Source organism: Pinus tabuliformis, chromosome X (assembly GCF_031772625.1).
Source record: "Pinus tabuliformis cultivar Carrire ecotype Pingquan chromosome X, CPIR1, whole genome shotgun sequence".
NCBI lineage: Eukaryota > Viridiplantae > Streptophyta > Pinopsida > Pinales > Pinaceae > Pinus > Pinus tabuliformis.
Window position 1 is genome coordinate 1,122,212,657 of NC_142308.1, and position 144,179 is coordinate 1,122,356,835.

General features: G+C 37.2%; 1 protein-coding gene across 8 annotated transcripts; it reads right to left on the reverse strand.

The window, feature by feature from the left end:
* Window positions 1-41,531: 41,531 nt before the first annotated feature.
* Window positions 41,532-75,500, reverse strand: LOC149143774 (uncharacterized). Of its 8 annotated transcripts, XM_089449345.1 has the most exons (14): window positions 75,319-75,500; window positions 75,122-75,214; window positions 74,646-74,831; window positions 74,428-74,537; window positions 73,473-73,577; window positions 73,253-73,329; window positions 72,713-73,064; window positions 72,447-72,616; window positions 53,081-53,211; window positions 50,961-51,138; window positions 49,869-50,427; window positions 49,677-49,792; window positions 41,915-42,164; window positions 41,532-41,804 (listed from the first exon to the last, which is right to left on the reverse strand). In XM_089449345.1, the coding sequence occupies exons 6-14, from the start codon at window positions 73,297-73,299 to the stop codon at window positions 41,598-41,600; spliced, it is 2,010 nt and encodes a 669-aa protein (XP_089305471.1). In that variant the 5' UTR covers window positions 73,300-73,329; window positions 73,473-73,577; window positions 74,428-74,537; window positions 74,646-74,831; window positions 75,122-75,214; window positions 75,319-75,500; the 3' UTR covers window positions 41,532-41,597. The 8 variants fall into 8 exon arrangements, with proteins under 8 accessions (XP_089305471.1, XP_089305465.1, XP_089305468.1 ...); XM_089449339.1 differs by having other exon boundaries at window positions 73,253-73,577; window positions 75,122-75,211; XM_089449342.1 differs by having other exon boundaries at window positions 73,253-73,577; window positions 74,428-74,501.
* Window positions 75,501-144,179: the final 68,679 nt, after the last annotated feature.

Genomic DNA, 144,179 nt, shown 5'->3' on the forward strand with positions numbered 1-144,179 from the left:
CTTCTTTGAGCATTTTCCATAGAACAACCTTTTCACCTCCCAAGCTTCCCTAGAAGCATGAGAAGGGTGTGTGGAGTGAGTTGATGAAGAGGCTCTTCAAACCTTGGGGTATTTCCTTTTCCTCCTCCAACTAGGTCTTCCACCTTCACATGCCATAGGGTCATGCCTTCCTAAAGCACTGCACAAAATTAGTGTTATCCCATAAAATTTTCAAAGAAAGAGAATTATTGACTTGAGGTAGTAATGGTCCCACTCCATCCACCTAGATTTCTTTTGCCACTCATTGAGGGAAGAAATACCCATCCCACACTGTTGGCTCGAAAGAGTCATTAGGGGGAAGACCTTGGGTTCGGGCGTAGGAGGCCAACAGTGGTCCACTGTAGTCTAGGACAATGCCGAAATTTTCACCTTACCCTGAGGGACAAGGAGTCTCACCAAAGGCGCGCCACGACCAAAAGGGAGAAGGGTTCAACATGGGGTCGAAGGAGTATCAATCAGGTGCAGTCGATCACACACACATATATCCATTATACAAAAAACATAGATAACAACATTCTTGAATCATACACATATATCCATTATAGGGAAAACAGAGATAACAACATCCTTGAATGTATCTATGAATTAACATATACATGCAATTGATAGGCTATTCAAAATTTTAATAGACACACCAAGCATAAGGCTCAAATACATCATAAGTCACAACCAACATCAGCTCTGCCTTATATTAAAATTAACATAAAATATTACATTATGGTCCGAAATTCACCATAAACATTACATAAAGTACCCGGCTCAGTCGCTCGGGTTCAGATTGGTTCCGCACCCAAGTCACTCAGATCCCAACACTCTGTCATTCAGCCTCTGCAACTATGTATCCCTTCGCCTTCTCTCGGCTACAACTGACTCCTTCTTCCGCTAGCGGGTCCAACAACAACCTTTTTCCTCTTTGTTCTTCCCCTTTTATGTCCTTCTTGGTTGTTTTCTCCCTTGGCTGCTTGTACGCCTTCCTGCCTCCTCAGTTGCCTTTGCTTTTCGCTACAACCTTGCCAACACTCCTCTGTAACTGTTCGTTTTTCCACCCAACCGTTGTTGCCATCTGTTTCTTTCCCGCCCTTCGATCAGTCAAAATTGGTCAAAACCTTTCAAAATTAAACGAAGGCCCCAATAGGCCCTGACCATAATTTCTTGACTCGTCCCCGAGTCAAGTCATTTAGACCTATGTCAGTCCTGCTGTTACTTCCATGTGCTCTACAGGTGGTGGTTGCGTTACTATCGGCGCTGTCTCTGTTGTTTGATGTACCGACACTTCTGCTACTTCGATCGTTGCTTGTGGAGTGGGTGCCTCTTCTGCCTCGATCCTGGCTTGCGGTGTGGCATCTGTTCCTGTGGCCCCTTCTTGCCCTTGTGGTTCCCCTGTTCCAAACAAAGGCTCCAACTTTGGGACTGAGGCTATTGTCTGCTACCTGAACTCAGTGTATCTTTGAAGGGCTAGGTCCCAGTTGGCAAGAATTGCATCAGTGCCTTGAGTGAACGCCTCGGCTGATTGCGATGTTAGGTTTGTTGGCTGTTGGCTTTGTAGGTCGTTCCATTGCTGACCACTGGAGTCACATGCCTCCTTCAAGAGTAGAACTTGCATTCGAACTGGGGGCCGCAGATCTCTGATTATCTATTTCATCTTTGCTGACTCCTCCTCAATGTTGTCAACTTGGGCCTGGAGGATATCGATTTGCTCGTTGATCTGCTACAGCTAAGTATGGTCTATACAATCCCTTGTGCTGGCGAACAGTGACTGAATTTGTTATCTTAGCGGGTAAACTAGGTGGTTATTTAGTGCTAAACTACCTGACCAGTCATGGATCTTGTCCATTAGGGCATATCCATCAGTGAGGGCCTCGGCCAAGGCTTGCTTCTTCACTTCCAGTTCCTTGACCTTTGCATCGACTGTCTGCGCGTAAATTTCCACTAGATCTGGTAGTGCAGACCTTACTGTCTCTAGCTTCTGCCTCATCTTAGCATTGGTGGCTGCCAGGCACATGAACGCTATCTGTATGTGATTGCAGCAGTCGACCAACGTGTAGGCAGTCATGTCCATCACCATGTAGGCAATCTCGCTCCTTCGTCACCATGTGCAACTACTTCATTTGCTATTCATGTTCTTTAGCTAGGTCCTCATGGGGGCTCTTGGCCTTGTGTGCTACTTACTGAATAAATGAAAATAATTGGGCCGATGACCAGTGATGGAGTGTATTGGCCTGCATTGTTCTTGGTTCAGGGAATTGCTGCTATAGGGGTAGGCCACTGGAAATGGATTTGTCAATGGGAGGAGGGTGAGTGGACCTACTGTGATGGTGGAGTGAACTGTGGGGTGGTTGGAATAATGCTAGGGTTTGGCGGCACTGCGAGATTTATAGGGAGAGTTGGCAAGTACAGTTCAGTCCTTTCCCCCTGCCAAATGGTATCTAGGCGTCTCCCTGCTGGTGGGTCCAACCCAAGCATTGGTGATGTACTCTCCATTGGTGGCATTCCCATGGTCGAGGTGGTGCCCTCTGTCCGGCTGGCTGACTGAACTTCTGCTTCTGCAATAGTCCTTCGGTACCAAACAAGAGGATCTTAGACATGGTCGTAGAAGTGGAAGTGGTTTGCAGGATGACTCTTGCGACTGATGTAATGTAGTGGATGTAGTGGCATGGATCTCTTCGACTATGGTGTTTGCGGGGATTGATTGCTTGACCTCAACAATGAGGTCAATGATTGGAGCTGGCGGGTTAATTCTCGGCTTTTCAGTCACCGAATTTTTGGTAGCCGGGGTTCAGATGACTCGCTTTCTCTAAGTTTTGGGGATCGTGATTTGGGAGGGAGCCTGGGCTGCTCTTTAGGGAAGCGCCATAGCGAGTGGTGGCATTACAATGGGGGAAAGCATGGTGGAACCTTGAAAGTTCTCAGGATAGTTACTCTCACTTGGGTCGAAGCTGGCGATTGTCCGTCTTAGTTTGAACATCTTTTCCTCCATCTGGAGCAGCATTGGCTGGAGTACTTCGTCGGCTGCCTGCTTTTGACTACTTTCTGCCCCATCTCCCTCTTGGCCCTGTGGCATCAAGGCTCCAAAAAGGTACTTGGGTTTCCCTTCTCTTACCTCGCAGGCCACTCTCGGCTAGGATTCCACCTCTCTGTGTAACACTTCCTTCGTTAGGCTAAACCTCTACGGCCTCAACTTAAACGCGCTCGGGTTAACACATTGTGGTCTTAGGTAAGTGTGTGCGTTTGTTGGCTCGAAAGAGTCATTAGGGGGAAGACCCTGGGTTCGGGCGCAGGAGGCCAACAATGGTTCGCTGTAGTCTAGGAAATCACCGAAATTTTCAGTCTCACCCAAGGCGTGCCACGACCAAAAGGGAGAAGGGTTTAGCATGGGGTCAAAGGAGTATCAATCGGGTGCAGTCGATCACACACACATATATCCATTATATGGAAAACAAAGATAACAACATCCTTGAATCATACACATATATCCATTATAGGGAAAACAAAGATAACAACATCCTTGAATCAATCTATGAATTAACGTCTACATGCAACTGATAGGCTATTCAAAATTTTAATAGACACACTAAGCACGAGGCCCAAATACATCAGAAGTCGCAACCAACATCAGCTCTGTCTTATATTAAACTTAACATGAAAGATTACATTATGATCCGACATTCACCATAAACATTACATAAAGTACCCAACTCAGTCGCTTAGGTTCAGATTGGTTCTGCAACCAAGTCCCTCAGATCCTAGCACTCTGTCATTCAGCCTCTACAACTGTGTATCCCTTCGCTTGCTCTCAGCTGAAACCGACTCCTTATTCTGTTAGTGGGTACAACAACAACCTTTTTCCTCTTTGGTCTTCCCCTTTTATGTCCTTCTCGGCTGCCTAGACTACCAGTTCTCGCTTGACTGTTTTCTCCCTTGGCTACTTCTACGCCTTCCCGCCTCCTCGGCTGCCTTTGCTCTTTGCTGCCACCACTCCTCCGCAATTGTTCATTCCGCCACCCAACCATTGCTGCTATGTATTTCTTTCCCGCCCTTCGATCAATAAAAAATGGTCAAAGCCTTTCAAAATTAAACGAAGGCCCCAACAGGCCCTGACCACAATTTCTTGACTCATCCCCGAGTTAAGTCATTTCGACCTCTATTGGTCCTGCTGTTACTTCCATGTGCTCTTCAGGTGGTGGTTGCGTTACTAACAGCACTGTCTCTACTGTTTATTGTATCGACACTTCTGCTGCTTCGATCGTTTCTTGCGGAGTGGGTGCCTCTTTTGCCTCGATCCTTACTTGCAGCATGGCATCTGTTCCTGTGGTCCCTTCTTTCCCTTATTGTTACCCCGTTCCAAATGAAGGCTCCAAATCTAGGACTGAGGCTGTTGTCCGCTACCTGAACTCAGCGTATCTTTGAAGGGCCAGGTTCCAGTTGGCAAGAATTGCCTCAGCTCCTTGAGTGAATGCCTTGGCCAATTATGATGTTAGGCTTTTTGGCTGCTGGCTCTGCAGGTCATTCCATTGCTGACCACTGGAGTTGCATGCCTCCTTCAAGAGTAGAACTTGCATTCAAACTGGGGGCTGCAGATCTTTGATTGTCCGTTTCGTCTTTGCTGATTGTTCCTCAATGCTGTCAACCTGGGCCTGAAGGATATCGATTTGCTCATTGATCTGTTGCAGCTGAGTATTGTCTGTACAATCTCTTGTGCTGGCAAATAGTGACTGAATTTGTTCTCTTAGCAGGTAAACCAGGTGGTTCTTTAGTGCTAAAATGCCTGACTAGTCATGGACCTTGTCCATTAGGGCGTATCCGTTGGTGAGGGCCTCGGCCAAGGCTTGCTTCTTCACTTCCAGTTCCCTGACCTTTCCCTCGACTGTCCGCGCATAAATTTCCACTGGATCTGGTAGTGCGGACCTTATTGTCTCTAGCTTCTACCTCATCTCAGCATTGGTGGCTGCTAGGCACATGCATGTCCTCTGTATGTGATCGTAGCAGTCGACCAACATGCAGGCAGTCATGTCTGCTAGTGCTTCAGTGTTGGCCTCGGTGATGGTTGGCCATATTGATCTAAACCATTGTGTAATCTGATCAACTTGGGCTTGCAATTTTGTGTTTGCTTCCTGTAGGTGATCTCACTCCTCTGTCACCATGTGCAACTACTTCATCTGTTGTTCATGTTCTTTAGCCAGGTCCTCATGGAGGCTCTCGGCCTTGTGTGCTACTTGCTGAATAAATGAAAATAATTGGGCCGATGACCAGTGATGGAGTGATTTATTAAGTGGAATAGCATGGACCTCTATATCCCCCTGAACTCTTCTCTGATTCTGGAGGTCCTGGTACCATCCTCCCTTTGAAATTCTTCCACATACACCTCCCTTTTCATGGCCGAAAACTAGAAACCATCTGTGAAGTCATTGTCGATCAGATTCGACCTGTCATACTTTCCATACAGATCATCCACTGCTTCAATTCGTGCATCGAGAGCGTTCTGTGGGACTGATGTTATTCCTTTCACCATCGCTTCTCTTCTGCGGTAAACTATCTGCACTAGAGGTTTCTTGCTTCTCGTCCTCTGCCCCTGTTCTTCAGAGCGATCCTGGAATTCTTCTGTGATTTGAAATTCTAGAGTCCCCTACATCCTCCTATAATTTAAGTAGCCAACTCTGACACGACATCCCCTGACTGACGAGGCTTTAACAACTAATTACTCCGGCAACCTTTCCATGTATTCTAGCTATATCCTACCGCCGTTGGCCGACTTGGACGTGACAACTATGACGTGGTCTGGAAAGTATAGAGTGGGCTACATGGCGTCTTTGTTTTTATCTGATGGGTTTATTTATTAACTAATTCTATGCTTAACGGGAAAGATTTTGCGACCCTATCTTGAAAGTTGCCTTATTAATTACTTAATCAGGAAATAAATACTGGTATGGGGGATGGGACGGGTACTTGTGTGGTCACCAATTCTGGAAAAGGTTTGGACCTACATGTATTCTACTGATTAGGATGACATGTGTGGACACTGTCTCTGCTGACTAGGCCTACCAATGTGACCACTGACACTACCCAATCTCCATTGACTAGGCCTACCAATGTGACAATTGATGCTACCCCCTTGACCACAGATGGGTTGCAGCATACTAAGCTTTGCTGCAACCTTATTAGCAGAAGGGATTTAGGCACGTGCCATTCACCCATCCATGCAGTAAGACTCCATCCAATTGTATGACCCTTACCATGCCCGATTCTGTTGTTTCTGCCACTATGAATGGGCCTAACCAGTGCATCTGCCGTTTTCGTGGGAACTTCTAGAACTTGCTATCATAAAGGAGCACCTGGTCTGCGACTTCAAATGACTTTTTCCTGATGTGCCTATCATGCCAAGCCTTTTGTCTTCGTTGCTCAACTAATTGATGGAACTCTGCTAGGAACCAAGTTTCATTGAGTTCCATCAGCTGGCTTAGTCTGTCCCGCAAGGCAATGCTATCTGTCATTCCCGTAGCTTCTGAGATGAGCATGCTGGGTAGTATAAATTCTGCTGGTACCACCGCTTCTCTGCCATACACAAGCTGAAATGGAGTTTTCTTGTGCAGTCTTTTTACTGTTGTCCTATATGCCCATAGAGTCGCTGGAATTCTTTCGTCCCAGTCGTCCCGGTTGGCAGATACAACTTTTGTTAGCCCTTTCTCTAGTATTTTGTTAAATGCTTCTACTGCACCGTTGGCTTGTGGATGATACAGACTACTCTTATTATGCTGAATCATAAAAGTCATTAGCAGAGTCTCAATGGTTTCATTCAAAAAGTGGGTTCCTTGGTCACTTGTGAGGCTCCTTGGGCATTCGAACCTTGAAATAATATTTTCAAAAATGAACCTTGTTGTTGTTTCTACTGTGCAGTCTTTCACTAGCGCAACCTCTGCCCATCTTGTGAGGTATTCTGTCACTTTAATTATGTATTGGACTTGTGAGTGTCTTGCTGGTGGAGATATTGGTCCAATGAAGTCTACTGCCCACTTATCAAAGATGTTTACCGTATGGACTGGGTGTAGTGGTAGCTCATCGCGTTGTGAAGGCTTACCCACTCTTTGACAGGCATTGCACTCCTTGGCAAATGCTTTAGAATATTTATGGATAGTGGGCCACCATAATCCTGCGTGTAGTATCTTTCTTGTGGTGGCCTTGCCTCCTACATGGCCTCTCGCAATTCTTGTGTGGCACTCCCATAGGACGTCCTTTCTTTCGTGTTATAGGAAACAACACCTCAGTATCTGGTCCAAGCCCATTTTGTAGAGGTGTCCCATGATGAGCTGGTATTTTGCTGCTCTGACCACCAAATGCCGTCTCTGTGTTGCTGTGTATCCCTCTAGGCAATGACTTGTTGTTAGCAATGTAGCAATCTCTTCTAGGAAGTCGGGAATCACCTCTATCCTAAATAGGTCGGCATCGGGAAACTGATCGTCTATTGCTCCTTCATTCTCCCCTGTATCCAGGCATGATAAGTGATCTGGTCCTACATTCAATCTGTCGGGCTTAACAACCACTTCAAACATGATTTCCTGGAATAGTAAAAGTCACCTGCATATTCTTCCTTCTAGTACTGGCTTGTTTACTGAGAATTTCAGTGTAGAATGGTCTGTGAAGAATTTGAACGTCGCACCCAGTAAGTAGTGCCTAAACTTTTGGAGAGAGTAGACCATTGCCAAAGCTTCCTGTTCTGTTGTTGTGTAGTTCCTTTCCACCATAGAGAGCTTTCTGCTAGCGTAGTATACTAGATGGTCCATCCTTTCTCCTGGTTGCACTAAGACCGCTCCTAGGGCTATTCCAGATGCGTCAATGTGTACGTGGAACATTTTGTTCCAGTCTGGGTACACTAATATGGGGGCGCTTACTAATCTTTCCTTCAGTTTATTCAGAGCTGCTTGACAATCTGCAGTCCAGATGAATTCTTTCGTCTTATTTAGCAAATTTTCCATCGGGGCTATTATGGATGCATAGTTCCTGATGAATTTTCTGTAGTACCCCGCGTGACCCAGAGTTGCCCGTAGTTGTTTCACGTTGTGTGATGGATCCATGTGGACAATTGCTGCAACCTTGGTGGGGTCTACACAGACTCCATCCTTGTAGACGATATGGCCTAGTAGAGTTCCAAAGGGAACTATGAAAATGCATTTTTTTAGATTTAAGGAAATCTGCAACTGTCTGCACCTCTCAAACATCACTCTTAATAAGCTGGTATGCTTCTTCAATAGGTTGTATACTGTCCAGTTATCCATGTAAACTTCTAGGAACTTATGAATATAATCCCGAAATGCAGCTATGACAATCCTTGAGAAGACTGCTGGTGCATTCTTTAATCTGAATGGCATTACATTGTATGTGTACGACCCCCACTCAGTCATGAAAGTTGTTTTCCTTTTGTCCTCTTCAGCTATTCGGACCTGGTGGTAACCTAAGAACCCATCTGTGAATGAGTATGCTTCATTCCATGCAACATTGTCTAGGATTTCGTTGCTGAATGGCATGGGGAACGGGTCATGCACGCATGCATTATTCAGGGTTCTGTAATCGATGCATACCCTAATTTCAGTTGCATCCTTCTTGTTCTGAATAATTATGGGGCTTATCTAGTTAGCTTCATCTATTTGAAATATGATTCCTACATCCAACATTTTGTCAATTTCCCTTTTAACTTTCTCTTTGACCCTTGGGTTCAGTCGGTATGGTTGGTGCTTTACTGGTTGGGCGTCTGGTTTCATAAAAATTTTCATTTCTCCCAGGTTACCTTTTATCCCCTTGAGTTCTGCCACTGAAGCTGGGAACAGGTCCTAGTATTCTTGCAATAAGTCAAAAATCTCTTTGGTGGTTTGTTCATCCCAGTAATCTCCCACCGATGCTATCTTGGGCTTATCTTCCATCCCCACATTCTATTTTCTCAGCTTCACTAGTAGGAGATGGGCACCTTCTGTCGAAGGGTTCTCCCGAATACCTCTTTCCCCTTCCGTTTCTCCAAAGGCTAGGTGTCTAAGCCCCTCCAATCCATCCTCCTCTGGTTCTGCATCTATTTTGTCGTAGGTCACAAATCCTGACGATTCCATATCGTACAAGCATTGTAGAAAGTTTCTTTTGTGGCCCCCTTTAACTAACATCTCTGGGGTGAACAGAACCCCTTTTATTGCCTGGAGTACCTCTGTCATTTGTGCCTCATTACCCCTGAATGAAAAATTGTTGACGAACTGTTCCTCCAAGGTACCCCAACTAGTTGTCTGTCGCTGTAGCTCTTCCTAGATATACCAAGCTTGGGGGACAGTGTCAAGGGTATGTATAAATGCATGTACCCACCGATTCCTTGGCAGTCCCTGGCTCTCCCAGCTGGTCATGCAGTCTTTGATGTGCTTCTCGGGACTTGAATCCCTGTGTATTTCCCTTCATCCTGTGGCCGATCTACCTCTTTGCCAAACCTCTCCTTCATTGCTTGCTTAGCATTCCTCCAATATTTTAATACTTTGCAGTGCACCTTCCACCATCTTGCTGGCATTGCCATAAGCCTGATGTCTAGAAAGGGAATCCTTTGATCTTCTGGTATTTCCTAGCTCACCTTGTCTAAAAAATGATCCACCGGCTCAAGGCCATAGTACTTCGGGTAGTCGTCCATTCCCATGTCTCCCCAGTTTACTTGGCTTATCATTGCACATCGTCGAGTTTTCAGTTCGTATCCACCCTGCTGCCATGCATCCCATGCAGCTTCTGAACCAGTCTCCAAGCTTTGAATGCTTCTCCAGCTAACTGACCCTTCGGCCGTAGGATTTATGTAATCCTCCCTTTTTCCTGCTGTGAGCGTATATAGCTAGTCTAATGCCCCTGGTTCATCCCTGTCATTTGTTGGCTCTGTAAACCTAGGTCCTTAGTAGGGATTTAATGGCTGGATCACTCTTAGCCCATCTGCTTCAAAATTCACCAGCTCCTTTAGATCTATGACAACGTAGTTTTCATATGCCCAGTCAATCCCCAAGAGTGCTGGATATGGGTCTTTATCCCCCATAATGTTAATTACTTCAAACTCGTTGTGCGTTTTCACCCTTGCTACATCAACCTCTACATTTTCCAATCTCCCGATGGGTAGTATGCAATACTGATTCACCATTCTTAATTGAATTGGCGAGTACTTCAACTGTGGCTTCCCCATTGCCTCCCAAGTCTTCCTGGGTAGGATGTTTACATCTGAACCTAAGTCTAGCATGGTGTCCCTTATCTGGAACCCTGCCACTTGCGCATTGATTCAGAACTCCTTTCCGCTCCTTTTCTTATTCCGCTTCACTCTCCTGGAGGCTTTCTCCGGCAAGGTTGCACACGGTTGTCCCACTCCCTCTCCCTCCATGGATACTGTGGCCTTTAAGCTTTTCTGCAATTCCTTCAGCATGGCCTCATCCTCAACAATTCTCAAGAACAATTTAAACCACTCCCCAATTGGCTGGGTGTGATCAGGCATGTGGACTTGTGGTCTTTGGGTGTCCCTATCTTTGGTCATTCTCTCGAACAATTTGGCTGCTTCTTGATAGTATTGTCTTTGGTACTCGGGCTGATATGCCTTCTGTGGTGACGCCGCTTTAACGATCAAGGGGGGGTCCTCTGCGTAGCGGTCCTCCCCTGTCTTCTTCCCTCCTCAGGTGACTATATTGATATTGGTCGCGGGGAGGCCATCGTTGGTTCGAGGCTCAACATTCACCAAGTTGGCCCCCTGTTGCCGGGTTCTCTCTTCCCACTTCGCAATGAGCTCTAGGCAGTCCTTTGTCGCATGGGTGTTAACTCTGCACTATGAACACTAGGGTCTCCTCAAGAGTGGGAATTCTCTGGCGACATGTCCTTCTTGGTCGCAGTTGTAACACCTTAAGGGCCCTCTTCCTCCTGTTCTTCCTCCGCGTCCATTTCCTCCTCGCCCTCCTCGACTTGCTTCATTGACCCTGAACGTGGATCTGTCCAGTCTTTCTGCTAGAGCATCCAGTGCTCGACACTAATCGGTGTGATGAGTTATCGATGCGCAAAACTCACAATAGTTGTTATTGGGGATATTAGAGTATTGGCACATCCACGGCAAGTGTCCATATGCCCTATAGATCTCGTAGAAGTCCTGGTTTTTCCTTCCTGGGAAGCATCCTTGCACTCTGACTGTCGCAACTCGTGTGACGGGAGGGGCCCCTGATGACCCCGCCACCCGCCTGGGTGATTAACTCCCCGCCCCTCCACCAGTGTTGTGACAAGCAACAACCCCCTTCTTATTTAGTATTATTACTAATACTAAATAAGTGGGGACCCTTAGTCAAAAAATTTAAAAATCAATTAGTGCTTGAATTTCCTTTTTTTCAATAAAACTTACCATCATAAACTTAGGAGAATACCCTTGAAAAATCTAAAAAAGCTTAAGTTTTATGATAAGGTAGGATAAAATCACTCCTTAAGAAATATCGCATCGCAAAAAAGATAATGGATACCTCGTTATAAATACAATTCTAAGGTTGCGAGATCATGATGCGAAACTTTATCGCATCGCATACATCAAATATCACTTACGCTGAAAAAACTAAAACTACCGATATGCGATTGTGCATATCGCAAATTGCATTTCGCGGAAAACACATTAGCGAATGATTGTCATATACTACGCTCCTGCGATATTGCGATATTGCGATGTTGCGATAATGTGATAAAGCGATAAAGCGATAGAGCGATATTGAGATGTTGCGATCTGCAATATTGGGAAGCAAATCGCAAAATTGCTTCATCGCAGATATTTCGGGCTCGTTGTTCAAAAAAGTTATTTCCACAAACCAAGACCTGGTTATGCACTTTAATGCTAATTAATGAGTTAGTTTCCAATCATTAATGAAATAGGGTTTCGTGCTTATCGAAGAGCCAATTCACGTAAGGTGGCATATTTTATATGTCTTCGGCATTTAAAGCTTTCCCGTCACCTTTTCCTTATCATGACTCTCACCTCATTTGTAAACTACAGGAACAAAGAACAGAGAACGATACAAAGCAGTATTCAGGAAATTATGGGAAAGAAAGGCAAAGCTCCGAGTTTTGAAGATCAAGAAATGACGCCCTTGTATACAGACACCGCCTGTAATAGAGACATTGGTATTACTACTTGGGAAGGTATGTATAGTCTACTTGAGGAAGAGAATCCCAAAATAATGGAGGTTATAACTACTGTAGGCTCACATGGGTCTTCTGAGGCGTCTATTACAGATCTAGCTTGCTCATTCTTGCACCGAATAGCGGCGAGGCCAAAAATTCTTCCATACACGGACATGGTTAAATGGGTACTAGACAGCGCCGACATAAAAAAAAGATAATTTAAGACTCAGGGTCAAGGACTCATTGGCTCATTCACTCTACAAGATTTGAAGCTCATGTATCATTTACTAGGGCCACAGGCGACTTATAACAGACAGTTCATAGAGACATTGGCTAAATAAAATGAAAGCCTGGCAGAATGTACCAAATACTAGTCAAGGAGGGACGAAGCGCTAAAAAGCGATAAACATGGTATGTATAGTACTGGTTCTCTCACCTCCCCGTATTGCTTTGCTGCTGCTATGCTCTGTAGACTTTCTGGGAAGCCAGACATCAACAAATTTTCATCTGAATGGCTACCATTATTGGATGTCGCTACTAATGCTACTGTTATGGATTGGGCTAAAATATTGTCTGACAACTTAGCCACAGCTATTGTAAGTTACCGGTCTAAAAGAACTATTTCTCAGAGAATTTACCCCCCTTTCTACTTATCTGCATATGTGATGGATGCAATCTGTTATGTTTCGAAGTTTCCTTTAATGGGTTGGAAATGGATGACTCAAGACCCATTACCCATTCATATTTATCATAAATAATTTTGGGATTCTAATTTCACTCCATATTTCTACAAGATTTGTCATGGAATTGTGTTGCCCCTGTACAAAATATTGTATGATCAAGATGCTCCAAGATTTTCTCCTGAAGTAGAGGTAGATATACTCCCTGTCGTGAGATGGTTCGGAGAAGAATTGTTTACATATGTCAAGGTATTCAAAGTCTCGCTTCCCCTCATGTCTTACTGTTGTATGTTCATGATAAACTCATGGCACGAGAAATTGCTTATCAAACCTGCGGAGAAGGAGGCTTGACTAAAGAGTTGAAAGACAAAAAGAAGGCTATTTGGCCACAATTTCCTGTGGCCTGTGGGGCCTTTTCACTATTTTATGTAGGCCATGCATTCAAAGAAGTAAACAACATAACATGTCTACGATTGTTCAAATTTCCAGGAAGACCGTTCGACGCTTATGATATTGCTAAGAATTTCACTACTGCAGTCAAAATAAAGGTGTTTTCTAAAGAAGATGATCTTTTTGATGACATGTTCCAACATAAAAGTACGCTTGAAGAAATTCTGCATTCGGCCCAAGTACGATTCCCTCCAGCAGAATTTCAAGAATTCAAGATATACAGGGAAAGGAGGTTAACTAATATCCCTTTGGAAGAACTACGCTTCGAACCCATAAGGGAACCAACTCCGAGTATCAGTCTCAGTGGAAGTTCAGGCACAGATAGGTCTAAATCTAAATCTGGTCAAGAAACATCAGAACATTCTAAGAGATCCAAAAGTGGCCATGATAAAAGCGAAGGGTCAGTAAGGGATACTGCCCAGTCAAAAGAGCTCCCACATCAACGGGCTTTAATCTCTCCACAACTAGATCCTCCCCCTCTCGTCGTCCAGCCACCATCAATCAGAACCGAGCTAGATAAAGAATGGGAGACATTCAATGATTTAATCAATATTGAAGGACAAAGCACAAAGACACCTATGAGTAATATACAGGCAATAGAAGATATAGTCACAGGAACAATTAGCAATCTCTCAGAAATGGAACATATTCCCATTATCCCATCCTCTGAACTTATGCTTAAAATAGAGGATATTCCTCCTCTTGATGTATTTTATAGTCCATAACACAAGGCAGTAGTGAGAAGACAAAAAAAGAAAAGAAAATTGGAAAACGTGCTCTCTCATGATGCAGAGCAATTAGACATCCTATGGCAAGATCCTACCACCAATCCTACTGAAAATCTCACCAAATTACCTCAGATCGCAGGAGCATATGCCTCTACGACCATTGATAATGCATCTGATGTACAAAAACTACTGAAAGAGAAGGAAGATCAAATACAGGTTTTGCAGCAACAACTGCAACAAACCAACGCCAACAACGAAGCACATAAATAGCTTGAAATATTATAGCAGGACTTCCAACAAATACAGATAGGCTACTAGAATAGTTTGGCTGAAAGAGAAAAATAGTTACAGGATATGCAAGAGATGCACAAGGATGATCCTAAGCTTACATAATTCATTACAGAATCCATTTCCTTAAATGATCAACTACTGCAGCAACATGAAGCATTGTGCCAAAGAATATCGTAGTGGAACTCTTATTTCGAAATAAGAGATAAAATCACTAATCAAGTCGTGGACTTAGGACATGATTATGATTTAAGTGATAGAAGAGTTACTGAATATTTGGCTTGGCAAGAAACAGAGGAGGGGAAAAGAGTAGGCGCGCCAATAATCAACGACAATCACAAAGAAATGCTCTTTAACAAATGGGATGCACAAATCAAGAAAGCAGAACAAGCAGCAGAAGAAGCAGCCACAACAACAAACAATGTTATTGACTGCATAAATGAAAATTTGCACAGGGCAAATCTGATCTCAGAAGCCACTCTAGGGTATCTACCTAAAGCACAGCAACTGCAGACAGGCTGGAGACACAAGGCTCAAGAAAAGGCAGAATCAATCAAAAGATTAACTAGGTTGAATTGGGATTCTTACTGGGCACATTTGGTAAAACCACATAGCCAGTGAATGACTCTCAAATGTATCATCAATTCTACCGAGAAGATGGTGCCAGCTCTTGCCGATGCCGTTTTCGCAGGACAGTTAAAGTCGGAAGTCGGCCAGCCGACTCTTCTCAAACAAATGTTGAACGCTTGTGATTTCAAGGAATAGATACATAAATAGTTAGTTAGTTTTAGTTTTAGATTCAATGTTAGTATTAATTTTGCTTTATTTTCGCCTGAAATGAGGATGGTCATTTAAACCGTATCCTACATTTTTGTAATAAGTTATTTGTAGATTTAGTTAGTAGTATTTAAACCCTTCTCATGCATTTAGAGAAGGGTCCTGAAATTTGTCAAAAACTTGCCCTCAGAACATGCACTTTTGCACCCTTCGAGGAGGTTTTGATGAATGAATGGAACAAGATTTATTGATATATGCATTTAATATCTACTACTGATGTTGAACTTCTGTACTCTTAGTGGATGTTGAATTAAGAAGAGATAAATCATTATTGCTTGAAGCTCATGGCTAGAACTAGTTATAAATGGTACTTCTATCTCTTAACTCTTTCTGCCTTTGTGTTAAAGTGATATTTATGTTCAGTTGTTTATATATTGATGTGTGAATTCTTGAGTTATCATTTGGCACTTCTGTACGGTGATAGCTATTTATTTATGCTTAATGTTTGAGTAGCTTATTATGTGATATATTTTTCACAACTGTTTCGTCTAACTTTTTATACGAAGTGGTTTATCTCTATTGAATTATTTTCTCATAACAGTTGAATGATCTTTATTACCAATTGTTATTTGAAATCATTTTAGATCGCATAACGGAAAGATTACACCCCAGGTTAGTGTAGAATTAGATATTTCTATTTATTAGAATACAATTGCATGTTATTAGATAGAGTTAAAGTAAAAGCATTTCACTTAGGAACTTTTAGAAAGGAAATATCAAATTTCAACACACACACACATAAATTGGGAAACTGGTCCCATATCCCCAGTCGGACCCACTATACCAAACAGAAAAGGAGCTTCTAACCAAGGTTCGGACCGGGTGGGTATCCCCCTTGTTGTAGACCCGATTTTCGGGGCTTCAACATATTTTGCACTAGAAGGAGGGCCTCTGAACTGTGAATGTCAAATAAGTCTAAATCTAAATACCATTATGAGAGTAAATCACCCTCACCATCTCCCCTGACTTCTCCGTCGCACTTAGAATCTTTAAATCTAGAGCCAGAAGTCAAAAGAACAACAACCGCTACTACAAACCCTGACATTTCAGAACAATCTACTATTGAACCTCCTAAAGTTGAATCTTTGATCCATAAACTTCAGTGGTTTTCTATATCACCTCAAATATCTAATAAATCTCAAGGCAACGTGACTTCGCAATATAACCCTGCTCATCCTCTTACCAGATTAAAGAGCGAAAAGTTTGGTGTTCAACCAACCGAGTTACCTCTACCTACAAGAAAGAGAGCAAGGAAATCGCCTAAAGGGTCTGATAGTGAGACTCTTTCATCATCATCATCCATCTCCACCTCTCCATCGTGAAGTCAACCATCCACTCCTCCACTTCAGATTATTGTCCACTAGTCCACAGGAACTTCCACACCTTTTTCTCAATCATCTGGAGTAGTAATATCCTCATATTCTCAATCGCAGGGATCATCTTCTGCACTTTCCTCTATTAGTAGTTTAGCGATGGCCCAATCTCCATGGAATAACCCAGGGACAGTCTTAATGCCTGCACCCTTGAGTCAGTTACCGGCCCATCTTGAAAAATGGCTGCCTAAGTTTAATCTTGAAGCAGGCATGCTAGCGGAAGAACATATAAATAACTTTATGTTATCCATAAATCTCAATGGAATTTCCAACGAAGATGTTGTCGTCTGACTTTTCCCTTATACTCTGCAAGGAGTAGCCGGATCATGGTATTTCTCATTACCGTATGGATCTATCACTAGTTGGGATATCTTCCAAGAATAATTCCTAACTAAGTTCGGTGATGATAGGTCTACGACGACATTGATCAATGACCTGTCTAACCTTAGGGCCGAGTCAAAGCAACCTATAAAAGATTTTAATTCATGTTTCAATAAACCGTTAAATAAAATTCCAAGTGCTTCCAAGCGTAGCGAAGAAGTGCGAAGTGAGTGGTACATCTCTGCCTTACCGTCAAACATAGCAATCTTCGTTGACAGGGCTAACAAAACAACTTTAGCCAACAATATGAAAGAAGCAATAGTGGTAGAGAAACATATCATAGCTCTAGAAAAGAAAAACGCAATAGAAGAACGAAAATCCAAGAAGGTTACTTTCAAGGAAGACCCCAAGAAAAAATAATCGAAAGATCCGTTCAATTTAGAAGGATTACAAAAAGTTTTGAAAACCATGTCTAATGAAATGGTTGACATTAAGAAACAAGTGGCAGAAACTTCTTCTAAAAAACTGTACAATCCTTATAGAAGAAACCCTTCAACCGATTCAAAGCCACCAAATGCTATCACAAGTGCTGAATCAGAAGAAGAAGAAGAGGAAATTGTTACCGAAGAACATACCGATGAAGAAGAAGTTTTAGAGGTACAAGGTATATGGGACTTCATCCTCCCAGATGAAGAGGATCAAGAGGCATCCCCTGTTAGTACTCGAAGTAGAAATCAACTTGATCCCCCTCAACCTACTCCCAAGCCAAAGAGCGCAACCTCAATAACTAAGGATAAAGTCGCAGCCAAGAAAACGACACCTAAAGCGACTCAAACCAGTCCAGTCCAAACAGATTCATCAACTCCATCAAAAACGTTGATTGTTTCGGATGAAATGGAGTATAATATCACAGAAGACATGAAAAATACTAGGGCTAACATCACCTTTTATGAATTGAGCAAGTTAAAACACCAGCAAAAGGTACTTTTGAAAGAATTACATGCTGTACCAGTTGCACCTTTGCCTGCCATTGTAATCTCTCAAGCTTCCCATGAAATGGGAATACCTCCAACTAATGTGATTAATAAAGTTGATCCAAATGACATCGCTTTAATTGGAGGAAGGTCGAGATCTCACACTCCCCCATTTCTTCTTACTTATGAAATTTTCAATAAAAATTTGCATAATTGCTTAGTGGATTCTGGAGCTTCATCTAATATTCTACCAAAATCAATATGTGCAAAGTTGAATGTTCAACCGCAAAAATCTGCTGTGTGCATAGTTCAACTAGATCGATCACAAGTTGAAGTGATCGGCGAATTAAATCAGGTTACCATAAGGCTGTCATCCAATCCAAAGGTATGTCAAGTTATCGACATTTTAGTTGCTGATATTCCAGAATTTTATGGCTTAATTCTTAGCAGAGATTGGTCAGAAAAACTTCATGGATACTTTGCAACTGACTAGTCACACATGTGGCTCCCTTACAATGGTAAACCAAATCAGATAAAAGTTGAGTGAGAAAGACATCAGAAATACATAGTAACGGAACTAGAAGGAGAGAATGAACCAGTAGCATACAGCAATAACATCATTGGCAACTACTCAATAGATTCTTCCTTACAAAATTTTAATGCTCATACTTCACCTTACTTAGAACATTCTGTTTTATCTCAAGTAGAAAATTTCTCTCAAACAGATAGTTCTAAATGTATTAATTTTATAGATAGTCCTGTAAATAAATCTTTATTTTGGAAGTTATTTTTTGACGGTTCTAAGTCTAACGAAGGAGCAGGAGCAGGATGCGTGTTAATCAGTCCAGAGGGAAACAAAACTATGCTAACTTGTAGACTCAAATTTGATTGCACCAATAATACTGTAGAATATGAGGCTTTAGTCCAAGGATTATACAAAGCAATCGGATTAGACATCAAATATCTTCAAGTTTTCGGAGATTCTGAAATTGTAATCAGACAGGTACGCAATACTATACATTGTTTATTAGGTCATCTAAAGCATTACCAATCTTTAGTTCAAGATATAACTGAACACTTTATAGCATTTAATATTTCATCAATTCCCAGACTCCAGAATGCTAGTGCAGACCTCCTAGCTAACGTAGCTTCCAAGCTCATTCCTTCAGAAGACTATAGCCCTGATCGATTTTCAATCGAATTAATCTTTAGACCCTCAATTCCTGATAACATTACCAATTGGAGGATTTTTAATGACGATCCTGATATTGTGAGCTTTCTCACATCTGAAGGATCTTACACCAATCAGATAATTGATGAGGACCAACATGACAGACAATTGCAACAAGATAGCACTAATAATGCTATACCAAAATCAGTAGTCAAGTTAGAAGACCTTTATGATTTGAAAGATCGATTCAAAAGATCTACCAATTCAAAACTGCAAAGTTCAACTTTGAACTATGAATTAGTAAATCTAGGAACTGATGCCAAACCACAGAATATCAACCTAGGCCTTGGCCTAGCTCCTGAAGAAAAATTAGCGTATATTCGTCTCTTGAGACAATACAAAAGTGTCTTTGCTTGGAACTACGATGAACTCAAAACTTATGACACTTCTATCATCCAACATACTATCCCAATGCTAAACAATGAAAAACCTGTCCAACAAAAGCTGAGAAAGATCCATCCCAATCTAGAAAACCAAATCAAATCTGAACTCAATAAGTTATTGAAATCCAAAATCATTTTTCCCGTTCAACATTCCAAATGGGTTTCTAATATGGTTCCCGTTAGAAAGAAAAACAGAGACATTAGAATTTGCATTGACTTTCGAAACCTTAACAAAGCCTGTCAAAAGGATAATTTTCCTTTACCTCCCATGGAGCAAATACTACAGGCAGTTGCAGGATCAGAATTAATGTCCTTCTTAGATGGATTCTCAAGATACAACCAAGTGTTGGTTCATCCCGATGATCAATTAAAAATGACATTCAGAACCAAATGGGGCACTTACGCATATCAAAAGATGCCCTTTGGTCTGATCAACATTGGTGCCACATTTCAGCGAGCCATGGACATCGCATTCAAGGGATTAGTTAACAAATCAGTGGTAATCTACTTGGATGATATAACTGTATATTCCAAGAAACGAGACAATCATATTAGAGATTTAAAACAAATCTTCCAACGTTGTCAAAGGAATGGAATTTCACTTAACCCAAAAAAATCATTTTTCGCATTAAGTGAAGGAAAACTTCTTGGATTCATAGTGTCAAAATCTGGAATTCATATTGATCCTAACAGAATCAAGGAGATTTCCGAAATACCCCTACCTCAAAACAAGAAAGCTATGCAATCTTTCCTTGGCTAGATTAATTTTGTAAAGAGATTTGTTCTAGATTTTTCAAGAATCGTGTCTCCTTTACAAGCAATGATTAAAAAGAACTCAAATTTCAAATGGGGCCAAGACGAATATGAGGCATTCAATCTAATCAAACAAGCAATTGTTAACGCTCCATCTTTAGCAACTCCAAATTTTTCTGATCCTTTTATTTTATATACATTTTCCTCTGATAGATCATATGCTGTGATACTCACTCAAGCAAATCAAGACAAGGCAAAAGCTCCAATTGCTTTCTTTCAGTTCAAATTTACAGGTGGTTGGGTTAAATTATTCAGATGTAGAGAAACAAGCTTATGCTATTTTCAAAGCAATTAAATATTTCAGACCCTTTCTACTTAAAACCCATACAAAAATCATAGTACCGTTTCCAGTGGTAAGAAATCTCTTAGTACAGAAAGATGTGGGTGAGAAAAGAGCCAATTGGGTTACTGCCTTACAGGAATATGACGTAGAAATCAAACCAGCAAGTATTGTAAAAGGTCAAGGCTTTTGCAAAATGCTGGCTGGAGCATCGCTTATTTCTGAAATGCCATCTACAAAGATACAAATGTATGAGGTAAGCCTAAACGATGTTGAATCATTATATGCTGATATCATATTTTATCTAAAGAATGGATATGCTCCTTCAAACCTCGATCATACTAAGAAAAGAGCTCTAAGGTTGAAGGCTAAACAATATCAGATTGTGAAGGATGTTCTTTTTAGAATAAATTATGATTCTGTTCTCCTTAGATGTCTTGAGAAATAAGCTGAAAAAGTCTTGCAGGAACTCCACGATGGGCAAGCAGGCAGACACTATGCTGGAGACGCTATTGCACATAAAATCTTACGTGCAGGCTATCATTGGCCCACATTATTCAAAGACTCACATAACTATGCAACGAAATGTCAAGTTTGTCAAATAGCTGCTGGGAGACAAAAGAAACCATCATTGCCGCTACAACCAGTCAAAATTGACCAGCCTTTTGATCAATGGGAATTGGACATAATAGGTGAGATCATTCCTCAATCCTCTAAACAACATAGATATATCCTTACAGAAACATATTACTTTACTAAATGGGTAGAAGCAGTTCCTCTCAAGACGGCTAATGCCGAACACATCATCGAGTTCATAGATCAGTTCATAATCACCAGGTTTGGGTTGCCTTCTGCTTTAATGTTTGATAATGCATCGTATTTTTCTGGTAATACAATGACTGAATTTGCACTCAAAAGGGGTTTCAAGATTAAATACTCTGCCAATTATTATCCACAAGGTAATGGGTTAGCTGAATCTACAAATAAAAACTTAATCAGAATCATTAAGCGAACCATTGATCAAAATCACAAAAATTGGCACAAGTCTTTAATATATGCTTTATGGGTAGATCGAATAGCGCATAAAGCCTCCATTGGCACTTCTCCCTTTAATTTAGTTTATGGGAAAGCAGTGGTTCTTCCAACTCATTTAGCAATTCCCTCTTTGGCCTTAGTTCAATATATTGATGAAGCACCAACTTCTTCCTTACAACTAAGGCAACTGGAAATAATTAAGTTAGAAGAAAAATGAGAACATGAAAAAATAACTTATGCTCATCACCAAGCATGAGTAAAAGCTTATTTTGATTCAAACATAATATCCAGAAAGGACTTTCAGATGGGAGATCTAGTTCTAAAATGGGACAAGGCTCATGAGGAAAAAGGGAAACATACGAAATTTCAATGAATGTGGCTTGGCCTTTTTCAAATAGCAGAAGTCATAGGTCCGCTTACTTTTATGTTACAGGATTTAACAGGAAAAAGAGAATCTTTACCTGTTAACAGACAGATCCTCAAAAAATATTTTCCATAGGAGATCCTTCTTCTATCTTGTAGATTAGTTTTTTTTTTTCATAATAAAACCAGTTGTAAATGGTTACATTTGGAATTCACAAAAAAGACACAAATTCTCTATTAGATTTTGTTTTTTCACTTGTATAAATAGATTTCTTTTAGAAAATTGATCGTTATCACTAAAAGATACAGTTAAAGGCTCTAGGCCTAGAAATGATACTAGTTTCAACCTTGTAAATTTTGATGAAAAGCGACCTTTAGTGGGAAATTGTTTTATATCAGTCCAATGAAAGGTATCAATAACAAAACGAAGATTCTCTGTAGAAAAGCTCTTTCCAAAAAACTCTACCATTGTCGTCCAGAGCTATCTTAAGGAAACAATGACTTCCTCCCCACCTAGGAAATTACAACATTCAAGGAATAATCCAATGATACACTTTAACTTAAAGAGTAAGAGGTCTCATCACGAGCCGACTTATCATGATCATAGATATTATAGCTTGCTGACTTTGCCAATACTGCATACCACAACAGGGAAATGACTCAAAGATTGTTGCAATCAAAAGACAAGGGGTCTCATCACGAGCCAACTTGTTCAGCAAAGTTATAAATCAAGTGAATGGCACTGTCATAAATTGGCTACCAAACCAAGACATTGTTCTTTAAGGGTAAAAAATAAAAATGAAAGAAATAAGTGTGAATATGGATTTCTCTTTGAAAATTGTATATTTCTCTAAGTGGGATATAGGATCATTGCTGGGTAACAGGTAACCCTGTCGAGGCTATAAATGCCTGCTGGCAACAGAGGCTCTACCTATGACAAATGAGCATATTTAAAATTGATTTACAGAGAAGGCTTTGTTTTTATCTTTATAAACCAAGTAGTGATTGATATAGATACAAGGACTAGCTTGAGGGAGTAAATAATCAAAATTAAAAATAGAAGAAACGAAATATCATTGATAGGTAAAAGCATAATGTACTTTGTCTTTCTATAATAAAGTTTGATTTTCTAGAAAATTTTCTATTTTGGAAGTTTAGAAAATTCAAAAGAAAAGCAGAGATAACTGGTTCTTCCAAGTGAATCGCCAATTGTTGTGGCTAGCAACAACCTCCTTTTTATTTAGTATTATTACTAATACTAAATAAGTGGGGACCCTTAGTCAAAAAATTTAAAAATCAATTAGTGCTTGAATTTCCTTTTTTTCAATAAAACTTACCATCATAAACTTAGGAGAATACCCTTGAAAAATCTAAAAAATCTTAAGTTTTATGATAAGGTAGGATAAAATCACTCCTTAAGAAATATCGCATCGCAAAAAAGATAATGGATACCTCCTTACAAATACAATTCTAAGGTTGTGAGATCGCGATGCAAAACTTTATCGCATCGCATACATCAAATATCACTTATGCTGAAAAACCTCAAACTGCCGATATGCGATGGCGCATATCGCAAATCGCATTTCGCGGAAAACACATTAGCGAATGATTGTCATATGCTATGCTCCTACGATGTTGTGATAATGTGATAAAGCAATACAGCAATAGAGCGATATTGCGATTATGCGAACTATGATATTGCGAAGCAAATCGCAAAATCATTTCATCGCAAATCTTTCAGGCTCGTTGTTCAAAAAAGTATTTTCCACAAACCGAGACCTGGTTATGCGCTTTAATGCTAATTAATGAGTTAGTTGCAAATCATTAATGAAATAGGGTTTCGTGCTTATCGAAGAGCCATTTCACGTAAGGTGGTATATTTTATATGTCTTCGCCATTTAAAGCTTTCTTGTCACCTTTTCCTTATCATGACTTTCACCTCATTTGTAAACTGCAGGAACAAAGAACAGAGAACGATACAAAGAAGTCTTCAGGAAATTATGGGAAAGAAAGGCAAAGTTCCGAGTTCTGAAGATCAAGAAATGACGCCCTTGTATACAAACACCGCCTGTAACAGAGACACTGGTATTACTACTTGGGAAGGCATGTATAGTCTACTTGAGGAAGAGAATCCAAAAGTAATGGAGGTTACAGCTACTGCAGGCTCACATGGGTCTTCTGAGGTGTCTAACAGAGCTAGCTTGCTCATTCTTGCACCGAATGTAGAAATTTTGAATAATAAACACATATTTAATGGAGATTATCCTGATCATGTACTATTGCGGAATACATACACAATACATAAGCTCCTCTACGTTGATCATCAATTTAGCAGCATCAATAACAATAAAACATCAATAACATGCACACATTAACACAGTATGTATCCTGGGGAAATCTTACAGCTGAAAACCCCACACTATCTGTATATTAATGATTGAGAACATGTAACATTACATAGTCAATACTTCTCACAAGTATCCAACACTATCTCCACCTGTTACACACAAACCAGCTCAGACTCAAACAAGTCACAAGTTCAAATCTGCTCCACTGCTTTGCCTGCCTCTATTGCATAAACCTGCTAAGAATCACTCACATTGGAAATCACATGAGCACAGGCTATTCTACTGGGAAAATCAATGCAATACTCATTGGCATACTCAATACATTGCTTGTGCAAATCCTCATGCACAACTATAGTCACAACTGATAGCAATCTCATCCTCTAACACCTGTCCCTGTTGAACTGTACATGCACTGACATGCAACTGAGTTAACTGATGTATTCTTTAGTTGCTTTACGAGTTAATAATTAGTTTAACAACTCACCATTAGTCTATTTACAGTTAGATTAATTACAACTAGTTTAACCAAGTCAAACTGAAGACAACTCTATCAACTCCACAATCAATTCCACCAAACTCAACTGCTTGAGTTCTAACTGAAGTCCTGCATGCAACAACTCAACTGACCCACAAAGAAAGCGTATTTCCTTCTGACAGTTGCATGTGCTACGTCTGTAGCTCAAACTGAAGTGCTCCAAGAGGATACGATAAAGTTTATAGTCTAAATATTATTATGAGACAATAATATTTGACTTTTCTATTTTTGACTAGCAGTCTAATAATAGACTCTAATCACTCCTGCTGTGATAAAAAATAGAAGTCCATCTATTTTTCCCAACATGACCAATCATCCATAAACAACATTTTGCAGCTCATAGACATGATCCATATGTCTAAAAATAGACATAGTCTAAAAATAGACTTTGTGCCATAATTTGCCTGCGGGCCCACTTAGTGAAGGCAACTCCTTTCCACTAAGCTCCATCATCTTGTTGCAATCTCAAAACCGATTAGTGGCGGGGCCTAAAATTCTTCCATACACGGACATGGTTAAATGGGTACTGGACAACGTCGACATAAAAAATAGACAATTTAAGACTCAGGGTCAAGGACTCATTGGCTCATTCACTCCACAAGATTTGAAGCTCATGTATCATTTACCAGAGTCACAGGCGACTTATAACAGACAGTTCATAGAGAAATTGGCTAACGAAAATGAAAGCCTGGCAGAATGTACCAAAGACTGGTCAAGGAGGGACGAAGCACTAAAAAGGGATAAACATGGTATGTATAGTACTGGTTCTCTCACCTCCCCATATTGCTTTGCTGCTGCTATGCTCTGTAGACTTTTTGGGAAGCCAGACATCAACAAATTTTCATCTGAATGGCTACCATTATTGGATGCCGCCACTAATGTTACTGTTATGGATTGGGCTAAAATATTGTTTGACAACTTAGCCATAGCTATTGTAAGTTACCGGTCTAAAAGAACTGTTTCTTAGAGAATTTACCCCCCTTTCTACTTATCTGCATATGTGATGGATGCAATCTGTTATGTTTCGAAGTTTCCTTTAATGGGTTGGAAATGGACGACTCAAGACCCCTTACCCATTCATATTTATCATAAAGAATTGTGGGATTCTAAGTTCACTCTGTATTTCAACAAGATTGGTAATGGAATCATGCTGCCCCTGTACAAAATATTGTATGATAGAGATGCTCCAAGATTTTCTCCTGAAGCAGAGGTAGATATACTCCCTATCACGAGATGGTTTGGATAAGAACTATTTACATATGTCAGGGTATTCGGAAGTCTCGCTTCCCCTCATGTCTTACCTTTGTATGTTCCTGATAAACTCATGGCACGAGAAATTGCTTATCAAACCTGTGGAGAAGGAGGCTTGACTAAAGAGTTGAAAGACAAAAAGAAGGCTATTTGGCCACAATTTCCTGTGGCCTGTGGGGCCTTTTCACTATTTGATGTAGGCCATGCATTCAAAGAAGTAAACAACATAACATGTCTATGATTGTTCAAATTTCCAGGAAGACCATTCGACCCTTATGATATTGCTAAGAATTTCACTACTGCAGTCAAAATAAAGGTGTTTTCTAAAGAAGATGATCTTTTTGATGACATGTTCCAACAAAAAAGTACGCTTGAAGAAATTCTGCATTCGGCCCAAGTACGACTCCCTCCAGCAGAATTTCAAGAATTCAAGATATACAGGGAAATGAGGTTAACTAATATCCCTTTGGAAGAACTACACTTGGAACCCGTAAGGGAACCAACTCTGAGTGTCAGTCTCAGTGGAAGTTCAGGCACAGACAGATCTAAATCTAAATTCGGTAAAGAAACATCAGAACATTCTAAGAGATCCGAAAGTGGCCATGATAAAAGTGAAGGGTTAGTAAGGGATACTGCCCAGTCAAAAGAGCTCCCACAGCAATGGGCTTTAATCTCTCCACAGCTAGATCCTCCCCCTCTCATCGTCCAGTCACCATCAATCAGAACCGAGCTAGATAAAGAATGGGAGACATTCAATGATTTAATCAATATTGAAGGACAAAGCACAAAGACACCTGTGAGTAATATACAAGCAACAGAAGATATAGTCACAGGAAAAACTAGCAATCTCTCATAAATGGAACATATTCCCATTACCCCATCCTCTGAACTTATGCTCAAAATAGAGGAGATTCCTCCTCTTGATGTATTTTATAGTCCACAACACAAGGCAGTAGTGAGAAGACAAAGAAAGAAAAGAAAATTGGAAAACGTGCTCTCTCATGATGCAGAGCAATTAGACATCCTATGGCAAGATCATACCACCAATCCCACTGAAAATCTCACCAAATTATCTCAGATTGTAGGAGCATATGCCTCTGCGACCATTGATAAAGCATCTGAGGTATAGCAACTACTGAAAGAGAAGGAAGATCAAATATAGGTTTTGTAGCAACAACTGCAACAAGCCAACACCAACAACGAAGCACAGAAATAGCTTGAAAGATTACAACAAGACTTCCAACAAATACAGATAGGCTACTAGAATAGTTTGGCTGAAAGAGAAAAACAGTTACAGGATATGAAAGAGATGCACAAGGATGATCCTAAGCTTACAAAATTCATTACAAAATCCATTTCCTTAAATGATCAACTACTGCAGCAACAGGAAGCATTGTGCCAAAGAATATCGCAGTGGAACTCTTATTGTGAAATAAACGATAAAATCACTAATCAAGTCGTGGACTTAAGACATGATTATGATTTAAGTGATAGAAGAGTTACTGAATATTTGGCTTGGCAAGAAACAGAGGAGGGGAAAAGAGCAGGCACGCCAATAATCAATGACAATCACAAATAAATGCTCTTTAACAAATGGGATGCACAAATCAGGAAAGCAGAACAAGCGGCAGAAGAAGCAGCCACAACAACAAACAGTGTTATTGACTGCATAAATGAAAATTTTCACAGGGAAAATTTGATCTTAGAAACCACTCCAGGGTATCTACCTAAAGCATAACAACTGCAGACAGGCTGGAGACAGAAGGCTCAAGAAAAGGCAGAATCAATCAAAATATTAACTAGGTTGAATTGGGATTCTCACTGGGCACATTTGGTAAGACCACACAGCCAGTGCATGACTCTCAAATGTATCATCAATTCTACCTAGAAGATGGTGTCAGCTCTTGCCGATTCCGTTTTTGTAGGACAATTAAAGTTGGAAGTCGGCCAGCCGACTCTTCTCAAACAAATGCTAAACGCTTGCGATTTCAAGGAACAAATACAGAAATAGTTAGTTGTTAGTTTTAATTTTAGATTCAATGTTAGTATTAATTTTGCTTTATTTTCGCCTAAAATGAGGACGGTCATTTAAACCGTATCCTAAATTTTTTTAATAAGTTATTTGTAGATTTAGTTAGTAGTATTTAAACCCTTCTCATGCATTTAGAAAAGGGTCTTGAAATTTGTCAAAAACTTGCCCTTAGAACATGCAATTTTGCACCCTCCGAGGAGGTTTTGACGAATGAATGGAATAGGATTTATTGATATCTGCATTTAATATCTACTACTGATGTTGCACTTCTGTACTCTTAGTGGATGTTGGATTAAGAAGAGATAAATCATTATTGCTTGAAGCTCATGACTAGAACTAGTTATAAATGGTACTTCTATCTCTTAACTCTTTCTGCCTTTGTGTTAAAGTGATATTTATGTTCAGTTAATTATATATTGATGCGTGAATGCTTGAGTTATCATTTGGCACTTCTATACGGTGATAGCTATTTATTTATGCTTAATGTATGAGTAGCTTATTATGCGATATATTTTTCACAACTGTTTCGTCTAACTTTTCATATGAAGTGGTTTATCTCTATTGAATTCTTTTCTCATAACAGTTGAATGATCTTTATTACCAATTGTTATTTGAAATCATTTTAGATCGCATAACGGAAAGATTACACCCCGGGTTAGTGTAGAATTAGATATTTCTATTTATTAGAATACAATTGCATGTTATTAGATAGAAGTTAAAGTAAAAGCATTTCACTTAGGAACTTTTAGAAAGGAAATATCAAATTTCAACACACACACACATAAATTGGGAAACTGGTCCCATATCCCCAGTCGGACCCACTATACCAAATAGAAAAGGAGCTGCTAACCAATGTTCGGACCGGGTGGGTATCCCCCTTGTTGTAGACCCGATTTTCGGGGCTTCAACAACCAGGCAGTGGGTGCACCAAACATTGGGTTTGGCTAGTCGTATGGGTTGTAGATCCCTCAGCTTCTCGATCAAGTTCGTGATCTAGCTCTATAGGCCTGTGATCGCCAGATATTGTAGACTTGTGTCTCCTCAGTATTCATGGGGGTATCTCGCCATAGCTTCTATCCGGGATGCTTGCTCCAATGCATCTTGTAGGGTTCCTATCTTTTGTTGTGTCAACGGTGTTCTGGTCAAAGGAAAGAGTGCCTTGATAAACCATTCCCACTAGTGATTTGGGTCCAGGGTGTAACTCAACTTGGTGATGGCATCCTTAAACCTTTGCATGAGCTCCGAAGCCATCTCACCCTCCCTCTGCTTAATTTCCCACAACTCTGATAACCCCTACTGATCTGTTTGCGGCACCTTGAATTCCTGCACAAATCCCCTCTTAATATCATCTATTATGGGATTCTAGTTCTGCTCTGCCCACTTTATGAACCAACGTAGAGCCCTTTCTCTTAGAGTGGTCTAGAATTCCACCGCCCGAATGTTATCCGGAGTCTGACTCGCCTTCCAGATGGTTTCATAGAGGTACTATTGCTGCTCCACATCCTCGCTTCCCCTTCCTACAAATTTCTGATATCTAGTAAATGACCCCGCCATACTGCTACGAGTATGGGCTAACAACACAAAAACTTTGCTTCTCGACTGTTGGGATCCTTGTAGTCCTAAGTTACTGCTATAGCTAGTTCTTGCATTACTTCCAATATTGAAACCGGCCCTGTATCTCTCCCGCGCACTATATACTCGCGCTGCCTTGGCTAAGCTAATGACAAATTCCTCCGGTTTGTGATAAGGTACCAGGGGAAGGTTGGGGAAAACACCACTTATGTTTCGGGGTTGGTGCTGCTGAATTTTGACGGATGCTTCTTCCTCATCGAACAACCTCCTCATTCCATTGCCCACATTATCTTCATCTCTTTCCTCATGCTAATATGGTTTCTGATCTTGCGATTCTCCTTCCGCAACCTGCAAGGAAGGTCCTCCATCAGTTCCATGTTGCGATTCTACTTCCGCAACCTTCCGGGAAAGTCCTCCTTCAGTTCCCTGTTGTGATACTCCTGCCGCAACCTGTAGGGAACGTCCTTCTTCATTTCCCCGGCTCCGACATCCCTCTTTCCCACACTCAGGTTGCCTAGCATCGTCTTCTCCTTCTTCTTTAACTTAGGGTTTTCCCATCACCACTCCTACTTGGTGGGGCCCCCTCCTTCTCTTCCCTAGAGCCTGAGCTGCTCTTGCCTGCCACTTGTCTGCTAGCAGTGCCCTCCTCTATGCTCTAACATCCCTAGCTCTTCTCAATCCTTCCACATCCATCCCCTCAGCAGCATCCCTATCCCTCAATAGGCAACATCTCCCCCTCTAATTCCTTCCCTCGGTACTGGGGTTTTATGCTTCCATTCTGGTAGTGGGTAAAGGCAGCAGTCCTTCCTCTACCATAAACATCTTAATCCACATCGGGACCTCTCTTATCAACTCCCCTCGCAGCCCAGAGTCGAACACAACTTCTTCCTTTGAGAAATATTGGTATCTCCCCAAAACAAACTCGACCACATACCATTTTACCATAGTCTTCACCCAAAAATCGACTGCTCTATTCCGATCGTTATCCAACTATTGTAGTAGTGCAATATCGGACGGAGTCCAATTATGGCGAACTGTCACCAATCCACCTGATTGACTCTGCCTCTTCAGCTCCCTCAACCAGTTGTATAGGTCTTTGGGGAACTTGCACCAAAAAATTTCATACTAGTCATTGATGCCATCAGCGTATTAAATCCCTTCACTTACCTTACTGATCGGTTGATTCCTGCGGGCAGCTTTCTCTGCCACAAATTGATTTACCTTATGATCCCACCAATCTCTGATTTCTCTTTTAAATACCCTTGACACCATATTTTGAACCAGTTCTCGCAACTTCGGGTCCCGACAATGGAACCATTTGTTGGCTCGAAAGAGTCATCAGGGGGAAGACCCTGGGTTCGGGCGCAGGAGGCCAACAGTGGTCCACTGTAGTCTAGGATAGTGCCAGCATTTTCACCTTACCCCGAGGGGCAAGGAGTCTCACCTGAGGTGCACCGCAACCAAAAGGGAGAAGGGTTCAACATGGGGTTGAAGGAGTATCAATCGGGTGTAGTCGATCACACACACATATATCCATTATACGGAAAACAAAGATAACAACATCCTTGAATCATACACATATATCCATTATAGGGAAAACAAAGATAACAACATCCTTGAATCAATCTATGAATTAACGTCTACATGCAATTGATAGGCTATTCAAAATTTTAATAGACACACTAAGCACGAGGCCCAAATACATCAGAAGTCGCAAACAACATCGAATCTGTCTTATATTAAACTTAACATAAAATATTACATTATGATCCAACATTCGCCATAAACATTACATAAAGTACCCGACTCAATTGCTCGGGTTCAGATTGGTTCCGCACCCAAGTCCCTCAGATTCGAGTACTTTATCATTCAGCGTCTGTAATTGTGTATCCCTTCGCCTAGCGGGTCCAAAAACAACCTTTTTCCTCTTTAGTCTTTCCCTTTTATGTCCTTCTCGGCTTCCTGGACTTCCATTTCTCGCTTAGTTGTTTTCTCCCTTGGCTGCTTCTACACCTTCCCGCCTCCTCGGCTGCCTTTGCTTTCCACTGCCACCTTGCCACCACTCCTCCGCAACTGTTCGTTTCACAACCCAACCGTTGCTGCCATTTGTTTCTTTCCCACCCTTTAGTTAGTCAAAACTGGTCAAAACCTTTCAAAATTAAATGAAGGCCCCAACACACACTAAACCCACACCTACCAGAGAACCATAGAAAATTCTCAAAGAGGGCTGAAATAGTTTCCAAAAAAGAAAACTAAGAAAGGAAGATGTTTTCACTTTGCCTCCCTCAATTCCCATCCCACACTAAACCCACACCTACCAGACAACTATAGCAAAATCTCAAAGAAGGCTGAACTGCTTTCCCAAAAAAACAAACTAAGGTAGGAAGATGTTTTCACTTCGCTAATCATTCCCTTTCTTGTCACAAAAAAACTTGATAAAGTCCATACCACCATCAACCAATTTATCTAGAGGTACATTGTTGTCTCGCTCTTTAGGGGAAAATCTCATTCCTTCTTCCATCATCCCATGACTCTTAATTATGGAGAGTTCCATCCCCTACTTGTTCATGGATTGTACATTTATGAAACCAAATATCCATTATCTATTGTGAATAATCCAAGTTTTTTGTCTTCTTCCAAAACTTGAAACTGTTGTCTTGAGATTTTAGTTTTCCTGAAGTTATTTATGGTTAGTTTGTCTTGGTTCACTGGGAAATTACCATTTTGGTAAAATCAATTGTTTCAAGAACTTTCTCCTCTACAAAGAAAAAATCAATTGTTCCAAGAACTTTCTCCTCTACAAAGACTATCACCAATTATCTATCAAATCTAAATCTAACTCAAATCCTTAGTATGGAAGATGATATTGTTGTTTTCTTCTAGTTGTTTAGAATAATTGTTTCAAAAAGTTTATTGTCTACAAAGATTATCAACATTTATCTATCAAATCCAACTCAAATTCTTAGTCTGGAAAACGATATTGTTGTCTTCTTCCAATTGTTTACAATCATTTGCAAGGGAAATTTGGTGTTTGGTGAGGAGGCCATTCTTTTAATTGAGGGAGCCTTGTTGCTCTTCCGATTGAGATTATATCTCTATGAGATGCATTTTCAATGTAGTGTTCTCCTTTTCTAACTTATCACACTTTTCTACTAAGTTGAGCCACAAGAAAGTGTCCATGAAAGTTGGAAGAAGGAACTTAGTGTTGATCTCGCTTATTTCTTACAAGAAGTTTGGTGTAGTTGTGATTTGATGCAACTACCTCAGGTCTACTGCAACTGTACTATTGTTCGTTCATGTGTACACTGCAGACACAAACTATGTTTCCATCTCAACAGAAAAGTCTGAGAATGAATCTCACTACGTTGGACAATTAGTAACTAAAATAGATTGTGCAAATACAACTACCCGAAACAGATTTTGCATATGTAACTACTGAAACGAGGGGATCCAGAGAAAATATGAAATGAGGGGATCCAGAGAAAATATTACTCACATGATTTACAGATAAAGAAATAAATATAGAAAACACAAACTGCCACAAATAAACAACAATCTTATTCTTTTATTATTTTTCCTAAGAATGCATGCATGAGCCAAGTAACAACATCTAAGAAAAATTCTCAACAACATATATGAAACAACAGCTTAGACTTTTTCCTTAGTGATTCTCCGTTCTAAGAAACTCCTAATACAACGTTTCCAGCCAGACCCCCTTCTTCCATCATCTAAAATTCCATTTCTAACTAAGTTTCCCACTAAAAAACATGAAATTAAATGTTGATGACTGTTTATAGAACAAGTGTGGGTAATGAGATTGTCTATTAATCACATTAGGTCAATAGACCAAATATTGATTAATCCAAAAGACAATATCATTATAATTATGGATCAAAGAAATGTAAAATCTAACAAATGTTGGTATCAGATTTTTAAGTTCTGTCACTGTATCTCTGTTGGGCAGTCAAATCCCCCTACAAGTCGGTGTGTTGCTCCCATCCAATGCTTTTCGATACTTCGGTCATTCTCTCCCAATCAAAGAAGTTCAAAATATTCTAATTCAATGGCATTTGGTTGACAAGTCCATGGAATTTAACGTCAAAACAATCCCATTGACCTATGTCAGGGGTGTTCTCTTCAATTGCAATTGCTTTTGTTAATTTCCTGAATTTTCCATTCTAGATTCTCTATTACTCAGAGAGCTGATCCATGTATCAGGAACACTGTTTTGTTTACCCAACTATCATGTTGTACCCATTTTTTTACATACTCTCTGCCACTTTTACTTCACACACACATTTTTTCATGTCTTTAACTAGTTTGTTTGATTACCTTCTTTAATGTGTTGTCTAGTTTCAAAGTGAGCCTCATTTTCATTGTTTTTTTCTTTTTCAAACTCCTCTGGAAGTGTCTCCATGATCATCCTTAGTCTTGCCTTTATCCTTCTCCTCATATGGTTATTACCATCTTTTTAATCTTTATATTATTTCCCCATCCATCCTTCCATACCATGGTTATCCTTAGTCTTGCCTTTATCCTTCTCCTCATAGGGTTATTCCCACATTTTTCATCTTTATATTACCGCTCCATCCATCCTTCCATACCATGACTAAGATCTTATAGAGTTAATATTGTTGCATCCCAATAGGTTCTTTCTACAAATCTAGGAGTTACTTTCCCTCTTTTGAATCCAATGGGAAGTGATTCATTCCCTGTAGCGCCTTTTAAATCTTTTAGGTCCATGATTAAAATCTTGTAGAATTAATATATTTGGATCCCAATCGAGTTATTTCTGTATCTTTTACTCTTTTGGATCCAATGGGAAGTGATTTAGGGCTAGTGAACAGAGTAAAAAAGTGATGATCTTGGTTCTTTCTTCATCGTTCAAAGGCTTAAATCCATGCCTCTTATATCCTTTATGCACTTAGTATTTCCTTTAACATTAGACACCACATTTCTTATATCCTTTATGCACTTAGTATTTCCTTTTCCATTAAAAAAAACACTTCTATTCCACTGCCATGCATCCATAGGCACAACATTCCTCAATACTTTGTCATTTTCCATTAAAAACAACACTTCTATTCCATTGCCATGCATCCATAGGCACAACATTCCTCAATACTTTGTCCTCATATGGTCCAATATAAGGTCCAATATAATGTAGAATACAATATGACATGATCAATGATTGAATAACAAACCAATTGTCATTTTTCAACCAAAAAATCTCACATGCATCTACAAACAAATTGTATCTTTCAACCAAGAAATCTGACATGCATCCACAGGTGCAACATCCCACCCTTCTTTGTCCTCATATGGTCCAAAGTTGAATACAACATAACATGATTGAATAACAGACAAATTGTACCAAAATTTTCAACTAAGAAATCTGATTTCATATACCATCCATGTACCAAATTATTCGGAGAACCGTTATCAATGACTATTTTAGATACCTTGCCTTAACACTTGCAATTTATATACTACTACAAAATTATCGGAAGAACCGCTTATCAAAAAATACTTTGCATACCTTACCTTAACACTCTGAGGGAATTCTGAAGACGCTTATCCTCCACTTAGCTTTTGGGATTTCTTTACTTCTCACTAATGTTGTTTATATCATTAACTCTCTCCAGTTTTGGCGTCAATCTTTTTTACGTGGGGTTCTTTTTGAGCTAGAGTGGTTATGTTTGTAACTCCTATATACTGAGGGAAATCTTGGGCTTTACAAACCTCATTGCATGTGTGGCACTTTAATGAGACCTCCAATTTCCTTGTCCCATGTCTTTGCTTCACTTTAAAACAAAACAAAAATGTTTCTTGGGCAATCTTGGGCATCATGAACCTCATTGCATACCTAACACTTTAATGGCCTCCAAATGCCATATGTTAGTTGTCCCACTTCTCTACCCCTACCTCTAAAACCATATAATCATTTCCTTTGTGCCTTCAAAACTTCCTATTCCTCTGAAATCTTGCTCATCTTGGACCTCATTGCATATGTAACACTTTAATGGCCTCCAATCGCCATATGTTCATTGCCTGTCTCTACCTCTAATTCTAAAACTATATTACTGTTTTCTCTTTGCCCTCAAAACTCCCTGTTCATCTGAAATGTTGCTTACTTTGCTCAATTTGTACTCAATGGTGCACTACTGCCACCTTCAATAACCATTTTCCCCACTTTCTTATCTTGCTCAATTTGTACTCAATGGTGCACTACTGCCACCTTCAATCACCATTTTTCTTTTTCTCTTTCTTAGTTTTTATACTTAATGGTGCACTACTGCCACCTTCAATCACAATTTTTCTTTTTCTCTTGTTTAGTTTATACTGGTAAGTCTCATTTGCTATGAGCAATTTGACTATAGGTAATTCATTTTTGATGTTGGAACTAAAATTTGAGACCAATAAAATATTATCTAGCCGCTGCTTGTTCTTCATCCTTTTCAATATGAAACTCTTCTTTTGCAGTTTCATGAACTATTCAATATAAGTTTGGACCTCTCTCTGACTTACATTATGAAACTTATTAAATAATAATCTTAATTGCAGCTTCTTGAGCTACTATAAGGTTGGATAGATAGCTGTTCCTACCTTTAATTATTACCTTTAATTATGAGACTTGAACGATTATCTTAGCTCCAAGATTAAATTTAGACTGGTTCTTTTCTCTACCTTAATTTATGAAACTCCTTAAGTAATCTCATTCTCTTCCAGTATTCAAAAGGAAAAAGCTTTGCCTTCTAATGTTAAAACATCTTAGCCCAAATTTTAATAATTTATTTTAATAAATTATCCCACCATAGGGCAGTACTTCCACCTTAATGCCATAAACTACAGGGCTTATCCAAAGTTCTTTTCTGCCGAAAAGTACCCTTACTCAACATATATTCCTACAACCCTCATTACTTCTCACATCAATGTCTAATAAAACCAATATTGCTCTGCTAGGGTTTGAGTAATGGTTTGAGGATTGCATGCAATTCCCTGTCCTTCAATTTCGATCTTGCATATTTCATTTTTTGGGTCATCTTTTTTTCAATCCTCTCCATTGCAGAATATTTCGTTACTTCACGAACCCAGTATATAAACAAATTGTTACCCAACATGTAAACAAATTGTGAGTAAAAATGATGAAGAGTCATTTAATTGTCTTTGAACCATGGAATAGTAAATCTATTATTTGAAGCTGATTTTTTTGTTAGTAAACAATGGAATAACCAACAAAGTATGTATACAAATTAAAATAAAATAATATGTGATTTAATAATATTTATTAAACAATTTAAATAAAATATAATAAAAAAACATTTTAAAGTTTTAATATATTATACTATATATTATAAATATTATATATTGTAAACATTATAATTTACCTTGTATATATTATAAATTGTTTATATAATTGTATACATAAATAATTACAGTAATTTTTTCATTGTTTTGTTTTTACCACTTCTCAAACTGCAACATTATTTTGTACATGTGTTTATCATATATTTATTTATTATTTTTTTAGATATGTTTACGATGTATTTATTTCTTTATTGTTTTTAATTTTGTAAATATGTTTATCATGTATTTATTTCTCTATTGTTTTTATTTTTTAGATGTTTATTTCTCTATTGTTTTTATTTTTGTAGATGTGTTTATGATGCATCTATTTTTCTATTGTTATTGTTTATTTTTGTAGATGTGTTTATCACGTATTTATTTCTCTTTCATGTATTTATTTCTCTTTTGTAGATGTGTGTAGATGTGTTTATCATGTATTTATTTCTCTATTGTTTTTTGTTTATTTTTGTAAATGTGTTTATCATGTATTTATTGTTTATTTTTGTAGATGTGTTTATCATGTATTTATTTCTCTATTGTTTTTTAGTAACATGTATGTATTTCTCTATTGTTTTTTAAGTAACAGAGCCTTACTAATCGCTTATTGTTTTTTAATAACAGAGCCTTACCAATTGCTTATTGTTTTTTAATAACAGAGCCTTACCAATTGCTTATTGTTTTTTAATAACAGAGCCTTACCAATTGCTTATTGTTTTTTAGTTACAGAGCCTTACTAATTGATTATATTTTTAGTAAGCAAAGACAAAAAGTTTATCTTCTCAAACCACAAATATCATGTATTTATTTCTCAAATCACAGCATAGCCTTACTAATTGCTTATATTTTTAGTAAGCAAAGCCAAAAAGTTTATCTTCTCAAAATATCATGTATTTATTTCTCAAATCACAACATTATTTTTTTTAGAAATTGCTTATATTTTTAGTAAACAAAGCCAAAAAGTTTATCTTCTCAAAACACAATATCATGTATTTATTTCTCACATCACAACATTATTTTTGTAGATATGTTTATCATGTATTTATTTCTCTATTGATCTCTACTAATTATTTGTTTTTTTTAATAACAGAGCCAAAAAGTTTATTATGTATTTATTTAAGTTTATCATGTATTAATAAAATCTAATTATTTGTTTCTTTTTAATAACAGACCCAAAAAGTTTATTATGTATTTATTTAAGTTTATCATGTATTAATGGTTTGTTTTTTTAAATAACAGAGCCAAAAAGTTTATTATGTATTTATTTAAGTTTATCATGTATTAATTGTTTGTTTTTTAAATAAGTTCTTTTAATAAGAGAGCCAAAAAGTTTATCATGTATTTTTTCTCTAATTTCTTGTTTTTCACTAGCTGTGCTAGTAAAAAAAACACCTCTCAAACCACAACATTATTTTTTTTATGTGTTTATTATGTATTTATTTCTCTATTGTTTTTAATTTTGTAAATGTGTTTAGCATGTATTTATGAAAAAACCACTTCTTAAACCACAATATTATTTTTTTTGATGTATTTATTATGTATTTATTTCTCTATTGTTTTTAATTTTGTAAATGTATTTATCATATATTTATTTCTCCAATACTCCTCCCTAAAAGGAAGTCGCCCATCAAGCGAGAAACCAACCTCCGAGAAACCAACCTCCGTGTGGCAGCTACATGAAGAAGTCACCAGCATTATCTTCATCCAAGCGTTACTAATGCTTTCTTTTTAATTGCTTGACCCAGAAAGAAAAAACCACTTCTCAAACCACAACATTATTGAAAGGAAGTCGCTCCTCAAGCGAGAAACCAACCTCCGTGCGCCAGCTACATGAAGAAGTCGCCAAGCATTAATTGCATGAGCCAAAAAGAAAAAACCACTCTCAAACCACAACATTTTTTAGATGTGTTTATCATGTTTTTATGTCTTTTTTCTAAAGTCACCAAGCATTACTAATGTTTGTTTATTAATTGCTTGAGCCAAAAAGAAAAAAACCACTTCTCAAACCACAACATTATATTTTTAGATGTGTTTATCATGTTTTTATGTCTTTTTTCTAAAGTCACCAAGCATTACTAATGTTTGTTTATTAATTGCTTGAGCCAAAAAGAAAAAAACCACTTCTCAAACCACAACATTATATTTTTTAGATGTGTTTATCATGTATTTTTTTTTTTAACATTATATATATATTTTTTTCTATGTTAAGACTAAACTAAGTACCCACGGGGAATTGAACCGGTGACCTATCGCAAGGAGTGCCTTAACAGAGCACCCATTCACCATCAATCCAAAGCCCCGTGGGCTTTTTTACATTATATATTGTTTATCATATATTTATTTATTTTTTAATGTGTTTATCATGTATTTATTTTTTGTTTTTAATTGCTTGAGCCAAAAAGAAAAAACAACTTCTCAAACCACAACATTATATTTTTTTGATGTATTTATTTCTCTATTTTTGTAGATGTATTTATCATGATGTGTTTATCATGTATTTATTTTTTTATTTTTAATTGCTTGAGCCAAAAAGAAAAAACCACTTCTCAAACCACAACATTATATTTTTTATGTATTTATTTCTCAAACTACAACATTATATTATATTTTTTTATGTATTTATCATTATATTTTTTTATATGTATTTATTTCTCAAACCACAACATTATATTTTTTTATGTATTTATTTCTCAAACCACAACATTTATGTATTTATTTCTCAAACCACACCATTATATTTTTTTGATGTATTTATTTCTCAAACCACAACATTATATTCTTTTGATGTATTTATCATTATATATGTATTTATTTCTCTATTTTTGTAGATGTGTTTATCATGTATTTATTTTTTTGTTTTTTAATTGCTTGAGCCAAAAAGAAAAAAACCACTTCTCAAACCACAACATTATATTTTTTTGTATTTATTTCTCTATTCTTGTAGATGTGTTTATCATGTATTTATTTCTTTTTATCATGTATTTATTTCTTTATTGTATTTTTTAAATGTATTTATTTCTCTATTTTTGTAAATGTGTTTATCATTTCTTTATTGTTTTTATTTTTGGAGATGTGTTTATCATGTATTTATTTCTGGTGTGTTTATCATGTATTTGTTTTTGATGTGTTTATCATGTATTTGTTTCTCTATTATATTCTATTCTTCAATATTTTAAAGTTATTTCTTTCACCTTTATCAATATAAAGAGATACTTTGAACTCATCCAATATTTCTATTATATTCTATTCTTCAATATTTTAAAGTTATTTCTTTCACCTTTATCAATATAAAGAGATACTTTGAACTCATCCAGTATTTAAAGCATCCATCATACATGATAGAGTTGCAAAAAATGATTAATCCTCCTGTGCCTAATAGCTTTCTCTATTATATTCTATTCTTCAATATTTTAAAGTTATTTCTTTCACCTTTATCAATATAAAGAAATACTTTGAACTCATCAAGTATTTAAAACATCCATCATACGTGATAGAGTTGAAAAAATGATTAATCCTCCCGTGCCTAATAACTTTCTCTATTATAGAATAGAGAGATCCAGTTGTCTTCCACAAATTATTAATAGTTTTTTTCTACGAAGAGGAAGAGGAAGACGAAGACAAAGAATAGAAATATAAAATTGATTATAACTCTAATAAGAGAGTTGAACGGATTGTGCATGTGTTTATCATGTATTTGTTTCTCTATGAGAGTTGAACGGATTGTGCTCTTTTATTTTTTTGATGGGTTTATCATGTATTTGTTTCTCTATTATATTTCTATTATATTTTTAGTAGATGTGTTTATTATGTATTTATTTCCGTTTTTAGGAATTGATGCAAGCACCATAATCCTTTTCTAAGTTTCCCATGTGGAGGTTGCAATTTATACCTATCCTTTTCTAAGTTTCCCATGTGGAGGTTGCAATTTATACTTTTTTGGATGTGCAATTTTAGTTGTATTTTTGATGTGTTTATCATGTATTTGTTTCTCTATGAGAGTTGAACGGATTGTGCTCTTTTATTTTTGATGGGTTGAGTTGAACGGATACGTATTTATTTCTGTTTTTAGGAATTGATGCAAGCACCATAATCCTTTTCTAAGTTTCCCATGTGGAGGTTGCAATTTATACCTATCCTTTTCTAAGTTTCCCATGTGGAGGTTGCAATTTATACCTTTTTTTTGGATGTGCAATTTTAGTTGATTAAATTATATACCAAAGCTAGAATGGGTCAAGATCTTAAACATAAAGGTCCAAGGATTAGCCCAATCCACTGAACCTTAGCAAAAGACTGGTGTTCACAGGAAGGCCATAGGTCACAGGGTCATATCCAGTCTACTTCCTTAAGTTACTAATAAGGATTATTAATAAATAAATTCTTTAAAATACTTTAATTAGTTAAATTCTGAAATCAAATATTTATACATTTTTGTCATTTGATTAGACTTTGAACGTTAAAACATATCACATGAAACTCAATGCATTCACATCAATCTAATGAAAATACTAAATATATATGTAGGCGAAGTAGATATCCATATAAAATATAATATAAAAAAATAGGCTACAAGATTTCAACATATACATCTTTTTCATTCCACCAAGCGAACTGGAATGGCTGGAACACTTTCCCACCATTCCTTCAACCTCCTCGAGCTCCGTTCTGATGAGCTTGACTGTCTAGGTGGCAAATTCTTTGTAAATATATGCACAATAATGCCCATAATTATCACTTTGAACGGCACAATTAGCAATGTTATAGCCACGCATATCAATCCCAAAATTACCTGATTCGTGTGCTGCACAACTCAACAAAACAAAAAGAAAATATCTCAAACCTTTTTTCAAAATATAGATCGACATGTATGTGTATGTGCAGGAGGAATACTTGCATGCACAGTTTATTTACCTTCATGGGCTTTGACAAGGCAATTGACAAGAGCTTTAACAATGTAATATTGGTTGTTTGCAATGCTGAATGAAGTTGGATGATAACTTGCTGAGCAGACACTATACTCTCCATGGTTGTCTGATCAGAACTAGACTTTGAAACCACAATCTCTTCATACTTATCTCGTATGGCTGGCTGCCTTCCTATCCAAATAAGAAATCCAGTAGCCATGAAAAACATGACAGATACAGTGTATCGAACCCACTCCCTAATGTATACAACAACCATATCATCATCATTATTCTGAAAACTTAATCAATCTTGTCTAGTATGCATCATGCATTTCTTTCATGCAAATATGGAATTAGAAACATTATATATATACAAAAAAAACATATAAACCATTTTTTTAATAATAAAAGGACATACTATGTAATATAAAGCAACAGTTTTCAGGTTGGCTTAGGTAGCTATAGGTTGCCTTGCCTCAATGCAAACAACACAGTTGGTATAGAGCCTTGTATACGTGCGAGGAAGGTATTTGACCTCGTGGTTTTCTCCCTCATCAAAGAGCTCAAGGGCCTTAAAACATGTTTAAGCAAGTCCTTTCTAGTATGCATCATGCATTTCTTTCATGCAAATATGGAATTAGAAACATTATATATATACAAAAAAAACATATAAACCAATTATTTAGTAGTAAAAGGACACACTATGTAATATAAAGCAACAATTTTCAGGTTGCCTTGCCTCAATGCAAATAACACAGTTGGTGTAGAGCCTTGTATGCGTGCGAGGAAGGTATTTGACCCCGTGGTTTTCTCCCTCGTCAAAGAGCTCCAGGGCCTTAAAACATGTTTAAGCAAGTCCTTTCACATTAATATTGATAAGCTCACAATATTAAGCTCACTTGTGGATACACACCTGCAAAAGACATAATGGAAGCTCCCTCCATTCAATTAAGATATCCAGGGACTTAGAGCCTCCATCCAACTAAGATATCCAAGGACTCAACAATTAAAATCTGGGGAGTCCACATAACTGATATAGTATCTAAATCTCAACACTAACAATGTATGCAACTATGGTGACATACAACTAGATGAACATTGGCTGGATCTAATTAAGATACCTAAGGACTCAACATCACTGATCTAGTACCGAAAATTAGTCGTAAAGCCAATCTAGGACATAGTTGCTTGTCATACTAATTTAGTGCATGACCCCTTTGAAACTTGTACCAGTTTGTCTGCTTTAGTAATATGTTCACTGCAACTCTGTTATATCTTACTTGTCGAGAAAAGAGGAATCAAGACTACACAGTATCCAAGGGCTTCTTCATGATTTACCATGACGGATTCCTTAGACCCAAGGCTCGCATCTTACAGGATTTGAAGGCTTACTCCACATAGAACTAACCAGAGAGTAATTTCAACAAGACTTCAGAGGTTGTCCAAGTGATGTAACAGTTATGCTGTCTCAGAGGTGCTGCTAGGGCTGCTGCTACAGTAGAGGGACCTCTATGGCTTCTTTCAAGTGTTATTGATTCTTACTATTCATTTTATTGGGATGTCAACCATGTTTGGGACTTGAGTGTATTTTCCAAAATATTTAGGTAAAAAAAATCCTTATTTCCATTCAAATGTGTTATATGGGTCGTCATAGGGCTTATTAATGGGAAATTGTGAACAATCCTATTCTTTATTGTTCCTGGAGAAATAAACTTTTGACACACCTACAGCATGATCACTGCACAACCGTTACTGCTGAAAACATCCATAAAAAGTATCCACAAATTGCAATGCATCTTTATTTTGGGAAATGTTTCACTTCAGCTTGTCAACCATAATGGGTTAGAACGTGAGATCCTACTTGGAGAGTTTGCTCCAATGAACCATGGGTTAGAACGTGAGATCCTACTTGGAGAGTTTGCTCCAGTGAACCATCCAAGATCAATACTTTGTTCCCATAGTTGCACAGTGTACCTAGCCCTTTCAACTTCTCTTTGCCCTTTATAATATAATTCTCCATCTTTTTATAATATAATTCTCAATCTTTCCCTTTTTCCCTTGTTCCTTTTAATGTCATGCCACCCCTTTGAAGGAGTGGTGGTAGATAATTGGGAGTCAGAATTCTCCATCTTTTTATAATATAATTCTCCATCTTTCCCTTTTTCTCTTGTTCCTTTTAAAGTCATGCCACCCTTGTTCCTTTTAATGTCATGCCACCCCTTTGAAAGTCATGCCACCCTTGTTCCTTTTAATGTCATGCCACCCCTTTGAAGGAGTGGTGGTAGATAATTGGGAGTCAAAAGAAATTAGTTCCTTATCTGAAATATATTGATTTCAGGGTATTTATGTTTCACCTAGAGGAGTGTCAGCTATCACAATTCCGGAGTGTCAGCTATCACAATTCCCATGAGGAGGAAAGCTCTATATTCATTATTATACTTTATCCCTGGCGAAAGGACTGGATTTCCCAATCAGAATTTGTGGGTCATGTTTTACCTCATTCTAATCAAGGGCTATCAGAGTTTAATTCTTTTGGAAAATTCATCTCTTTGGGTTTTATTTGGTTATTTTTTCCTACGAGGATGAGCTCAAGGATAGGAACAAGTAACAAGTATCTTATAAATGTCCTAGAAGATGACATATTGGTTGTATCTTATAAATGTCCTAGAAGATGACATATTGGTTTTTATTTGGTCATTTTTTCCTCGACATATTGGTTTTTATTTGGTTCATTTTTTCCTATTGGTTTTTATTTGGTTTTTTTTTCCTACGAGGATGAGCTCAAACATAGAAACAAGTATCTTATAAATGTCCTAAAAGATGGATATATCATATCTTGCAACTGAATGTTATAAATGTCCTAGAAACTGAATGTTGTCTTCTCGAAGAAGTATTTTATAAATGTCCTAGAAACTGAATGTTGTCTTCTCATACTTCATGTTAAGAAGTATCTTATAAATGTTGTCTTCTCGAAGAAGTATTTTATAAATGTCCTAGAAACGGAATGTTGTCTTCTCATACTCCATAGGAAGAAGTATCTTATAAATGTCCTAGAAACTGAATGTTGTCTTCTCGAAGAAGTATTTTATAAATGTCCTAGAAACTGAATGTTGTCTTCTCGAAGAAGTATTTTATAAATGTCCTAGAAACTGAATGTTGTCTTCTCGAAGAAGTATTTTATAAATGTCCTAGAAACTGAATGTTGTCTTCTCATACTCCATATTAAGAAGTATCTTATAAATGTTGTCTTCTCGAAGAAGTATTTTATAAATGTCCTAGAAACGGAATGTTGTCTTCTCATACTCCATAGGAAGAAGTATCTTATAAATGTTGTCTTCTCGAAGAAGTATTTTATAAATGTCCTAGAAACTGAATGTTGTCTTCTCATACTCCATAGGAAGAAGTATCTTATAAATGTTCTAAAAGATTGCATAGAAGATGATTGCATAGAAGATGACATACATAGGCAGAAGTATCTTATAAATGTTGTCTTCTCGAAGAAGTATTTTATAAATGTCCTATCTCGAAGAAGTATTTTATAAATGTCCTAGAAACTGAATGTTGTCTTCTCATACTCCATAGGAAGAAGTATCTTATAAATGTTCTAAAAGATTGCATAGAAGATGACATACATAGGAAGAAGTATCTTATAAATGTTGTCTTCTCGAAGAAGTATTTTATAAATGTCCTAGAAACTGAATGTTGTCTTCTCATACTCCATAGGAAGAAGTATCTTATAAATGTTCTAAAAGATTGCATAGAAGATGACATATCTTGTAACTGAATGTTGTGTTCTCATACTCGTTCTCATACTCCATAGGAAGAATTATGAATGTTGTGTTCTCATACTCCATAGGAACAATTATATCTCAGACTCCATATGAACAAGTATTTTATAAATGTCCTAAAAAATGACATATCTTGCAACTGAATGTTGTGTTCTCATACTCCATAGGAACAATTATATCTCATACTCCATAGGAACAAGTATTTTATAAATGTCCTAAAAAATGACATATCTACGTTGTGTTCTCATACTCCATAGAAACAATTATATCTCATACTCCATAGGAACATGTTTCATACTCGATAGGAACAAGTATCTTATAAATGTCCTAAAAGATGACATCTTGCACCTGAATGTTGTGTTTTATAAATGTCCTAAAAGATGACATCTTGCACCTGAATGTTGTGTTCTCATACTCCATAGGAACAAGTATCTTATAAATGTCATACTCCATAGGAACAAGTATCTTATAAATGTCATACTCCATGACATATTTGTTGTGTTCTCATACTCCATAGAACAAGTATCTTATAAATGTCATACTCCATAGGAACAAGTATCTTATAAATGTCATACTCCATGACATATTGGTTTTTATTTGGTTCAAATATGGGTCGTATTTTATTATTTCAAGTCCCCGAATTTTACAAAGATTGGGAAGAAATGAGGAGAGAAATGCAAGTCATATGTGCTTCTGATGGTACCGAATTGTCTAAAACAACATTCCCAGACAAATGGGAAACACAAGGTATGCAGATAAAGCTTCTATTTCCTTTTCGTTTGAAGCCTTGGCATAGATCCAAACCCCAATCTGCAAAAGGATTGCATTGGAGTCATTTAACGACCTTTGGATTAGAAACTGACATACCTTTCGGTGATCCAAACTCAAAGCGAGGATGAGCTCAAGCATAGGAACTATCTTACATATCATATCTTGCAACTGAATGTTGTGTTCTCATACTCCATAGGAACAAGTATCTTATAAATGTCATACTCCATAGGAACAAGTATCTTATAAATGTCATATAAATGTCATACTCCATGACATATTGGTTTTTATTTGGTTCATTTTTTCCTATGAGGATGAGCTCAAGCATAGGAACTATCTTACATATCATATCTTGCAACTGAATGTTGTGTTATCATATTCCATAGGAACAAGTATCTTATAAATGTCCTAGAAGATGACAGAAGATGGCATATCATATCTTGCAACTAAATGTTGTGTCCTCATACTCCATAGGAACAAGTATCTTATAAATGTCCTAGATGCCATCATATCTTGCAACTAAATGTTGTGTTCTCATACTCCATAGGAACAAGTATCTTATAAATGTCCTAGAAGATGACATATCTTACATATCTTGCAACTGAATGTTGTGTTCTCAAACTCCATAGGAACAAGTATCTTATAAATGTCCTAAAAGATGACATATCTTGCAACTGAATGTTGTGTTCTCATACTCCATAGGAACAAGTATCTTATAAATGTCCTAGAAGATGACATATCTTGCAACTGAACGTTGTGTTCTCATACTCCATAGGAACAAGTATCTTATAAATTTCTTGGAAGATGACATATCTTGCAACTGAATGTTGTGTTCTCATACTCCATAGGAACAAGTATCTTATAAATGTCCTAGAAGATGACATATCTTGAAATGTTGTGTTCTTATACTCCATAGGAACAAGTATCTTATAAATGTCCTAGAAGATGACATATCTTGCAACTGAATGTTGTGTTCTCATACTCCATAAGAACAAGTATCTTATAAATGTCCTAGAAGATAACATAGAAGATGACACAAACATTGTGTTCTTATACTCCAAGATGAGATATCTTGGAACTGAATGTTGTGTTCTCATACTAAAAAAGAACAAGTATCTTATAAATGTCCTAAAAGATGACATGAATGTTGTGTTCTCATACTCCAAGATGACATATCTTGCAACTAAACGTTGTGTTCTCATACTCCATAAGAACAAGTATCTTATAAATGTCCTAGAAGATGACACAAATGTTGTGTTAGGAACAAGTATCTTATAAATGTCCTAGAAGATGACATAGAAGATATGTCAAGATGACATATCTTGACACTGAATGTTATGTTCTAAATGTCCTAGAAGATGACATATCTTGACACTGAATGTTGTGTTCTCATAGTCCATAGGAAAAAGTATCTTATAAATGTCCTACGATAATATAGAAGATATGTCAAGATGACATATCTTGACACTGAATGTTGTGTTCTCATACTCCATAGGAACAAGTATCTTATAACTTGTCTGAGAAGATGACATAGAAGATGACATATCTTGCTAAATGTTGTGTTCTAATATTTAGTAGGAACAAGTATCTTATAGATGACATAGAAGATGACATATCTTGCAACTGAATGTTGTGTTCTCATATTCCATAGGAACAAGTATCTTATAGATGACATAGAAGATGACATATCTTGCAAACGAATGTTGTGTCCATACTCCATAGGAACAAGTATCTTATAAATGTCCTAGAAGATGACATATCTTGCAACTGAATGTTGTGTTCTCATAGTCCATAGGAAAAAGTATCTTATAAATGTCCTAAGATAATATAGAAGATATGTCAAGATGACATATCTTGACACTGAATGTTGTGTTCTCATACTCCATAGGAACAAGTATCTTATAACTTGTCCGAGAAGATGACATAGAAGATGACATATCTTGCTAAATGTTGTGTTCTAATATTTAGTAGGAACAAGTATCTTATAGATGACATAGAAGATGACATATCTTGCAACTGAATGTTGTGTTCTCATATTCCATAGGAACAAGTATCTTATAGATGACATAGAAGATGACATATCTTGCAACTGAATGTTGTGTCCATACTCCATAGGAACAAGTATCTGATAAATGTCCTAGAAGATGACATATCTTGCAACTGAATGTTGTGTTCTCATACTCCATATATCTTATAAATGTCCTAGAAGATGACAGATCTTGCAACTGAATGTTGTGTTCTCATACTCCATAGGAACAAGTATCTTATAAATGTCCTAGAAGATGACATATCTTGCAACTGAATTTTGTGTTCTCATACTCCATAGGAACAAGTATCTTATAAATGTCCTAAAAGATGACATATCTTGCAACTGAATGTTGTGTTCTCATACTCCATAGGAACAAGTATCTTATAAATGTCCTATAAGATGACATATCTTGCCACTGAACGTTGTGTTCTCATACTCCAAAACCTCCTATGTTGTGTTCCCATACTCTACTCCAAAACATCCTATGTGTATTTAAGATTCTTCCACGCGACTCTTCCACGTGAGAATCATATTTCCACATGTTGTGACTCTTCCACATGAGAATCACATTTTCCAAAAGACCCTTACTAAGGTTTATCTTAGCAAAGAGTTGTGCACATAAACTAGTTACAGATCTCTCAAAATATGATTTTAATATTTATATAAGTGCCCAAAGAAAATCCCAATATCATAAAAAACGGTAGATACCAAAAATGTAATGGCAAATTAGGAAGATAAATCCAAACTGAGATTCTAGTAACTGGGGCAGTGCTAGGATCAATTTCACAGAACAGAGCATTAACAAAGCATTTATATAGTGTGTAACATCATATAAAAGTAAGATAACAACCACAAGCCAAAGATAACCCATAAAGCATTGCACCAGAATGACCGCTAAAAAGGTACGCTAATCTATCATATGATAAGTCTGATCTTACTGCCTTTATTCTAAAAAATGGTTCTTGCATACAACGTTTAATTTAGTGTGCTCAACCCTTCAATAACAAACAAATTTCTACTGAGACATGTATTTACGTGAGGGAAAAAGGAACGACACTTAACAAAAAAAACAAAAAAAAACCTACTTAATCCCTTAATGATTTGTTAAAGATCATACTTCAGAAATTGCAAAACATATATATAAACTTAAAAAATGCCAAGAGGGTGAAAGAGATACAACTTACATGTAAGTCACGAGGAGGCTGATAATGAACACTGTGGTGGTTGTAAACGGCTTTTGCCATGCTAGTAGCTCTTGAAACCAGGGTACAATATTCATGATAAGTGGACTAACAATTCCCTGCACATAACAAGATATTAACAGTTGCCAGTGGCAAGGAAAGAAAGAGACAGATGCAATTGAAATGGGGCATTACCTTTAGAATTTTAGCATTCTCAGTAATGCCTTCTGCTCTGAAGCCTTCAACACTTACCCTTGCATTGTCTGTTTTCTTTGCTTCCTGTGTTGATTGCTGGACTGTTGTTTCAAGAGGTGTCAACTCCCCAACCTGAGATTTTCCTACACAGATGGCCTCTTTCTTATCGACTCTAAATTCTTGGTAGTCCATAACACCCAAAAATTGCAACAAGAGAGCTGATGAACACAAGTGGGCATCCTTGTGATTTCTTCCTGTGCGAATACTGTTGGCCATTTCTTCAAGTACATAGTCACCTCCTGGCAGTACCTCCTCCGACAGGGTAAAAGTTAGAAGGGTTTGAGGGCATGGTGGGAATATCTGAAATGATTCCCTTGTTGCATGAAGCCGAACTACTCCAACAACTGATCTAGCTATTGCCTCCTTTTCTTCTCTGCCTTTGAGACCAAACCTGCCAATAAATTTATGCACAGTTACCACCTCCTTGATCAATGCTAGCCAGTAATCACGACGGTCTGAGGAAGTCAATTCAGGGAACTCCAGTATTAGAGGTTCTTCCCTGCAAATGCATGACCAATTCCCAACTCCATTAGGTATCTGTAAGAAGCATTTAATTTTTTATTATCAAGAAACAGAACTTTATATTATAATAGATAAATTATAGTAGATCTCTTAAACCAGGGTTTGTCAAGGGAAAAAATGTTTAGTGAAAACTAAAATCCAAATTTCTATATGCCTACAAGATTTAGGATTTACATGGTTCTAAGAATGGGAAAAATTAATTCTACAATTTACTATAGATGAAATGTATAAGGAAAATATATTTTAGTTCTAATTAAAATTAAAAATAAAAGAATAAAAAAACAAATAAAACATTACAAATATAATAAGTTCATATTAAACTGAACAGTGCATCTAATTTTTTTATTATAATAATTCACAATGTGGAACACCATACCCCTGTTCACATTGTTTGAGATCCTTCAAAAAAAACCTTCATTTCACATTGCCAGCACAGCAAAAAGAAATTAGAGGTCATGTTTAAGCTTTTCAGAATGAATTCTGCTATCACTAGGAGAGCTCATAACTTACATGTCACTGGATTCATAAATGACGGCCTTGTCAAAAAGAAGGGCGCCCCATGGACCTGTTGAACCGGCTTTCACTTGTTGCTGTGAATCCGCTGAAAGATCAAACTTTATGGGCTCGTCATATGTAATGGCTCCAGAGGTTTCGAAATACAGTGCATAGTTAGTCAGTGTCAACCGCCCTGATCATTCACCCATGAAAGCAAACAATTCTTCAGGTCTATATACTCTATATTCTTTATTTGACTAATCTCACTGGACTACCAAAAAATAGACATGTATATACCTAAGAGGACAGTTACTGTTTAAAAGAAATATCTGTTTGAGGGATGAGAATAAATATTTCAAGGGTAGCACCTGTAAGCATTATTTCTAGTATGGTGACATGGCCCAATCTCCTCGACTGAGATGGCCATTAAATAGCCGATCAATAGTGTCATTTTCCACAATCCTCTAAGTTCTTAGAATTATTTTTTTACTATTAAATTAATTGGCTAGTATATATGATGTGTATTTAAATATGAAGAATGTATATATATGAAAAGGGTAGTATATATAATGTGTATTTAAATATGAGGAATGTGTATATATGAAAAGTATATATAATGTGCATTTAAATGAGGAATGTATATATATGAAAAGGGTAGTATATATAATGTTTATTTAAATACAAGGAATGTATATATACGAAAAGTATATATAATGTGTATTTAAATGAGGAATGTATATATATGAAAAGTAGGAAAACTTTACGTAAAAATCAGAAATCACATCTTAAGAGTTTTGTCGGTAAAAATTCCAAATCACATCACTCTGAAATCACATCTGAAATCACATCATCAGAGTTTTGTTGGTAAAACTTACAAATTCACCAGAGTTTTGTCTGTAAAACTTACAAATCACATTATCAGAGTTTTGTTTTGTCCGTAAAAATTACAAATCACATTATTAGAGTTTTGTTTTTGTTTTGTTGGTAAAAATTACAAATCACATTATCAGAGTTTTGTTTTTGTTTTGTCGGTAAAAATTACAAATCACATTATCAGAGTTTTGTTTTTGTTTTGTCGGTAAAAAATACAAATCACATCATCAGAGTTTTGTCGGTAAAACCTACAAATTCATCAGAGTTTTGTCCGTAAAACTTACAAATCACATCATCAGAGTTTTGTTTTGTCGGTAAAAATTACAAATCAGATTATCAGAGTTTTGTTTTTGTTTTGTCGGTAAAAATTACAAATCACATTATCAGAGTTTTGTTTTGTCGAAGAGTTATTTTGGGTGGGTCAGAGTTTTGTTTTGTCTAACTGAACCATCTAGTTTTTATTTTGGGTGGGTCAAAGTTTTGTTTTGTCGAAGCGTTTCGAACCATCCAATTTTTATTTTGGGTGGGTAGGAGAAATGATTGTTATTCTTTCTACTTAGGTTTTAGTTTTATTTTGGGTTTTTGAGTGGGTTAGAGAAATGATTGTTATACTTGGGTTTAATTGTAAAGGTGGGTGGGAGAAATGATTGTTATCCTTTCTACTTAAGTTTCAGTTTTATTTTGGGTGGGTGGAAGAAATGATTGTTATACTTAGTTTCAGTTTTATTTTGGGTGGGTGGAAGAAATGATTGTTATACTTAGGTTTAATTGTAGCAAATGATACGATGAGCTTTATTAGAATGATTTGTTGCTTTATTGTTTATTTTGGGTGGGTACGAGAAATGATTGTTATTCTTTTTACTTAGGTTTTAGTTTTATTTTGGGTTTTTGAGTGGGTTAGAAAAATGATTGTTATACTTGGGTTTAATTGTAGCAAAGGTGGGTGGGAGAAATGATTGTTATCCTTTCTACTTAAGTTTCAGTTTTATTTTGGGTGGGTGGAAGAAATGGTAGCAAACGATACAATGAGCTTTATTAGAATGATTTGTTGCTTTATTGTTATTGTTGAGTCTGAATAATCCTTCTGTTGAAGCACGTATATTTCTCACATAGAATATAAATATATCTATGATTAAAAAATTGGAGTACATATATATAGGCTTTTAACAAGCTTCACAAACTAGTATATTGAAACAATATGCTAAACGTGTGAATGTAAGATCTTGTTGCTTTAAACTAGTTAGACATATATAAATACATACCTGGCCAGCTTGTACCACCAATGTGACGCACTACTCTCTGTCTCGCTCCACTGCCATCAACGTGCAATATTATCTCTCCCTTTGCAAGGTTTAAGGTGGGCATCGTCTGTTTCTTCAAATCGTTTACAGATCTGGCCGATACACATAATGCCATGCTAAAGCACCAAATTTTACATTGAAGCTTCCTCTAGAATGTCTCAGTCATAACCAGTGTTCTAACAACCTCAACTTAGTATAGTGGAGGTTTTCACAGCTCGGCATGTTGTCATAGCATTTTGGTTTAAACTGCGTAGAATATTTTAGTCCGACAGCATTTGGATTGAACAAGGGAGTTTCCCTATTGAAAAAGCGAATTAACATAGTGAAAAGTTGAAGAAAAAAGGATCCATGTCAAAGCCAAGCCCAATTAGTTGAGAACTTTGCAAAAATATTTTAGTATTATAACTTTTCAATGACTTAATACGTCCAATTGGTATAAACTTTATCTTCTAATTTTATTAGATATTTTTCTTTCAGAAAATTTATTTGCCACACTTTTATTGAAAAAGGGTTCAATACACAGGTCTGACAAGTCCAAATTTTGGTACGAAGTGTTTCAATTGAAAAAGAGCTCAAAACACTGTAAGGGTAGATTTTTTGGAAGTTTCATTTTAAGTTCATTCTTCTTAAAATTTCATGACCTTTCCCAGTATTACAACTTTTCAATGACTTAACAAGTCCAATTGGTATAAACTTCATCTTCTAAGCAAAATTTATTTGCCACTCTTTTATTGGAAAAGGGTTCAATACACAGGTCTGACAAGTCCAAATTTTGGTACGAAGTGTTTCAATTGAAAAAGAGCTCAAAACACTGTAAGGGTACATATTTTGGAAGTTTCATTTTAAGTTCATTCTTCTTAAAATTTCATGACTTTTCCCAGTATTACAACTTTTCAATGACTTAACAAGTCCAATTGGTATAAACTCATCTTCTATTTTTATTAGATATTTTTCTTTCAGCAAATTTATTTGCCACACTTTTATTGAAAAAGGGTTCAATACACAACTTTTCAATGGCTTAACAAGTCCAATTGGTATAAACTTCATCTTCTAATTTTATTAGATATTTTTCTTTCAACAAATTTATTTGCCACACTTTTATTGAAAAAGGGTTCAATACACAGGTCTGACACGTCCAAATTTTGATACGAAGTGTTTCAATTGAAAAAGAGAAGAGCTCAAAACACTGTAAGGGTTTTTTTGGAAGTTTCATTTTTAAGTTCATTCTTCTTAAAATTTCAGGTAGTTTTTTTGGAAGTTTCATTTTAAGTTCATTCTTCTTAAAATTTCATGACCTTTCCCAGATCTACTATTAGAAACCTAACATTGTTAATTGGAGTTAGAGATGGAAGGGTTCACCTAAATTTACAAGTGCACTCAATTTGGACCCACAAGTGAAGCTAAGACGCAATTTACGTTTTTCTTAATTTTGACTTAGGAAAATTCTAATTTTCCTATAGTCAAAAAAAGATTCAATTTCAACCATACATTGAGTTCTAATCTTAGCCGTTCATGGAAGATGGAAGGCCAAGTCGACTTTACAAAAGTGCACTCAATTTGGCACCCACAAGTGGAATTTGGCACCCACAAGTGAAGCTAAGACGCAATTTACGTTTTTGTTAATTTTGACTTAGGAAAATTGTAATTTTCCTATAGTCAAAAAAAGATTCAATTTCAACCATACATTGAGTTCTAATCTTAGCCATTCATGGAAGATGGAAGGCCAAGTCGACTTTACAAAGAGAGAAAGGGCATAGACTTAGTTAATGATTATGCACTAGAGACTTGTGTGTTCAGTTCAGAAGAAGGGTTTCTAGATCAGTGCAATAGTGCAAAAAGGGAGGCCAAATAGCCTAGAAATTCTTCAACCAATGTACTTTGTTTCCAGGGCCATGTTAGCCTTGTGCAGAAGGGTTGAGTTAGCTTGTAATAGTTGTGTAATAGCTACACATACTGTTAAACACACACACACATGCATGGAATGGACTAGAGTTAAGATAGAACGTGAGATGCTTTTACTATTTAAATGATATACATTTATAATACATTCATATGACCCTTGGTTTCGTATTCCAAGGTCTCTTGGACTCCCTTGGACTATTCACATTCTACACCCAAAAAGATAGAACATGAGATGTTTTAGTATTCAAATGATATACATTTATAATATATTCATATTACCCTTTGTTTGTATTCCAAGATCTCTTGGAATCCATTTAGACTATTCACATTCCACACCCAAAACCCTTAGAGGATTAGGTGTCCAACATCCCCCCCTTAATCCGAAGGGGTATATAAGGGTCTTAACTGGTGATGGTTTAAGGATGACCACCAATACTAGAACACTTAGTGCAGTTCTTGGAACTCTTCCAAATCTGGAAAAAAGTCGAAGTCTTCTGCTAGAAGAAGTGCTCCTTAATGCTTTGAAGACGAAGACCATCAACCTAGAGAAGAGAGGTCTTCAACCTAAGGAAAAAATAGAGAACCTCAACCTAAAAAGGAAAGTCTCAACCTGTGGTGGTTTAAAGAAAGCCACCAACCATAGTCATATGATCAAGGGCTTATATGTCTTTGGCTACAACTCTAAATATGGATATATCTGTCTCTAGCTACAACACTGAATTTGGGTAAAGTTGTCTCTAGTTGTAGGCTTAGGCAACAAGTTCAGGGTGTGGCTCAGGCTCGCTTGATGTGGCTTTGAAGCTTGTATATGACCATCAATTACCCTTTGTCAGATGCAAGGTGAGAAAATAAAGAAAACTCAACTGCATGAATTTGTAACACTCTAGAAGAAATCCTGACATACGACTTAAATACCTTCTTGGTTGTTGAAGCCCGTTGCCAAGAAACGACCCATCCAAGGTGAATCTTTCTTGTTACAAGATGTTTGTTTTTGAATCATCTATTTGAGTGATGAGTATGCTGACCACAATGCTCACACAGATGAAGAAACAATGATCTTTCACATGGCCAACTCGGTCACAATGTTGGCATTTAACAATTTGTGGTTGCGAATGAGGAGTAGGAACATGTGATGATGAGTTGTTTTGAAGAAATCCAACACTATGAAATTGAATAGGCTTAAGAGTAGTCAAGAATATGAAAGGACACCTCCTTGTCATATCCAAGACCTATTCTATACTTATTGTTGCCATGCACTCTTGCAATATTTGTATTCTGTCTCTCTTCTTGAACTCTTAGGGAATGTTGGGCACCTAATATGCCAAAGGTTTTGGGTGTGGAATGTGAATAATGAAGGGAGTCCAAGAGACATTGGAAGATGAATCCAACGGTCACATATTATATTTATATGTAATATCTTTCTAAGTAATAGAGCAATTCACGCTTATTTTTCATCTCTAGTTGCACACTCCAACAATGGTATTAGAGCACTATGAAATCCAACACTATGAAACTAAATAGTCTTAAAGTAGTCTTGAGTATGAAATGACACCTCCTTGTCATATCCAAGACCTGTTTTATGCTTGTTGCTGACAAGCTCTTCGCAAGGTTGATGATGAACTTGGGAAGTGTAGACTGAATTTCTGCTTCTGCATGCAAATCAATGCTTGTTATTGTCTCAAACTCAAAGAAATGATCGTTTTGAAAAATAACAAGTTCAGAATGATGACTATGTTGTTGTAGTTGAGATTCAAGTTGCAAAAATTCAATTTTTGCTTGTGCATTTTGTAGACATGTTTGAATGTCAACACGAGTGATTTCATTGATTGTTCAGAATAATGACTATGTTGTTGTAGCTCCTCTTGTTGTAGCTAAGATTTAATCATTGTTCAAAATAATGACTATGTTGTTGTAGCTCCTCTTGTTGTAGCTAAGATTCAAGCAACAAAAAATCAATTTTTCCTTGTCAATTTTGACAGACATGTTTTAATGTCAACCAGAGTTTTTGTTGATTTCAATTTTTCCTTGTCAATTTTGACAGACATGTTTGAATGTCAACCAGAGTGGTTTTGTTGATTTTAAATATACTTTCAACAGAAGATGAGATTATAGTGTTTAATAACTCTAATAATCCATGAATTTTCACCATTATTCAAACAACTCAATTCAACAAATGACCAAAAATGTACTTGTAAAGGTAGATAGCTAACAATGCTATATTACTGTGGTTGAATACATAGATTGGCAACCTTCTCACTTTACTTTAGCTCTAACACACTTTGTTAAAGAACTTTTTAGGATTCAGAAAAGATATAGGAAGGTTGAATTTCAGACTGCCATGCAACTAATACCAACAACATAAAGTCCACTCTCAAGTTGGACCACAAAACGATAAAAAACAGAATTTGTATCTTGTCCTTCGAGATCACAACAAAATATTAAAGGTTATGCAACTTTTGTAGTCACTGGACGAAGAAGTCAACTTCAAACCAAGGTCTTGAAATATTCATAAATCTTCAATGCAAGGAATTCTTTGGCAAAAACTTTATTTTGCTAGATGACAATTTTTTCTCAAAAAATTGGAAAGAACCAGAATCATATATTAAAGTCGGAAATCATCATCTTCACAAATTCCAAGATCTCCTTGTTGTTGGTCTTTTTGTTGATTATACTATAGTGGAAATCAACTATGCATCTCCCTTCTATAGTTGCTATCAAAATACTTGTAAAATTTCAATAGAAAAAACCTCAATACCTCAATTCAGTTGTGAAAACAAAACAAGGTTGCAAAAGTGATGGCTCTCAAGGTTGCACTCGAATTTATTGCTTACAAACTATTTTTTTTTTCCAATGTTCCTTTACGCACTAACAACACCATTTTTCTCTCAATGTCTTTTTTTTTCTCTTGCGACAACTTCAATAATCATAAGTTCAATTGATCCGACGATCCAAAAACTAAGCTAGCTGTAAAACACTTATTCCATTCATTTAATGGGATTTTGAAATAAGGCCTTGAAAGGCCCACTATGAGGTTGAGGCAGACCTATAGAAAATCCTCACATCAGGAGGGAGTTAGAAAGGTGTTAAGAAACTCCTCCTATTCCACTTAACCAACAGATCAAGTCAAAGTCGTTAGGATAATATGTGGGAACCAAAACTGGGGGTGCAACTACAAAGCTTAACTAGGGGTACCGTACAGATTTAGTGGGTCATGAGCTACTGTCTTTCCAACATATTTGGATCGTTCCTCAACTCGACAACTACATTCTCACAATATATAGTGGTTGAATTCGCTAAGAGCTCGAACCAACACACATATGAATTGAACACCCCTTCAAATTTAATGAAATTTTTGAGATTGTCAGATTTGGAATTATGGACAAATATGTGTCCGCCTACCATGAATTCAGGTTTCAACTATACATTATTATAATGAATGAGGAACTAGGTGGCGTTTAGGCAGAGGATGAGGTTGCAAGATCATCGTGGTTTACTACAAATCTTACAGCGGGACCGGATGAGACACTACCAATTTACATTGGTATAAACTACGTGAGAAGCAATGCAAGGACATGAGAACGGGTTCAAATGTCTCCCTTTCAGAGAAAGTCGTTGGTGGCATGAAAAAACCTCCACAACAAACCTTTTTGAGCGAAGTATGAATGCTCTAAACCTATACAACACCATCCACAATTACCAGGTCAACACTTTCTTCCTGAAATGTCAGTAGCAGTGTAGACATTTATCAGAGACCCCCCTATCAAAAATAGCTTAGTGGCAACAAAAAGGGAGTGTTGCACTTCTGAAAGGGTAGAGAGTGTTTCTTTCACCTCGCAAAATAAGGAAACGAGAATACACACTGCGAGTAGAGCTTGCGACAGAAAATAATTGTTGAGAGAACAACTCTACTCAAGAGCAATTCTCTCACCACCAATAAGGAATCACTATACTCCATGGTTTTCCTGATATCTTAATCAGGCAACCATTCCTTTTCGAGAGGGAATTTTGAAACCTTATTGAGTGTGGAAGATTTGTTTCTACTTAACATAGTTGGTGCAGAGGAACATTGTGTCAAGGCATAATTATCTGTGCGAGAGGTTACACAGTTCTAATATCTCAAAGATAATCGCTATAGATAGGGTTGATGAATGACAAACATGAGGGCATAGAGGTTTGACAACATAATAGATATAAAGGCCATAAAAACAAGTGGCTCGTTCACATAGCAGGGTAGTAGATTGCCTACTTTGATACCATGTTAAACACATACATGGAATGGAAAATAGAGAAGATAGAACGCGAGATGCTTTTACTATTCAAATCAAATACATTTATAATACCTTCATATGACCCTTGGTTTCGTATTCCAAAGTCTCTTGGACCCCCTTAGACTGTTCAAATTCAACACCTGAAACCCTTGGAGGATTAGGTGTCCAACACATACCAGAGTGTCGAGTTAGCTTGTAACAGTTGCGCAAACTAAGAGGGCTAAGTGTGTCTGTAACAACTACGTAACATTTGCGCAAACAAGGAGGCCAAGTTGGATAAGACTATGCAGATTAGTATGCTGAGGGACAATGATTTTTTTTTTCCTCTCATTTATTATAATTGTTTGAGATCTTTGATGAGTAGAATAATAAAACACACAAGTTGGTAGGTTTTCCCTAGTCGGGGTTTCCTGGTAATTTCTAGTGTATTTTTTATTGTGTGCTTGTGTCTTCATGAATTTATTTTCCGCTGCTATTATTTGCTAGAATACTCAACATATTTAGTAAAAGTGTTTGGGGTTCAGTTTTTAGTTTCTTCATTGCAGAATTTTTATTAAATTAAAAGTTGGGTATTAAAAAGCTAACATGGTATTAGAGAAAATCTCTGATTGAAGACTAGAAAGTGTGTTATTTTCCTCAGAAGTAGGAGAAAGACATAAGAAAGGGGACACAATTCACTTCAAGGTTGCGCAAAGGTTTCTGGCTACATGACCAAGGGATAATTTGCACTAAGGTTTTCTCCTAGCATGCTCTACGCAAGCATTTCTAAGTAGTTAAAACAAGCAAGATGATGTATTTGGGGCATGAGATTTGAGGATTGCTTTGATGGGGCCTCCAATTTTTATTCTTGGAAGAAGAGGATTAATGTAGTTTTGGAGGAGCAAGGAGTTTGGGAATTTGTGGAGAGTCCACCGACCGCACCAACAAATCCTCAACGACTGGCCCAACATAAGAAGACGCTAGAAGAGTAATCCTTGAAGGAGTCAAGTATCACATCATACCTCACATTTTTGGGAAGATAGCTCAAGCTATGTGGGAAAGTATCTTAGGGTTGTACCAAGGTATGAGTGAGGCTAGGAAGTTGGCACTCAGAGATAATCTTAGAAATATGAATATGAATAAGTCTGAGTCCATGATTTCTTACCTAACCAAACTCACCCAAGTGAAGGATGAGTTAGCCGGGGTTGGGGAGATAGTCTCGAATAGAGACCTTGTCAGTTTTTCACTATTGGGCTTTCCTGAGTCATGGGAAAAATTCACTGATGCAATGCTTCCATATGGGGAGTGGCTAGGAAGTTGGCACTCAGAGATAAACTTAGAAATATGAATATGAATAAGTCTGAGTCCATGATTTCTTACCTAACCAAACTCACCCAAGTGAAGGATGAGTTAGCCGGGGTTGGGGAGATAGTCTCGAATAGAGACCTTGTCAGTTTTTCACTATTGGGCTTTCCTGAGTCATGGGAAAAATTCACTGATGCAATGCTTCCATATGGGGAGTGGCTATGGAATGATTGCATGCAAGAGGAGATTCAAAAGCAAGATAAATTTGGGTCTCATCCGAAGGTTGAATAAGAGGAAAACGTTTCCCTAGCTGGTAAAGGGGGAAAGCCAAGGGCAAGAAAAATCTAGGAGGGGTCAAGTCTAGTTCATGAGGCAAGAAGGAGAAGGATCTCAAATAAGTAAAATGCTTCTCTTCTCATCAGTTTGGGCACTACTCTGCCGAGTGTCCAAATAGGAAGAAGGGGCCAAGAAGGATCACGTGGCAACATCAACAGAGGTGGAGTTCACTTCTCAGTTTGAGGAGTTTTCCCTCATAGCTTGCATGACAAGCTTAATGGCCAGTAGTGTATGGTATATTGACAGTGGAGCATCTTGTCATATCACTGGGAATAAGGGTTATTTCAACCAGTTGAAAAAGAAGGATATGTAGTTTCATATCGAGATTGAAGATGATGGAAAATACCCTAAGTTGCACAATACAAGGTAACGGGTACGAGTACAAAACGTGACCCCCCCAAATTTTGGAAATGGGGAAACACACACACACACACACAATATATATATATATATATATATATATATATATATATATATATATATAAGGACATTTAAGAAATGTTATGTGCAATCATAAAGCATACATGATACATTATAATTTATTACATTAATGATTAAATTGTCCAATGTCAATGCATAAAATACAAGTCTCTAAATTTACATCACATTTACTCATGAATGATCACATAATGAAAATAGCAATATCCAAAATCATGAGGCTGCAAGTACTATACAGACTAAAGACTAATCCTCATCATCATAATCCTTGTCAAAAATAGAAGCAGAAGCATGCTCAATAGTGGATGGTGGAGATGAATAAGATTGGCCAATTCCACTTCTAGGATCCTAGTCGTCAATATTCAAGGCAGCAAGAGAGAGCTCGAAATCAAGACTTTATGGATCCACATACCATTCTTTAGAAGGACCACTGCTATATTTTGGACCCCTACAAGATGCTAGGCAAAGGTTGGAGTGCACATAAACAAGATCCTCTGCCTTCTGTGAGCCCAACTGGTCGCACTTCATAAAATGAATAAAACCATGATTCCCTTTTGCTGATGAAGAGATTTCCACTTGTGAAAGAACATGAATGGAAAGGTTTTGCAAATGTACACCATTTGCTTCATGAAAAATCCACCAAGTAACTGGATTCATAGTGCTTCTCTCAGCCAAAGCTTATATATATCTAAATAATCATCTAATCCTGCAGCAAAATTGACAAATTCTTCCTTCACCTCCCTTTGTAGATGAGTTGGAAACATTCTCATAAGGGCTTTTTTAACCCCATTAGCCACCTCTCTATCCTTATGGAGTGCCTTCCTCTTCCCATTTCTTTGAGCAATAAAATCCTCATCATAAAATTTGGAGCTCAAGGCATGTGCTAAAATGTGCAATGGAGTGTTGGAATTGCTCCACCTATCAACAATGATTTTCTTGACTAAATCAGCAAAATGATCATCAAAAAATTAAAGCTGTGGAGACTCTTGTGAAATGATTTCCATAGTTTTCTCATCCATAGTATCCATGCCATCATATACCTATTCTAAGAAAGGTTGGTCAATGTCAACATTCCAAAGAAGCTCAAATGCAAGGGGTGTGAACTTTAGCAAGAAATCTATCTTGCTCCACCACCACTCATCAAGGCACAATCTATATCTCCAACTTGAATCTACCTATCTCCACTTGACCCAACGTTGAATCACCACCATAGAAACTAATGGTTGCTTAGCCTTAACCAGGCAACACAACATTAAGAAGTTTGAGGCATATATTTTCTCAGCGACTTTTTAACGACTCTAATTTGGAGCACTCTCGAAATATTGCTCGAGCTTGGCAATGGTTGATGATGAATTTAACAATCTCCTTTGCTTCCCCCATGATTTTCTTTATCCATGGAACCTTATTGTTGATATTTTCTAAGATCAGATTCAAATTATGGACAATGTTTGAAGCGGATGCCACTCTGGTATTTTTGGATGGTGGTTGTTCTTGTTGTTGAGTGGCTCTCCTCTTCTTTGCTTCAACCACAATCATTGGCTTAATGTTTAGTGGAGCTTGAGGAGTATCTTGAGTAAGATCTTCATGCCTTATTTTAAATCCATCTGTCTCATCTTGCTCTCTTTGAAATGCCCTCCTCACCCATCGCTCTGTTGCTTTTGTGCAACTTGCAATCCCTTGTCCTCCTCCATGCAAAAGACATGTCTTCACTCTTGGGTAGGAGCCCTTTTACACATTACTACAAAAATTATATCGCCATTCCCATGAGCCACCACCTATACATCCTTGAAGCTTCTGAACATGCCTCCAAAGAGGATAATAGTTAGCCCTCGGGTTGGACTTGGGGGTTGAACTTGCACCTTGGTTTGAAACCATTGCTACAAAAAAAAAAAAAAACCAAATCTGTAAAGAAAAAACGTTTTTCACATTTTTGGAAGCATAAACCCTTGAAAAATAGAAAAATAAAAATAAAAACCAAATCTGTAAAGAAAAAACGTTTTTCACATTTTTGGAAGAATAAAACCTTGAAAAATAGAAGAAATAGTGGGAAAAATTAACAAAATGAATGCTTCTTACCCAAATTAATTTTTTGTAGCTGAAGCTACCCCAAAATGCCACAAAAGAAAAGAGAAAAGAAAAGAGAAAGATGGTTGTAGCTGAGCTAAAAACCAAGAATGTCGTAGCTGGAAACTCCCCACTCCAAATCTACTTGTGAAATTTCTTTCTCTTGTTGTTGAAATCTCCTTTTCTCACTGTTAAAAACCTCATAGATGAAAGCACTGCTCTCTTCCTCTTTTCTCCTTGCTAAAATCGTCCCTCTAATTGAAACGACTTGCTCAATTCGTGTGATGAGGGAATGAGGTGAGTGTATTTTTATAACTTGTGATGAGGGAATGAGGTGAGTGTATTTTTTATAACTTTTGAGATCCATCTAGAAACATCCAAAAAAATATTTTAATTACAAAGAAAAATAATTTTAACGTTGAAATGTGGTCATACGACCTTGAACGCATTTTAGGTCGTACTGGGCCACGTTTTAGCATTATGAAATGTGCTAGTATGGCCTGAAACATGTTTCAAGGCCATGCCAAATGTGTTTAGTGTTTCTGTACCGTTTTCTTTTCCAAAAATGCCCTCTGGCCTAGCGTTTCCTACAACATAGGAGATACCTAGCACAAGGTGTGGATACTGTCAAGTTTGATAGGGAGTCTGGGAAGCCTCTCTACCTGAGAGATGTCATTTACATCCCAGGGTAAAAGAAAAATATTGTTTCAATCTCAACCTTGGAAAACAAGTTATATGAGGTCATCTTCAGCAGAGGAAAGGCCTTCCTCAAGCCCTTAAACTTTGGACCCATGAAGCATATTGGAGTTAGAGTGAAAAAACTATAGAGGTTACACTTTGAGACAGTCATAACCTTTAGCAACAGAGAGATCAGTGCACATAAATGTAACCTTGGGAAGCTTTGGCATAGGCGTATGGGTCACTTACAAATTTTGAGCAAAATTTCCACAGGGTTACCACAAGACAATGTAGATCAACATGACGTGTGCAAGGGTTGCATAGTTGTAAAGTATGCCGAGACATCCTTTTCTTAGAGAGAAGAGGATCAAGAGCATCTTGGAGTTGATACATTCAAATGTATGCAGACCATTTTCTTCTCCATCCTTGATGGCATACAAATATTATGTCACCTTCATTGATGAGCACTCGAGAAAGAAGTGGATCTTCATCATGAATAAGAAAGATCAAGTCTTCTCAAAGTTCGTGGAGTTCAAAGCATTGGTTCTTCTCCATCCTTGATGGCATACAAATATTATGTCACCTTCATTGATGACCACTCGAGAAAGAAGTGGATCTTCATCATGAATAAGAAAGATCAAGTCTTCTCAAAGTTCGTGGAGTTCAAAGCATTGGTGGAGAACCAAACTGATAGAAGGATCAAGGTGTTGAGGTCAAACAATGGTGGAGAGTACATCTCCAATGCCTTTAGAGACTTGTGTGCCAAGGAGGGCATCAGGATAGAGCTCACCACGCGACACAACCCTCAAAAAAATGTAGTGCTTGAGCACAAGAACCAGAGCATTGTTGGAGCTACCAAGGCTATGTTGCATGACCAGGGGCTACCTATGTTTCTTTGGGCAAAGGCATGAAACACTGTAGTATTTTTGCAAAATAGGATTCCACACAGGGTGCTAGGTAGAGTCACACCAAAGGAGGATTTCGCAGGCAAGAAGCTTGATGTGTCTCACTTCTGAATCTTTGGTAGTCTTGTTTATTCCCATGTGTCTTCAGATATCCGGAAGAAACTAGAGTCCATAATAGAGAAGAAAATTTTCGTGGGTTACAGTGAGACATTTAAAGCATACAGGGTGTATGTCCTAGCACTCAAAAAAACAGTGGTCTGGCATGATGTGAATTTTAAGGATGAGAGGGCTCTTAGGAAGTCCTTAAGAGTGTGAGGAAGGTGCATCACATGAGGAGCAACAAAAAGCTCCCAAGTAGGAGGCTAAACTAGCTCCTCAGGCTTCATCATAGTTGGCTGTTGGGCAAGTCGAGCAACACACAGATGAGGAGAAAGGTCAAGAAACACATAGATGAGGAGAAAACACAAGAATATGAGGAGAGAGTAGAGCTAGAGTTTCCCAATCAACCAATGACTTAAGTGCAAAGAGAGGGCAAGCCAAGTGGGCAGATCAATTAATTAGGAAGGCTCAGGGGAGAGTTGGAGCTTGCAGTTTCACATTCAGACAAAGTAAACAACCACAAAGATATATAGGGTGCATGGCACTTATGATTGAGGTGATAGACTCTGAGCCTTCTTGTTATAAGGATGCAACTTCTCAACATGTATGATGAGATGCCATGGTGGAGGAATATTCCTCTATCATGCAAATGTCTAGGAGATTGTGCCTAGACAAATTGACAAATCAGTGGTTGGCCTAGACAAATTGACAAATCAGTGGTTGGTTCACGATGGGTGTGCAAGATTAAGCATGTAGCTTATGGGAGTTTGGAGAAGTACAAGGCTAGGTTTTGGCCAAAGGTTTCTCTCAGGTCAAAAGGATAGACTGTGATGAGACATTTACACCAATCGCCCGATATTCGTCCATTAGGACTATTTTGGTGATTGCAGTGCACATAGGGTGGAAGATCCACCAAATGGACGTAAAGACCGCCTTCCTTAATGGAGTTGTTGAGGAAGAGATATATGTTCATGTGTACAGGCTGAAGATAGCTTTTTATGGGCTCAAAGAGGCACCGAGGGCATGGTATGCCGGGATAGACAACTACCTTCTTGAATTGGACTTCACTAAGAGGGAATTCGACCCTAACCTATAATATATTGTGGTTGAGGGTCGGCCCCTCATTCTTGTGTTATATGTTGACGATTTGATATTGTTAGGGGATAAGAAGCTCATTTGTGATTGCAAGAGAGATCTTGCACAGGAGTTTAATATGAAGGATATAAGGCTGATGCACTATTTCCTTGAGTTGGAGGTTTAGTAGGGTGATGAGGAGATATTATTGGGACATGACAGATACATGCAATAGATTCTCAATAGGTTCCACATGCAGAATTGAAGGCCCATGACCATGCCTCTAGTCACAAACTGGAGGAACGTGGATACTCCCAGAGGTGAGTGGGTGGATGCCACTCTATATAGGCAACTCATAGGATCATTGATGTATCTTGTGAACACATGACTAGACATTTTCTTTGCAGTTAACTAATTGAGCCAATTTATAGTTGAGCCAACCAAAGTGCATTAGGTTGCTACTAAGCACGTGTTGAGGTATCTCAAGGGCACAATAGATTATGGGTTGTTGTACACGAAGGTTGATGGAGTGAGTCTTCAGGGATTCATAGATGCAAATTGGGTAGGGAGTTTAGCAGACAGTAAGAGCACTTCAAGTTGTGCTTTCAATGTTGAATCATCAATTATTTCCTGGTTCAGCATGAAGCATAGATTAATGGCACTAAGCTCAGCTAAGGCTGACTACATGCTTGGCAGCTTGCGAGGTTATTTAGTTTATGAAGCCACTTATTGGGTTTTTCAATTAGAGGTTGGAGCCCATGCTCATAAAATGTGATAATCAGAATTGTATAAGCCCTTTGAAGATCTAGTATTTCATGACCACTCCAAGCATAATTGAGATCAGGTACCACCATATCAAAGATTGTGTTTAGAGTGTTAAAGTTAGACTCCAGTACATTCCTTAGAGGAGTAAGAAAACAAATATATTCACCAAGGCATTGGCGAGAGGTAGATTTGTCTACTTCAGAGATAAACTAGGTGTAGTACAAAACATTGTGACAAGCAAAGTCTAACCCCCCCTCATTGTAAATAATTCATGCACTTTGATTTCAATTAAAAAATCCTGAGAATTGGGACATAGATTCTAGAGTTTGAGGGAGGTTTCTTGGGACATAGATTCTAGAGTTTGAGGGAGGTTTCTTGGGTTTTTAAAGAGGCTCAACTTGCAACCATTGAAGGTTGGATGGTTTGCCTTAAATGGATTGGTTATCTAAATTAATTTAGTCAAAGAAGGAGGACAAGGGACCATGCTTACCTTGGAATAATTTGCAAGGTAAAATGAAAAAATTGAATGGGAAAAGCGCTATATGAGTAGTTGGGGACAAAGAACTCAACCAAGAGGAAGTGGGGTGAAAGGAAGTGCTGACACACAATATCCCATAGCACCACGTAGGACAAAACCAGCATGGATGAGAAGGAAGGCACAACAATAATATCGGCCCATGCAACTGAAGATGGTTGCAACGACTTGAGGAAAAAAGAACAACACCCTCAAGGAAGAGGGTGACCATACATGACAGAGAGAAGGAGAGAGAATACACACAAAGAGCACTCTCACACATGGAGAAGATGGGGAATCGAAGACTATTACAGAAAAGAGACATAGAGCATGCATGGAGGGAAGCACTAAGTAAGAACAAGGAAAGAAAAACTTTGTGATACTATCAAAACTCAAGGAAGAAGAGCCATTACTCGGTCAAGTGTTGGGAGGCAGAAGAATAACTCACAGGTGAGGACACGATTCTTTGGATTCCTTGTAAGACTGGAGGGTGGAAATGGTTTGAATAACTCACAGGTGAGAACACGATTCTTTGGATTCCTTGTAAGACAGGAGGGTGGAAATGGTTTTCTTTGGATTCCCTTGACAACTTCGGTGGGGGCCTATTCCTTGGATCCCTGGTAGAGAATTCTTAGCTCCCCTTTGCTTGTTTTCTTGGGTTTGAATTATGCTTTGGATTCCCTTTCGCTTATTAGAGGGTGGAGGCACAACCTTCGGATTCCCTTGTTGATCAAAGGGTTGATGCTCAACCTATGGATTCCCTTTTGTTGATTTGAGGGTGGATTCCCTTTCGCTTATTAGAGGGTGGAGGCACAACCTTCGGATTCCCTTGTTGATCAAAGGGTTGATGCTCAACCTATGGATTCCCTTTTGTTGATTTGAGGGTGGAGGCTTAGCCTCTGGATTCCCTTTCTTTGATCAAGGGTGGAGGCATAACCTCTGGATTACCTTTTGTTGATTGGAGGGTGGAGGCATGACCCTTTTGTTGATTTGAGGGTGGAGGCATGACCTTTGGATTCTCGTATTGATAAGAGTGTGAAGGCTTAGCCTCTAGATTCCCTTCTAGATTCCCTTGCCGATAAAAGGTTGGAGGCACAACCTTTGGATTCCTTATGAGACATTGACTACATGAAGGAGCTAGCGGGTGCAGGTAGATAGTCTTTTGGAGTCCTTGTTTCAGGTGAAAGATTTCGTTTGATCCTTTAAGCACTCATCCTCAAGCTCTGGAATCTGGCTCGAGGATGACTACTACAAGGAGGACTTGGTTGCAATGTGTGTAAGGTTGGGTGGAAAGTTGTAGTCCCAATCTTAGTTGCCTAGATACATTTATCAAAGATAAATGTATACATTTATCAAACATGCATTTGATAAATGTATACATTTATCCAAGATAAATGCATGTTGATGTCTCTTATGTTGTGAATACTTTATGCTTTTTTAATGCATTGTTTTATCATGGCTTATAATGCTAAGTAATGCGGTGTCTGCTGGAATGCTGGAATGAACAATGTTGTTTAAAGACATGCTTTTTTAATGCATTGTTTTATCATGGCTTATAATGCTAAGTAATGCTGGAATGAACAATGTTGTTTAAAGACATGCTTTTTTAATGCATTGTTTTATCATGGCTTATAATGCTAAGTAATGCTGGAATGCTGGAATGAACAATGTTGTTTAAAGACATGCTTTTTTAATGCATTGTTTTATCATGGCTTATAATGCTAAGTAATGTGGTGTCTGCTGGAATGCTGGAATGAACAATGTTGTTTAAAGACACGGATATGTAATGGTTTAAGTTCTTGTGTTGGCCCAAGGCTTGTACTAATATGTATTCAATGTGATATATTTTGCTTGCTTGAGGAAGGAAGCATCCATATAGATATATTTCCCGAGTAAATGGAAAAGTTCCATGTATGTTCCTATGGGCTTGTTTTTCGTTTATTATTAGTCGAGAGGCTTGTAACTTGGTGAGTTGTGATGATATAGAAATTTATCAAAAAGGGCCATAATGAAAATGAATGGGTAGACCCTAGTGTATGTGCCATAGAATTGAAAGCAATGATTATTTAAGCCCTATTTAAATACTAGGGAGCTTAGGAGGGATACTCAGGATACACACATGTATTTATATTTATAATGTACATATAATTCAATCATGCATTCATTGGATGAGTTGGGCTGAAGTACTTCAAGCTCAGGAAGGATAGGAAGGAGTTGGGCTGAAGTACTTCAAGCTCACGAAGGATAGGAAGGATAGCTTGGATGGTCTCTTGTGTGTGTATATATATGAACTATGTGTCGAAGGGTTCCTCTTAAGTGCAGTATCAATTACCAGGCATTATCAGTTACCAGTTACCAGGGACTAAGGGAGAAGCCCTTGAAAAACCACCGGGTCCAAGCTTTAAGCTTATTTGTACATATGGAAAGAGCGGGGACTAAATTGTAGGGCTTGGCCTTCGTGTTGAATAAGCCCGGGTGATGGGGTGCTGAGACCAAACTCCAAGGGCGAGAAGCCCATACCACATGTGCTTATGTCGTGAGGGCCGAGAGTTAGGGCCTGGAGGAGTGCGAAGACACACATCATAAGTGCCATATGGCCAAGCCCCGTGCCCATGCATGAAGGTGAGAGATCCAAGCCATTGATGGGGAGGCACTATGGCCATTAGATGACCTCAGAGATTCCTCCGCATGGTTTTTGAGTGGAGCACAATAGAAATTTGTTGGGATCAAAGTCACAAGGTGACTTGGCACAATGGGGCCAGTATTAAGCGTTGGCGCATCGTCGCGGCGGAAACCCCAAAACTGTTATTAAAGATGGACATGTGGTTATATTGTGCCTTTGAGGACTAGGTGAGGACATGGGGAAGTACGAAAACCCCAAAACTGTTATTAAAGGTGAAGATGTGGTTATATCGTGCCTTTGAGGACTAGGTGAGGACATGGGGAAGTACACGTCACCTAGACATTATTTCCTTGGTGGTATCCCGAAGAGTTGGGTACCAAAGACCCAAGATTTTATCTCCAGGAAAATGTGGCACGGTGGGCTATGCCATGACAGAGCAGGGGGAAGGTACCGTGTCGTATGTCCAGAGCACCCCTAAGGTTGGATGGAGGCCAGGTCATCCCAACAACATTGCATGCGTCGAAGAGAGTATGTCGGGGTGAGGTGGAGTTGAGTGCACTACTGAGATATAGGTATTGGGCCATGTCGATGGTGGGGTTTGCAGGTACCACGCAAACTCAGAAGTTTGTACCTCGGAAGAACTGCCGACTGGCTGACAAAAAATTTCCGAACACCTTTCTATCTAAGAGGGAGTGTTAATTGGATTTAAAGATGGAAGGGTTCTGCTAAATTTATAAGTGCACTAAATTTGACAAAGAGCTAGCATACTTCGTTTCCAGGGTTGTGTTAGCCTTGGGTACGATGGTCAAAGAGCTAGCATACTTCGTTTCCAGGGTTGTGTTAGCCTTGGGTACGATGGTCGAGTTAGCCTGTAACAACTGTGCAAATAGGAGGGCCAAGTTAGTCTGTAACAACTGCACAGATAGGATAGGAGGGCCAAGTTAGTCTGTAACAACTGCACAGATAGGAGAGTTGAGTTTGCCTATAACAACAGACATGAGAGATGGTCGAGTTAGCCTGTAACAACTATGTAACAACTGTGCAAATAGGAGGGCCAAGTTAGTCTGTAACAACTGCACAGATAGGAGAGTTGAGTTTGCCTATAACAACTGCATAGACATGAGAGTTGAGTTGGATAAGAGTTGCACAGATCAGTGTGTAACAACTGCGCAGAAGGAGAGTTGAGTTCGCCTGTAACAATTGCGCAGACGAGTTGAGTTCGCCTATAACAACTGCGCAGAAGGAGAGTTGAGTTCGCCTGTAACAATTGCGCAGAGGAGTTGAGTTCGCCTATAACAACTGCGCAGACGAGTTGAGTTGAATTTGGAGTTGGATAAGAGGTGCACAAATCAGTGTGTTGAGGATTGAGGGACAACAAATTGAAGGGAAATTTTAGTAAAAGTGTTTGGAGTTCAGTTTTCAGTTTCTTCATTGCAGAATTTTTATTAATTATTAAATTAGCAGCGGGGTGTTAGAAAGCTAATATCTACATCATCGTTTTAAGGATCAATGTTATCTTTCTAAAATGGACCAAAGGATCAATGTTATCTTTCTAAAATGGACCAAAATCTATGGGACAAAAGTTCATGGACAAAGTTCCAGCAATAAGGTGAAACTCTAACTTCCAACAAAGTTTTTGCTAAGAGATAAAATGATGTGGGACAAGTCCAAATTTTAATAGCACAGAGTTTCTATTAAAAAAAAGATTCGAAACACATGTAAGTTTAAAAAAGAGATTCGAAACACATGTAAGTTTATCTGAGCTTAACCAGATTCTAAATTAGATTCGAGTCATCCGAGAGCCCAGCTCCAATTCTTTGTGGCTAGCGCGCGCCCAAACCCCCTCCCCCCCCCCCCCCCCCCCCAAGTTTATCTGAGCTTAACCAGATTCTAAATTAGATTCGAGTCATCCGAGAGCCCAGCTCCAATTCTTTGTGGCTAGCGCGCCCCCCCTCCCCCCCGCCCTCCCCCCCCCAATAATCTACAGTCAAGGATGGCTATAAGTTTGGACATGTCCTGCAAGTACATATTTTAGTAACACAGTAGTCAAATATATGCAAATTTTAATTTGTACATGTCCAATACCTATAATTTCTCATGTGGTACAACTGTCCATAAAAGTCCAATTGGTTTAAGATGATTGATGCTTTCAGATGAAGCTAAAAATTAATGATGAATGATGAATGAAGTGTTCAACTAAAACCCATTGGGAAAATGAGGTGTTCAATCAAAACCCTGAGGACCTAAAATTTTCTACTCAGTTTAAACCAGCTGTGACAATAGCTCAACTTTTTGCATATGACAGTAAACAAAACCAAGATGACCACTAAACTAGGTGAGCTTTTGAATAGAAGAAACAGAGGAGGTTTGAGATTACTTCTCTAGTTCCTTGACAAATTTATCATATAAAGGGAAGGGAAGACGTCCTCCTGTAGATGCTGTGAGTGTTTCAAACTGGAAATTAGCAGTTACAACATCTGCAACAAGAGGCACAGCAGGGGCCAACCGTGCAAATGCATCCACTCCCACGCTGCTTTCAACATCCACCTGAATCAAACACAACCAAATTTGAAAACAGAACCCATAATACAAACACACCAATTTTTTTATTAAATGTCTTGAAAACAAAGCACCATGACCAACCAGCATAGGCATCAAGTCAGAATAAAAAAGTGAGGATTCCTCATCGTCAAGTTTAGATGCAATTTCAGATGGCATTTCCTGCCTTTCTTTCGCCAAACATTCAGATCTCTCATTTTTCTCCTCCTCCTCCTCTTTCTCGGCCTTGGCGCTTGGAGATTGCCAAGCGAGCATCATATCGAAAGTTAAACAAGTAAACCACCTATCGCTTAACTGATTGATATAGAGACTTGAAGATGAAAGCATTTTGAAACAACAGAACTCAATGAAATTCCGAGCATAATCTCCCATGGCAGAATCCGGCGTTTCAACCTCAAATTGCTGCCGCAATTCTTCTACTGTTGTGCAAAGAGCCCTGTCACAGAGATCAATATCAAGAATTAATGGATTCTGAATATTTATTCCCATCCAACAGGCTCAAGTAATTGATTAATTTGGTATAAACCTAAAAAATGCTACATAGAATTCAATTTTCAGAAACTATTGGCCTGAGGCCTGCAAATCAGCTTAAAGAAACATGCAGCTATGATAAATTGCTCTTACTCTGCACATCTTGTTACAACACTATTTGCTGTAGCCGAAAGCTCCATCTTTTCATGCGTTGCAGTTTCCTTAATTCTCTGAGCAGAATGCTGCATGCTGTTATTATTTTTCTCTGCACGTTCTTGCTCAGTATATCCAAAAAATTTCTCCATTGTTGCGTAATCAAGCTTACTAGCATATATTGCTAAAGGCAGATCCAAGTACAAAAATAAACCCAAACCTCAAGAGGGTCTGCCAGTCATGGCAGCCTCCCTCTCTGTAACAGGCGATGGACAGCAGCCTTCCCAATGTTCAGCCACGTGTCTCTTGCATGCACATCGACCGGCTGAGAATGAAACAATACACACTCAGAAGAACACTCTTAAATATATCTACTGTTAAGTATCACTGTATACTTCTAATGAGCAAGCCAACTTAAGGACTGTTCATGTTAGAAATCTGCATAAGTCAAACAAGCCTCATGTTGAAAACACCTTTAACTGGGTGTAGATAAAACTCAGATAGATCAGAGAACCATTTAAAGGCATACTCAGAAGACTATCTTGGCTTCCTCTAGGTAGCCACAGGTACAGAATAATTCATGGGTAACCTACGAAAACTATAGACATTGCGTGCAAAAACTATTTATCACTGCGTGATTTTAATAGCATTAAAGAAGTGATGGCCAAAGAAAAACGGCAAGTTTGCACTGAATAAATTTGAAAATATCCTTTATGAAATCACAGTACCAATTTAACCGTGAATTAATGCAAAAGCAGACGGCAATATGTACTCTGTGATGACTGTATGACTATATGTACTCCAGACGGCAATCCATTTGTACCAGGTTCTTACACATTTTCAAACTCTTTGGATATTATTTTTTCCCTAAATGATAGGAATAATAAAAAATACTTTTGTTTTCTTTACATCTTACTTCCCTAAATGATAGGAAATAATCAAAAAATACTTTTGTTTTCTTTACATCTTACTTGTTGCTGTAGCAAATGCATATGATTACTAATACGGAATTTTTATTGGCATGTTCTTGTGTTCTAATTACTCGAAGCAGCAACATTTTGTGAAATCCACCAAATTAACTAAAAACCGTGAAAATCTATTTAAATATGTGACCTCGTAAAACCTTGAAATCCACAAAGATGATCGGATGATCGGAACCGTGAGGATATATTTACCCGGCTTTCGGCGAGGGCTGGTATATATAAGTGCATTCGATCTGCTGGATAGACAACGCAAAAGTGCAATCGACCTGCTGAATAGACAACAAATCTCCTTGGATCTGAAACTGCACGAAGAATCCACTCCAATCTTTTAAAGGAAGAAAGCTTATCTGTAGCTGGATCTGAAACTGCACGAAGAATCCACTCCAATCTTTTAAAGGAAGAAAGCTTACCTGTAGCTGTATCAAGTTACGCTGTGCTCTTCGTTAGAATAACACAGAAAATGAGTTGATTCAGCTATGCTCTTCGTCCGAATTAGGCAGCAAATAAGTTGATTCAGAGAAAATAAGTGAACTCATTCGAACATTTCCAGTCTAAGCCTCAGGAAATTGAGGGCGGGGGGTCAAATATTTGAATTTCTGCTGGGAAAAATATATTTGTATCAAAGGACACAGCTTAATTAAAGAGAAACACATATTTTAATGGAACGATGAGCTTCAAAGATTGAAGCATTTATCTGGGAAAGGGTTAATAAAAGCATAAATATATCTATTTCATGTTTTTCAGCTTAAAAAAGCTTGTCACAGATTGTAAAGGCTTGCCTACTTAACAAATTTCACTCAATAAATTTCTTGTTCCAAATTTTCGAAAAGAAAAAAATCAGTCTTTCATCTGTAACGCACAAACAGAAGTTGATTACAATTCTTACCTTCAAGCAAAATTATCTGGCCAACGCGTCCGATACTTCACAAAATGTTTTTCAGCTTAAAAAAGGTTGTTGCAGATTGTAAAGGCTTGCCTACTTAACAAATTTCACTCAATAAATTTCTTGTTCCAAATTTTCGAAAAGAAAAAAATCAGTCTTTCATCTGTAACGCACAAACAGAAGTTGATTACAATTCTTACCTTCAAGCAAAATTATCTGGCCAACGCGTCCGATACTTCACAAAATTCGAGGCTTTAAATTTCACCGCAAATGCAAATAATGCGCAAATAATGCTGCGATAACTTCAGGGTTTCTGCTGCGATAACTTCAGGATTTCCGAGAGCATGAGAGCTTGATATGTAAAGAAATATTAATGTACCTTTTGTTTCTGCAATTTTCTTCAGTACAAGAAGAACCTAGCCTTATGTAGATTCAAACCTGGTTTCTTTTTCTTGCCACTTGCTTATTGGCTTGCCACGTAGAACAGTATTGGTTTGCCAAGTAGAACCGGGTTTGAGCAGGTGGCATGCTTTCGAACTGACTGAACAATGCCACACGTCCGAGCTTCAAACAGAATGAAACTGCATGCAAACATAATGAAACTGCATTGCATTGTGAAATTCCTATACATTGTCCGAGGTACGTTACGTAAAGTCCTTATTACAATAAAAAAGATATTTGAATTTCATTAAATATCCTATTCTTTGATTGTATATAGTTCTTGAGGAGCAATAGCATGTATGGATCCAAACACATATATTTATCCAGAGTTATAAAATATAGTTGATAATCCTGCTTGTGTGATTATGTTTTTCCAGATTGCGGAGATAGTGTTGAATGATAAGAAATAGAAGAAATTATTCATTTGTTTTTATCTCTCATTTTCTATTATGAAAAATGATATATAATTTTTAAATTTATTATAAATATTATAAATTTAAATTATTTTTACATTCTCGTTTTTTTTTATTATATTATATTGAGCAAAAATGGTGGCAATCGCTGTAGGTGAGAGTTCACAAAATTTCCAGTGTCTATTCTACTAGACACTCTTTGAATCCATCTAAAATCAATACAACCTAATTTTCATCCCAATTTTCCATATTAATAAGTTTATAATATTGTTTAATCATTTTTCACACTATTAATATACTTATGTTACATGGTTTGGGTTTTAGTTCGGCTTTCCTAATGATTAGGTTTAGTTTGAGTTTGAATTTTTTGATGAGGTTTACTATTAAATTAGTATATATATATTTTCTATATATTAATTTAAAGTGAATTAGAGAATAAAATAGTAAAAATCAATATTAGTAAATATAAAAAATGATATCACTAACATGGAAACTGTAAGGATAAATTACAAGCTTAAGTTGTGACATGAGGTCATGAGTTTTGATCTATAGACTTGGTCAATAGCTATAAGGTTTGATGAAGTTAGCCAAACCTCAATTTTTTTTTAAGGTTGGCCAAAATTTGAATCTCAAGTTAAAATTCTACGAACCTTGTGACATAGCTAATATAAGCTTGAGTTCTGACATGAGGTCATGAGTTTTGATCTATAGACTTGGTCAATAGCTATAAGGTTCGATGAAGTTAGCCAAACCTCAATTTTTTTTTTAAGGTTGGCCAAAATTGGAACCTCAAAGTTAAAATTCTATGAACCTTGTGACATAGCTAATATATACTTGTTTAAATTTGGAGTGCCAATGTGAGCACTATTTATTAATCTGAACAATGAGGGTTTTGGGTTTTTATTATTAAGCTTTGACTTGGAGGGAGGAAGAAGCAACATCCCAAGAAAGAGAGGAGGGAAATGATGTTATTTATTTTATTTTGTTTAGAGAATTATTTATTTATTTATTTTTAGATTATGCAAAATATTTTTTTTAAGTTTTCAAATGTTGAATTTATAGATATTAGTAATTTTATATAACTGATTTTTGGTTTGTTAAAGTTTATTGTAAAGTTATTATTTTGAGTAGTGTTGGGTGTTTTTATAGCACGATTACGTTGATGGTTAATGATTGGAGCAAAGAGACATAACGAACAAGTGATGCTTAGACAAATTGGTTTTGGATTTATTGGTCCATTCGCAAGGCACACCTTAGAGAAATAAGTCATTCTTGTTAATAGATAGGGTGCACCTTAGACAAGTCAAATGCCCTTGTTGATATATAGGGTGCATTGTAGACTAGAGTAATGCACACTAAATTTGACACACCAAGAGAAGCTTAAAAAGGACTTAACTAGAGAAGAAAAAGAAAGTTAAGTTTATGTGGGAAACCTCATCTATAGACATTTACTTAACATGTTAAACATGAGTAGCTTAGAAAAGCTTGATGACTTAGGTGACTTGATTATTTACAAATTAATAGAGTTAAAGGTAGCTCACACTTGGGGGTTGTGATGGACAATCAACTACCTTCAAGCACAAGTAGTTGTGGATTGCAACCATGGGGAATACTCATTGAGCATATACCATTGAGTACATATCCTTTCAATGCACATTCACCAAATTCCCTTGGATGTGTTGTTGGGCACACTTACACATAGTTGAACTAACTCAGATGATTTGGTCACAATTGTGTGGACTTGAATGACTCATACACACTTGGTACAACTCAAGCAACCAAGATGAGTTGGATGAAGTTGGATTTAAATGATTTTAGATGCAGTAAGTGCACCTAAGCACACTTGGGTATAATTGAGCACACTTGGAAAAGATTGGACAAACATATTGGGTAGCGTAGGATGACCTAGGTAGACTTGGGATGATTTGGGTAGACTTGACACAACTTGGAATGATTTGACAGATGGTCAGAAAACAAGTCACCAAAGGAAAGCAAGTCAACTACGTGGGAAGTTAGGTCCACTTTAGAATGAAGGGGGTTTGCAAGACAAGGAAAGACTCATATAGAATGGAGGACACCTCAAAGTTCTTGAGACATAGGAAACAATAAAGGATCATCCACTAGATCATAATTAATTGATCTAATTATGATCCAAAATTATGAGGTCTACAATAAAACCCCAAAACTGTGAAGTTTACAATAAAACCCAAACATGAATGGTTAATAAAAAACTAATAAATATTAATTAAATCATTTTAAAAATCAATTTTTACGCATAACTTTGGTTAAATCATTTACATATTGAAAAATTCAATGGAACTAATACATAATCAAAGTGATATTGTTCGTTATATATCATGCTATTCAACATATATAAAAAGTATGATACATATATATCATATTAAGTATGGCACATATATATCATATTCAGAATATGGCTAAAGGAAAAGGAAAAAATTTTAAATTAAAAAAGACATATCTTCTTAAGTTATATAAAAGTAAGTGAACACTATACCAAGGAATCAATGGTGATACCCATATAACGAGAGATTAAATACTATCTTAATAGTTCTAATGGAATAGATGATATTGATATAAAGAGAGATTAACACCACAATATTATTAAATACTACCTTAATAGTTGTAACGGAATAAGTAATGTTGCCACAATATTATTAAATACTACCTTAATAGTTATAACGGAATAAGTAATGTTGTTTTTTTTTTCCTTTTTATGGAGGGATTGGAATGTTGTTAATTTCATCTCAAATATCGACCTTATATTATAGCCATTCCTCCTTTGGAATGGTGTTATAAAGGGTTTGGAGTGTTGTTGATTTCATATCAAGTGTGGACATTACAACCATTCCTCCTTTGGAATGATTTTTATTTTAGTTTTAGTATTTTTTGCTTTTCTTGAGAGTCAAAGGTGCATTGACATGACACAAATTATGTAGTTTGATATGTGTTATGCAAATATAAATATTTTATTATTGTTTATTTGTTATTATTATATTATATTAATAGGTTAGATATATTGGAAGATATAAAATGTTAAAAGTATTAATAAGATTATATATATATTTTTTGATGGTATAAGGATAAAGTAAAGTAAATTTTTAAAAAAAGCGTTTTTTAAGTGGTTTATTGATAATAGGTTAGGGTAATGGTGAACACCAAAATTTTACAAAATGTTATACTAATAGTTTTACAAAATCTCTCGCACCATTTATAATAGGTTAAAATTCAAATCAATGAAAAAAATGAAATATTCATTACAATGCATATCATGGTTGAGGGAAAGAGAACTCAAAATTGTATGTTAATGAAAAGTGGGGAAGAAATTTACATAAGGAAAGAACAATATCACGTAGGAGTAGCCTCAAAGATGACCTTCAAGCTTCCACTTTAGGTGGGTTATTTCCTCTTTGAGACTTTATATTTAGAATGTGTTGGCAACTAGGAGAGACTTTCCCTTTAGTTATAGAAAAAAATGTTCAATGAGTCAATACCAATGGGATGTGATGAAGCTAAAACTAAAAATTGAAATACCAATGGGATGTGATGAAGCTAAAAATAAATAATGAAATACCAATGGGATGTGGTGAAACTAAAATTAAAAAATGATTGAATTCTTGATTACACTCTTGGAACCCATGGAAGATCCTTCTATTTACATATTTTTTTGGAGAATACTATACATGGCATGTGAATGTGTTTCCAAGTTAATTCATGAAATTACCTCAATACCAATGGGATGTGATGAAGCTAAAACTAAAAAAATGAAATAGAATAAAATGTTCAATGAATCAATACTAATGGGATGTGATGAAGCTAAAATACCAATCGAATGTGATGAAGCTAAAACTGAAAAATGATTCAATCCCTAACTACATTTCTGGATCTCTTGGGAGATCCTTCTATTTACATTTTTTTTTTTGATAATACCATGCATGGGAAGTGAATGTGTTTCCAAGTTAAGCTATGATATTTCCCCTTTAACACTAATACTTTACCATCAATGATGGAAATGAAAGCTTATGAGCCTTTTCCAATCTATATGTGTGCATGGAAATAACCATATCATGTAGTTTGATGCGATGGTGTTATATATGAAGATTGTACGAGTATCACATGATTGCTTATGTAGACTAATGGGCTTGTATATTTGATGTGTTACATATCTATTAATTTTGGTCAACTATATGGTTTGACTTTTATTTTCCATAGATAATTCAATCATTACTTATGGCTTAATGTTTCACTGACATCATTATACTAGTGTATGAACATAAATGATGTTTTATGAAAAACCACCATTTCATTTGCATATGTAGACAATAAATGACATGATAATAAATGCCTTTTAATGTGTAGATTTCCTTTAATGTGTGAGGTTAGGAATTAACAGGTGATCCAGCAGGTAAACCCGCGATCACCGCCCGAAAAAGAGGAAATTATATTTTTTTTAAGTGTTTTAATAGATACACGCGGGTTGGGTATGACAGACCCGCGTGTACACGCGTTTAACACAGGGCAAAGTCGCGTATAGGGAATAAAACACTGTTTTTTAAATTGTTGGACCAGGTCTGGAAGGAGGGGTTGCCCTAGGCCATAAGTGCAGCATCACAAACCATAAGAGTGAGATTTGGAGCTATAACAGATGCCCCCTAATGTATGAGGTCAGAAGGGGAACATGATGGCCGAAATACATTAAGTAAGTACAAGGAAAGGAACTCTGCCGAAAAACCGAGGAGGACTTCACCAGAATTCAGCCTGCCAAGCCACCGAAAGGAGATCAGAAAGAAACACTGTCTGAGGCGGGCATACCCATGCTCAGGAAAAGTAAAGCATGTCCGCATATCAAGTACAAGCGGATCCACTAAGTATACAAGTATAAATGACTGTAAAATACATAATGGATCATCTGATCATAATGAGTAAGTACATGTCTGAATATCACATATAAAACTGTCAATGATGCTGAAAGATGCAACGGATCACTGAAATCAAAGACTGATCCCATAAGGTACCAACTGAACATGATGGAATAGGATGGTACTACACTGCAAACTCAGGTGCCAGCATATAGAATGTCGCCATGACTGACTGCAACATATGAGGTGGAGTGGTATCAACTAGCAGCAACAGGAGCAACTGTCAAGTGAACCAATGAATGCTGATACAACCTGAGGTCTTCACCGACCGCCGTGGTACATTTCTACACCATGGGAATAAATGATCTAAAGTCGACCATGTGAGAAATCGTTTGATTACCGGTCATTGATGTATACCGTTAACAAACGCGAGACTACTCACCGATAATGATAATGAGCGTCAAGGTACCCAGTACAATCTAACAAGTGTGAATAGATGAGCTGAAGTCGAACACCTGTAAGAATCTATCAATCAGGAGACAATGATGGTTTCCCACTGTCGATAGCGAGGAATCTGCCACTAATGACTGCAAACCCCAAGGTACTGCCAAATGGACTCTAGATCTTTGCCCCAGAGCAATGAGTCGGAGTCGATAGGGAAAGATCCGCTAGAAGGAAGGCATTAAGGCATCCTCCATCAATCTAGCGCGAGTGTAACCCGTAGGCCAATAATGTGGAAGGAATCGGACGAAAAAGATGTAGTAACCCAACCGAAGTACGTTTCCGGCGTACACAAGATGTGGCTAGCGCACGGCAGAAACCCTCTGAACCAACCAATAATGAAAGCTGACACAGAGGCGAGGTATCCACCAATAGGGTCAAATGGAAACCAAGGTACTGCACGAATCCCAATGTGTGATAATGTATGCTGATGTCGAACACAAGGGAAACCACTCAGTCAAAGACCCATGATACTGATCGATGCTGAGCACAAGGTGACCTATCAATAATGAAAATAGGGCCAGGGTGCGGTCTCTAGGTCTGCCCTCAGAGCAATGTGTCGTCGTCGATAAGGACAAGACCCGCCAGCAAGAAGTCAATGGGGACCTTCTCAAACCGGCACGAGTGAAGGACCAATATAACTAATGTGATGATAGACATGACACTGACAACCAGGGATGGCCGACTGAAAAATGAGTCAAGAGACACCGCAGAAAGGCTGACTCAGGCTAACTTCCCTTGAACAAAAGCACGACTCAATGTGACTATGTGGCAGCATATAATGAATCTGTATAAGTTCGTCATGCAGGAGGCACGAACGAACCCTCCATATGATTGGAAGAGATAACCAATCGGGGGAGAACTGACTCGATAACAAGGTTATGGCTTACCTAAGTCAAACTAAATCCCACCCATGCGGAGGAGACTTTGTTTTGAGTGCTTTGTTCAAGGGCGACACGACTGACTCTAGCTGCCAACAATAAATGGAAATAATGTCCCTGTTCCCGCTCTTTTTGGAATATTTAATTTTTTTGTCTTTTTCTGATAAGCCGGAAAAAGAATAAAAGAATGCTATGGTACAGTGGAAAGAATGAGTGTCGGTGAAACAGATGATCTAGTTCCTGGGAAAGGAACGTTCCTATGCTCAATGCAGGGAGGTGAAAAACTGGTCAGTGACACTCAGAGGTATGTTCCTTCCACGGATCTGGGTATGTCAAGTTGCAGAGGTCAAGGGTATGCAAGGTTGATTTTGCAGACGTCATGGTCAAAAGTAGGCTTAAACACGAGTCCAAGTGAAGCCGGTTATAGGCCAAAAGGTGCAAATGGTCAACATGCAATGCAGATGTACAACTCAACACACATAGGAGCCTCTAAGGTATAAGGCCAGAACGAAGCGAAGAAGCAAAGAAGAATGAGTCTTCAACGCATAAGTCATGGTGGGACTAAAGAGGACTCCCGAACCTAAGGATGAAAAATCAGCATGAGTGCCAAGCGACAAAAAGGGTACTAACTAGGGCACCCATGATAAGGTAGGCTCTACCACACAAGTCATGATACTTCTAAGCAATGAGAAGGTTCCGCACCATAACTTGGTGGGGTCGATCCTAAGGCAAAATGGGAAAGGAAACTGATAAATGCACAATGCAGGCGGAAAAACCTAACCTATATGCCAGTTTCGAGAACCAATACCTGTCAGAATGGACCAACCATAAACTTCCAAAGGAGAAATCTTCCAAGTTCTGTAAAAATAGGAACACTAGACACGAAGTTAATACATCCCACATATAAACTTCATATAAGATCTTTGTGTTATAGAATACAAAACTTGAAAATGCGTACCTCATATATACAATATGGTACAGGGAACCACGCAGCCTTGCGGCTTACCCATAATAGTTCTGCTGAACAAACCCCTTACAGGGCTCAGGCCAAGAGCTCCTTTGGTAGTCATAACTCATGGCTTCAAAGAGTTCCTCCTGTGAAGGCAAGACAAGATCTGAGAAATCATGAGAACTACAAGGATCAAAAGAGGGAATTAAAGGGTCCCATGTCCCTATAGGAAGAATCTCTCGGTCAACTGCCGGGACCAAGTCCCAAGAAGGAGAATAATAAGTCAAAGGATCCTTCTTAGAAGCAATTGAACATTGAGGATTCAATGCCACATAATTGACCCGTGGCGGGGTAGAGTCTACTTGAACACTTGGAACAAACCAAGGGGCATTCTGCAGTAAAGTCGAATTAGGGTGGTGATTATCAGATGCAAGCTGATCAACAGTGACAATATTCCCATTATGAGGAAAGCATATTACTCGAAAGAGTGAAGACACCACAGCATTCATAGCATAGACATAATCACGCCCAAGTAGCATATTAAAGTCTAAAGGGCTATCAACCACCATCATATCGATTAAGACAGTCTTCCCACCTAAAGTGATAGGCAATTGAGGAAGAATACCCATAGATTCACCAGGCCTTCTATCATAGGCTAACAACTGACTCTGAGCTGTCAACAACTTTGGGGAACCCAAAGCTTTCCAAGTCAAAGAGGATATAATACTTGTAGAGGATCCTTCATCCACCATACATCGATAGACATTTGTGGAATTAACTCTGACCTTTATTTGGAAAGGTGCAGCGGAAGGAAGACGAGGCTCAACAAGACTATCCCAATCAAAGGAAACACTCTTAGAACTTGGAGGGGGAACATTTGGAGAAACCGGAATGCCCCCTATACTAGAAGACTCTGTACTAGAGATCAAACAGACTCTTTTGTTAGGCACTTCACCCCCCAAAAGAGGAGTGTAATCGGCCAGCGATTGCACTGGCTCTACCACATTTTCAACCAACGGTTGATGGGATTGATGAGAAACCATATCAGATCTAGGAGCAGAAGTACTTTCAGACTCGGACCATATCTTTTGAACCTCTGGAATACCAGGGCATAAATGAGTAAGATGGTCTCCCTTGCATATCTTACAAGGGAACTTAGGTTTAAAACTTCTACGTCCAGGTTTCTTATCAACCTCCATTCCGCCAACATGACTAACAGTGGTTTGCGGAGAGTCCTGAACATGACTTGCAGAGGTCGGTGACCCTTTGCTAGTATGACTCACAGTGACCAGACTCGTGCCCCCAGCATGACTTGCAGCGGCTGAAGACTCATCTTCAACATGACTCGCAGAGGTTGATGATGAAGTGTTAGTGTGACTCGCAGTGACTAGACTTGTGCCCCCAGCATGACTTGCAGCGGCTGAAGACTCATCTCCAACATGACTTGCAGAGGTTGAAGATGAAGGGATAGAACTATTCTTCTTCTTTGACTTCCTTTTTCTCCTCTTTTTAGATTTCTTGTGACAAGAAGGAGGAGAAGAAGGAACCCCAGATTTCTCTTTGAAAGAAGATGAACAATTAGCACCCATGTGATGCCCTTGAAATAAAGCATTCATCTGAGAAGCTTCAAAAGCATTCGGAATATTCGGAGTGGACCACAGCCAAACGGGTAGTCCAACATTCAACCCAGGAATATTCAAAGTGGCCATCAAGGGAGTACCAACGTTTCCAAAGAAAGGAAAAGCACAAGGATCCCCTTTTGGAAGGGTACCTTGGTTGGTTTCCACAGGAATACTAGCCATATTAAATTGATCCAAACACCCTTTCCCTTGCGGGAATATAGAAATAACTCTTCAAAGAATATGGATAAGCAATCAAAACCTTTGCCCTTGAGGAGGCAACTCCACAACTTCCGAAAGAACGCCCAAAAGCCTTTCAAGATCGGTAGAGTGGTAAGCTAGTCCCTCAGACCACAAAGTCCAAACGTGACTAGACAAAAATACCTAAAGCCGACTATATACAAGGAGCAAAGAGCACCCACTAAAAAGTCCCTAAAGATATCAGCCAGTCAAACAACTTTCAAGTATTTCCGCTCCGGGTGATTGAGACCGGACACCAAAATACGAGAAAGTGAATCAAAGGGCCTTCCGAGGATAGTCTGGGATGATGAGGGCCCAGTCCTATCAGCGAAGGTATCAGAGGAAGTTACGCTGACCTCCTAACAACAGTCTGCGCCGGTGCAAGCCCCCAAGCTTCGCAAGGGTGCCCTCCGGAAGTACTGTCGAGAGTGATACAACGTCGACCTCAGGTGCCACGGGATTCCCCTCCGCAGCCACCTATGCAGATCCCTAGGAGAGGCAACTATGGGTACCAACTCGTCGCAGAAGCCAGGCGGAACAGTCGTGAGGTAAGTTCGGACAAGTAGGAGAGGGGGTATCTCTCTTCCCTGTCTTCACAGACCCTCGTGCTTAACTCCCAGATCCGGAGCTTTCCTGGTCTCCCTAACGCTATTGGATTTACTCTCTTTAATCAGACTCTTATGTTTGACGTTTTGTGTGGCCTTGGAGAGTTAACTCTCCACTCGCCTAATCCAAGGCCCTAAAATCCTAAACTTGTTGGTGTAATAACTAAAACAAAAAGTTCCAGTGGATTTTAATTAAGCGCTTGATTTTATTAGGCTGTTCTTTAAGTCAAAGGTAATGGAGGTGAAACTTGTGGTGTTTTATGGACGCAAAAGAAATTAATAAAACCTAGCTACATGCACATGCACTTTTGTTTTCGATGAATAGCAATTTCTACAGGGTTCAGAGGAAAAATAAAACAAAGATTTTTGCTTTCTTTTCAGACTCCACACTCACAAAAGCTAACAAAGCTATGTATGCATAAAAAGGGATGCAAATCTATCCTAATGCAACAACTATATGTGAATGTAAGATTTTAAGACTACTCTGCAAACAAAGAAGGAAAGTTGCTCACTTATCAAATTTTGTCTTGCCACTAAAATGCTTAGATAGAAGATGATGTATTACCAATCATTTCGTCCAAACAATAAAAACAAGTTCTAAGATAAACACAAAGCACTTTCACTTCGCAAAAAAGGAAATCAAATGAAAAGCAAGTTTAAGAAAGCGAGACTTAAAACTTTCAAAAGATTTTCTTTCAAACAACAAAGAAGTCTTTTTCAAGGAATCTCTCAAAAATACTGACACTAATGATTGAAGAAAAGGCAACCGAACACTTTTGCGAATTCACACCTTTGAAATGATGAAAACCCAACAAAAATAAATGTGTTCGAAATCACTTTTGACAATCAAAAGCAGCAATGAAAGTCCAAAAGATCAAAAGACAAGTTTCAAGAAAATGGTAACAAACAACTTTCCCAAAACGAAGGAGCAAATGGTCACAAAAATGATTTCGTTAAGCAAACAAAAATGTCATGAAAATAAAATGGACACAAAGATTGAACACAATCTTCCCACTCTACCGAAACAGAGCAATCAAGATTCTCAAACAGAAATCTTGTGTGTCAAAAATCAATGACGCTTGCAATCAACGAAAAACAAGACTATTACTCCTTATACCTAGAGAGAGTTCAGAACAAGATGCCCCCTGTTAAACAGAGAACTGTCACAGGGAATTGACTGCTTTAAACTGACCCAAACCACCAGACAGACATTCAGCAAAAAGAAAAATTATAAATCTTGAAAATTATGGAATATACGCGCCTGCAGTTATTTGCAGAATGCGTGTACACGCGACTGTAACTAAGGAAACCTGCGTATACGCGGTTTTACTTAGTGCAACTTGCGTATATACGCTTCTGTAATCCAGAAAAAGTGCGTATATGAAGTGTTTCAAGAAAAATAAAAAACACAAACTGAAAAACTGGAAAAGCTTGGAGTTCAAGAAAATATCAGACAGTCAGAACCAACAAACAGAGGGACTGAGCCTTGATTGGCTTGAGGACTACCCAAACTAGGAACAACAAGAGTGTTGTCCCCAGTGGAGTCGCCAATTCTGGTTGAAGGGAAAATACCCCTAGGGTCCTTTGGGCTAAGACTCTACCAGACTGAAAATTGCTTATACAAAGAAACACACACACACAGCCATCTTTTTTACTTTTAAGCAAATTCTAATGTTTAGGGTACATACCTAAGGTCCTACGTTCGAGAAGACCGTTAGGGTGCAAACCCTTCTTGGAGTTCCCTTCTTCTTTCTTTGACCTGCAAGACAAACAAATCAAAGAACACAACAGTACATGTATAGAAGTTTATATATAAATCATCTTTATGCTATAAAGTTAGTTATAAAAAATCTTTAAGTAACCACTTTCATAAGAATTCAACACAAGAATCTCATAAGCATAAAGAAAGATTATTCGGGAACAAAGACGTGTTTCTTTATATATAAAGGCAAATAAAGTACATATATCGGAAAGATATCACCTGAACACCTTCAGCAGGCTCCAAGCAAGCTTCCTCCCGGATTCGTTCCAGCCTCCAGCCTCCAACAAGAGCTCCTTCCAAGTCTTACTCAATGATGATGTCAAGGATGAATGATCACCAATACACATGGAAACAAGGGTTTCCTATGCAAAATGGGGGAAGTGCAGAATGCACCAAGGACTTCAGACCTGGTCTAAGGGAAAAATCTCAGCATAATAATCTTGCTCTCCTTTCTCTCTCCCCTTGGCCTTCCCTTTGATGTCTTTTTATACCCTCTCCAAAGTAGTTTTTTAGTTAGGAGTTGGTTGGGAACAGTTGGGCCACGGGCACTAACAGGTGATCCAGCAGGTAAACCCGCGATCACCGCCCGAAAAAGAGGAAATTATATTTTTTTTAAGTGTTTTAATAGATACACGCGGGTTGGGTATGACAGACCCGCGTGTACACGCGTTTAACACAGGGCAAAGTCGCGTATAGGGAATAAAACACTGTTTTTTAAATTGTTGGACCAGGTCTGGAAGGAGGGGTTGCCCTAGGCCATAAGTGCAGCATCACAAACCATAAGAGTGAGATTTGGAGCTATAACAATAGGTTTGAGATCTCCTCATAATACTTACGATATGAGGTCTGAGATCTGTGGCATATATATTGGTTCAAGATATGATCTATTTCTATGATATTTGTAGCATATATATTGGTTTGAGATCTGATCTATTTCTCTAATATTTGTGGCATATATATTGGTTTGAGATCTAATCTATTTCGTGTTATAGTGAGAGGATCAACGTTGCATTTGTGATCTTGTTGGAAGACTTTGTGAAGAATATCTTAGCACTTGTGGAAGCCATCCCATGGTCTTGATGTACTGTTGAAGGATATCTCTAAGGAAAGGAAGATATTTCTTTTGTATAATTTGGGACCACCATTTAGAGGGTCCTGTTAATAGTCTTCAAACCAGGTTTACCCCTAAAGCTAATTACATGCAAACATGGTCCTTTAAAACCAAACCCCCTTTCCTCTTTTGAACTTTTAACTGTGCTAATCAAATTGGCAGATTCATAAAATCTCGTCATTCTGAATATATAGATGAGAAAGAACCATTGTAATTTCCGGAAGTAATAAGCCGACTAAAGGCACCAAAATAGAGGGTAAGATAGGGAGTAGGTTAGGAATTATCATAGAACGAGTACCTTACTTAATCAATGAAATGTGTATCCATATTACAAAGAATAATTATAAGTTCATACATAGATTATAAGTTATTAGGTCCTACTTTGACTAACCTTAGTGACTTATTTGAGAGGGGCCACCCAATAAGCATCAAGGAAGAAAATCCTCCACCTCAGGGGATTGGGGTGGGTGGGTAAATAGTGGTCGAGCCTGCTTGCACATCCTCTCCTCTCCCTCTCCCTTATGGTCGAGCAACTAAAGTTCCTCTCCTTATCAGTCGAGCCCCGTTGCCAGTCCTCTCCCTTATGGTCGAGCATCTAAAGTTCCTCTCCTTATCAGTCAAGCCCCATTGCCGGCCCTTATCAGTCGAGAAACTAAAGTTCCTCTCCTTATCAATTGAGCCGATGGCGGCCTTATTAGTCGAGCGTGCTTACGCACCCTACCGGTCCTCGACTAAGTAATGAAGATTTGACATGCATTTTAGTGAAGCAAGGCAATTTTGGCCTACTTCACAAAAGTGCATACCCAACCTTCATTATAAGGCCAAATTGAATGATTCAAATTGGAGAGTACTTTTGTACTCATAATTAACTTTAATTTTTCACATATAAATTTATGTTGTGCAAGAATTTGCCAAATTAGATCGATTTAGTAGGGTTATTAAAGTCAAGGTTTGTGTACCTCAAATAAATGCATACTAGGACATGTACTTAATTGATTGTGTGACAATGATCATTCCAAAAAAAATATAAAACCATTTTATGCAACATATCATAATCATTTTCATAAAGGAAATGTTATACCTTGAAATCCAAGTTTGTTAGAATAACAATTGATCATATCTGCCAATGATCATAGTTAGAACAAATATGCACTCCTATGCCAAACTAATTACACTATTGGTAATGAAATTTGAAATGGGACATGATTGGACAATTTCTAATCTTAGGATATAACCTTGCATCATGTTTGACAAATATCCTACATAACTATGTTCCCCACTTATACACAACTTTCACATAAGGCAAGTCAAAGAAAAACTTAGAATGGTGTATGAAATATGAAGTGTAAATATTTAAGCTCAAAGTAGATATATAACAATGTAAAAGTGTGTAAAATAATTAAATTAACAATATAGAATTTGAATCAACCAAATTTCCCAATAAATGAATTTTGGGCATGTTGGACAAAATTGTTGCTGATGTCAATACGATGATATCATTGTTGAAGATGGTGAAAACCCTAAGCGCAGAAGCTAATCTTGGAAGCATTCTTGGAGACTTTGATACATGATTGAAGCCCTCATGGATTAACCTTGGAGAAAACTGATTAGGGTATCATGAAGAGTATTAGTGACACTTACTAAAGTTGTCATTGATGAGCAAAGTATCTTGAAGATTATTTGAGGGAATTGTTGAAGACATTGTCAAGGCTTGTTGTAAACGATTTTTGGGAAGCCTTGAAGAACCATTAAACTTGCCTTGAAGAATTGAACCAAATTGAGAGGATGGGAGCCCTAGAGGATTGGATTCCTCAAGAAGACCAGGTTGGAGCGTGAACCAGATGAGAGGGTTAGAGCCATAGAGGACTGGATTCGTCAAGAAGACAAAGTTGGTGCTTGGTGAAGTATAGGTTTGAGCTCGGTGGATTTGAGGATTGGTGTCTTAATCTAGGGTTGGAGCCCTGAACTTTTTTATATTTGATTCATTGTGAAAAGAGGATTGGAGTCCTTGTCAATATTATTAATAAAATTACTTATCTTTTTATTGTTCATTTTTTGTTTTATCTGAGTGATCTTAACTGGTAAAATAATAATTGTAACAAGAAATATAATTCACCCCCTCCTAGTATTTCCAACAATTGGTATCAGAACATATGCCTTCACTCACATCTTAACAACTTGAAGGTAGATCCTTAGAACCAAATGAAAAAGTAAAGGAAGAAGGCTTGCAAACCCTTTGAAGGTGTCACCTCCTCGGTGGATAATCAAATTTGGAAAGCTCCGCGGATAATCAAATTGGGAAAGCTCCGTGGATAATCAAATTTGGAAAGCTCCTCGATGGATAATAAAATTGGGAAACTTTGAATATGGAAGGAAAGACTGAATAATTTCTTAATGGCTCAATATTTTGAAGTTTGGGAATGAGTGGTTACCGAAAGCACAATGGAAGAAGAATATTTTTTGGAACATAATGTAATAACAATAAAGGAAATATTGATTGGGCTACCTGTTATGCAACCAACTCACAGAAAAGATAGATCAACGACTTAAAAATTATCCTCTTCGAGGGGGAAACCACCTTTACATTACATAAATGAACAATTCTTGGATGATACAAATGATAATACCTCCTTGGTATATATATGAGTCTAAGGGGTCATAATATAATCAGAGCCTACATAACAATAATAATGCAAGGGAACAATAATAACAATAGTGGGCTTCTATGGGGCACATCAATATTAACATGGGGGATACATGGGCATACCAATAACAATACACTAGTATTATAAGGACCTAACATGCCTATATCCTTCAAAAAAGTGTTGTCCTCAATGCTTGAGTGTTTTTGGATGCTTCTGTATAAAATTCTCATCCTCCCATGTGGACTCTTCAGTAGGTAAGTTCTTCCACTTAATGAGATACTCTAAAATTTATCGATTTAGTAGTTGTCAAATTCTTGTTTCTGTGACTGCTTCAGGTTCAAATATGATTTTTCCTTCTTCGTCAAGTTCTGGAAACACTATTTGAACTGGGAGCTTGTCACCAATAACCTTCTTTAAGCATGAAACATGGAAAAATGGATGTACTTGGGAAGATGTAGGAAACTCCAATTTGTATGCCAAAGTACCAATCTTTTGAAACATCTTGTAAGGACCATAGTACTTGGGTGATAATTTATTATCCTTTTTAGCTTTCTTGAGGGACATTTGTTTGTATGGTTGTGGATGTAAAATTACCCAACCGCCTACATCAAAAATTCTTTCATTACGATGTTGATTAGCCTGTTGTTTCATTCGATTATGCACCAGAGTGAGGTTATCCTTTAAGAGTTGGAGAACTTGTTTTCGATTCTCAATGTGATATTCTGCTACTTGAGCCTTAGAATTTTCTCTTAAAGATGACATGACGGAGGGTGGATGATATCTATAAAGTGCCATAAATGGGGTCATTTTTGCTGCAGTATGGAAGGAAGTGTTATACCACTATTCAACTAGAGGTAACCACTTGACCCATTGTGCTTATTTATTAGATACAAAGAAACAAAGATATCCTTCTAAACATTTGTTCATTATCTCAGTTTTCCCATCAGATTGAGGATGATAAAATGAGCTATGAGCTAATTGAGTACCAAGACAAGAAAATAATTCTGTCCAAAAATTTCCAGTGAAAATGGGATCTCTGTCACTTATAATAATCTTTGGATTTCCATGTAGCTTTTGAATTGTTTCCATAAATGCAACAACAATTGTACTGGATTTAAAAGGATGAGATAATGCACAAAAGTGTTCATACTTGGTAAGGCTATCAACTATCACCATGATGAAACTCTTTCCTTCAAACTTGGGTAAACCTATGATAAAATCCATTGAGACCTCCTCCCAACACTAACTTGGAATGGCTAAAGGTTGTAACAGACCCGAGGTCTTAATTGTCTCAACTTTATTTTGTTGGAAAACTAAACATTCTACCACAAACTTCTGAATATCAAATTTAAGGCCATCCCAAAAAAATTCCTTCTTGACCCTATGGTAAGTTTTTAAAAATCCCGAGTGCCCTCCTAAAGGGGAGGTGTGCAATTCCAAAAGAATATTTTGCTTGAGTTGGGAATTCTTACAAAGATATAAATGATATTTTTACCATAATGAATCATTTTTCCAGCTAAAGGTATCATATGTAATGGGATATTGTTGCAACTTTTGAATGAGTGTCCAGACCTCTTCATCATTCTTCCATTCATCCATTTCTTCAGTTATCCAATCAAGTTGGATAATAGAAATGGCACAAAGTAATTCTTCCACATCCTCATCCTTTCTTGAGAGTGCATATGCAACAAAATTTTTCTTCCCCTTTTTGTAGATGATTTCAAAGTCATAACCCAACATCTTTGTGACCCATTTTTGTTGCTCTTCTGAAGATAATATTTGTTCCAAAAATTATTTAAGACTATCATGATCTGTTTTTACCTTCAAATGTCTTCCCATTAGGTAAGGTCAACATTACTTTAGTGCATGTAGTATTTCCAACATTTCTTTCTCATAAACAGGTTTGTGTAAATACTTTCCTTTGATTGGATGACTTTCAAAAGCAATGGGTCTTCCTTCTTGCATTAAAACAACATCAATTCTGTTTCCTAAGGCATCACATTCCACAATAAAGGTTTTTGTGAAGCCAGGCATAGCTAAAACCGATGCTTGGCACAAGGCCTCTTTAAGATGTTCAAAGGCGTTAGTTGCTTCTAGAGTCCAAGAAAATGCATCTTTCTTCAGTAATGTTGTTAGAGGTGTTGTTATTCTCCCATAATTCTTAAAAAACTTGCGATAATACCCTGTAAACCCAAGAAATCCTCAAAGATTCTTTATGGTTGTGGGGATTTTCCATTCCTTAATGGCTTTAATTTTGTTACAGTCTACCTTAACACCCTCATGAGATACAATATGACCCAAATATTCCACCTCCTGTACTCCAAAGAAACATTTGGAGGCTTTTGCATATAATTGTTTCTCCTCCAATAGTTTGAGCACCTTGTCAACATTTTGAACATGATCCTTCCAAGACTTGTTGTAGATTAGTATATCATCCAAAAATACTAACACAAATTTTCTAAGGAAGGGTTTAAAAATGGAATTCATCAAACCTTGAAATGTCGAAGGTGCATTAGTAAGGCCAAAAGGCATGACCAAAATTTCATAATGACCTTCATGAGTTCTGAATATTGTTTTCGGAATGTCTTCAACCTTCATTCTAATTTTATGATATCCTGAATGAAGATCTAGCTTGGTGAAGTAAATTGCTCCATGTAATTCATCCAACAATTATATCTTTAATAGTGAGCTTGTTGAGCTCCCTATAATCCAGACACATACACCATGATCCATCCTTCTTGTGCACCAATACTACTGGAGCAGAGAAAGAACTTTGACTATGTTGAATTATACCAGCCTCTACCATTTCTGAAACCATATGTTCAATTTCACTCTTTTTGGCATAGGGATATCTGTAAAGTATGATGTTTGGAGGAACAAATCCTGGAATCAAACGAATAGCATGATCATGATAATGAATAGGTGAGATGTGTTTGGGAGTCTCAAATACCTTGTAATGATTGTGTAAGAATTTTTGGAGATATGGAGAAATAAATGATTTTAATGTTTGAAACTCTAGCGAGCATAATTGTGCAATTACGCCTCGTTTTTCTTTCTTCAGAATTTTTTTCATGCCATTAGATATGATTATCTTTCTTGGTTTCCTTGTGATACCCCTTAATTAAAATTCCTTTCCTTCCAAAAAAAATTCAATAAAATTTCTTGAAAATTAAAATCTATCATCCCCAGAGATTATAACCATTGGACTCATAAGTACAACATCAACACCACCCATTGGAATGGAAAGCATTGGACTATTCAATACATATTCCCCCATGGTTAGCTTGATATTATGGCACTCTCCAAAGAAATTTATAGTTCCTCCATTTGCAACCACCACTTGACATTCTAGTGCTGGATATAGGAAGTAATTCAATTCCTTTGTTATCTCATGATGAATAAAATTATGAGTACTACTTGAATCAATCTACACTATTACCTTTTTCTTCCTAATATATGCTTCTATCTTGAGCATTTGAGGAGTGTTAATTCCTTCCAATGCATTGCAAGATATGGTCGGATCATTTCTTCTTTCTCAGGGGTTCATTCTTGGTGTATATCCTCCCCTTTTTATGTTTCTTGTTCCTTTTCTTCCTCCTATTCATAACCAATGTAGAATAATTTATTCTCAGCACACTTATGACCTTTAGTGTATTTTCTATCTAAAATTTAACAAAGCCCTTTTTCTCCTTTTTCCTCGAATTGTTGTTGGGTCAACCTTGTAGTTTGTGGAAGGCTAGGAGCAGAAACACTTCCATCTTTATAGTTGTGAGTGGTAGACTTCCTTGTTGCCATAATTTTTCTTTCAACTTTTCTTGTCACCTTGAATGACTTCTCCAATGATTCAGGTTCCCAAAGGTGAACCTCATGTTGGATGTTATCCTTCAAAGTCCCTATGAAGACATCAATCCTATGCTCCTCTGGAATATCAGTTAATCTGATATTCAATTTTTGGAAGTCCTTAATGTGCTCCACCATTGAACCCTTTTTTTTGAGATTTATCAATTGGATAAAGAAGGTGTTGCTCTTTGTATCCTCATAATGTGCTATCATTTCCTTCGTAAAAATTGACCAAGTAACAAGTGGTTTAAGAGAAAAAATCCATCGATACCATACAAATTGATTGGGTTCTAAATATAAAGTTGCAATGCATACCTTTCATGAGTGTTTCACATCATGGAGATCAAAATATTTCTCTATTCGTAGTATCCATGTTATCGAATCCTTTCCATTAAAATTCCTCATATAAATCTTTGGAATGTGGTGGTTCTTAAACCCAACATTGGAGACTCTAAAATAATAATTCATATTACTTTTTTCCTCGTCATGATTTTCATGGATTACCTTGTCACCACTTGGAAGCCTTTCTTTTAGCAACTTTTCCGACCCTTCTGTCAACCCCTCTATCTTGACATTCATCATTGCTTCCATGTTTGATTTTAAACCATCATTAAAAACTCCCATGTACCTTTTTATATCATCTATCTTAACATTCATCATGGATTTCAATTCATTTTTTGTTACTTTTTGTGAGAGCGAAATTTGTTGCACTTGGTCTCGTAATTTTGATATATCATGTTGCATTTCTTCCTCTCCTTCATGCATCATAGAAAAGATTTTTTGTTGCTTACTAGGTGTTTCCATTTTTTGTTTCTAGGAATTTTGGAATCAAACAATGATATCTATGCTTCACTATGTTCTTTGAATCACTTCAAACTATTTTTTCAAACAAAAGTTATGCAAAATTTAAAAAATACACACCTTTTTCTTGCTTTTTAGGAGCTCGATATTGAAACTATTGTATCTCTGTAATTTTGAATCTCCAATATTTGAAATTTCATCCTGTGGTATCCCTTTGAGTCTTATTTCCAACCCACAAGTCATACCAAGATTGGATTCTTCAAGAAAGAGTTATGCCCAATCTCCCACGATGACCTGATTATAGACTGGTTCAATAGAGTGAAATTGTATGGAGTGCCACATGTCACTGTTTCGACCTTCAGCCCTAAAAATGATACCCAAAAAACTAAGTTATGTCCACTTCAGTCACATTTTACAAAATTCAAATCTGATGCTTAGAGAGAAAGTTATGACGATTTTCCCTAGGTCACTTGTTTGAGATGGAATTTTGGAGCCTACAAAAACCCTAACTTCCTCAGATCATATCTCCGAAAATATAGCGAACCAAGATCTAAAATTAGAACACAAGGTTCATGAATATTTCAGCTTCACATGGTAGAAATTTTAGCTTCTGAAGCTTTGTAGAAAAAAAAGTATAGAGAAAATTCCAAGATGACCTGTTTGAAGAAGCGAAACTGTAGAATCCAAAGCTATGATACCGAATGTTATGCAACCAACTCACAGAAAAGATAGATCAACGACTTAAAAATTATCCTCTTCAAGGGGGAAAAATCCTTTACATTGAATAAATGAACAATTTTTGGATGATACAAATGATAAAATCTCCTTGGTATATGTAGGAGTCTGAGGGGTCACAATATAATTAGAGCTTACATAGAAATACTAATGTAAGGGCACAACAATAACAGTAGTGGGCTTCTATGGGCACAACAATAACAACATGGGGGATACATGGGCATAACAATAACAATAGGGGGCTACACTAATAATAAAAATAAGGGGAATACACTAGTATTATAGGGACTTGACACTACCAAATCCTATAAAGGTCAAAGTGGAGAAATTTTTATCAACAAAAGAGCTTTGGGAATATGTTCATTCAAAAGGATTGATGGTCATGACTTATAATCAAGAAGATGATGGAAAAAAGAACAATGATGAACCAAATAATATGATTGAAAGAAAATATGAGGGCACAAATTGAATAAAGGAAGATAATGAATAGATCTCCGAAGTTGATATTGAAATAGATCTCAAGACAAAGCTTGTAGCTTCCTTCAAAGAAATAAGCAGTTTGAAAAGGGAAAACGAGGAACTAAAAAATAAAGTACAATATGTTGATCATGATCTTGACAAGACAAAGAAGGAATTTGTTCTTTTCAAGCATCAAATACAAGAAAGGGATGAGGATCTCAACAAACTTAAGGAATAGTTACAACAAAACAAGAAGAGACATCATGAAGAAATCATATATGTGACGACTCAATTAGACAAAGTAAAAAGAAGGGAAGCCAATTTGGAAAATCATCTTAAACAAAGGTTTGAAGAAATGAGCAAAATTGAAGTAGAAATTGTCTAGTCTAATGAAGAAGTCACTTCCCTAAAATATCAGCAAGAGGAAGCAAAGAAACAAATTGAAGGGGTTGAAGTCAAGGATTTGAAGGAACAATTGGTCCTCCTCAAATGAAAAGCTGATAAAGTAGAGAAGGAAAGTAAAATCATGACATGTCAACTAAAGAAAATAATGAAGACATTTTTCTATTTAAATAAGATTTCATCTCTCTTAAAGACGAAGCAAATGAAACAACAAGAATTAATGAAGAAATAGAGAGTCAATTGGAAAATAAAGATGAATATCGTGAGAAGATGAAAGAAGATATTGTCTCTATAGGAAAATAAGTTTAATTGTTGTATAAGAACTCGAAGAGTTCTCAAGCCTTGGATGACATGCTTAGCCATCAAAGATCTCCATTTGAAAAATCATGTCTTATATATGCATGTGATTCTTCTAAAAAAAGTGATGAAAACCCTAAAGCGTCAAAGAACAAGGATGTAGAGAAGCTTCAGAGTTATGCTAATCCCTCCAGCTCCAGCATAAGCAAGGAAAGGAGACAAGATGACATTGGAAGAACCATTACTCCAAGAATATATACATATGGTGTTAGAAATACAATAAGCAATGAGGATCATCAAAGAAATTCCAGGAAGAACAAATTCATGAATGGACCAAGACAACCCTCACCCTCTAGGTATCAATCTACATTTTTTGGCTATTGTTACTCTTGTACAAACTTTGGGCACATGGAAAAGGATTGTAGGACATATAACAAGGACAAATATAAGGATCCCTATCAGTCTCCTAGAAGTAAAATTACATGAATAAATTATGCCCCTTCATTCATGTACAAAAAAAAAATGCTTCAAATGCCATGTTGTTGGACACACAACTCAAGAAGTGGGTTCCTAAATAATCTAAAGAATTGTCAACTAAGAAAGGAAATGGAGTCAAACAAATCTAGAGGAGGAAGCATGCTTAACCAGAAAGATATCATGTTGAATGTGCCTTGAATGATCAAGACATCAATACTTGTTAATGATCAAATTTGGGCATAAAAGGGAGAACCTATGTTCCACCAAGATTCTACCTATTAAGAAGAAGACCATGCCTAATATTAGGGGGAGCCTATGACATTGACTATTCTTGAAAGTGACATGTAAATCTTAGGGGGAGAAAGTGTATGAGTCTAAATGAAAAAGTGTTTTCTTATCTTCACCAAACATCTGATGAATCATTGTTGAAGATGTCCTCCAGACGATGTCGAGGAAATAGTAATATTTGTCCTAGTTTGTACAAGCAAAAAGAAAGAAAAAAGAGTCTATACAGATAGTGGAAGTAGCTAACAAATCACTTGAATTATTGCATCTCTCTTGTATCACATTGTTAGAAGAAGTAGAAGCATGATGATAGGGGTACCAACATGAATATGACAAAATGAGCAGCATGACAAGCATGATAACAAGAACACTTAAGGGAAGGGAACTATCAGAAAAAGCACCCCATTTTCCATTGACGTCAAAGGGGAATAGTATTTCCATCAATGACAAAGGGGGAGATTGTTGGACAAAGTTGTCATTAATGTCAATACGATGTTGTCATTGTTGAAAATGGTGAAAACCCTAAGTGCAAAATCTTAACCCTAAGGTGTGAAATCCTAAACCTAAGTGAAAACCCTAGATTCCTAATGTACTTGATGAAACCCTAACTCTATATGATGTCCTAGCACTACATGATACCTTGCCCTAATTCCTAATGCATGAAATCTGTGTTCTTAATAACGCTTGACAAAACCCTAGTTACTTTTGAAGCAAACCCTAAATGAATTAATAATAATACCCTAGAATTATAGTTATGTTATGACATTATTTTACAACACTCAAATTTAATTCCTCAACAATATGATGTATCCTACATGTAACCATGGCTAATTTTTTTTAATTTATTCAATACACAATTAAATTGCAAGAACATCGCGCTAAATGCTATATAATTAACGTTGGGCATTGCACATTACATAATTTTGGTAGGATCCACTAGTTCGTAGGTTAGGTCCACTAGCACAAGTCGACTCTTTACAACCAACAATCATTTCTCTTCACTGTACATCAAAACAACTATAAATATAAAGCATGTCTCTTCAATTTTGGCAAGTAACTCGGTCAAAAATTCAAAGCATTAAGTGAAGATCAAGTTAGTGCTTGGTGAAGTACAAGTTGGAGCCTAATGGATTTGAATATTGGCGTCTTCATCTAGGGTTAGAACTTTGAATTTTGTTGTATTTGATTAATTGTAAAAAGAGGATTGGCGTCCTTGTCAATCTTATTAATTAAATTATTTATCTTTTTATTGTTCATTTTATGTTTTATCTAAGTGATCTTAACTAGTAAAATAATAATTGTGAAAATAAATACCGATTCACCCCCCCTCTCATTATTTCCAATAGGTCATACATTTTAGTGAATGAAGAAAATTTTGGCTTGCTTAAAAAAAATTCATGGTCAACCTTCTTTTCAAGAAAAAATTGAATGATTCAACTTGGAGAGTATTTTTTTTACTCATATAAGTAACATTAATACGCTTAAATTTCTCTAATTTAGTGATCTGATTGTCGAAGTTAATGTAAATAAGTGCTAGAGCAATCGTAGTTCACAATGTCTCCTTGAAAGTGTCAATATTTGTGAATGATAAAAAATTATTGGAAGAAAATTAGTGTGTAAAATTAGTAATTAAATAGTATACAATTTGAATCAATCAAATTGGCAAAGAAATGAAGCCTAGGAGTGCATTTTAGTGAAGTAAGGCAATTTTGGCCTACTTCACAAAAATGCATGCCCAATCTTCATTTCAAGGCCAAATTGAATGATTCAACTTGGATAGTATTTCTTTACTAATAGATAACATTAATACAATTAAATATTTTTAATTTTTTATGAATATATATATATATATATTTATGTTTTTCAAGAATGCTCCAAACTGCATGGATTTTATAGGGTAATAGGTAGGGCTTGTGTGCCTCAAATAAATGCACACCATGAATATTTGGGAACAAAGGGATGGGGAAAGAGAAATAAAATTTGAATTTTAATAGTTGAAACTTGTAATTTCTTGGTTAAACCCATTTAAGTAAGTTTGCATAACCTCATTTTAGTAGTAATTAGGTTTAAATGTTTCCAAGGGATAGATAAAGAGATAACACCTAGGGTTTGCAAGGTCTATTTTAGGATTCTTCTATATTGTAGGTATTTTTTAGTGTTTTAAGTTTAAAATTAGGTCAAATGACCTAGTTAGGCTTTGAATATCAATAGGCAAGGAGAATGGAGATAAATCAGATTAGTTCTTATTTGTTTTTTGGCAATTAAGTCTAAATATATCTAGGGTTTCAATGCCACTCATCATTTAGAAAAATCCTGAAAAGGAATTCCCAACACACTTGAAAATGGTGACTAGAATTCTAGGGTTTAAGAGAATGAAGGAACTTATGGGGTTCACTATCAACTAGGGCCTTTCTACTAGCATTCAATATTTAAGATCCACCTAGGTGCTAATATTCCATGATAATACCTCAAGAAAATACATAAAATTTCAATGTTAACCAATACTCAAAGATGAAAACTTAAAACCAATATCAGAAAAACACATAGTACCTCATAAACCAACAAATTTCATCATCATGAGCATCAATTCCACAACAATGCTACTCTTCCTCAATAGTAGTAGAATTCCAAACAAGAAAAAGCAAAAGGTAAAAGATAGTGAACTCCTTCCTCTTGTCACCAATGTGTTACGATTTACAAATTAGAAGTCTCTTCCTATTTATACATGACCTAAGAGACCTTTGAAATGTGTGGGGAACATGCCTCCCCACATAGCATGAAGTACATCCTCATTAAATTTGGGTGGACAATAACTCATCCTCATTAAATTTATGTTGTGCATGAATAGTCCAAATTGGATTGATTTTATATGGTAAAAGGAAAGGATTGAGAGCCTCAAATAAATGCACACCAGGGCTTGTAATTAATTGGAAATGAAATAATGATTATTCCATCCTAAATATATAAACATATTCTACAACATATCATATTCATTATCCTAAAAGAAATCTTACTCACTAAAATCGAAGTCTGCCAAAGTAGTAATTCATCATATCTACCAATGTTCAAGTCAGAACAAATATACACTCCCAGGCCAAACCAATTACACTCTTGGTAATTAAATTTGTAATGGGACATGATTGGACAATACCTAACCTTAGGATATAATCTTGCATCATGTCTGGCAAATATCCTACATAACTATGTTTCCAACTTATACACAACTTTCACATAAGTCAACTCGAAGCAAAACTTACAATGTAGTATGAAATATGAAGCATAATTATTTAAAATCAAAGTAAATATATAACAATTTAAAGGTATAAAATAATTAAACAAACAATCTACAATTTGAATCAATCAGCTTGGGCAATAAATAAGCTTGGGCGTGCATTTTAGTGAAGCAAGGCAACTTTGGCCTGCTTCACAAAAATGCACACCCAACCTTCATTTCAAGGCCAAATTGAATGATTCAACTTGGAGGGTTATTTTACCAATAAGAAACATTAATGCAATTATTTTTTTCTATTTTAGTGATCTGATGGTCGAAGTTAATGTAAATGAAATTGTTGTAGTAATCATAATTGACTATGTCAACCCAAAAGTGTTAACAATTTGTGAACAACATAAAATTAATAGAATCAAACTAGTGTGTAAAATTAGTAATTAAATAATATACAATTTGAATCAATCATATTTTCCAAGAAATTAATCATGGGTGTGCATTTTAGTGAAGCAAGGCGATTTTGGTCTGCTTCACAAAAATGCACCCCAACCTTCATTTCAAGCCCAAATTGATTTATTCAACTTAGAGAGTATTTTTTTTACTCATAAATAACATTAATACAATTAAATATTTTTATTTTTTCACATATATATTTATTTTGTTCAAGAATACTCCAAATTTCATGGATTTCATAGGGTAAAAGGTAGTGTTTATGTGCTTCAAATGAATGCACACTCTGAATGTTTGGGAACGAGGGGATGGACTAAGAAAAATCAAACTTGAATTTTAATAGTTGAAACTTGTAGTTTCTTGGTTAAAACCCCATAAGTAAGGTTAAATTAGTTTATTTTTAGTAGTAATTAGGTTTAAATTTTTTGAAGGGATAGATAAAGAGATATAAGAACCTAGGGTTTGTAGGGTCTATTTTAGGGTTTTTTCTATATTGTATATTTTTTAGGGTTTTAAGGTTAAGATTAGGTCAAGTGACCTAGTTAGGGTTTAACGATAAATGGGTAAGGAGAATGGAGACAAATAGGACAACTTAATATTTTTTGTTTGACAATGAAGTCTAAGTAAATCTAGGATTTCAATGCCACTCATTGATTGTAAAAGTCCTGAAAAGGAATTCCCAACACACATGAAAATGGTGACTAGAATTATAGGGTTTAAGAGAATGAAGGAACTTATGGGATTCACCATAAACTAGGGCCTTTATACTAACATTAAATATTTAAGATTCACCCAGGTGCTAACATGCCATGATAATACCTCAATAAAATACATATCATTTCAATGTTAAACACATATTAAAAGATGAAAACTTAAAACCAATCTTAGTAAAACACATAGTACCTCATAAACCAACAAATTTCATCTTCATGAGCACAATTACACAAAATTGATACTCTTCCTCAATAGTAGTATAATTCCAAACAAGAAAAAGAAAAAGGTAAAAGATAGTGAACTCCTTCCTCTTGTCACCAATGTGTTACAATTTACAAACTAGACGTCTATTCTTATTTATAGATGACTTAAGAGACCTTTGAAATGTGTGGGGAACATGTTTCCCCACATAGAATGAATTACATCCTCATTAAATTTGGGTGAATAATAACTCATCCTCATTAAATTTATGTTGTTCATGAATACTCCAAATTGGATTGTTTTTATAGGGTAAAAAGCAGGGATTGTGTGCCTCAAATAAATGCACGCCAAGACCTGTAATTAATAGGTAGTGTGATAATGATAATTCCATTGTAAAGATACAAACATTTTCTACAACATATCATACTCATTATCCTAAAAGAAATTTTACTCACTAAAATCCAAGTCTGCCAACGTAGCAATTCATCATATCTGGCAATGTTCAAGTCGGAACAAATATGCACTCCTGGACCAAACTAATTACACTCTTGGTAATGAAATTTAAAATGGGATATGCTTGGAAAATAACTAACCTTAGGACATAACCTTGCATCATGCTTGAAAAATATCCTACATAGCTATGTTTCCCACTTATACACAACTTTCACACAATTCTCACACAAGGCAAGTTGAAGCAAAACTCAGAATGTTGTATGAAATCTGAAGTTTAAATATTTAAGCTCAAAGTAAATATATAAAAATTTAAAAGTGCGTAAAATAATTAAAGAAGCATTCTAGAATTTGAATCAATCAGATTGACCAATAAATGAAGCTTGAGCATGCATTTTAGTGAAACAAGAAAATTTTGGCCTTCTTCCCAATAATGCATGCCCAACTTTCATTTCAGGGCCAAATTGAATGAATCAAATTGGAGAGTATATTTTTACTCATAAGTAACATTAATACAATCAAAATTTTCCAATTTAGTGATATGAAGGTGGAAGTTAAAATAAATGAAAGTGCTACAACAATTGCTGTTCATGGTGTCACCCCAAAAGTGTCAACAATTTGTGAACAACAAAAACTTACTGGAAGAAAATTAGTGTGTAAAATTAGTAATTAAATAGTATACAATTTGAATAAATCATATTGGCCAAGAAATGAAGCTTGGGTGTGCATTTTAGTGAAGCATTGCAATTTTGGCATGCTTCACAAAAATGCATGCCTAGCCTTCATTTCAAGGCCAAATTGAACGATTCAACTTGGGGAGTACTTTTTTAATCATAGTTAACATTAATACAATTAGATATTTTTATTTTTTCACATATATATTTTTGTTGTTCAAGAATGCTCCAAATTTCATGGATTGGATAGGGTAAAAGGAAGGGTTTGTTTGCCTCAAATAAATGCACACTAGGGATGTTTGGGAACAAGGGGATGGATTAAGAAAAATAAAACTTGAATTTTAATAGTTGAAATTTGTAGTTTCTTGGTTAAAACCCTAAAGTGAGTTTGAATGAACTTATTTTAGTAGTAATTAGGCTTAAATGTTTCCAAGGGATATATAAATAGATATAAGAACCTAGGGTTTGCAAGGTTTATTTTAGGATTTTTCTATATTGGACATATTTTTAAGGTTTTAAGTTTAAGATTAGGTAAAGTGACCTAGTTAGGACATTTACTATAAAAAGGTTTGGGTGCCATTTTAATGCAAAAAAGGACATTTACTATAATCAGTTGCATAATGGAAATTTGGTCAATTCTACCTATAAGAAAGAAGTGGTGGCCATCTTACATGCCATCAAAATCTTGCATCCCTATTTTTAAAAGTGTTATTTTTAATAAACGGTATCTTATATCTAAATATTAAATTTTAATTTTTAATTCTTTGTTTGAGAAAAATATGTATAAAGGAGAAAAGTTAAAGCACATTCTAAATAATTTGCCCATTAAAGCACCTTAGAAAAATAAAGAAAAAAGTTAAAAAAAAAACTCATTTACACACGCATTCCTCACAATTTATTCAACATGCATTCCTCATTGTTTATTTAGCGTGCATTCTTGCATTCATCGTTGTTAGGCCCCTATACTACTAATGTAACCCCTTATTGTTATTAGTACAACCCACTTATTATATCATTGTACCCATGTAGTGCCCATATTGTTACTATTATGCCCCATAGAAGCCCACTATTGTTATTATTGTGCCCTTACATTATTATTGTTATGTCGGCTCTAATTATGTTATGACCCATTAGACTCCTATATATAGAAAGGAGGTCTTTTCATTGTATCATCCAAGAATTGTTCATTTATGTAATGCAAAGGAGGTTTCCCCCTCGAAGAGGCTGAATTCTAAGGCGTTGATTTATCTTTTCTATCTTTTCTTGAGCTGGTTTCATAACATTTGGTATCAGAGCTTTGGATTCTAGGGTTTCGCTGCTCCAAATAGGTCATTGTGGAATTTTCACTATAACTTTTTTCTGTGACGTTTCAGAAGTCGCAAAAAAAATCCATTTGAGAAGAAATCGCGCTGAACCTTGGGTCCAAATTTCAGAGATTTTCGCTCTATATTCACAGAGATATGGTCTGAGGAAGTTGGTCTTTTTATAGACTCCTGAATTACATTCCAAATAGGTGACCTGGGGAAAATCGTCATAACTTTCTCTCTGAGCATCGGATTGAAATTTCGTAAGAAGGTACAAAAAGAGGACGAACTGTAGTTTCTTGTATATCTTTTTCAGAGCCAAAGGTCAAAAAATTGACACGTGGAACTTCATACAAGTTCGCTCTTCTGGAAAGGTCTATAATCAGGTCATCTTGGGAGATTGTGCATAACTCTTTCTTGGAGAATCCAATTTGGATCATACTGGCGGCATTAGAAAGAGCACGCAGAGGGCTACTATAGGTAGCAATTTTAGAACTTAAATATCCGAAGGTACAACGTTACAGTCATTTCAAAATCGAGGTCCTAAAATCAATAAAAAGCAAGATGAGGAAGTTTGATGGCAAGGATCCGATAAATTGGATACTTCAGATGGAGCAATATTTTGATCTACATGGTGTACCACTGTTACAAAAGGTATGCATTGCATCTTCTTATTTAGAACCAAATCAATTTTTATGGTATAAAGGGCTTTGTTCTCGTAAACAACTTATTACGTGGTCAATTCTCACAGAGGAAATGATAGCACATTATGAGGATACAAAGAGCAACACCTTCTTTACAGCAACACCACAACAATTGGAAAGAGTAAAAGGGCTTGGTGACATATTGGAAAGTAAAATTATGGCAACAAGGAAGTCTACCCCTCACAACTATAACGATGGAAGTGTTGTTTCTCCTAGCCTTCCACAACCTACAAGGGTTACACCACAACAATTGGAAGAAAAAAGAGAAAAAGGGCTTTGTTACAATTGTGATAGCAAATGCACTAAAGGTCATAAGTGTGCTGAGAAGAAATTATTTTACATAGAGTATGAAGAGGAGGAAGAAAAGGATCAAGAAACATCAAAATAAGAGGATATATGCCAGGACCCAAACCCAGAGAAAGAAGAAATGAATCAGACCATATCTTGTAAACTATTGGCAAGAATGACCACTTCTCAAACTCTCAAGATAGAAGGACATATCAAGAAGAAAAAGGTGCAAGAAGTGAAAGATCACATCAAGAAAGAAGAAATGAATCCAACCATATCTTGTAATTCATTGGTCGGAATTACCACTCCTCAAACTATCAAGATAGAAGGACATATCAAGAAGAAAAATGTTCAAGAAGTGAAAGATCACATCGAGCGTCAAGAAATGAATCTGACCATATCTTGTAAAGGATTGGAAGAAATTACCACTCCTAAAAATCTAAAGATAGAAGGACATATCAAGAAGAAAAAGGTTCAAGCAGTGAAATATCACATTGAGCATCAACAACAAGTTCTCCAACTTTTAAAGGATAATGCCACTTTGGTGCAAAATCCAATGAAACAACAGGTAGATCAACATCATAGTGAAAAATGTTTTGATGTAGGTGATTGGGTATTTTTACTACTACATCTAAAGCAAGCTATTTATGAGAAGGAAATGTTGGCAATACTACATGCACTTAAAAAATGGTGACCTTACCGAATGGGAAGACTCTTCAAGGATGAGGATGTGGAAGCATTGTTTTGTGTTATTTCTATTATCCAACCAGATTGGATAAACAAAGCAAGGGATGAATGGAAGAAGGACAAAGAAGTATGGCCACTTATTCAAAAGTTGCAAAAGATCCCAATTCAAACAATATTGTCAGAAATTGAAGAGGGAGGAAAAATCATATTGGAACCTGGAGTAGTCACAGAAACAAGAACCCGACAGCTACGAAATCGATCAATTTCGGAGTATCTCATCAAGTGGAAGAACTTGCCTACTGAAGATTCCACATGGGAGGACAAGAATTTTATACAGAAGCATCAGAAACTACTCAAGCGTTGAGGACAACACTTTTTGAAGGAGAGGGGCATGTTAGGCCCCTCTACTACTAGTGTAACCCCTTATTGTTATTAGTACAACCCACTTATTATATCATTGTACCCATGTAGTGCCCATATAGTTACTATTGTGCCCCATAGAAGCCCACTATTGTTATTATTGTGCCCTTACATTATTATTGTTATGTCGGCTTTGACTATGTTATGACCCCTTAGACTCCTATATATAGAAAGGAGGTCTTGTCATTGTATCATCCAAGAATTGTTCATTTATGTAATGTAAAGGAGGTTGCCCCCTCGAAGAGGCTGAATTCTAAGGCGTTGATCTATCTTTTCTGTCTTTTCTTGAGCTGGTTTCATAACAATCGTGCATTCAACTAGTGTACCATGAAGCAAGACAATGATGGTCTCAATTGAAATATGGGTGTCCTCTTCCCTGCAAACAATTGAAACACGAGGTTCCCAAGAGAAGTTCACAGTAAAAAAATTCAAAGAGGGTGTCGATACAAACAATTTCTCACTAGGTATGCTAGATATCTTGAGAAGAGCAAAGGTTTATAAATTTATATTTGGACAATTCAATTTCCAAAATGATGAGATAGATGATGCCATAGAAAATTATGATGATAAAGCAATGGAATTAAAAATATTTGGGCAGAGGATTTACCTGGTTGCAAGAGAAACAAAAATTCCATGTAGAGGGGGAGAAATATTTAACTCCAAGAAAACCCCTAAGCTAGAAAAGATTGAAATGACCAATAAAATATGTGGGAAAAAAGTATTTGTTCCGAGGAATGGATTAAAAATGCAAGATGTTCCCCAAGGACTATACAAATCCTTGATTCAAGTTGTCCTTAGGAAAATTATGAATCATCACAAGCTTGATATTTCCGGTGACTGCATGAGGCTAGTTATTCATTGGGTTGAAGGCATGGCCATAGATGTCCCTCATTTGTTGGCTAAAAAATTACATTATGCCTTGCAAGAAAGTAAAATTAAGAAGGTTAAGTTTAGTTTCCCGAGAACACTGCAGAAAATTATTGATTTGTATTGACCCAATGTTCAAACAAGGCCTCTTAAAACTTACATTAGGAGATCAAAACCAAAGAAAACCATTGAGGAAGAACCTAAACAAACTCTGATTGAAGGTGTGGAAAATTTTGTTGATACAATTTTCCATGTTGAAGATATAGTTGCTAGTGTTGTAGCAGACTTACATGTGTGTATGGATGAAGATGAGGAGAAAGAAGGTATGGACCATTATATGGAAACATGTAATGATGATTTTTCTATAATAGACATAGTTCCTTCTAATTAGTTGACACTTCAGTATAATTTCCCTTTTATTGGTGATTCAACATCTACATCTCCAAGTTTAAATGGGCACAGTCCAACATATAGTTTCGATAACATATTTGTTTTCTCTGTATATGATAGAATGATCGATTACAAACAAGTTGCGAGGGAGGATTCTTCCTCTATATACAGCTGGAAGAAAAAGTACGAACTAAAGGAGAAGGACATTGTTGAATGCATGAATAAGATTGCAGTGTTCAAATCAACAATTGTGTGGAAAACACAAAAATCAATGAAAGAGATAAACACCAAGGATATAATTATTAATGAATTTCTTAATTAGGCATCCATACCGAGAGAAAAATGTATGAGAGAGATAGATGCACTATAAGAAAATTTCAAAGAAGTTCAGGCTACATTTGATGAAAAAATTAGTGAACCTGAAGAGGAGTTAAGAAGATGACCAAAGGTTCTCAATGTACCTCCATTTCGAACTTTAGATACTTTTGAGGCTAAATTAGTTAGGATGTCGAATGAAAAAGATAAATTTATTGAACATTTAAAGGTTGAATTTGCAAATAAATCTAAAGAGGACTAACAAAAGCATTAATCACAAGTTGAAGAATACAAGAAAAAAGTGACTAAGTTGGAGAAAACCTGTGATAGGCAAGCTAATAAGTTGAAAGAGAGATATCTTGAAATTATCTAGGAAGGACATAATATTAAAGAATTTGAAAAGGAAAAAGATCGACATAGTATAGAAGGTGGTATTGAGAGTGAGGATTAAGGTGAGGGTAAGGGTAAAGGTGAAAGTCAGGATATAAGGGTAAAACAAATTCCTTCAATGGACTTGGATAAATCTCAACTAAAAGCATGAGTGAGGGCTTTAGAGGACACTATCTCAGTGATGAATAATGTGGGTGATCTTCATGCATCACCACTAGTTGTTGAATCATTGAAGAAGTTAGTTGAGAGAGAAAAAATAATTACAAAGCTACACAATGATCTCATGAGTCGCTGAAAAGAACAACATTTGGGATGTGACATGGAGATACAAAATTTGAAATCCTAGATTTTTTATTTGTAGCAACAATTATAGAGGCCCACATTATAACATCCCTAGGTTAAAAAGCCATGTGATAAAGCTAATAAAGCAAAAATAAGACCAAGGTCATGGGGCATGTATTCCAAGTTGAATGTTGGGCAAAACATCCTTGTGGGTGGTCATTTGGTTTATTATGGCTAAGGAAAATGGAAAATGATTTGGAAAGGAAAGAGGCATTAATTGGCATTTTATTTATGAAAATAATGGAAATTAGGAGAGAAGGGAGGCGAAAGGTCATAGGTTACATGTGAGGAGGCAATTGAAGGAAAAATAATGGAAATTGAAGAAAATAGAGGCCTCATTATTAAAAAGTCTTATGAGGACTAGCTCACAACTTTTTTGTCAGTTCAGTTTTAGAGATCTCTCTATTCTCTCTACTCTCTCATACTCTTGCAGACTTAGAGAATTATTAGAGAACTCTAGCATTGGAGAAACGAAGGAAAAGGAAGGAAAAGAAAGTAAATGGAAGCAAATATCAAGTAAGGAAGAGTTGGATCAAGCAACTACAATGAAATTACTTGCAGGTATCGAGTTGCATGTATGATTTCCTTGTTAGTTTTGGCATGCATTGTACATGCATGTGTGTATTTGGTTCTCTTGTTGTCATTGGCATGGGTTTTTTTCCAAGTGTGATAGTGGTTTTCAGCCTTGTCTTGTCATTTCCAAATAGCCATGATGTGATGTGGTTCTTTTACTTGGTTGAGTTGGATTGTCATATGGTTTTGAAACTAAGTGGGTTGGTCTCAGGAAAATTCCCAAAGGCCTAGGAATCCCTTGATTGGTAATGGCGGGATACACAGTAAAGCTTGAGGGTGGAGATGGGAAAATTCCTCATGGTTTATGTGGAGAGATCCAGAGGCATCCATGCTTGTTTAGGGCCTAGTGATCCCTTGATCGGTATATGGATGGATTTTAGTAAAGCTTGTAGTGTATGTTTCTTTGTTTGGGCCTCGGAATCACTTGACCGGTAAGGACAAGATACATGGTAAAGCCTGGTGGTATAGATGAGGGTTTGGGGCCTAGGAATCCCTTGATCGGTAATGGTGGGATACATAATAAAGCCTGAGAATCCCTGGTTGGTTTTTTTGTGAGTCCCACATTAATGCTGGGAATATGGCATGAGGGTGATTGGCTAAAAGAAAGATTTGGTTTAGCCTAATCTATGGTTGGGTGGTACGTGAAATTCCTTGACTTGGTCGATTTTTGCACATGTTAATAAAATCTCTTTTCCCATTGTATTTCAAGAGTAAATGTGCTTGTTATTATGTTGCTTTGATGGTTGTTCTATCACTGTTATTCTGATGGTTATATGCTCGTTATAAGCATGGCTTTATGGAAGACTTTGGTTATGCCTCTCCTCATGTTTCGTGTAGTATATGGATTATTAATGAATGTATGATCTAATAGATGATAATGCAACTATTGTGAGAGGGCATAAGACATTCTTGATGAATTTCAGATAAGTATGAGGTTCCTGTCATGGTTAGTATGAGCCTGGTTAGTTCATGGTTCAAATTTTGCATTAGAGGCCTTGTCTTGTTATTTATCATTTCTGAGAATTTCATCATGTTCTAGGAAGAGGCTTGAGTCCTAGCCTAAAAAGTGGCTCAAATTTCAGGGTCGCTAATACAAAACTTCCTAAAAAATACTATAGTCACATGGAGGTCTTGTTGTGGGAGTGATTGGAGGCTTTTAGTTGCATGGAGGGCTTACCATGGGAGTGATTGGGGTTTTAGGATAGTAAAAAAGGCAATTTAATTCAGGGTTGGGCACCTGGAGTGTTTGGTAAGCCTTAGGAGTCCTGTAGCTCTTGAGGAAGGTCAGTTTGGTTTTGGTTTGTCGATTTCACTTCCTTAAGTCTACTTGGGGAGTTGAACCATATCATATTAACCCTTCGTCACACATTTACCCTAGTGGACCAGTTAGCTTGGGTAAATGTGGGAGGAGAGTGTTATAGACACATGAGGTAATACCACTTATGTATATTGAAAATACACAACAATGGAAGAAATACAACTTGAAGATAAAGTACAAAAAATCACTAGTGAGTTGGCCAATTCTACGTATCAACACAAATCTACAAATGAATATCTTGAAAGGAAGGAAACTGAGCACAAGTAGAAATATATGAAGAATGTGCAATCATTGAACATGACAAGCCAAGAAAAATCCAATTTGAGAGAAAATTGTGAAAAGAAAATAGAGCTTCATAAAAAATTAAAGGATGTATTTGTTGTAGTGCCAAAACAATCACATGTCTCCACAGAAGGAAAGAGATACTCTTCCTCTCAAGAGGAGGGCCTGTAGAATCCTCCCAAGCATCCTAGAGTTTTAGAATAACAATTTTTAGGTGTTGTATCTATGTAGATACATTTCAATATGTAGTGTATATATATCATTATTTTCTATTAATGTGAATTATATATCATTATATTTTCCGTTGAAAAAATTCAACATAGGGTGCCTCAAAACGAAATCTAGGGGTTTTTGGAGCTGCAGGTGTAATTTTTAACCAAAATGGTAAAAAAAATCTGGCTTATGTCTGGGGGATTGGCACTGCTTAAATTAATCAGGCAAATGTGTGGGTTTCCTGGAAAGGTCTTCTCATTCTTCTCAAGCATGATTTTAAGTCTATTGTTGTAGTGGGAGACTCCAATTTTTTTTTTTCCAAAGGAAAATTCAACTTCTATTTATAAGAAAATTGCATAAAGAATACATGAGATGCAAATTTAGTAGCATCAAAACAAAATAGATACATAATAAGAATGCATATATCAACATCAAAAGGAATATAATCCACATATCCTTATCTCACCAGACAAAATATCCTTCTAAGACTCACAAAATAGTACAAAAATAAGGCTTCAAGTCTCAAGAAATTATCAAATCCAACTCCAACATTCCAAAGTATCAACTGAGCCAAGCTATGGTTAGGTCGATCAAACTACATTGGAAGGTAACTAAGAATGTCTTACGGCACCTCAGAGGCACTAATTAGTATGGATTATGGTCTAGACAAACACAGGGAGTCCAGCTATGTGGCTTCACAACTGCATATTAGGTAGGGGGTCCATCTGACCAAAAGAGTACATCTGGTGGAACTTTCAGTATTGGGTCCACAACAATTTCTTGGTACAATAGGAAGCAAAGGTATGTGGCGCTCATCTTGGCAGAAGATGAATACATGGTTGCAAGTCAAGAAGCAGGTGAGGCGATCTAGATGAGAAAGATACTTATGGGACTGTTTGGTCAAGAGATGGATCCAACTATGATCTATTGTGAAAATTAGATTGCCATTAAGGTCTCTGTGAATTTGATATTTCATGATCAATCCAAGCATATAGATATATGTTATCATCATTTACGGGACAGTGTGCAAAGGAGGATAATGTTGTTATAATACATTCCAACAAAGGAAAAAGATGTTGAAATGTTGATAAAGGTTTTGTCAAGAGGGAAGTTCAAATTCCATAGGTGCAGGATAGGGGTGGTTGAAAATCCATTTCTTGCTAAGAGGGAGAGTTGAGAAGTGTAGCAAGAAAGGATTAGTTTGACTTATCCTTGGTCAAATTGAGAAAATTCGAAATATCCACATCAAAAGACAACATAGAGGCAATTAATTAAGGTGACATGGCTCTTTTCACTTAGTTATCTTAGTAAATTCAAGTTAGAGGGATTGGAGTTTAGTTATGCATGTGTGATTGCTAATTTGTAGCTATCCAATTCAATTATTTCCAGTTGTATTGATTTAAACTAGTTCTAATTGTCGATAGAACTAATTGGAGGTTAGTTGTGCAATGGGACAACAATCTAACTTAGAGATCATCTAGTTAATTGATCAATCCACCAAAAATAGCTAGTGCATTCAATGAATTTGAGTTCATCAACTGTGGTGGAGATTCCAAGGCAGTATAACATCAGTTGTATACTAGTTTTGAGTGCACATGTGTTGCATGCAATCAACGATCAATCCTTGGGAATTGTATAAATTTTGAATAATATGACACTTATTCATAGAGATTATCCCGATTATACACTATTGCAGAATACATGCATAATACATAACCTCCTCTATGTTGATCATCAATTTTGTAGAATTAAAAACAATGAAACATCAATCGCATGCGCACATTAACACAGTATGTAACCCGGGGAAAGCATATAGCTGAAAACCCCACACTATCTGTATATTATAATGATTGAGAACATGTAACAATACATAGTACAATACTCCTCACAAGTACTTAGTACTATCTCCACCTATTACACACAAACTAGCTCAGATCTGAATCAATCACAGGTTCAAACCTCCTCTGCTGCTTTCCTGCCTCCACTGTGCAATCCTACATGAGAATAATGATGAATGGCTGAAGCAAACTCGTATTTTCTTGGCTGAACCACGTAATCCTAATTGGCAATACTCAATCCACTGATTGTGCAAATCTCATGCACAAATATAGTCACAACTGACAGCTGTCTTGCCCTTTCACTCACCTCTAACACTTGTCTCCATTGAACTGTCCATGCACTGAGTTAACTGATGTATTCTTTAGTTGCTTTATGAGTTAATAATTAGTGAATTAATTAATAATTAATTCACATCACTCATCACTAGTGTATTCTGCAGTTAGACTAAATACAACTAGTTCAACTAAGTCAAACTGAACACAACTCCATCAACTCCTCAATCAACTCCACCAAACTCAATCACTTGAGTTCTAATTGAAGTCCATCATGCAATAGCTCAATTGACCCATAAGAAAAGAATATTTCCTTCTGACAGCTGCATGTGCCACATCTGTAGCTCAAACTGAAGTGCTCCAAGAGGATAAGATAATGTTTATAGTCCAAATATTATTATGAGACAATAATATTCGACTGTTCTATTTTTAGCCTGGCAGTCTAAAAATAGAAATCGCCCATATGTCTAAAAATAGAAGTCCATCTATTTTTACCAACATGACCAATCATCCACAAATAGCATCTTGCAACTCATAGACCATGATCCATATGTCTAAAAATAGACATAGTCTAAAAATAGACTTTACGCCAAAAATAGCCTGCGGGCCCACTTAGTGAAGGCGACTTCTTTTCACTAAGCTCCATCATCTTGTTGCATTCTCAACACTCCCTCTCAATAAGATATGGATTATCAACAACCCCTATCCTACCTCGGTGGTATTTGAATTTGCTCCTGGTGAGCACCTTCGTCAAGATATCAGCATCCTGATCCTCCGTTGGAATGTATGAAAATAACATGATTCTCCGCTGCACACAATCTCTAATATGATGGTACCTGATGTCAATGTGCTTGGATCTATCATGAAATACTGGATTAGCCAAGAGTTTAATGCAACTCTGGTTATCACAATAAATCACTGTAGGCTCCAAGTGAGAACCGAACAACCCGACTAGGATCTTCCTCATCCATATAGCCTCACATGTAGCCAAACTTGCTGCCATATACTCGGCCTTTGCTGAACTGAGTGCCACGGATCTCTGCTTCCTACTGTACCAAGAAACTGCTGTCGACCTGATATTGAAGACCCCTCCTGATGTGCTCTTTCTGTCCATTGGGCTCCCTACCCAATTTGCATCCGTGAAGCCACATAGCTTCACCTCATCCTCCTGTCTGTACCACAATCCATATCCTGATGTGCCTCTGAGATAACGTAATACATGCTTGCCCGCCTTCCAGAAGAGCTTGGTTAGCTTAACCATAGCTTGTGAAAGCTGGTTAACAGCATAGCATATATCGGGTTGTGTATTGACCAGATACATAAGCGACCCCACCAACTGTCAATAAACAATGGCATCCACTACTTCTGCTGAAGTAGCATCCTCCTTCCTCCAACCTCTAGGAAGAGGAGTATCAACAGGCTTGCAGCCATGCATGTTGAACTTCTCCAGTATCTCCCGAGCATACTTACCCTGAGAAACAAATAGTCCATCACTGCGCTGCCAAATTTCCAATCCCAGGAAATAATGAAGGAGGCCCAAGTCCTTCATCTCAAAATCCTTAGCAAGATCATCCTTGCATGAAAGTATCAACAGTGCATCACCTGTTAGAATCAAATCATCTACATAAAGTACAATGATAAGCAAATTACCCTCCACCACAATCTGGTATAGGTTAGGATCCGCCTCACTCTTAGAGAATCCAAGTCCAGTGAAATAACTGTCTATCTATGTGTACCAAGCACGTGGTACTTGTTTCAACCCATGCAGCGCTCTCTTGAGCCTGCACACATGCAACTCGCTGCTGAAGATCTCAAAACCTTCGGGCTGTTCTATGTACACCTCCTCCTCAATGACTCCATTGAGGAACACAGTCTTCACATCCATCTGATGAATGTGCCACCTCATCTGCGTTGAGAGAGCAAGAATCGTCCGTATGGAAGAATACCTTGCAACAGGTGCAAAGGTCTCCTCATAATCGATCCCCTCTATCTGTGAAAAGCCTCGGGCAACAAATCTTGCCTTGTACTTCTCCACACTCCCGTTAGCTGCCTGCTTAACTTTGTAGATCCATCTCGAACCCACCACTGATTTCCCTTCTGGTCTTGGGACAATCTCCCATGCATTGTTTCTGACAATCGAATCATACTCTTCCACCATGGCATCTACCCTTGCAGGATCCTCCATAGCTTCCTTGAAAGAGGATGGCTCAGTCACAACACATTTTCTCACAAGAGCCATGTATCCAGTGTACCGATCAGGTGACTGTCTTTGTCTACGTTGAGCTGTAGGTGGTCCTACAACCTTCTCTGCATCTTGAGCCAATCGCTCAGCTTCTGTTAAGCGCTTTTGCCCTCTGATGGTTAGCACTACATGAGTGGTTTCTTCCACTCCATGAACTTCATCCTGTGGCTGATCCACGTCTTGAAGCTCATCCTTAGGAACTAATATCTCCTCATCTGCATGCAAGTGTGGCTCCCTCTCAAGCGAACACTTCATGGCTTTCTCCTCCTGAAATTTTATATCCCGTTGCACAACAGTCTTGTCACTGTCTGGAAAATACACATGATAGTTGTGGAGCGTATCATTGTACCCCACAAATATCCCAACCTCTGCAGTCGGCTCCAGCTTCTTCCTGGCATCCTTCGTCACATGCATGTAAACATTAGAACCAAAAATCCTCAAATGAGAAATATTAGGTCTCTTACTAGAATAGGCCTCCTCGAGTGTACTCATGCCAAGTATCCTGTGAGGACAACGGTTCTGCACATATACTGTTGTATTGCATGCTTCCGCCCACAAGTGAAGGGGTAGGCCCTGATCATGCAACATCGCCCGTGCAGCACCCACGATCGTTCTGTTCTTCCGCTTAGCAACCCCGTTCTGCTGTGGGTTATGGGGAGCTATGAGCCCTCTTTGAATCCCTTCTGCACTGCAAAAGTCCTTGAACTCGCCAGAGATGTATTCACCACCATTGCCACTCCTAAGAGCCTTCACCTTCTTCCCCAATTCCTTCTCGATCAGTGCTTTGAACTCACAGAACTTTGAGTATGTCTCGTTCTTCTTCTGCATGAAGAAGATCTCGCACTATCGAGAGAAATCATCAACAAAGATCACATAATACCTGTGCTTTGCTGTCGAAGCTACTGAGAAAGGTCCACACACGTCTGTGTGAATTCTCTCAAGGATTGTCATGGCGTGACTATCCTTCTCGTGAAAGGTGGCTTTCACAAACTTTCCCAAAGTACACCCCTTGCACTGATCTGACTGCGCAAGAGCGCCTTTAGGAAGCCCTGTAGTGATCTGCTGCAGTATCTTCAAGGCTCCATGGTGAAGGTGACCCAATCTCCTGTGCCACAGCTCGCCATCATCCCGGCTCACCAATCCTTCTGCCTTGCATGCCATTGCTGTGCAACCATCTACATGCAACTGATAAAGGTTCTTGACTCGAACCCCTATCTTCTGGGTTTCTCCAATTGTCTTGCTGCGCAGGAAGGCCTTTCCCTCGCTGAAAACAACATCATATCCCTTGTCTTCTAACATCGCCACAGAGATAAGATTCTTCTTCAATCCTGGAACATGCATCACTTCCTTCAATACGAAGGGTTTACCAAACTCCCTCTCAAAGGAAACGGTACCGATACCGGTCGCACTGTATCTACCATCATCACCCATCTTGATGTGCACTCCAAGATCTTTCTCCTCCAGATCAGAAAACAAATCTCGATCTCCTGTCATGTGAAAAGACGCACCACTTTCCAAGAACCATACTGATCCCATCACACTTGATACCAAGCATGCGATCAACGAAAAATCAAGCTCAAACTACGAGGCTAAGGCCTCTCCCGCTACAGATCCAGCAACTTGCTTATTTTTCTTCTTCTGCGGGCAATTTGTGGCATAGTATCCGTGCTGGTGACAGTGAAAGCACTTCACCTTGGACATGTCCTGCTTCTTGCCTTTCGCACCAAAATGAGAAGCTTTCTTGTTCTTCCCCTTCTTTGCTTTGGTAGCCAAAGCGCAATTTTCTTCATCAGGTGCCTTTGATGAAGATCCATCCCCGGTATTCCGCCTGATCTCCTCCTGCACAAGATCTGACCAAAGTCTCTCCCAACCTGGCAATTTCTCCTGATCATTGACAGAGTCCTGATAGGAATGCCAACTCTTCGGAAGACCAAGGAGAGCCAAGCTCACCAAGTCCTCATCATTGACAGTCACCCCCACACTTCCCAGCTCATCCCTGCACTGAGTGAACTTCGTGAGATACTTGGGCATGCTGTCTCCCTTCTCGCACTTAATGTTTCTGAGTTTATCCTTGAGCGCCAACTTCCTCTGATCGCTCTTGCTTTGGAATAGATCTATCAATGCTTTCCACATCAAGTATGGAGAAGCCTTTCCATGCAGGCTGGACATAATGTGATCCTTCACGCCCTCCAACAGAATCCTTCGACACTTTGCTGTCTTCTTTTGCCAAGCATCAACTTGCGCAGTATCAGTAGGCTTTGGGATCTCAGCCTCTATGAAATCCTTCAGCCCATTTTCATCTAACACGGCCTCCATCCTGTCCTTCCATGCAATATAGTTCGAGCTGCCCTCAAGAGCATACTCCAATCGCAATCCGTTGAAAGACATTTCAACTTTGACACCAAGAAAACACTGCTGCAAATTCGAATTCCACCAGGTCAAAACTCAACCGCCTCTGATCTAGAATTCGTGAGAACAAAGTATTTCTCGTACAGAGATTGGCTGTATGGGATTTTACTGGATATCTCACCTTCCAAAAGAAGGATGAATTTAGAGGCTACCTGGCCCGATTACAGACTCTGCCTGAAGAAATAAAATGTAATCACTTTCTGAATAATAGATCTGATGATCAACTCTGCTCTGATACCATGTAGAAATTTTGAATAATATGACACTTATTCACAGAGATTATCCCAATTATACACTATTGCGGAATACATGCATAATACATAACCTCCTCTATGTTGATCATCAATTTTGCGGAATTAAAAACAATGAAACATCAATCGCATGCGCACATTAACACAGTATGTAACCCGGGGAAAGCATACAGCTGAAAACCCCACACTATCTGTATATTATAATGATTGAGAACATGTAACAATACATAGTACAATACTCCTCACAAGTACTCAATACTATCTCCACCTGTTACACACAAACTAGCTCAGATCTGAATCAATCACAGGTTCAAATCTCCTCTGCTGCTTGCCTGCCTCCACTGCGCAATCCTGCATGAGAATAATGATGAATGGCTGAATCAAAATCATATTTTCTTGGCTGAACCACGCAATCCTCATTGGAAATACTCAATCCACTAATTGTGCAAATCTCATGCACAACTATAGTCACAACTGACAACTGTCTTGCCGTTTCACTCACCTCTAACCCTTGTCTCCACTGAACTGTCCATGCACTGAGTTAAATGATGTATTCTTTAGTTGCTTTATGAGTTAATAATTAGTGAATTAATTAATAATTAATTCACATCACTCATCACTACTGTATTATGCAGTTAGAATAAATACAACTAGTTCAATTAAGTCAAACTGAACACAACTCCATCAACTCCTCAATCAACTCCACCAAACTCAATCACTTGAGTTCTAACTGAAGTCCATCATGCAATAGCTCAACTAACCCATAAGAAAAGTGTATTTCCTTTTGACAGCTGCATGTGCCACATCTGTAGCTCAAACTGAAGTGCTCCAAGAGGATAAGGTAATGTTTATAGTCCAAATATTATTATGAGACAATAATATTCGACTGTTCTATTTTTAGCTTGGCAGTCTAAAAATAGAAACCGCCCATATGTCTAAAAATAGAAGTCCATCTATTTTTACCAACATGACCAATCATCCACAAATAGCATCCTGCAACTCATAGACCATGATCCATATGTCTAAAAATAGACATAGTCTAAAAATAGACTTTGCGCCAAAAATAGCTTGCAGACCCACTTAGTGAAGGCGACTTCTTTTCACTAAGCTCCATCATCTTGTTGCATTCTCAACAGGAATTGTGTAATCAATTGGAGGATAATTCCTAAAATATAGGGGTCTAATTCCTTTGGATTTTTGCAAGGAAATAGAAGCTCAGGTGGAGGTAGAAATTGACTAAGTTTGGGTTAGATCTTTTCATTGAGTAGTGAGAATAATTATTCACTTGCAGGTTGAGATCAGAGTGAGCAAGCAATTGTAATACATTCTCTATTCATCTGATTAATGCAAGCAATCTTAGGGGCTTTTACCAGGTGGTTTTCCCTAGATAAATATGTGTACTTTTGTATGTGATTGATGCATGTTTTCAAATGTTGTTCTAAATTGTGAATTAATTTCCACAGAGCAATAGAATAGAATTTTGTCTCTTGATTTAGATTAAATTTCTTGAGTAGTTGAAATTATATCACCATATTTCTTCAGTTATGTAGGATATTTGTTAACCATGATGTAAGGCTATATCATAAGATTAGGTATTGTCCAATCATGTCCCATTTCAAATTTCATTACTTGAAGATTGGAAGAAATGATGAATTTGTACATTGGCATACTTGGATTTTAGTGAGTAAATTCCTTTTAGGTTAATGAGTATGATATGTTGTAGATTCTTTTTGTATCTTTAGGATGGAATGATTATTATTTCACTGTCAATTAATTATAGGTCATGTTGTGCATTTATTTGAGGCACACAATCCCTGCATTTTACCCTATAAAATCAATCCAATTTGGAGTATTCATGCACAACAGAAATTTATAGAAGATGGGTTTATGTTCACCCAAGTTTAATGATGATGTACTTCATGCTATGTGGGGAGGCATGTTCCCCACACATTTCAAAGGTCTCTCAGGTCATGTATAAATAGGAAGTGAATTCTAATTTGTAAATCAGAACACATCAGTGACAAGAGGAAGGGGTTCACTATATTTTACGCTTTTTTTCTTGTTTGGAATTCTACTACTATTGAGGAAGAGTAGCACTGTTATGGAATTGATGCTCATGATGATGAAATTTGCTGGTTTATCAGGTACTATGTGTTTTTCTGAGATTGGTTTTAAGTTTTAATCTTTTAATATTTGTTTAACAATGAAACATTATGTACTTTGTTGAGGTATTATCATGGCATGTTAGCACTCGAGTGGATTATTGAATGCTAGTAGAAAGACCCTAGTTCATAATGGATCCTATAAGTTCCTTCATTCTATTAAACCCCCAAATGATTTAATCCTTAAGTATTTCTTGAACACCTCCATCATCAAACTTAAATACATAAGCCTCATCTTTGGACATACTCTATTTTAGACTAGATTAGAATAGAGTTTAGTTTACTTTGAAATTTTGGTTGGATAATTTCCTTAAGATAGATTAAGTTTAACTCATAGGTTTTCCTTTTCAATTCTTAACTTAGGACAATTTCTTGTAATTCTAGTGCCTAACAATGACATAATTTTAGGTTTAGGATAGATTTTAACCGACACATACTATGTTTATTCCTCGAAGCCTATGAGCACCCTGGTCGATAATTGTAGCAAGTGCCAGTTATTTTTAAGACATATAAAATGCATGTCATTAAGTTTAACTCATAGGTTTTCCTTTTCAATGCTTAAATTAAGATATTTTCTTGTACTTCCAATACCTAACAATGACATAAGATAGTCTGATGTCGCGATTCGAATGGAACTGATAGTTTGTCCAATTAGGCCTTGATTTTCAAGTTATGGTGAGTTTCAACTCGCTTCCCAATGCCATTCAAGGACACATGGAAAATTTAAACCGGGGGAATAAAAACCAAATTGAGCAACGAAATTGAGTTTCATTAGCTCTTGTAGGCATGTTTGGGCAAGGGCAGGATGGTTATGGTTCCCAGACCCTTTTTTGGCACAATTCTCAAGATCTAAGCATATAATGCAGAAATTGCATTACATGCTAATGAGCAAAACCCTAGTTTTGAAAACCATTGATGTAGACAACGATCGATCCATGAAGTCACTGGAGAGGGGTGTCCCTGGTGATAATCCATTGTCATGATTCCAATAGAACTAACAGTTTTTTCCAACCATACCTCGACTTTCCAGTTATGGCAAGTTTCAACTCGCTTACCAATGCCACTCAAGGACACATGACCAATTTCAACCAAGGGAATTAAAACCAAACCGAGCAATGGAATTGATTTCTTGTCAAATATTGCAAGCATGTTTGGTCAAGGGCGAGCTAGTCATGGTGCCTAGACCCCCACTTGACATAATCATGAAGACACGAGTGAATTGTGGAATCTTGTCAATTGAATTATGGCATATTGTATAATTCTAATTGATTGTAGACTTCTATACAAATTTAATATTGACACACAAAATAATTTTATATATTGATACGAGAGGTTTGGCACTTAAGGTTATGTAATAGAATTTACAATTGATAGTTAAATTATATAACAATTTTTTAATGATCTTTAGTAACGTTTATTAGAATTATTAGATGTTTTACATCATTGGAATGACATCTTAGTTGTAGCTTAATTTAAATTTTATTATGGTATATATGTGCACTTTGATGTGATGTAATATGATTATGGTTCTGCTTCATATGTTGTAATATTAGAAATATAACAATAATATTAATATTTTTTTTTTTTTTGCTTGTTAAGACTAACCTACGCACCCACGGGGATTTGAACCGGTGACCTATCGCAAGGAGTGCCTTAACATCGCACCCATTCACCGTCAATCCAAAGTCCCGTGGGCTAACAATAATATTAATATTACATGAAACAAATATTAACTTTTAACATTGAATGTTTTTTTTTTGCAGAACACGGGTCTTCTAGAAGATCCAGTTGATCATGAGATCAATCCATATTATGTTGGGTCTGGTTTAGACATTTAAGATGACGATGATGAGATAGATGGAGAGGGCACTGAGGTAGACGATGATGATGGTGACATTAATGATGATCATTATGTTGATGATCATGATAGACAAGATGATGGTGAGCAATTTGCTGGTAATATCCTGTGACATTGTGTTTATTTTTCACTGCTCTATGCTATATCAATGACTTTAGCCCAATCCACTTCTTCAATAATAAATCATTTCAACAATAATTAATTCTTCCAATGATCAACAATAGTTGAATATAGAATAGTAAATTCAATGAGAATATGAGACAATTAAGAACATCAACAAGAGACTCCAATTTGGTCAAAGACTAGGGAAAAACCTCACAAGGGGGAAAACCCTTTGAAAATTATTATTCTATTAGATTTCCATAAAATGTTCAACAGAGAGTACAATGAGACCCAATCCATAAATAAAAGTCAAATTTAAAGTTTGACTTATCCAACAAATCAACCGACCAAGATCCAAAATTCTAATGATGAAAAGTCAAATCTGGTCAACTATCATAATATGCAATTATGTCCAAGTCAACAATAGTCAAAGTGCCATAACTAGTCAAATTCAATGACCAATTCAACCTTCCAACATCACGGTCAATAATCCTCCAACTTGACCTTAATTGCTGGACAAAGTCAGCCTGAAACAGTGCAAGAAAACCCCATCAAACTTGGTCAAATGAGAGAAACTTTTGCGGTCAAAGTATGTAATTTTTCCTGTGGTCAACCCAAGTAAAATAACTCTAAATGCTTAATTTTTTGTTCCAAATAATTCATCCCAGCATAACAAACAACATCCCAAAATATCGAAGTAAAACTCTCCTCAAAAGTCCAAAGTCAATGCTAGTCAACATTGGTCAAAGGTGCAGAATAGATCATAATTTTTGCCACCTGTAATTTTTTCCTCCTTCTTTCCCACACGTGTGAGAAAGAGCTTCTTCAGACCTGTACAAACTAATCAGATTGTAACAGCCTCCTCCCACATTTACCCAAGTAACCGCCAAACCAGGGTAAACATATGACGAGAAGTTACTATGATATAATTGGACCTCTTAAGTCGCCTTAAGGAAGTGGAACCGATGGAAACACACCACACAGACCTTCCACATTAGAAACAAGACTCCCAGGAAGCATCCCAACCTCTCAGGTAACCAACCCTTGGGTCCCACTGGGTTTTTAGACCCATTAACCCCTAGATGCTCCCATGATATGGGCATGCATGTGTCAAGAAGGCTCTGGACACTCCCAAAACATGATATGCAAGTGTCCAGGGACTTTTCTACTCAGTGTTGTGCCAGAATCCCCAGGATTTGTGTTATGAAACCAACTCACAAAATAGAAGAAGAGATAGATCAACGACTTCAAAATTAGCCTCTTCAAGGTGTAAACCTCCTTTAAATTACACAAATGAACAATTCTTGGATGATTCAAATGACGAAACCTCCTTTCTATATATATGAGTCTAAGGGGTCACAATATAATCAAATCTGACATAACAATAATAATGTAAGGGCACAACAATAACAATAGTGGGCTTCTATGGGGCACAATAATAACAATATGGGTACTACATGGGCACAACAATAACAATAAGGGGGCTACATTGACAATAACAATGAAGGAATACACTAGTATTATAGGGACCTAATATGCCCCTCTCATTCAAAAAAGTGTTATCCTCAACGCTTGAGTATTTGGATGCTTCTGTATAAAATTATCATCCTCCCATGTGGAATTTTCATTGGGTAAGTTCTTCCACTTGATGGGATACTCTGAAATTGATCAATTTCATAGCTGTCAAGTTCTTGTTTCCATGACTACTTCAGGTTCCAATATGATTTTTACTTCCTCGTCAAGTTCTGGAAATATTGTTTGAACTGGGAGCTTGTCACCTATAACCTTCTTTAAGCATAAAACATGGAAAACTGGGTGCACTCGGGAAGATGCAGGAAGCTCCAATTTGTATGCCATAGTACCAATCTTTTGCAACACCTTGTAAGGACCATAATACTTTGGTGATAATTTATTATCCTTTGTACCTTGCTTGAGGGACATTTGTTTATATGGTTGTAGCCGTAAAATACCCAGTCGCCTACATCAAAACTTATTCTGCTGCGATGTTGATGTTCCTGTTGTCTCATTCTATTCTGCACAAAAGTGAGGTTATCCTTTAAGAGTTGGAGAACTTGTTGTTGATGCTCAATGTGATCTTCCACTACTTGAACCTTAGAATTTTCTCTTAAAGATGATGTGATGTACGGTGGATGATATCCATAAAGTGCCATAAATGTGTTCATTTTTGCTACATTATGGAAGGAAGTGTTATACCACCATTTAGCTAGAGGTAACCACTTGACCCATTATGTCTGTTTATTAGATACAATGAAACGAAGATATCCTTCCAAACATTTGTTCACTATCTTAGTTTTCCCATCAGATTGAGGATGATAAGATGAGCTATGAGCTAATTGATTACCCAGGCAGGAAAATAATTTCGTCCAAAAATTTCTAGTGAAAACAGGATCTTTGTCGCTTACAATAATCTTCGGGTTTCCATGTAGCTTTTGAATTTTTTCCATAAATGTAGTATCAATTGTACTGCCTTTAAATGGATGAGATAATGCACAAAAGTGTGCATACTTGGTAAGTCTATCAACTACCACCATGATGACGCTCTTTCCTTCAGACTTGGGTAAACCTGTCATAAAATCCATTGAAACCTTCTCCCAATGTTGACTTGGAATGGATAAAGGTTGTAACAGACCTGAGGTCTTAATTGTCTCAACTTTATTTTGTTGGCAAACCAAACATTCCGCCACAAACTTTTGAATATCATATTTAAGGCCATCCCAAAAAAATCCTTCTTAACCCTGTGGTAAGTTTTTAAAAATCCTGAGTGCCATCCTAAGGGAGAGGTGTGCAATTCCAGAAGAATCTTTTTTTTGAGTTGGGAATTCTTACAAACATATAAGCGATCTTTGTACCATAATGAATCATTTTTCCAGCTTATCAGATGTACTGGGATCTTGTTGCAACTTTTGAATGAGTGCCCACACTTGTTCGTCATTCTTCCATTCATTCCTTGCTTCAGTTATCCAATCTGGTTGGTTAATAAAAATGGCACAAAGCAATGCGTCCACATCCTCATCCTTTCTTGAGACTGCATCTACAACAACATTTTTCTTCCCTTTTTTGTAGATTATTTCAAAGTCATAACCCAACGTCTTTGTGACCCTTTTTTTCTGCTCTTTTGAAGATAATATCTATTCTAAAAATTATTTAAGACTATAAAGATCCATTTTTACCTTGAAGTGTCTTCCCATTAGGTAAGGTTGTCGTTTCTTAAGTGCATGTAGTATTACCAACATTTCTTTCTCATAAATATATTTGTGTAAATACTTTCCTTTGATTTTATGTCTTTAAAAAGCAATGGGTCTTCCTTCTTTCATACAACACCAATTCCATTTCTTGAGGCATCACATTCCACAATAAATGTTTTTGTGAAGTCTGGCGTAGATAAGGCTGATGCTTGGCACATTGACACTTTAAGATGTTCAAATGTCTTAGTTAATTCTTAAGTCCAAGAAAATGCATCTTTCTTCAGTAATGTATTTAGAGGTTCAACTATTCTCCCATAATTCTTAACAAACCTGCGATAATACCCTGTCAACCCGAGAAATCCTCATAGATGCTTTATGGATGTGGGGATTTTCCATTCCTTAATGGCTTTAATTTCGTTAGGGTCTACCTTAACACCCTCATGAGATACAATATGACCCAGATATTCCACCTCCTATACTCCAAAGAAACATTTAGAGGTTTTTGAATATAATTGCTTCTTCTCCAATAGTTTGAGCACCTTGTCAACATGTTGAACATGATCCTTGCAAGACTTGTTATATATTAGTATATCATCAAAAAATACTAACACAAATTTTCTAAGGAAGGTTTGAAAATGGAATTGATCAAACCTTGAAATGTAGAGGGTGCATTGGTAAGGCCAAAAGGCATGAACAAAAATTCATAATGACCCTCATGAGTTTTAAATGTTGTTTTCAGAATTTCTTCAGTCTTCATTCTTATTTGATGATATCTTGAACGAAGATCCAACTTGGTGAATTAAATTGCTCCATGTAATTCATCCAATAGTTCATCAATGACATGAATGGGAAATTTATCTTTAATAGTGAGCTTTTTGAGCTCCCTATAATCCGAAAACATGTGCCATGATCCATCCTTCTTGTGCACCAATACTACTGGAGTAGAGAAAGAACTTTGACTAGGTTGAATTATTCCATCCTTTAGCATTTCTACAACCATACGCTCAACTTCATTTTTTTGGGCATGGGGATATTTGTAAGGTTTGATGTTTGGAGGAACACTTCCTGGAATCAAATGAATAGCATGATCATGATCGTGAATAGGTGGGAGGCCTTTGGGAGTCTCAAATACCTTGGAATGATTGTCCAAGACTTTTTGGAGATCGGGAGAAATAGATGATTTTGGTGTTTGAACCTCTAGTGAACATAATTGTGCAATAATACCCTGTCATTCTTTCTTTAGTAGCTTGGCCATGCCATTAAAGCCGATTATCTTTCCTTGTTTCCTTGTGATACCCCTTAATTCAACTTCCTTTCCTTTTGGAGTTTTTTTCAAGAAAAGTTCTTGAAAATTAAAAGTTGTCATACCCAAAGATTGTAACCATTAGACTCCTAGTACAAAATAATCACCACCCATTGGAATGGAAAGCATTGGACTATTCAATACATACTATCCCATTGATAGCTTGATATTGTGCCGCTTTCCAGAGAAATTTATGGTTCCTCCATTTGCAACCATCACTTGACACTCTGGTGCTACATATAGGAAGCAATTCAATTCCAATATATTAGAATGGATAAAGTTATGGGTACTACCTGAATCAATCAACACTATTACCTTTTTCTTCTTGACATGTCCTTCTATATTGAGAGTTTGAGGAGTGGTAATTCTTGCCAATGCATTACAAGATATGATCAGATTCATTTCTTCTTTCTCTGGGGTTGGTTCCTAGTGTATATCCTCATATTTTGATGTTTCTTATTCCTTTTCTTCCTCCTCTTCAAAATATATGTAGAATAATTTCTTCTCAGCACACTTATGATCTTTAGTGTATTTTGTGTCACAACTATAACAAAGCCCTTTTGCTCTTTTTTCCTCCAATTGTTGCGGTGTCAACCTTGTAGGTTGTGGAAGACTAGGACCAACAACACTTCCATATTTATAGTTGTGAGTGGTAGATTTCCTTGTTTCCATAATGTTTCTTTCAACTTTTCTTGCCACCCTGAATGCCTTATCCAATCAATAAGGTTCCTAAAGGCGAACCTCATGTAGAAATTCTCACTGTAGATTAAACTGATTATGAAATTAAATAAAGCAAAATAATTAATCTACTTCTACAATCAAATTTGCGGAAGCTTAATTGATTTTGAGCAAGATCAAACATAACACATATAATAGAGAAGAAGATTCAATCACACATTAAACACAAAAGAATACTCTGGGGAAAGCCTCAGCTAAAAACCCCGCTATCTGTATTATCATGAAAAGGAAATATATTAGGATTACACAAAGCTTTAGCTCTCAAGCTATCCAGTTCTCAGTACAATCCCTCACTATTGCTCATAGACAGAATAGACAACACATATGCCTTCCTTCAGTCCTCCAAGCCTCCTATGTCCTTGCGCAATTTCTCCTGGGTCCACCAGCTACCACCTGTGTGATTCTCACCTCAGACACAACACTGACCTCTGAAATAACTGTGCAATCCTAAAGGAGGTAATTTCTTCTGCATGGATGAGTTTCCTTTATAGGAAAATTCCTCCAACCGATAGTACAATGTCCCTATCTTCAATGTCAACTGGGTCTCTGTCTGAACTGACATGCATGAGTTATTTATGAGATAATATTCAATTACCTGGAGAACACTAGTTGCATGCATGCATGCATTAATTGACTGAACTCACAATTAGTTCCTCCAACCGTTTGGAACTAATTTAACTGGACTTAACTCAGTTAACTGAGCTAACTAATTACAAATCAAATACAACTCATGCTTATCTCCTTAATTAAGGGATAACTCCCTCAATCAAAGGAATAATTGTTGCATGTCTTCACAAAGACTTCATGTTTGAATTTCTCCAACTAATTAACTCAAGATGAATTAATTAATTATTTTTCAAACAGCTAGTGAGACTAAATTCGAATTTTAATTCTCAATTTTGATTCAAGGACAAATAAAAATTGGAATATATCCTGAAATGCTATTTATAGCAATGCTATTTATAACATTTCTATTTTTTTCTTTTTCCAACAGAGTTGGAGTATATCCTGAAATGCTATTTATAGCAATGTTATTTTTAGCATTTCTTGTTGCTATTTTCAAGACTCCCTCTCAATAAGAAAGGCATTCAACTCGAACTTGATCCTGAACCTTTGGAATGTTCTGCATGCAACACTTCCCTCAAGTGTTGTTGCTCCAGCAACTCCAGAAACAAAAAATATCCAACCTGAATCAGAATGATGACTCTGTCATCAAAGTCTCTAATTGCTATTGCCTCTACTGACTGAAAACTCTGCACCTCTGTGCTCTTCAGTATTTGATTGCTCTAGCCTCTGTCACTTTGATCTTTGACTGCATCAATCACATTTATTCCTCCTGATGCATTCGTGTTGCTGTTGGTTCTATCTCCCAACATTGCATCCGCACTACACCTCCTCTCATCATGTTGCATCGTGCTGCCCAATGCTGCACTGCAACTCAGTTACTGAGAAGTAAGTAACTGATCTCCCAAATGACCTCCCTGTTGGGCTAGAAATACCCTTTGATGCTGAAGCTCCCTTTACCGCTCCATCCACATCTATCTCTACCCACTCAGCCACTCCTGCTACTCCTCATCGGGGTTCCTGTAGCAAGGTCTAATCAAAGAGGCTGGGTACCTCAAGGATCCTGCCCCTATTTCAGCCTTCTTGGGACTATCTCTTCACATCGCTCCACCTCACACTTGGAGGTATGGCTGCATGTGATCCCTTTGCCCACTTGGCTCAAAATTTCCCCCTACTGGAGGTCTCTACATGAGTGGATGCCTCCACTAGATCTCCTCTCAACTTCTCCAGTTGTGGTTGCTCCACAACCTCCTAAAGTTGCTTCACCAATTGTGGCTCCTCCATAATTATCTGAGACTTCTTATGGCACTGCATGTTGAGAGGAAATGTACTCTCCCTCTCAACCACCAAGTCTCCAACATTTGTCTTGCTCGTCCAAGCCTTGCATGCATCTTTAACCTCAAGAGAATACAGGTTCCTGAATCGTGAACCGATTTGCTTCACCTGTCTCGTGGTGATGTGTCTAAGGAAAACCTTTCCCTTACTGAAGACAACATCGTAGCCTTTGTCCTCCATCTTCACGATCGATACCAAGTTTTTGTTCAGTCCAGGCACATACTTCACATCAGTCAAGGTGATAGGAGCTCCATGCTCCCTCTGAAACACAACCATACCTTCACCTGAAACATGGTACTTTCCATCATCGCCCATCTCTATGTGCATTTGGAGGTCTTTCTCCTCCAAGTTACTGAATAAAATTTTATCACCGATCATGTGGAATGAGGCTCCATTGTCAAGAAACCAACCATAACCCATCATCGATGAAACCATGCATGCGATGAGGGTAAAATCCAATTCGAACTGAGAGGCCAATGCCTCACCTTCAAATCCTTCCAAGGATCCCTTCTTGGAATTATTCAATGGACAATTCGTTGCATAATGGCCCACCTCATGAAAATTAAAGCATCTCACTTTAGATTTGTCAATCTTCTTCCTTCCATGGGAAGAACTCGATTTGGGATGAGAATCCTTCTCCTTCCCTTTCCTTGCCTTGCTAAGGCAAATTTTTCTTCATCCTCTTTGGATGAAGAACCATATCTAGTGCTCCTCTTGATCTCCTCTTGCATCAGATCCGACCACAACAGTTTCTCTCTTCCATTCACTGAGTCCTAGTAGTTATGCCGCCTCTTAGGAAGATTGAGGAGAGAAAGACTCACCATTGCTCCAATACCATGTAGAACTTTTTCTACAAAACCTTGCTCTGATATCATGTAGAAATTCTCATTGTAGATTAAACTGATTATGCAATGTACTAAAGAAAAATACTTAATCTACTTCTACAATAAAACTTGCAGAATCTTAATCGATTTTGAGCAAGATTAAACATAACACATATAACAGAGAAGAAGATTCAATCACACATGAAATATAGAAGAATACTCTGGGGAAAGCCTCAGCTAAAAACCCTACTATATGTATTATCATACAAGTAGAAATATCTCAAGATTACACAAAGCTTTAGCTCTCAAGCTATCTAGCTCTCAGCACAATCCCTCACTACTGCTCATAGACAGAATAGACAACACATATGCCTTCCTTTAGTCCTCCAAGCCTCCTATTTCCTTGCGCAGTTTCTCCTGGGTCCTCCAGCTGCCACATGTGTGATTCTCACCTCACACACAATGCTGACCTCTGAAATAACTGCGCAATCCTGAAGGAGTTAATTCCTTCTACATGGATGAGTTTCCTTTATAGGAATATTCCTCCAACTAATAGTACAATGTCCCTGTCTTTAATCTCAACTGGGTCTCTATCTAAAATGACATGCATGAGTTATTTATGAGAGAATATTCAGTTATTTGGAGAACACTAGTTGCATGCATGCATGCATTAACTGACTGAACTCACAATTAGTTCCTCCAATTGTTTGGAACTAATTTAACTGGACTTAACTCAGTTAACTGAGCTAACTAATTAAAACTCAAATACAAATCATCCTTATCTCCTTAATTAAGGAATAACTTCCTCAATCAAAGGAATAACTGTTGCATGTCTTCACAAATACTTCATGTTTAAATTTCTCCAATTAATTAACTCAAGATGAATTAATAAATTATTTTTCAAACAGCTAGTGAGACTAAATTCGATTTTAATTCTCAATTTTGATTCAAGGAAAAATCAAAATTGGAATATATCCTGAAATGCTATTTATAGCAATGCTATTTTTAGCATTTCTATTTTTTGCTATTTCCAACAGAGTTGGAGTATATCCTGAAATGCTATTTATAGCAATGCTATTTTTAGCATTTCTTGTTGCTATTTTCAACACCTCATGTTGGATGTTATCTTTTAAAGTCCCTATGAATACATAAATCCCATGCTCTGGAATATCAGTTACCCTAATATTCAATTTTTGGAAGTCTTCAATGTGCTCCGCCATTGAACCCTTTTGTTTGAGATTTATCAACTGGCTGAAGAAAGTTTTGGCCTTTGTATCTTCATAATGTGTTATCATTTCCTCCGTAAAAATTGACTAGGTGACAAGTGGTTTATGAGAACAATGTCATCTATACCATACAGACTGATTGGGTTCTAAATATAAAGATGTAATACATACCTTTTGTGAGGGTTGCACATCATGTAGATCAAAATATTGCTCCATTTGTAGTATCCAAGTTACCGGATCCTTGCCATCAAACTTCATAATATCTATATTTGGAATGTGGTGGTTCTTAAACCCCACATCAAAGTCTCTAAATTCGTAATTGATATTCCTTTTGTCTTCATCCTGATTTTCATGGATTTCCTTGTCACCATAGGATGCCTTTCTTCTAGCAACTTTCCCAAACCTTCCTTCAACCCATCTATCTTGACATTCATCATTTCTTCCATGTCTGATTTTAAACCATCATTCAAAACTCCCATTTCCATTTTTATACCCTCTATATTAACATTCATCATGCCTTCCAATTCATTTTTTGTTAATTTTTGCGAGATATGAATCTAAGGGGTCACAATATAATCAGAGCCGACATAACAATAATAATGTAAGGGCACCACAATAACAATAGTGGGCTTATATGGGGAAAAATAATAACAATATGGGTACTACATGGGCATAACAATAACAATAAGGGGGATACACTGACAATAACATTGAGGGAATACACTACTATTATAGGGACCTAACAATTTGAGCCACTTTTTCAAGGCCAGTGCCCAGGTCGCTGCCCATAAATAAATGACACCTTCAGAATGGAAATATAACAATGGAATGATAATAAAAATGAAATTACTTAATTAAGGGATTAACTGGAACCCTACTAGCCATGACAAACATTTCTTCAAACATATCATAAATATCTAATTTACAGGTGAAACAACAGATCTAAGCATAGGGGTCTCATACTCATTTGAGAATCGCTAGGATGCATTGATGCCTCAACACATTAGCTATAGTTTCATCCATTAGGCCATAGATACATTGTTCATTTCATTGACAATTAAAAACATGATGAGAGCCATACATAGCCATTGTCATAATACATATTCATAACCAACATAATAGGGACAAAAATACCAAGGAAACAACAACCATATAACCCACATATAAACCAATACAATACTCATAAAATAACAAGGAGATATAACATCATATTAATGATGCAAGTGCCAACCAGTTGTGGGACTTCCAAAAACCACCCAACCATAGACATAGCTGATCCAAGACTCTCTTCATCCACTCACCCTCGTGTCATATTCCAGGCATGAATGTGGGATCTCATAAAACACATCAATCAAAAACCATTTAGGGCTTCTAGAGGCCAACCACATCAACTCATCACATAGTGATTCCACCTCATGGTTGGACATCACAAAACCATCATCAAATTGGTCTCTACCCAAGCCTTCTAGGGCTCCAGAGCATTTTTTCCAACCAAGGCTTCCAGGACTAGTAAGTCAACCCAAAGCTTGCTCCAAGATTCCAAAGAATTTGTCCAACTAGGGCTTCTAGGGCTAGTAACTCAACCCACCAAGATATTCCAGTGCGTTTTTCCAACCAAGGCTTCTAGGACTAGTAACTCAACCCAAGCTGTTATAGGGCTTCAAGAGCGTTTGTCCAACTAGGGTTTCCAGGAACTAGTAACTCAACCCAAGCTAAAGGAAACATGAGAACCAACCAGAAAACAAAGAAATAAACCCACAAAAACATGGCTATCTAGGAAATTGAAATTTTAGGCAAATCAACTGTCAATCCACGAAATCCTCCAGGCCAGTGACAGATCATGACCAATAAACTACATGCATATGCCATGCATGCCAAAACTAGTGAGTAAAACATACTTGCAACTTGGTACTTGCAAGAAAAACCTGATGTAGTTGCTGATCCCAATGTGCTCTTGCACTTTCCCGCTCTTCCTTTTCTTTCTTGCTCCAAAACTCCAAGTATGCCACAATCTCCAAGAGTGCTCCAAGAAACTCAATTGTCCAAGAGTATGAAAGAGAGAGAATAGGGAAAGAGCTCCAAAATTGAACTGAAAAAAGTCTGAACTGATCCTCATAATCCTTTTTGTTAATGAGGCCTATATTTTCTTCATTTTCCATTATTTTCCTTCATTTTCCTCCTCACATGGAACCTGTGACCTTTCACCTCCCTTTTCTCCTAATTTCTATTATTTTCATAAATAAATATGCCAAAATGCCATTTTTCCTTTCCAAAGCCTTTGCCATTGCCTTTTCCAATTTCCTTATCCATTAATCAATCACCAGTGATCCCCATCATTATGCTTTTGCCCAAAATTCAACTTGGAATAAGTGTCCCATCAATTGTGGCTATTATTTTTCCTTTATTAACTTTTATTACATGGAATTTTCACCAGGGTTGTTACAAAACCACCCCCCTTGGGGGAACACCATCCTCAGTGTTCAACAACACCTACAATCAACAAGGAGGTTGTAAAAAAAACATACTGCCCCTAGATATTTATAACTTAGCTCGTTGCAATATTTACAATGATCATCCTACTAAGAAGCAAACCAACATGAAAACATAACAAGCATAATATCATAATGACATGACACCCATACTGCTTATTGGAGCTTTATAGCATAACTCATGGTGGTATTTACATCCATATACATATGTACATATACCAAACATCACCAAGACATGTACCCAAAAACACATACCAAAGACATAAACCAAAACATCCGCTCAACCAACGAATAAGGAAGGATACATAGCCCACATCTGATCCGCCTTCTCCCATGTAGCTTCATTAGGATCAAAGTGCTTGCATTTCACTTTAACTTTCTTGATTGCTCGGTTCTAGAGCATGGGCAAAGTTCTCTGCAATATACATTGAGGCTCTAGCTAGAATTCTCCATCTGGCTCCACTTGCAATATAGAGCAATCAATCACATGATCAACATATTTAACATACTTCTTAAGCAATGACACATGGAAAACATCATGTACTTTTATTATCGAAGGTAGTGCAATTCGATAGGCTACTGGCCCAATCCTCTCAATAATCCTGAAAGGTCCACAAAACTGGGGTGCCATCTTGGCACATGATCCAATCTGCAAGGATCTCTTCATTGGTTTGATGTGCAAGTACACTTGTTCCCCAGCTTGAACTCTTTGTATAGCCTATTTTGATCTCCATAGCTCTTCTGCCTATCCTATGCTGCTTTTAGATTCTTCTTGATTACCTACATTTCTTGCTCCATGTATGCTAGCATGTCCGATACAATCAACACCCAGTTATCTAGATCACTCCAACTAATGGGAGTATTAGAACTCCGCCCATATAATTCCTCAAACAGACTCATCCTCAATGACTCTTGGTACCCATTTTTGTAAACGAACTCTACCAGTGGAAGGTACTCTTCCCACTTCTGCTATTAATGCATCACATACATCCTCAACATGTCCTCCAATATCTTGTTGACCATCTATGTCTATCCATCTATTTGCAGATGATAAGCTGTATTGAAATCCAACTCTATGCCCAAACCTACAATCAACTCCTTCCAAAACTTGGAAGCGAACTTTGCATCCCTATTTGACACATTCTTCTTTGGAACACCATGCAATATGACCACATCTCTAATGAATACCTATGCTACATTGCTATCTAAGAATGTAGACTTCACTTGAATGAAGTGCACTACCTTTGTCAACCTTTCCACCACTACTATGATGGAATCATGTTGTCTCACTATCCTTGGCAAACTTGTGATAAATTCCATGGAAATGACCTCCCATATCCACTCTAGAATGGTAATTGGGTGTAGTGGTCCACCTGGATGCTTACACTCTGCCTTCACCTACTCACAATCCAAGAAACTAGCCATAAACTCTGCAACATCCTTCTTCATATTCGACCAATAATAAAAATTATTCACTGCTTTCAGTGTCTTCTAATAACCTAGGTGACCTGAATATGGTTTCGCATGAAACTCCCTCAATATCACCTTCTTGAGCTCACTGTTGTCTGGAACATATATCCTATCCCTAAATCTAACCAATCCATCTGTCATAAGACAAGAGTCCACATCCTATGCACCTGCACCCATACCTGTACCACTACCTATACTACTACCTGTACCTGTACCTGTGCTCTACTGTAACCTATGCACAATCTCCATATACCTCACATCCTGCCGACATGCCTACAAGATCCTATCCTGTAAGTCTGTCCCATAGGATCTTATTGGGCCCTACTTTTGTACCCAATTTTCACATCTTATTCCACTGTTTTTACTGTCATTTACTCTACTTCACCATTTTTGTACCGTAAACCACTCCACACTAGCCAAACCACACTACCTTATAGTGGAGGTAAGATTTGTTACTGAGTGTTATTTTTCATATGTCTTTAATTGGTTTAGGTAGATGTTAAATGAACTTATAACTCTTGAATTAATTTGACTAATCTTTAAAAGGAACCACAAACATCTGAAGCACGCAGACAGGTCAATACATAGTCCAGCACACAGTTCAACACTACAACAAGCAATCATTTTTGGAACCACCATTATGTACTTAGTTTTGCACCTCATTCAGTACTCTACTCAGCATCGAGCAACCAGTCAACCTTCGACATCCCAGAATAGGCCTTCTCATTCTCGAACATGGAATTAGTTTTTTCATTTCAAGGATAGTGCCACGATCGAGACAAGTTCAGTTGCAATCATCCTGGAGATCTCACTTGGCCTAACTTAGCTCAAATATTATATATTTTTACTTTCCTTAGTTAATTGGCCGTAACTATTTTTCATTAGCTTGAACTCTTTAAAATGCCTGATATTTTGTATGTAAAGTTATACACACAGACATAGATTTGCATAAGGAGGTATACACTGAGGCTGAGTTGGTGATTGTGGCACAACCTTTTTAATGTTGTTCTATTAAGATTGAAATTTTGAACTGATATATTGTTGAAGTTTTAATATAATTGTTGTCTCAAATTTTACTCTCATTTAATTGTTCATGTTGCTCTGGGTAGTGGCAAGGGCCCACCACGAACCTAGAATTGAGTCTTGTAACAATTGTAGCATATATGAAAGTGTGTTTTGATTAAGTAATATAATTTCATTTCACTTTTAAATTGATTTATTAATGGTTTTTAGAATTCTAGTACTTTATTTCATACTTAAGATTCCTCTCTGCTTTCATAACTCTGGTAACCATTGTATCACTGATGAAGTCTTTGCAAGCTGTGGAGTGTTGTTATAGACATATCCTGTGCAAGATTAATTTCGTGATCACACTTTTACATTCATGAACGGTTGGAAAAAGGAAAGTTTCAATTTGAAATACATTTATGAAGAAACAAATGTGCATGTTTTTAATAAACCTCTTGTTTTGAACTGAAAGTGTTTCCATCATTTATGAGTATATGTATATATAACAGTGACATGAGGCTCATGTAGCTTGTGATCTATTTGGCATACCCAACATTGATTGGATATAGAGTATTATGGGTTAGTATAAGCTCTGTGTTAAAGCTTTAAGGAATTGTGTGACATTTGAAGCATAGTTATTTTGATTTCCTATGTAGGATTTATTTGAGTCATACTGTAATCATCACTTAAATAGATAGATGGTTATTTTCTTCATTTTATAAGAGGTTCTAAATGGAATTATTTCCATTGATTATCAAAATAGGTTGAAGCTGTCTGTAGTGATTTAGAATAGTTATGAATTAGAAGAGTATCAATTCTCCCTTTTGAATGTTGAGTTGTTTGAATCAAGTAGCACATAGGGATTGGGTTGAGTTATCATTGAGTTTCCTTTGATTCATAGTACCCTGGGGATTAGCTTGTGCAATGATTTTGAATCAGGTTACTGTTAGTTTGGTTTGAAAACATCAGTAGTGATAGCTATATATTTTATTTCTGAATGATTTCTTGAGTTAAATAAGTCATAGTTAAAATAGAATAGTGATTTGAATTTTGAATGAGATAGATTAGATTATAGTAAAATAGGTTTCTTCACTTCAGCTTTTCTGGATGAGATCATTAGATATAGGAATTGATCATTTCGTACTTAATTTCATACTAGAACTGTTTAGGGCCTGAATCAGAATGTAGTGCAACTCAAAGTTTATGAACTCTGAATGACAATTTAATTTAGGGAACCCAACAACATATAAAATCCCTAACATTTTTGGCACCATTGCTGGGGAGTTGCAAACAGTCCAGGTAACATTTTATTTAGATTTTATGTGTGGCAATGATTTTGTAGGACAATTAGAGGGTGGAGAGTGTACGGTAAGATGTGAGTGAAGAGCCACACATCCACTATGGTGGAGTTTCTCCAAAGTCTGGTTGTCTTTAGTGTTTTCTTTTACTTATACGCAAAAGTAAAGGTAGGCATAGGGATAGTAAGGGTAGATTTATTTCAAGCAAAAAATCATTTTCAGAATTATTTGGTCCCACAAAAACACCCCCAACTAATCCATTTGATCATTATGTAGGTATCATAGAGGAGGGAGAAAGCTCCACCATCAAGGTGGAATAAAAAAAAGGAATACCACATCAAAAGGAGGAAGAACAACCTCAAAGTATACCACAACAAAGACAAATTACCTTAGGAACTGCTATAGGTACATAATTGGTGGTAATCTCACAAGTGGAATCTATAGTAGGAGGACCTCAAAGGGATTTGGGACCTGGTTACATTGGGCTCAATTCAGTCGAATCCTCTTCCAGCCGAACCACTATACCAGAGCTTACTTCTGAACCTATAGTAAAGATGGCCAACAACGGAGAGGGAAACAGAAACAATGGGGAAAACCACATTGGAGGTAATGACATAATCCATATCAGAGGAAATAATGACCGAAGAGATGGACCAAGAGGGGGACCTAAGGAACAAGAAGATGATGCAAAAACTACCTTCGTATTTCCTATTCTAGACATCACCAAAAATATCAATATGAAGAATATACCCCTGGCATCTCTTCCACTTTTCCGTGGTACATCCTCTAAATATCCTGACTCATTTTTGTTTGAATTTGATATTATTTGTAGAATCTATAATTATTATGATGATGCACACAAGCTTAAACTATTCCCTGCCACCTTAAAAGACTCAACCCTGAGATGGTTCATGAGCTTGGGAGAGCACAAAATTTACTCATGGGATGACATGAAGTATATCTTCCTTAAGAAATATCAAGACTATTGTAGAATTAGAGATGTTAACGATATCCTTAGGATGAAAGTTTGGAGGAATATTCAATACCTATAGAAGTTCCTTTATAACTATCACAAATCATGAGTGGGTACCTTGGATGAGAGAACCTTTAGGACTGTCTTTTTGAAGGGGTTAAGGGAAGAGTGCATTGAAACACTAAATCTCCTAAGTTCCAATGATATCTATAAAAAAACCTTTGCTGAAATAGATGAATTATGTAGAACCTATTCCAGAAGTCAAGCTAAGGTAAGAAAAAGGCTCCAGGACAACTCAAGGGATTATGTGTCTAGAAACTCGAAATTAGTACAAGGTGGTGTCACTAGAGTTGAGTTGGGGAACCTTCTGGAAAAATTTAAAACAAATATCTTAAACACCATTAGCGACCAGCTAGATACTCTAAAAATTAAAAAGAAACAAGAAGAAGAAAAAGTTGCCTTAGCAATTTTTTGTCCTAAATGCAAGCGTAAGCATGCTGAAAGAGAATGCCCCATCAATGTGGTAGAGGTGTGTGGTATTTGTACACAGGAGCATGCCACTAATCAATGCCCATCCCTTCCTGGACTATAAGCTATTTACAAAGGGGGGGATGAGACTAGTGAATTTTCTCAAACAATGAGAAAACCGTCATGGAGAGTGCCAAACCATAATGTTTATCAAGATCCTAATATGCAATTTTTTTCCCAAAATCATTCATGGAATTCTCAACCTCCCTATCCTTCATGGCCTAATCAACCACCTCAAAATTCACCTTGGAACCAGGGGTGGAGAGGAAATCCTTATGGGAATACATTTAGGCCTCGAACCAAGCATAGCCCTGTTGGGCACAACCCAACTTGGCCAAATTTTGGGCAAGGAATCCAAATTTTGTGGGTAGAGTGTGCAGTAGAAAGATGTTGCGGAGTGTGAATTTAACCATGCAAAAAAGTAGCAGAGCACAATGAAGGCTGCACAGAAAACTCATCGCGCAGTATAGGGGCTTCATGGCAAAGCCCCTCCCTTTTTGTAAAAGCACATATTGTAAAAGTTGAATGGTTTTGGACCATAGTCCCTTGTATTTTGGAAACCATGTTATTGGGTCCATGGTAATGTAGTGATGTAATCCCTCAATGTAATAGTATATATAGGGATGAATAATAAAGAAGGAATGTATGAATTGGATCCAGATCTATGTTTATGGTTGTATTTTTGTGATCTGTACTTCGAAGAAAGGGGAAAGGCTCCACATCTGAGTGCATGGAGGCCTAGGTATGTAGCTTAGTTCACAATCCATCTACATCTTAGTGTGTAGACAACCTACAGTTGTGTGCGTGGTTGAAGAACTGTTTGTTGTACCAAATTCTCTATTATAAGCAATAGTTTTTACGGACGTAGTCCCACATTGGGATGAACCATAGTAAAATGTGTGTCTTCGTGTGCCGATTTTCTTATTATTTGTACTTTATTTTAGTATTGTGAAGTTTATGGATGTGTATGATATGTTTAAGTGATGAATGTAATTCTGCGAAGTAATATATAAGTGCGAAATAGTTCATGAATTCGAAGTAGTTTATAAGTGTTAAAGCATAAGAAAATACAATTTTTCCACATCACAGTATCCCTCAAGGCTGTAGAAACCTGGTTCTACAACCTCCCATAATCACTTCAGGTGAGACTATGATCTACCTGCAAGTTGTTTCCAAAAGGGCCAGTGATTGAGGGTTTTGTTGGTGCGCAATAAAATCAAAACCTGGGTCAGCCCAACCTAAGCCGTCAAATGGTTCCCTTTCCAGGACCAGGATCTATTTGAGGGAAATGTTTACGTGGCATCTGTTGAAGAAAGAAATCCAAGAGTGGGTAGAACAAAAGGAATGAGAATTTGCAGAGAAACAGAATAGAAGCCCTCTTCTATCATCTAAAAGGTGGTTGGAGAAGTATATTTTTTAAGATCAATCTGAAATCTTCTTTGGTTCATTTCATGTTGAGAGATATGAGTGGATATCGAGGTTGACTGAGAGAAAGGAAATTTTTAAAGGAGATGAACCTAAGGAATGGACTCTTGAACTAATACAACGACTCAAGAATACAAACAATAGGATCTCAAGAGCTGTTGATTTCTAGATTGATATCATTTTGGGAGGATTCATTACTGAGTTCGTGGTAGACTCAATTGTGTCCTACAACAAAGCAGAACAAATTTTTTTCAAAGGACCGAGAGATAAGTTCTTGAGATCTCTAAAACTCTGGATTAAGATGCTTTTGTGCGAAAAGGGGATTTTATGAATGCAGTCAGATTATTAGTTACTTATGTTTGGAAGAAGATCTGAAGAAGAAACTAGAACAATGCGAAGTGGAAAAAGATATAGAATAGACACTAGAAAGAGATATCATGGCCAAGATCCAAATACTTTTATAGAAACTAACTATAGCCCTCTGTTAAGTGAGTCTGAAAGTGAAGAAAACCACCCTGAGGACCCTAAAGTAACTCTACAGTATTCACCCTTCCAACCTGAAAGTTCACCAAAGCCGGAATCAAGTAGTAATCAAGGTGCTTTTGGTTTTCTCCATTGCCCTACCCCCCCTACCCCCCATCCCCCTCCCCCTTCCCCTCTGAGAAGAACTATGGACAATGATATTAAGCTACTTTTCTTTAAAGGGACTAGATCAGAGGATCCATAGCAGTTATGGTTTTTATGTGAAGCAGTATGGACAACGAAGTAGGTCCATGATGAAAATATAAAGAAAGCACAGCTTGTCATGACATTTTGAGATAGAGCGTTGATGTGGTACATGAAGTATTCAAGCAATCAGATCAGATCATTTGAAAACATTAAAACAATGTTGGTAAAATAATTTAAGAAACCAAAGTATGAGTTGCAGTGTATCACAGAGTTAATCAAATAGGGGCCTGCTAAGTGTGTTTGGGAACTTGATCAAAGATTCAAGATATTATTGGATCAGGTGAGTTTCGAAATAGCTCCGCAACAACATAAAGAATGGTTTATAGTTGCGTTTATTCCACATATAAGATTGCCTTTGTCACAACAAAAGATAGAAACTCAAGCCGAAGCTTTAGAACTTGTGATGAAATTAGAAGCTTGGCCTATAGGGGATACCCATGCAGGTATGCAGTAGATCTAGAGTCAGCTGGAAAATTTTACTCTGTAGATGAAATATGTGAAGAAAAGTAAGGATGTTTGCGAATATGTGTGGTGTACAAAGTGCAAAGCAGAAGGCCATTCTAAAGAATAACACCCTCTCTTCAGAAACTACATAGTGGAGCACCAAATCCTTTGAATCTAGGATACAACTTATGGTGCGAGTTATGTAAAACTAGAGGTGAACATCTAGAAGAAGATTGTTATTTGTTACAAAAATATTTTCAGACCCTTAGGAACCTGTACTGCAAGTTCTACAAATCAGTGGGACATAATGAAAACAACTGTCGAGTGTATGAAATGACGATGGAGAAAAGTGCAGATGCATATAGAACGCAAGAAAAAGAACATGGACACTAAGACAATGGATAGCCCAGTGGTTGAGGTGGTTATCAAGGAAGACGTTGAAGTGGAAGCATTGGTCGAGGATGAGGACAGATTATCTACTATAACTGCGGCCAATCAAGAAACTTTGCAAGAGATTATCAGAATCCCACCACCACATTAAAGTATTGCAAATCCTTTGATCATGTAATTGAAGAGTGTCCAGTACTTATGGAAAAAATGCAAGAAAAAAGAAACCAACAGCTGACATAAAACATCCAAAAGAGGATTGCAGAACCAAGGATTGATAAACCTCGTGTTAGTATTATAACAAGGAGTGGAATTCTGACTAGAGATGATAAAGCAGATAGAAAGAATAAATCTAAAGCTACATGGGTTAGAAACACTACTAAAAAAACCCCTATTTTTGATATTAAAAAGGAAAAATAAGTCTTTATGGAAGCAAAGCGAAGCTTTATGGATGCAGGAGCTTTGAAATATAGTGCACAACAGAATCAAAAGAATAGTTGCAGTGTATCATCTTCGACATAAGGCCAAGCTCTAACAATACAGGAACATGATGCAACATATAAGGTAGATATTTTAAAATATTTTATTCAAACTTGTATGAAATTGTTGCGAGATCAAAGAGTTGTAGAAGGAATTCAGGAATTGATAAATTCCTGCGCATCTAAAGAAGTATCGTGGAGTGAGATGCACGAAGTTAACAATTTACATAAACAGAAGAGAACTGGAAAGGAAATGAGGCTTAGTGCACAAATGGGAGAATATGACATGAACCAAGTTATTTTAGATCTAGGATTTGAAGCTAATGTCCTTGTTATCACTCCTTTGGATCTC

Excerpts from the sequence above, each read along its gene's own strand:
- LOC149143774 (XM_089449340.1), bottom strand. The coding sequence starts at position 73,404 with ATGGAGAAATTTTTTGGATATACTGAGCAAGAACGTGCAGAGAAAAAT. Across the intron at positions 50,428-50,960 it reads ATTTATGAATCCAGTGACAT|GGAAGAACCTCTAATACTGG; the intron begins GTAAGTTATGAG and ends ATGCATTTGCAG. Across the intron at positions 49,793-49,868 it reads AGAATGCTAAAATTCTAAAG|GGAATTGTTAGTCCACTTAT; the intron begins GTAATGCCCCAT and ends TGTTATGTGCAG.